Source organism: Pelodiscus sinensis, chromosome 29 (assembly GCF_049634645.1).
Source record: "Pelodiscus sinensis isolate JC-2024 chromosome 29, ASM4963464v1, whole genome shotgun sequence".
Lineage (NCBI taxonomy): Eukaryota > Metazoa > Chordata > Testudines > Trionychidae > Pelodiscus > Pelodiscus sinensis.
Window position 1 is genome coordinate 10,988,376 of NC_134739.1, and position 136,287 is coordinate 11,124,662.

General features: G+C 62.9%; 3 protein-coding genes and 1 non-coding gene across 9 annotated transcripts; 3 read left to right on the top strand and 1 right to left on the bottom strand.

The window, feature by feature from the left end:
• The first annotated feature begins 4,955 nt into the window (after positions 1–4,955).
• Positions 4,956–16,976, top strand: NR1D1 (nuclear receptor subfamily 1 group D member 1). Its single transcript, XM_075911469.1, has 8 exons — positions 4,956–5,294; positions 11,352–11,678; positions 11,971–12,059; positions 13,269–13,413; positions 13,872–14,455; positions 14,815–15,000; positions 15,349–15,559; positions 16,376–16,976. Exons 1-8 carry the CDS (start codon positions 5,264–5,266, stop codon positions 16,573–16,575), a joined length of 1,773 nt encoding a protein of 590 aa, XP_075767584.1. The 5' UTR covers positions 4,956–5,263; the 3' UTR covers positions 16,576–16,976.
• An 887-nt stretch (positions 16,977–17,863) lies between these two features.
• THRA (thyroid hormone receptor alpha) lies at positions 17,864–69,181 on the bottom strand. 3 transcript variants are annotated; one of them, XM_075911471.1, is made up of 10 exons: positions 68,980–69,181; positions 49,564–49,641; positions 40,592–40,881; positions 34,115–34,227; positions 32,784–32,884; positions 32,108–32,255; positions 31,320–31,525; positions 30,055–30,201; positions 29,013–29,271; positions 17,864–25,250 (listed from the first exon to the last, which is right to left on the bottom strand). In XM_075911471.1, exons 3-10 carry the CDS (start codon positions 40,642–40,644, stop codon positions 25,000–25,002), a joined length of 1,278 nt encoding a protein of 425 aa, XP_075767586.1. In that variant the 5' UTR covers positions 40,645–40,881; positions 49,564–49,641; positions 68,980–69,181; the 3' UTR covers positions 17,864–24,999. The 3 variants fall into 3 exon arrangements, with proteins under 3 accessions (XP_075767586.1, XP_075767587.1, XP_075767585.1); XM_075911472.1 differs by having other exon boundaries at positions 34,166–34,227; positions 68,980–69,178; XM_075911470.1 differs by lacking the exons at positions 40,592–40,881; positions 49,564–49,641; positions 68,980–69,181 and having other exon boundaries at positions 34,166–34,492.
• Positions 69,182–89,259: 20,078 nt separating this feature from the next.
• Positions 89,260–128,127, top strand: MED24 (mediator complex subunit 24). 4 transcript variants are annotated; one of them, XM_075911727.1, is made up of 26 exons: positions 89,260–89,410; positions 91,597–91,735; positions 94,952–95,034; positions 96,195–96,233; positions 98,717–98,790; positions 102,124–102,347; positions 102,970–103,081; positions 103,796–103,946; positions 105,123–105,236; positions 106,523–106,570; positions 108,242–108,324; positions 109,348–109,434; positions 109,984–110,095; positions 110,858–111,000; positions 111,678–111,715; positions 112,389–112,471; positions 115,361–115,539; positions 115,822–115,921; positions 116,798–116,973; positions 118,513–118,777; positions 119,101–119,282; positions 119,701–119,794; positions 120,280–120,379; positions 123,804–123,884; positions 124,414–124,562; positions 126,636–128,127. In XM_075911727.1, exons 2-26 carry the CDS (start codon positions 91,606–91,608, stop codon positions 126,750–126,752), a joined length of 2,964 nt encoding a protein of 987 aa, XP_075767842.1. In that variant the 5' UTR covers positions 89,260–89,410; positions 91,597–91,605; the 3' UTR covers positions 126,753–128,127. The 4 variants fall into 4 exon arrangements, with proteins under 4 accessions (XP_075767842.1, XP_075767843.1, XP_075767844.1 ...); XM_075911728.1 differs by having other exon boundaries at positions 123,807–123,884; XM_075911729.1 differs by lacking the exons at positions 89,260–89,410; positions 94,952–95,034; positions 96,195–96,233 and having other exon boundaries at positions 91,601–91,735.
• On the top strand, positions 112,006–112,113 carry LOC112544847 (small nucleolar RNA SNORD124). The gene has a single exon (XR_003088171.1). It is a non-coding gene; the product is annotated as a small nucleolar RNA SNORD124 (small nucleolar RNA).
• Positions 128,128–136,287: the final 8,160 nt, after the last annotated feature.

Sequence of the window (136,287 nt, forward strand, 5' to 3'; positions counted from 1 at the left end):
GAGCAGAGAGAAGGCTGGTTTAGAAGCTGGAGGTGGAGCGAGAACCCAGCGCGTCAGGCGCTGCACAAACACAAAGCCCGGCCCTGCCCGGAAGAGCCAACTTGCCACCGCCAGGTGCCTGCTGAGCCGCGGGTGAAAGGCGCCGGCGGGACGCAGCCCCTCATTGCTCCGTGACACCGTGCACAGGAGCAGAATGCGTTTGCGCCGTCTCAGGGTTCGGGGGGGTGGGAAGCACCCATCCACTGCTGGAGTCCGGTTTAAAGGGCCAAGTCTGCTAAGCAGATCTCTTTGCCTCTAAGAAGCGTGTTGCTCAACCCCCACCTGGGAGCAACCTTCTAGTCACCCCGACATTTCCTGCAGAGCCGGCGGGCGGCGCACGAGAGCACAGCTCTGGTTTTGTGGCAGTCCTGCATGCACTCGCCTGGAGAGCGGGGAGGATGAACAGGCTCAGCATAAAACCAAGGAGTGGTCCTGTGGCACGTCAGGGCATGTCTACGCGAGGGTGTTATTTCGAAATAACAAGCGGCGCGTCCACACGACTAAGCCTCTTATTTCGAAATAACAACTCCTGCTTTCCTGGGGGAATACGCTTATTTCAGAATAGTTATTTCGGGAGTTATTATTTCAAAAGAACTTATTTCGAAATCATTTCCCAGTGTCGACGTAGCTTCAGAGACTAACCAAACCAGATAGGATCATGCACTTCTGTGGCCAAAACCCACTTCATCAGGTGAATTGGAGTGGAAGCAACAGAAACCAAGAGAGCTATATAACAGCAGCAGAAGTGCCTGTCAATTGTAGGACCTGTGTGAATGAGGCTAATTAAGTGGGCTGGATGTGTCTCATAGCTTTGGAGGTGGAAATGCAGATGTTAATGGCAGGCAGGAAAAGCCAATAACGCCTCCCATGCCCATCAGCTTCCGAATCCTGCAGCCAGTTCCTGGCCGTGTGCTCTCCACCAATTGTCAGCTGAAGACCCAGAACGCAGGGGCTGCCAGACTAGATCGGACCCCAGTGCCCGGGACAGCGGCCTGTCTCCAGCAGGGGCCAGCCACGGCTGTTTCACGGGAAGCCGTGAGAACCCCAGGGTGGGCAGCTGAAATCAAAGATTCTGGCTGTTCCCAGCAAGGCTACTTGGGGCCAGATCCATCCCTGGGAAGGGAAGGAAGGTGGCCCCTTAACAAGCCGACTTGCCTCAAGCGAGGCAGAGCTCAGGGGTTGAGCACGCGCACCGCTCAGCTGCGCCGCGTCCCTGGAGGTGAAGCAACCGGGTTTGCAGTTTTTGTTAAGCCCCTGGGGTGCAGACGCTCCCCAGACCCGCCCGTGGGGCCAAGGGGCAAGTTGGAGGCGCGAGGGCTGCAGGGTTGGTCCCCGGCTCCGGAATTCTGCTGCCAAGTGAGAGGGGCGGACGGGTTTTGTGTGCGGAAAGTGACGAGCTCAGGACTGGAACGGGGGTGTTGAGGGGAAGGGAGCTCCCCGGCAGGCAGGGAATCCCATGCGCCCGCATCCCGGGACTGGGAGCAGGAAGTGCAGCTGGGCCATGCGAGCTCTGGCCAGACCATCCCGCGGGGCCAGTCTGGCCAGGTTGGGGGGGTTGCACCCAGCAGGGCCGATGCACCTTGTCACTTCTCAGCCCCCCTTGCTGGAGGCAGACAGGAGCCGAGGGTCGCCCCAGTAAGCCCAGTCTGAAGGAGGAAGCCGGGGGGGGGAGTATTAGAGGCAGGGGAAAGTTCCCAAACTGCCCGCCCGGCCCCACCCACACTCCACCCCCAGCCTCTGCCCCCCTTCGGCACCGCTCTCCCGTCTCACAGGGCTGTCTGGGCTTTGCCACCAGTCCTCCTGGGACTGGGCAGGCTGAGGCCCGGGGGACAGCCCTCCTCATGCTCTGGGGACGGCGTAGGCCGTGCACCAGCCATCCTACCCCCTGTTTTCCCCCGGGGCTGCATGCTGCCTGCTCCCCCCTCAAGGAAAGCTGGAGCTCTACACCACCCACCCGCTTTCTCCGCTGTGCTCCTGCCAGGGTGCACCACCTGCTCATCTCCACCCCCCACCAATCCTGGGCTAGGGCGGGAAGGCTGGCCTGCTGGTGGAGGGGTAGCTGCCCTACAGTGTGTGTGTGTATGTGCATGCATGGGGGTGCGTGGCTCCCACAGGACCCTGGGAGGCAGGGGCGGGGCCTCAGGCATCAGGGGCGGGGCCTTGGGTGGCAGAGGCGGGGCCTCACGCTTGCCTCCCCCAGGCTTAGATTCACCCACCGCCCACGGGAAGGATTAGATCCTGGCCTAGATGAGCCCACGACCTTTTCACCCCTTTGCCTGCACCTGTCAGGGCCAGCTCCTGCTCCCCTCCCGCCCCCCGGAGCTGATGGCAATCAGGCAGGCAGGCAGGGCTGTTTTCCTGCCCGCGCAGAGCCCCGCTGGGTAAGGAAAGCAGGCAGTGGGCGAGCGGGGAGAGACACACGGCCTCAGAAATTTCATAGCCCTTCCTCCCAGCCGCCTCACATTGCTCGAGCTGCAGTGTGGCCATGTGTCTGTGAGTCATAATGAAATAAGCAATAACACGGGAAGTGGGTCAGGGTTTAGGATTTCCATCTGCGATGGGGAGGAACCTGCTGCGTTGGTGCCAGACACAGGCAAGCCCAGGACAGGGACTGGAGGAGAAATGCTGGGCTAGCCCTGCGAGCTATTCTCAACGGCCGAGTGAAGGTGGGGTTGCAGACCAGGGCAAGCTGCCAGGGCCCTCGGCTGTCCTCTCTTGGGGGGTTCTGGGATGCTGCTTTCGGGGTTCCATAGACCCCAGCCCGCCCTCAAACCATCTCAGCGTAAGACAGAGCAGGGGATGGAACTGACAGGGGACCTAGCAATATTTTACAAACTGGTTACAACCATTCAAAATGTTTCCTGCCAAACCCAGGCATTAAAAAAATACATTTTTTTTTGGCCTTGGAAGTTTTGTTCCTTTCAAAAATGTCCAGGTTTTCCTTAAAAAGGCAGGCCCCCACCCCCAGACAATCGCCAAAAAATCGGCGTCAAATCTACCTTTTCTTTTAAATGTCTTAATGGAAAATAGCAGCATTTGCGGATCAGTGTTACTGGCATGGGGTTGCTTTGGGATCTCGGACTTAGAGGGGCAGGGGTGGGTTTCAGAACAAGAGCTAAGTGTTTGCATGGGGGGGGCTGCCTGCCCCTAAGGATGCCAGAGTAGGGCGCCTTTAGCTTTCAGCCCATACATTGCTCCAAGTCTAAGTGCTTCCTCAGGGTGACGCAACCTACAGCTTGAAGGGAGAGCAGACACAGCTAACTCCTGGAGGGAGTCCCAAGGTTGGCACGACAGGCTGGCCATGCCCAAGAGACACATTCATTCACTGGCCTGGGAAATGTGTCTCCTGTCCACGCCCTTGGCCACGTCCCAGGGCGAGCACAGGTGACACTGAGTTTAGGAAGAGTTCCTTGAAGTCCCCGCCCTTCCAGTAATGAGCAGTTTGAAGGAAGGATCTTTGCTGGTGGAGTCACTTTTCACGGGGTAATTTGTCTCCATGTTGGCTGGTGACACATGTTGCCGGCTGCACATGATGCGGTGGGCTGGAAGTCCATGCGAAAGATCCCACTCTCGCTTGGCAGATTTGGAACTGCTCCGCAAGACGTGATGAATGCTGCATCGTGACCTAGTTATTGGGGGGGTTACTGTGTCTGCTCTGGAGTGTCGCAACAGGCTACCTGGGGAAACAGGCAGGCAGGAGAAAGAATGGGACAAGAGAAACCACCTGGCGGCAGGTTCGGGAGATGGTTAAGGGACGATGCTGGAGGGAGGAGCAGGACTGGTTTGGGCCCCAAGGATCACAGCCCAAGAACAGAAGGCTAAAAGATCCATCTCTCGAAAGGTGGGGGGGGGGGGGTTGTTTAATGGACCACGGCTGGGACAGGCAGTCACTGGGCACAGATTCCCAAAGAGAACCGTGACCCACCTGGGTGGCTTGCGAGGGCCCTCTCGCCTGGTCCAAGAGTGGGAGAGCTGTGGCTGGGGAAAGGCCTGAGGGCGGGTGTGGGTGGTGAGGCAATAACACTCAGAGAGACCAGCGCCCGGTGACTCAGGACTCCACAGAAGGAGCAAATCAGAGCATGGCTGGTTCCTGACCCTGTAAGGACCGTCTCAGTGGTTATTAGCCAAGCAGGCCCCTTTCATCAGCTAGACAATGAGCAACTTGTTCTTCAGGTGCTGGCTCTTATTTCCCAAGGACAGTCCTGTCGAAATGTGCCACAGAACCCAAGGAATCTCTGTTCACGCTACCTGACCTACATATGCACTGCCGCAGCGCTAGCCTGGCGTTGGTACAGGGCACGGCACACCTAACGCAGCGGGCAGTAGCAGACAGCCGTGGGGGAGAATGCAACGCTGGGGGAGGGGGGAGCCCTTTGTTGTCATGGGGAATCTGTCTCCTTTTCTTTTGCATTTCACCGGGCGGGGAGGGTCTATTTCAAGTTGAGGCTAGATCTGCTTTTGCTTTTAATTGTACATTTAGTACAGCAGCAGTGTGAGAGTGGGGGGGGGGTGCCCCCCAATTTCCCTGAGTCGTTTTCCTTGCCAGGGAGCTCTGTGCACAGGTGGGCTGGGCAGGAGGCGATGCAAACGCTTTCCTGGGAAACCTCCCCACTGCAAAGGCACTAGCTGATTTTGCTTTCTCACCCTCCCCCCCCTTTGCCAGCGCAGTTTTGCAGCCCGCCGGCGTTTTGCAAGCGCAGGTCTGCGCATCACGTTCAGCCCTCACGTTTTCCCAGGGTCTGGGAGCCGGAGCCGCTTTTAATCTCTCCCGGGCAGAGTCACGGCCCAGGAATTCACATGCTGCAGCCACACAGACGGGGGAATTGAGGGCAGAGCCCAGGGAACTACAAGTCCCGCCAGCCACCGGGCTGGGCATGCGCCCTGGCAGCTGGCTTCACGCGCCTGCCGCTCGCCGAAAGTGTGTCACTGGGGCACGAGGCTCTCCCAGGGAATCACATGGTGGAGGCTCCGGAGCCGCGTGCGGGCGACTGCGCAGCCGCGGCGGGTCCCAGGCAAAGAGGCAGGAGCAGGAGAGCCCTGGCAGAGTAAAACATTGCAGAGCAGGGAGAGGCAGCTGCGCGCAGGGCTCCGGTCTTGTCTGTGTCCCCGGCCCCCCCTTGCAAGCAGCGGCCCCCCAGCAAAGCCCAGCTCCGGGGAAGGAGTTTGCGAGCCAGAGGGAGCAGCCGGCTCGAGCCAGGCTCGGATGCCCGCGCCCCGCTGAAGGATGGCAGCTCTGGACTCCAACAATAACACAGGTACTTTGCCTTCCAGCCGGGTTCCTTCCCCGCCCCAGCCTGACCCCTCTGGGGGGATCCCCCCCTGCAGCGCGTGAGCACCCCCACCCCGGCTCCTGCTGCCTGCACAGCTCCTGGGAACCCCGCTTCTCTGCGCCCTGCTTGGCTGCTGATCTGAGCCCCTCGCCCGTGCGCTGCGTTGGGGGGGGGGGTCCGCTCCCCTTCCCTCTCCGAAGGGGTCGAGGGTCCCCCGGAAGCGGGGGAGTTGGGTGCGCCGGGAGCCCTCCCCTGCACCCAGCTGTGGGGGTCCCACGCTGCTCTTGGGAAGGGCTCGGTCTGACGTCTCCGGCGGATTGGAGGGGCGGGGGCGGCCCCAGCTGGGTGAGGGGCGGTGTAGGGTCCGGGGGCCCAAGCTACTGACGCTGTTTAATTGGATGTGGACGTGGGGGAAGGGCGTGTCGGGAGCGGGGTGGGGGGTTCGCTCCCCAGGGTGATGTGGGACCCCGGGCGTGGATAGCACAGCAGCGACCCCCCTTCTGGGCCAAGAGTTACCCCGAGCAGGGAGCAGCTCCAGCTTCCTACTCTGGTGTTAGGGGAGACACCCCCTCCCAGTGCCCGGGGGGGCACTAGCTGGATTGAAGGCAGGTGGTCACTGCTGGCTTCAGCCTCAGCTTCCTCCCTAGTTCCTTGACCCCAGTGGGGGGTGTGTGCAAATTGCTTCCCCCTTCTCCCTGGGATGTCATCTCGGCCCCTCTTTGGCCTCCCCCCGGGCTGCAGCCCCCCCCCGACCCCGGCTTGTCACCCCCCCCTCCCAGGGCTGCAGCCCCCCCCCGACCCCGGCTTGTCACCCCCCCCTCCCAGGGCTGCAGCCCCCCCCCGACCCCGGCTTGTCACCCCCCCCTCCCAGGGCTGCAGCCCCCCCCCGACCCCGGCTTGTCACCCCCCCCTCCCAGGGCTGCAGCCCCCCGACCCCGGCTTGTCACCCCCCCCCCCCCCAGGGCTGCAGCCCCCTCCGCCGTTTGTCACCCCTGCTGCCCCCGGCCCCTCCCCCCGGAGCTCCCCCAACTCACGTGTCCCCCGCCCTGGAGCTGCCACGTGCGGACTTTGTTTTCCTCTCTTCCCCGCCCCGCCCTGCCCCCTCCCATTGGTCGCCTCCCCCGCAAACCCCGCCCCGTGAGTGCCCGTGACGTCACACCCGGAAGCCTGGCGCCGCGTCCCCCTTCCCCCAGTTCTGTTAAAAGTAAAAAGCAGCCGCGCGGGGCGGGGACGCCATCGCCGAGGCAACGAGCGGCGGCCAATGGCGCGGCGGGGGCGGGGCAAAGCGTGATGGGCAGGGCCCGGGGGCGGAGTAGCCACGTGCGGCCGGGACACGTGGAGCAGGGACGTGAGGCCGCTAGAGTCTGGGAGAGTCGGAGTCCGGGCCCGGGATCGGGACCCCGAGGGGGGGGGCTGAGCTGAGCCCCCCCCCCCAGCGGGGCCGCATCCATTCCCTGTCCCCCTAGGCCGAGCCCCCCACCTAACCTCTGCCCCCCAGCAAGATCCCCCAGCCCCTGCCCCAGGCTGAGCCCCCCCCACCTAACCCTGTCCCCCAGCCTCTGCCCCCCAGCAAGATCCCCCTGGCCCAGCCCCTGCCCCAGGCTGAGTCCCCCCCACTTAACCCTGCCCCCCAGCAAGATCCCCCTGGCCCAGGTTGAGTCCCCCCCACCTAACCCTGCCCCCCAGCAAGATCCCCCTGGCCCTGCCCCAGGCTGAGCTCCCCCCACCTAACCCTGTCCCCCAGCCTCTGCCCCCCAGCAAGATCCCCCTGGCCCAGCCCCTGCCCCAGGCTGAGTGCCCCCCCGGCAGGACCCCAGCCTAGCCCCTGCTGTCTCAGGATCAGCCCACCCCTCCCCCGGGGGGCCCCCCAGCCAGTCCTGGGGATTTGGTGAAGGCCAAAAGTACAACAGGGCTGAGAAAAGAGCTAGAGAAGTTCTGGGTGCCCAGGCCCGTCCATGGCGATTAGCCGGGCTGGTCAGGGACACAACCCCACGCTCCGGGGGTCCCAAGCCGCGGGACTGGACGATGGGGATGGATCCCTTGCTGGCTGCCTGTGTTGTTCGTTCACTCTGGAGCTCCTGGCATTGGCTGCTGCCAGAGGAAGGGGCACTGGCTAGATGGCCCTTTGGTCTGACCCAGCCAATCCCCAGGACAAGGTCAGCCCCCCATTCTATCCCACCCCCAGGCCATGATCTGCTGCACCTGTCCCATCTCATGGGTGCTGGTGCCCCATGGGGTCTGTGGCTCGTCTGTCCCCCACATCCCTCTAGCTATCAGTGACGGTTCTGTGTCCCCCATCACTGCAGCCTCTGGTTGCCTCATGCTCTTGGATGTATTTGTGGGGGTGGGGGGCAGGTCAGGGCTAGTTTCTCCAGCATGGGGATTGGTACAGCACAGAGCAGGTAAAGGACCTGCCCAAGGTCACGCATGAGTCTAGGACAATGGATGCATGGGTCTTCAGAGCCCTAGTTTATCCTCCTGAGCCCCACACCTTCCTTACTCTCTGCCCTATGGCCGGGCTCCCCGTGCTGCCCCCAGACTGGTCCTGGGAGCGAGTTTCACCCCACAGAACAGGGATGACTAATAGCTGCAGTACAAAGCGGCTGCACCATAAGCGTGGGAATAGGGGGCTCTCCGAGCCCAACGTCACCCAGCTGGCAGGCTAAGTCCTGCTGCAGGTGTGTGCGCCAGAGGCGCCCTGCGGGGGGAGGGACACATGGCCCTGGCGGAGCCCGTGTGGGGATAGCGCTGGCCACGTGTCGAGGTGCTCCTGACTCATCCCCTCCGCAGTCCTGCGGCCAGGGCGGGCTGGGAGATTTCTGTGCTCCCCATTCACCCCCCCCAACCCCGTGTGCCTCCCACATGCCCCCTTGGACTGCACCAGTGTGGTCCCCAGTGCCTGTCCGGAGGTTGGAGCAGCCTGGGGAGAGAGCAGGCTTTGGGGTGGGGTGAGGGAAGCAGTTTGGGTTTTGTGACCTACTTCCAGAGCCCTGTTTCCCAATCAGGGCTATTTAAAGATAAGGAAACAAATGCAGCAAAGCTGACGCTGCAGCTTGAGAGTGACTGGAGCTAGGGGCGGGATTGGCGGCTGGCGGGAGCAGGCATCGCTCCTCCCTGGTACACACGGCCCCCTCCCGCTCTGCTGGGATTCCCCTCCCTGTCCTGCTCCCTTACTGCGTTCAAAGCCTTCCCAGCTACTCCTCATTTAAAAATAGCCAAGTGATTTGTAACTTCCCTCCTTTTAGCACCAGCCCATGCTGGGGAAGCTCAGTGCATGGAGGGGAAGCTGCACTGATTTTCCTCCCCTGTTCTCTATGGATCGCTCTGTTCTCCTTGGAGCAATCCTGGCTACAGACTTGGCCTCCTCCTTGATCCCATTTTTCCTTCTCACACACTGAGGTGGGGCTCAGAGCCGTGCCTCTAACCGGGAGAAGCAGCAAGGGGCAGAGCAGTGTTCCCTGTAAGCTGAGCGTCAGGTGCCCTCCAGCTGATTAGCGGGGTAGCAGCATTGGGGGTGCACATCTGCAAATGCCTAAGTGCCCATAACAAAATTTATTCCCCGCATGGATGGAAAAATTAGGGGGAACCTTAGTGCAGAGTGTGTGTCTGGGTGCTGCAGGGAACAGGGTTCGGCTGAGGGCACAGTTTCGTCCCCGCTTTGGTTGTAGCAAGTGGGGCTGGCTGCATTATCTTCCCAGGGCTTGGCAGGAGTTTGCTTTTCTCCCTTGTGCTGGGCTGGATCGTGGGCTGGAACTGATTGGTGGAACTTGGCTTTCTGACCTACTGCTGCCCGCAGGGGGGCAGATCCGGCCCGGACTCATGTCCAGCAGCTCCGTAATCGTTTCCCTAGTGAGTGTGTAGTGACTTAACCCCTGGCGGTAGCGTCTCTCCTGCAGGCCGCGTGCGTGGGTGGCTCAGGCGCCTTCCCCGGGCGGAGGAGAGAAGAGTTCGCTGGTCCAGTCTCGTGCTCTGGCCGCGTTCCTGGGTCGGGAGTGGCCGTTGTTGGGCGGGGGGGAGGGGCATCAGGCCGGCTGGGGGACAAGTGCCTCCCAGGGACAAGGCCTGGCGCAGAATCTGCACACGACCTTCCCCGTTTGTTTGTCCTTCGTCTTGCAACCACGGGAGACGTGGTTTTGCAGGAGGCTTCCGGGTCTCCACGGTATTTACGGCTTGGCAGGCGCAGGGCACCGAGTCCTGGCTGCTTATTGCTCTTGTTTCCCTCTTGAATGGCTTCGGTTTTCTCCGGTTCCCCCAGTAGCCTTCCCTTCCCCCCGCTCTCCCCCCAATCCTGCTGGCTGGCTGTAGTCAGCCGCAGCTGGAGCATTTCAGCCTTCGTACATGCAAAGCTGGAAGGGGAGAGAAAGGGGGGGAGGAGGGAAGGCGAGTAGCAAGCCAGGAGCGAGGTGTGTAATTGCACATCAGCCGCTGTGCTTGCAGACACGACGGGGACACGTGTGGGGGGCATGGACAGATGGACACAGACGCTGCGTGTGTGCACGCCCCACGTACCCCCTCCTGTGCACAGACCCTGGCTCGCCCGCCCGGCCCGTACCTGGAGAGCTGTTTTTCTCGCACGTTACAGACAGACTTAGGGAGCGCGTCGCCCCACACGCTTCTGCCCGCGGCCTGGGGAGGGGGGAGTGTACTTCCACTCTCCCGTCTGCTCCCCCCACCCGCGCTGCTGCCCTGCTTGTCCTTCCCGTGCCTGCAGTGCTGCTTTTCCCCACCTGTGCCGGCTCAGCAGTAGCTGCAGCCTCTGCAGTGCAGAGAGGGGAGCGTGTGTGTGGGGGGGAAATGCAGCGAACGGACCTGGCAGGCTGAGCCTTGGGGGGGTGGGGTGGGGGGGGATGCGGCAGCACAGGGACGGCGAGGTTGAGACGTCTCCCCGGGGAGGGATCCAGGGTGTATCACTGGGGTGGGAGGGTTAACAGAGTCTCTGCCAGGGAGAGCCCTGCAGGGAGTGAGTGCCCCCAGCAGCCCTGCCACTTGGTCTGCCGTGGGGCTAAGGGATGCCAGACCCCCCCACACCCTCCTGGGAGGCAGAACTGGCCCTGAACTTCCTGGGGCTGGCGCAGGAGGGTGAGGCCAATGGGCCTTTGTCGGCTCTCTCTGCCATCCCCTTGGCCCCTCCATGTCTGATTTTCAACCTGTGGGGGCAGGCCCATACGTGGGGGGTGGTGCGAAGGGTGCAACCCCCCCATAGTCCCGCAAGGGGAAGGCAGGAGTGGGGTACTGCCCAAACCCCCCTTCCCCCAGCTCCTGCCAGCCGGGGTAGGGGGGAAGGCTAGGGGTGATTTCCCCTCCCCTCCCCTCCCCCAGGATCAAGGCTGGGGGGGGACTGGGCCTTGCCCCTGGGGGAGGGAGGGGAAAATCAGTCCCGGCCTTCCCCTGGCTGGTGGGAGCAGGGGGGAGGCTCGGGCAGAGCGCCTCTCCTGTCTTGCCAGCTGGAGCACAGTTCCTTGGGGGAACACGGGGGGGGGGTGTCCCGCATTTACGAAAAAAGCACCCCCCAGACATTCCTGCATATGGGGCTCCCCTCCTGCCTGCAGAGTGCTGGGAGTTTGGAAGGGCGCAGGGCAGGAGGGGTGTCACCCCTTGGTCCTAGCCCGGCAGGGCAGAGAAACCCTGGGCGCGCACGGCCTGTTCAATCCCAGGACGTCAAAGGGACCCATGGGGGGGGGGAAGGTTCGGGGGGGCTGTGCTGTGTTCCCCTGTCCCAGAGACCTGTCCCACTCGTTTCGCACACGGGCCACTGAACAGCGGTGTGGGGGGGGGGGGGGGGGGGAGCAGCGCTGGCTCACAGCTGGCGCCCTCTAGAGGGGAAAGGCCCCATGTGCCCTCACCTGCCCCCCCCCTCGAGCCAGCCAGTCCCTGGCCTGGGGTCGGGTGGGAGCCGATGCCCCCTAGAGGGAACAGGCCCCATGCGCCATTCCTCCCCCTCCCCCGCCCCGAGCCGTCTCGTCTGGGGTTCCGTAGCCCCCCCAGCACTCGCCTCGAGGGGCGGCGTTGCCTGGGTCTCAGCCCCCCCCCCTCTCTCCCCAGGTGGCGTGATCAGCTACGTGGGCTCCAGTGGCTCCTCTCCCAGCCGCACGAGCCCCGTCTCCTTGTGCAGCGACAGCTCCAACGGCAGCTTCCAGTCCGGCCCCCCTGCCTTCGCCTGCTACCTCCCGCCCTCGCCCACCGGCTCCCTGACCCAGGACTCGCGGCCCTACGGCACCGGCCTGCAGGGCCCGCGGGAGGATGGCTCCCCTTCCTCCTCCTCCTCCTCCTCCTCGTACAGCTGCTCCGGGACCTCCCCCGGGGGCCTGCAGGTCGCCATGGATGATGGGCGGCGAGTCTCTCCCAGCAAGACCACCAGCAATATCACCAGTGAGTACTGGAGCCGGGGGTGGGGCACTGGGGTAGCGGCGATGCCTTCTCTCCGGGGCTGGCATCCACGGCGGGTTAGCCGCCTGCCCTTGCCCTGAGCGACCGGTGCTCGCTTGGCCCCCCGTCCTCCCCAGCATGGCTGGCCACGTGCCTGCTGGGGATGCCACGCCTACCAGAGGGCCCTGTCTGAGCATCGGCGGGCAGAGCTGCCCGCCCGGCAGGAAGGAGCCGTGCTGGCTGGCCAGGCCTGGGTGCTGCAGCCTCTCACCTGCCTGTCTCTTTCCCCTCCCAGAGCTGAACGGGATGGTTCTGCTTTGCAAAGTGTGTGGAGATGTCGCCTCGGGCTTCCACTATGGGGTCCATGCCTGCGAGGGCTGCAAGGTAAGGGGGTGGGGCAGGGCAGGGGGGCTGTGGCAACAGGGGGCTCCTGCAGAGCCAGGAGCTGCGGGGGGGCCCTGCTGGGACAGCCCGAGCAGTGTGATGTGGGGAGGCAGGGGGGGCCGGTGTCCTGGCACGGCATTAATCTATTACCCCCTGTCTGCCCCTCCAGCCAGCCATGGGACTCAGGCCTGGGGGGCACCGTCGTGCCTCCCCACACAAGGCCTAAGTGTTCTCAAGTGGCTCATGATGGGGGGCCTGGAATTTCCTCATTAGCATGGCTGGCTGTTGGGTGTACCGGGACAGCGCCGGGCCCACCGCACACGGAACAAAACCAGTCCCTGGCCCAACAGAGCTTGCGGGGCGCTGAGCGCCTGCCTTCCGACCATCGGGCCTCCCCGCCGGGCTCCCAGAGTCGCTAGCCACTTGTGAAAATGTCCAGCCACGGACCGTTCACCTCGATCGCTGGCGACTCCGGTTCTTTCTGTCCTCGAACCTCTGTCGCCTCCCTTCAGACTTGGCTTCTGCTTCTTCCCTGTCTCTCCCCATATGGCAGAGCCCAGAAAACCAGCCCTGTTGGATGCTTTCTCCCCGAACCGTGGGGGCTTATTGCCCTCTTCTTGATCTTGTTGGTGTCTGTGTAACTCACCGACAGCAGCGACTGACCCGAAACGGTCTCTGCTCAGCCCCGAATGCCCGTTTCAGGGGGTGGCGGGTGGAATTCGATGACTTATTGATGCCCTTGTGACAGGGTACCATGTGGTTTAGTTATACTAAGCCTCGTGTTGAAGGTGGCATCCGTCGAAGGAAACAATTGTCTGAATTATCTTTGCTTGCGCTTTGTCATTTCTGCTGGGCAGTTTCTCAAATACAAACCCGGGCGGTGAACAATATTCCGCTACATTTTTCTGCCTGTGCGTGGAATAAATTTTACATGCTCAGAGGCATGTGCAGATGTGCACCACCCATAGAAACACAAGCAGCCGGCTGTGGGGGCTCTGCTAATCAGCTGGACGGTGTTTGACTTCCTCCTGCCCAAGCGCTCTGCATACAGAGAACGCTGGGTAGAGGCATGTGGCCAACCTATGGGGCTGCGTGCGAAGTGGGGCAGGACAGATTCCTCGCAGGTTCGCGGTTTTGCATCCCACAGCATTTTCTATCTCCCGCTGTTTTGCGCTCGCCCGCCTCACCCCGTCTCTCCTCCTCTCTCAGGGTTTCTTCCGGCGCAGCATCCAGCAAAACATCCAGTACAAAAAGTGCCTGAAAAATGAGAACTGCTCCGTCATTCGGATCAACCGGAACCGGTGCCAGCAGTGCCGCTTCAAGAAATGTCTCTCGGTCGGCATGTCCCGAGACGGTGAGTCCCCTCCCCCTCCCAGAATAGCCTGCAGAGCCGTGTCTGGCTTCCGTGCGCTGTGCAAATAACACGCCCTCCGCACCCCTTTCTCCGCGGGGGTCGGGGCCCCGCTGTGCCCTGCGCTGCACCTCTGTGAAACCCCCATGCAGAGGGCCCCCGTGCTCAGCCTGCAGGTCGTTGTGATTCCCCAGCTTTGCCCCACGGACACCATGTGGGTTGGGAGCTCCTGGGTCCATGACCTGAGATGCTGCCGCGAGGCTGGGGGTGTCTGAGCGCGGGGAGATCAGCCTGCCCTGCCCCCCGCCTGCTGCCATGGGACGCATTTGGAGGCCCAAGGGTTGCTCAGCATAGCTGTGGGGGGCTCTTGCCCGGGTGGGAGGGGTCTGGGCTCTTGGTCTGACTCTGCTTTGCCCCCCCTTCCCCCCCGGAGGCTAATTTCCACCCCCCTGTCTTTGCAGCCGTGCGCTTCGGGCGCATCCCCAAGCGGGAGAAGCAGCGAATGCTGGCGGAGATGCAGAGCGCCATGAACATGGCCAACAACCAGCTGAGCGGGCAGTGCCCGCCGGAGGGCGCCCCGCTGGGGCACCCCCAGCCTGCCAACCCGCTGCCGTGTCATCAGCCCCAGCTGCCCGCCTCCCCGCCGCCGCCACCCCCCTGCTTCTCCCAGTTCCCCCAGCAGCTCACGCCCCCCCGCTCGCCCAGCCCCACGGAGGCCATGGAGGACGTCATCTCGCAGGTGACCCGGGCGCACAAGGAGATCTTCGTCTACGCCCACGACAAGCTGGGCACGGGGCCGCCGCCGCCCTGCGACAACTGGGAGAGTCGCCGCCACGCCAACAGCTACCACAGCAACAGCCTCTGCCGCCACGACAACAACAACCTGCCCCACCTCGACGCGTCCCGCTTCCCCGCCTGGCCCCCCAGCGCCTGCCACCAGAACAACCTGAACAGCCACCGGCTCTGCCCCACTGGCTACCAGGAGGCCGAGAGCCCGGCTGGCCACGGCTGCCCATGGCAAAGGGGCACTAAGGACATTCTGTTGGTGAGTGTCAGAACCCCGCCTGGGGCTTTCCAGCCGGACGTGTCCCCCCTGCGGCCCCTTGGGGTATTTTTAGCCTCTGGTCGCCAGTAATCGTCTTGTCCTGGAGGCCGGCGATCGGAGCCAGGCCTGTCGCCGAGCCCGGGGTGCGGGGGAGGCTGGCGTCGAGGCCCCCAAGTCATGGCTCTTTCTCTCTGTGTGGAAGAGGGACAGGCGCTTAGCAGGGCTCTTGCTGGGTCCCCAGGCGCTGGGGCCTGGTGCAGACCGGGGGCGCTGGGGTCTTGGGGGCAGTGGCCCCGGGCCGGGGAAGGGGGCTGGGGGCCCAGCCCTCCCGCTCTGTGTCTGACGTGCTTCTCCCGCAGGCGTGCCCCATGAACGCGCACCCGCACGGCAGGAGCGGCCGCACCGGGCAGGAGATCTGGGAGGACTTCTCGCTGAGCTTCACGCCCGCCGTCCGGGAGGTGGTGGAGTTCGCCAAACACATCCCCGGCTTCAAGGACCTGTCGCAGCACGACCAAGTGGCCCTGCTCAAAGCCGGCACCTTCGAGGTAGGACTGGGGCCTTGGGCGTGTCCTGCTGGCGAGAGGGGCCCCCCGGAGCTGCCAGCCCCCCACCCCCACGGGCTGGGCTGCAGGGGTCACTGGGGGAGCCTCTTTCAAACAAATCCATGAGGCCCCCCCCCCCACAGCGTTTTAATTACTGGCCGAGAGCTGCGCCTCGTCTCCCCCCCCCCCCCCCCCCCAATCTCCTATTAAGGGGCGGGGGGGCGTTGGTTCCTGTGTCCATGGCAACCCCTCGGGCCCAGCAGCAGAGCCAGGGACTGGTGTGTGCCAGGCCCCCCGGGAGGCTGGCTGGGCAGGGGCCAGGCCGTCACCGCCCTGCTCTCCCCACGCCAGGTGCTGATGGTGCGGTTCGCCTCCCTGTTCAACGTGAAGGAGCAGACGGTGATGTTCATGAGCCGCACGACCTACAGCCTGGAGGAGCTGTGGGGGATGGGCATGGGCGACCTGCTCAGCTCCATGTTCGAGTTCAGCGAGAAGCTCAGCTCCCTGGAGCTCACGGAGGAGGAGCTGGGGCTCTTCACCGCTGTCGTGCTGGTCTCGGCAGGTGGGTCGCCGGCCCCCGCTCGCCCAAGGGCCAGCCGCCTGCTGCGGGGGGGGGCAGATGGAAGCCGAGAGTCGCATAGAGCCAGGAGGCTGCAGTCCTAGGCTAGAACTAGAGCTGCAGGGGAGGCTGGGATCCGGTGCAGGGATCTGGTGCGGCCGGGGAGGCTGGGATCCAGTGCGGGGATCTGGTGCGGCAGGGATGGTTGGGATCCAGTGCGGGGATCTGGTGCGGCAGGGGAGGCTGGGATCCGGTGCGGGGATCCGGTGCGGTAGGGGAGGTTGGGATCCGGTGCGGTAGGGGAGGTTGGGATCCGGCGCAGGGATCTGGTGCGGCAGGGGAGGCTGGGATCTGGTGCGGCAGGGGAGGTTGGGATCCGGCGCAGGGATCTGGTGCGGCAGAGGAGGCTGGGATCCGGTGCGGGGATCCGGTGCGGTAGGGGAGGTTGGGATCCGGCACAGGGATCTGGTGCGGCAGGGGAGGCTGGGATCCGGTGCGGGGATCCGGTGCGGTAGGGGAGGTTGGGATCCGGTGCGGTAGGGGAGGTTGGGATCCGGCGCAGGGATCTGGTGCGGCAGGGGAGGCTGGAATCCGGCGCAGGGATCTGGTGCGGCAGGGGAGGCTGGGATCCGGTGCGGGGATCCGGTGCGGTAGGGGAGGTTGGGATCCGGTGCGGTAGGGGAGGTTGGGATCCGGCGCAGGGATCTGGTGCGGCAGGGGAGGCTGGAATCCGGCGCAGGGATCTGGTGCGGCAGGGGAGGCTGGGCTGCAGGCCACTGTTCTTCCCCCGCCTCATGGTGTGTTTCCCTCCCTGGACAGACCGCTCCGGCATGGAGAACACGGCTTCGGTGGAGCAGCTGCAGGAGACTCTGATCCGTGCCCTGCGCGCGCTGATCCTCAAGAACCACCCCACGGAAACCTCGCGCTTCACCAAGCTGCTGCTCAAACTGCCCGACCTGCGCACCCTGAACAACATGCATTCCGAGAAACTGCTGTCCTTCCGCATCGACGCCCAGTAGGGCCCCCCGCCCCGGCCGTGCTGCCCCGGGGCCCAGCCCCGCACCAGACTCTCTTGCTGCTGGCCATTCAGCCGGGACAGAGCTCCCCCGGGGCCCCCCACCCCGGCCGTCCTGCCCCGGGGCCCAGCCCCGCACCAGACTCTCTTGCTGCTGGCCATTCAGCCGGGACAGAGCTCCCCCGGGGCCCCCCCGCCCCGGCCGTGCTGCCCCGGGGCCCAGCCCCGCACCAGACTCTCTTGCTGCTGGCCATTCAGCCGGGACAGAGCTCCCCCGGGGCGGCCGGCCTCTGTAAATAGTAATCTGTGTATATTGGAGTCGTGTTCTTTCTCGCTGCTGCCCCCCGTGGAGGGCTGGAGCCCAGCTCTGTCTGAGCCACACGGGAAATAATATATTGAAACCAACCCTTGGCCTGGTCCGTCCCTTCCTGGGCCAGCCGGCCCCTGCTCTCCGCTTGGGCGGGGAGGGTCCCCGGAGCGGGCGGGGCAGCGGGTGACTTGGTTCTGCTCGATGGGGAGAGGGCAGCTCGTGTGGGGGAGGCTCCAGGGCCAGGAGTCCCCAAACTCGCGGTGCGCTGTGGGGATGCGGCGCGTGCGGGGTCTGGGCCCGGGAGCCCTTGTTCCTGCCAGCAAGTAGGGAGGGACTCCAGCCTCATCACTGGCCTCTTCCCTGCCGGGCACTTCCATGCCTTGAACCCCAGCCTGGGGCACGTGGCTGGCAGCTGCGGGACGCCTGAACCCCCATCCCCCTCTCCTCGAGCATGGGGCAAACTGAATGGCAGCGAGGGGCTGGGGGGAGATTATCCTACCTATTTCCCTCCCTCCCCCCCCCCCCCCCGCTGGTAGCCCAGGACCCAGCTCATGCTATGTGTGGGGAAGGCTCTGGGTTCAGCTGCAAGTGGCTGATCTCTGGGGGTGGGGGGAGGAGGCGGAGGAGGGGGGTGGACACACGGAGGGAGGGGTCAGGCCAGGCCCTCAGGCGTCTGTGTGTCAATCCCGCTTCCTGCAGAGCTGCCATGGCTGGGGGGAGTGTTGATTAAAGGTGTAGATGCCCCCACCTGCCCCCCACCCTAGCTGCACAAGCCACTTCTTCTGTGTCACTTCTGCCCCCTAGGGCAAGCTGGAGGGAGGGTGGTGCTACTGCTGCCTCCTTAGCACCAGGCCATGCCCCACTGTGGCTCAGGTACCCCCTCTGGGAGGGGGGCAACACCCCTCCAGCTCTCCCCTCCAGTTTTGCAGTCCCCTGAAGCGTTTCCCCCCCTTTGAAATCAGAGGCCAGATGCCAGTGGGGCTGTGGGGTGGGGTTGGTTGTTTTTCATCATATATTTATTACATAAATATATAGTAAAATAGACCAGCGACAATTACCATAAAAATATCTTTCTTTAAAATCCTGACCAAAAACACAAAGGGTTTAAAATCGCACGTCACAGACACTGTGATTGTCATGTACATCAGCAGCTCTCTGCCACCCAACCCCCTCCCTGGTTTGGCATGGAGGGGGGCACGTGGGAGGGGGAAGCGGGGGTGGTCTCACCATCCTGTGCCCCCCCCAAACCTCCGTCCCCCCTCAATGCACAGAGACCCAAACACCGACATACATTCAACAACTCCTCCTGCAGCCTCCTGAGCCGCAGGGCAGGAGCTGCAATGCATAGTACAGAGGGTGGGGGGGAAGAGCCCCCGATGACTGGACACCCCCCACAAAAAAAACCCAGCCAATGAGCTCACGGTCTCTAGAGATGGGTCGAGTTTGAAGCTACCCACCCCGCAGCAGTGCTACCCTGGGGGGGACCAGTTCCAGGAACTAGGAGAGAGGTGGTTGGTGCTCAAATACTGAGAAGGGGGATGTGGGAACAGGGGGGGGGGGAACGGATTGTTTCTGGCAGACACAGGGCACCCTGTGGGGTTCACCTCCCCCACGCAGGGAGCTGGGGGGGCAGGGGTGTCATGCCACAACCTGCCCAATGTGTGAGCTGGGCTGGGGCGGGGCCCCCTGGGAAACAGAGGTGGGGGGGGAGATAGCGACACTGGATGTGCAACTGTGACGGAGACCAACAGCTATAACACGGAGCCGCCCCGCGGGGAGCAGCCGGACCAGGCCCAGCCAGCAGGGGGCAGCATGGCCCCCCCACCTAGCTGGGGTGTAATGGGAGGCTGAGGCCCCATTGGGGGGGGTGCGCGCAGACAGCTGCCATTCACTCTGCCCCCCCCTTGGAGTGAAGTGGCAGCACTCAACGGATGGGGAGGGGCCTTACATAAACTGAGACCCCTCCCCCAGCTCCATCGCCACCTGGCCCCCTCCCACGGCCCATTTGCACACTGAGCGCCACCAGCCCCCTCCCCAGGAATTGGGGGGGGGTCACACCATGTCCAGGGGCTTGGCCTGCGGAAAGGATTTGTATGAAGCCTCCTGCACTCTCCCTGGCCCTGTGTAAGGGCGGGCAGAGGGGTGGGACTGGGGGGTGGTTGCTGGCGTTCCCCCCCCCCCCACGCAAACCCTCTCCCTGGCCATTGGGAGCCATAGGCTGGCTGGTGCACAGATCCCGGGGGGGCTGTGCATGGGGACAGGGCACTGCCTACATAACTGGGGGAGCCTTGGAGCAGGCTTCCCCCCCCTGACGGCCCTGGGAGATGGTCACTGAGCTTCCTCTGGAGCCCCGGGGAGCCTCCCTTGCCCCCGCTGTCAGTGGGGGGCCATCAGCTCCCCCCCACTGCTGGTGCTAAGAAGCCCCCCTTCCTCTAGGGCAGGAGATGCCTGTCCCCCCATAACACGGGGGGGCTGCAAAGCCACTGATGTGTCCTGCAAAGGGCCTGCCCGTGCCCCAGCGGGAGCAGACATGCTGGTGTAACACGCTCACACACGACAGCTCGCACGGGGGGGGCGTGGCTGCACACCTGGCACACCCACAGCCCTCGCCCACCCGCTCTGGGAGGACTGGTTCCTGTGCGCCGTGCTAGGCCTGGCAGCCGGCACCGCCTCGGCTGGCTCTGATGCTCGGACACCCCACAGCCATGGGGCAGGCCCTGTAGGGCAGGAGGTCAGAGGGTTCCACCGCTGCCTAGCTTAAGCTAGCCCAGCCGCGCCCCCTCTGGCTGGCCCCGGCACAGCAGGCACGGCCGGCGGGGGGCTGGCAGAGGGGTAGAAGGGGCCCTCGGGAACGCTGGGGGGAGAGGAGAGGAAACGGAGCTGGGCTGGGAGCATGTCAGGTGATCAGTCTCATAGACTCATAGACTTTAAGGTCAGAAGGGACCATTATGATCATCTAGTCTGACCCCCTGCTCAGTGCAGGCCACAAAATCTCACCCACCCCTCCTAGAATAATCCGTGCACTCAGACACACGGATCCTGACCCTGGCAGCCTCGTGCACGCACACACGCAGACTCACCGACACGTGCGCACAAAGCAAGGAGCAAACGTGCAAACACATGTGCACACGCACCGGGGGGGGAGCTGCAGCAGGGCCCAGGCCAGCTCTTCCATCATCTTAAGCAGCACCCTGTTGGAGCCCTGTCTGCTGCCCCCCCCCCACCCTCAGTGGCCGGTTTCCTGAGCCAGGGGGGTGACATCTCCTCCCATCCCCCGCCACCAAGGCCTCCGGCACCACCTCCACCAAGGTCAGGCTGCAGAACTGGGCCAGAACCATGCAGCCTGCTTTGCTCAGGGGGGCCGGGAGCCCCAGTCCTGTGCAAGGCTAGAGGGGGCACACGGGGCTGGCTGCCGGGGTCTCACCCCAGGGAAAGGCCAAATGTAGAGCCTTCCTCCACAGCCATCCCTGGGCAGCCGGGCCCCCAGCTCCGTGCATTAGGGCTTGGGCTCTGAATGCCACAGGCATGCTGCCCGGATGGCCATGCCCCCAGCCAGCTGGGCACAGCCACACACTCCCAGCTCCCCTCCCTGCCTGGGACCAAAACTACCAAGGATGGGGGGGAGGAAGGATACAGGGGAGGCTGAAGAGTCTTGACCCGCCCCCCATTCCAATTTCCTAGCCAGGTTGCAGAGCAGAGCAGAGGCCAGCAGGGCAGTAGGGTTTCTGAACGCAGCGACTTCACAGTTATTCCTTAGGAGCTTAAGACATTTTGCACCAATAGTGCAAGGAGATAAAGACCCTGCCCCCCCCCCAAAGCACCAGCCCTGTTGTCACTGCGAGCGGCTGCAGAGCACAGCAGGGGAAGGGGCCTGGGGCCGCAGCCGGCTAGTGTGTGTGTGATGGGGGGGGGCACGTGCAAGGTGACAGTGGGGTGCGGGAACAGAGTCTATCTGAGCTGCCCGGCTGCACCCGCTCAGACGCCCTAACCCAGCCCCCCCTCGCGTTCTGCAGCCAGGGCAGGGACCGAGCCGGGCTCGCTGCCTGCAGCTGTCAGGGGGCATGGAGGGAAGCCTGGGAGGGGCAGGACAGTTTGCAGGAGGCTCAGCTTCTCCTCCTTTTACGGGAGGTGCCAGAACCAACCCCCCCCCCCCCCCCCCCGGTCCCTGGGTTCTGGATCAGAAGCAGCCTTTTGCAAAAATCAAGATCAGCCCCAATTTGACCCGTTTCGCTCCCTTCCTCCAGACCAGCTGGCCCCCAGCATGGCTCCCGCCGCTCGGTGCAGGGCCGGAGCGCAGCCGGGCATGGAAGAGACTTGCAGGCTCAGAGACAAGTGCCAGCCCCAAGCATTTCCCACAGGAGCTGGTGTATTAGCTGATCCAATGTGGGGCCCTTCCCCTTGTCCTCCAACCTGCCCTTGCTTCCTGGTTCCTAGCGTTTCTCCACAACCACCCACAGAAAAAGCTGCTTTTTTTAAAAAAATGAAAGCCGAAACTTCCCCTGGACTCGGGTAGCTGGGGCTTTGCAAAAAGCGGGAGGGCCGCGGCGGCTGAGGAACGGGCCAAGAGTCTGTCGCTCAAGCCAGGGAGGGCGGGATCAATTATAAAAAGCCAGAGTATCTGATGGGGAGACCTACTCCTATGCTGTACGGCAGGGGCCACGTTGCCGAACGGGACCCACATCTGGGCCCAGCTTTTCCATAGAGCCCGTGACACTGGGTGCGTGTTGGGTGCTGAAATGGACTGAAAACCCAGGGTCCTTCGCAGGTGCCGGGCCCTTGAGTCTCCATCTCTCCCAAGCGCTCTGGGAATACTGCAAGAGGGGCGGCTAATGCCGAAGGGGACCCCAAAACCCTCTCTTCCCCCCCTCCCACAGAACCAACTCCTTCCATGGCTGCCACTAGCCCCGGCACCCTTGTCACAATGCTAGTGGGACCTCTCCTTGGCCCACGCGGAGCTCCCCACGCGACTCCCACCCAAGTCCGGCTCGGCTTCTGTTCAGCACATGAAGGGTTAAATCGGCCACGTGCCACCCTCCCCAACCAACCGACCAACCAGCAAAGGTTTGTGTGTGTGTTTTTTTTAAAATAACCCGTAAAAAGATTTTTTTTTAATTAAAAAAATTTATATATATAATTATATATATATATATATATATATATATTAGCTTAAATCGGAGCGACGTTTAACCCTGCGCTGGCTCTCCTTGCCTGGACCTGAACCTTAAACGGTACATTCAGAATAAGCCCATCCCCCACGCCATGAGGCAGCCCCCACGCCCTCCCCCGCCCCCCCCTTCTCGACTGAGGTAAGAAAAAGAAAATTCACGCCCTAAACTGGGTAAGAAAAAGCTTAAACACTAACTCCCTCCGCTGGCTACTGACATGGGTGGATAGCTATAAATACAAGGCGCGAATCATGGGCCGGGGGGGAGGGGGTGCGCGCAGACGGACACACGGCTGGGAAACGAGGGGGGGTGCCAAAGCATTGCTGATGACCAGTAAGTGCCCCCACAGGCAGGGGTGAGTGAGTGCAGCTTCACTGCACAAGGAGTGACACGCAGAAGTCCAGAAAGGCCCCTGCCTGCCAGGCCTCTGATCTGCCCCCGGCGGTTTGAATCCCTCCACGCGTATCTCCCCCACTCGCCTTTGCAGCCGGGGAAGCTCAGTAAGTGCTGCTTCTCCTGCTCGCTTTGAGGCTCAGTTCGGCTTTCAGGGTGGGTCGTGCGGGCGCCCCCACATGGCTGCTGTGGTGCTGCGGGGGGCAGGCGATGGGTTATTCTGTCGCCTGGGGGCTAGTCCCTGCATGGCGATGCCGGGAACTCGCCCGCGCTGGAGGAGCCGCAGTGGCCAAGGTGGGGTTAAACATGGGCGCCCGGCCACCGCCGTGATGCGGGTGGCCTCCAGGGCAGACCTGGGTCCAGATGCGCCCGCCGCACGGGGTGAGAGATCTCCCCTATGACGGGGGGGGACACCCCGGGCACAGCAGTCCCACGGGGGAGGGAGCAGGAAGCGTGCGCAGCCCAGCCCGGTGACCATGGGGCTGCTGGAGGAACCGGGGGGAGAGGGCGCGCGAGGCCAAGTGGGAAGGGAGAGATTCAAAACGGAGCCACCCCGGCTTGGCCTGTCCCTGTCTCCCTGGAAAGGGCAAGCGCTTCTGCTCAGACTCTTGTACCCGGTAAGTGCCATTTTCCAGGGCTCCCCCCGCCCTCCCCCTCGCCCCCTTGCCTATGGAGAATCAAGGCTTTGAGGGGGCCAGGAGAACGAGGCCGCGGGACAGCAGAGCTGCAGGACAGCGTAGCGCGTGCTAGCCAGCGGCAGTGCAGCGAGCGGGGACTGGCCATTCCAAGCATGGCCCCCATGGGGAGCAGCGCACAGTCCTCCCCGGCCGGGCAAGGGTTCTCCGGGGGCACGTTACAAGATGCAGGTGTCCCTTGCCCTGGGGCGGGCCACTGAAGGGGCAGGGATCTGGGCAAGGGGCAGAGGCGCCCCCCCAGAGCCGCTCAGAAAACGGGGCATCCCCACAAAAGCAGCTTTTTGGCAAAATATCGACAACGGAAAGATTTCCGTTGGGAACAGCACTGTGCTGCCCGAGGGGAGCTGTCGCTTGGATGCCGCCCCATCCCCCCCTAGGGGCTGGTTTCGCCCTCCCCCACGAAGCCCCAGTGACTTCTCTTGGGGCATTTGCCCCTTCTCTGCGTGTGTGGTGGGGGGAGCAGCGTGGGAGACTCTGGCCATAGTGCATCATGGGAGACAGAGTCCGACCAGAGTCCAGCCCCTAGAGATGAATGGCAACTCGAGCTCCCCAAACCACAGCTCCCAGGTGGGCACGGCGGCTCCATCTTTGAAGCCAGCTCTCTGGGTCGAGGGGCGTTCGTTCTGTCAACAAGGCATCGCCATTTGCCACAGGGAGCAGATGCTGCGCCAGAAGTGGCGCCTGGAAAACCGAATTGTCCCACGAGACGGTTTAGAGCAAATGTTTTCGGCCAATTCTTACTGCCCCCCCCAATCCGAGCACAGCCCCCAACCGCCGTGGGGTGGAGCCTCCCCCCCCACGGCTGCCTCTGCGTCAGGACAGTGTCTTGCGCTTGCACTGAGGGAGAGGCGGGTGCGCTGGGGGTGGGGATGCGGGGGGAGTTCGGGTGTCAGGATGGACCTGACCTAAGAGGTAGATGGGCCACAGTGGCAGGTTCTTGCGGGGGGAGAGGCGGGGCAGGGGCAAGGGACCTGACAGTCCAGCCTCAGAGCCCTGATTCTCCAGCACAGCAGGGAGCGGATATTCTCCGACAGTCCGACCGGCACGGGGGGGAGGGGGGGGGTTCAGCTGGCACCCTGGCTTTGCGCCCTGACATTTGATGGGCAATCGAGGCAACCCAGGAATCTAACCAGCGCCTTCCCACTGGAGTTCCCTCTTTTCCTAAAAAAGTGCATTTTTCGTTCACACTTGGCTCTGTGGCCCCCCCCTTCTCCCTGCGCCCGGGTTGTCCCCGCTAATAATTTAATAGCTTTTCTCTTCTCAAAGTGCAGTTAGTTCATATTTTAGCCTCTCAGGGAGGGAATAAATGCTTAAAAAAAACCCCAAACCCCAAACTAAATCATCTAAGAAAATAATAAAAGAAACAAACGCTCTGACGTCTGGGACTGACCTGTGCAAACAAACAAAATTCATAAAAGTCCGTGGAACGAGAGAGGTTTATTTGGGGGGCGCCGCATGGTGCCAGCTGAGCCCAGTGCCAGGGAGGTGACGGGACGGAGAATTCTACGTGTGTGGGATTTTTCCTGCCGTCGGGTGGAAATCAGGCCTACGTCTCCAACCCCCAAGGAGATCCAGGTCCTGCCCTGCTGCTCCAGATCCAACTCCCCCCCCACCCCAGCTCATGTTGTGTGTGGTTTTTTTGAAAAGTTTCGCCGGTCCCCACCCCACCTCAACAGCAGCCCTGCCCCCATGGCCCTGCCCCTCTGTGGGGGGTGGGCGCTGCCGGGTGACACCCACGCGCGATATTTAGAAAAACAAACCAAAACAAAAAAGAACCAAGTAAAATGTGTCCGGGAGGGGCTGGAGGGCGGGGCTCTTGCCCAAGTCCTGGCTCCGCCCCCTTGCCCCTCTCCTCCTCCCCTGCCCTAGACTTCCTGATCCTCAAAGACCTCGAGGAAGAGGGGTGGGAACAACTCGGTGGGGCATTCCACCTTCATGTGCAGGAAGCGGCTGGCGTGGCAGGCGCCGATCATGCGCAGGTCGGTCACCTTCATCAGCAGCTTGGGCCAGAAGTGGGGAATGTTGTGTTTGCGGTAGTTGATGTAGTGTTCGAACGCGAGCAGGTAGGTTTCCTGGCACTTTTCAATCTTCTCCACGCGCAGCAGTCCGGTGCGGTCTGCGGGCGGGACGGGCGGGCGTCGGGCGGGGCCGCGGGCTACGCAGCTGCCGCCCCTCTGTCCAGCCCCACGGCTGCCCTCCATGCCCATGGCTAGCTCCCCGCCCCCTCTCCAGCAACCCACCTGCCCCATTGCACCCCCTACCCACCCCTCCGTGCCCATGGCTAGCTCCCCGCCCCCTCTCCAGCAACCCACCTGCCCCATTGCACCCCCTCAACCCACCCCTCCGTGCCCATCCCTAGCTCCCCGCCCCCTCTCCAGCAACCCACCTGCCTCATTGCACCCCCTACCCACCCTTCCGTGCCCATCGCTAGCTCCCCGCCCCCTCTCCAGCAACCCACCTGCCTCATTGCACCCCCTACCCACCCCTCCGTGCCCATGGCTAGCTCCCCGCCCCCTCTCCAGCAACCCACCTGCCTCATTGCACCCCCTACCCACCCCTCCGTGCCCATCCCTAGCTCCCCGCTCCCTCTCCAGCAACCCACCTGCCTCATTGCACCCCCTACCCACCCCTCCGTGCCCATGGCTAGCTCCCCGCCCCCTCTCCAGCAACCCACCTGCCCCATTGCACCCCCTCTACCCACCCCTCCATGCCCATGGCTAGCTCCCCGCCCCTCTCCAGCAACCCACCTGCCCCATTGCACCCCCTACCCACCCCTCCGTGCCCATGGCTAGCTCCCCGCCCCCTCTCCAGCAACCCACCTGCCCCATTGCACCCCCTACCCACCCCTCCGTGCCCATCCCTAGCTCCCCACCCCCTCTCCAGCAACCCACCTGCCCCATTGCACCCCCTCTACCCACCCCTCCGTGCCCATGGCTAGCTCCCCGCCCCCTCTCCAGCAACCCACCTGCCCCATTGCACCCCCTACCCACCCCTCCGTGCCCATGGCTAGCTCCCCGCTCCCTCTCCAGCAACCCACCTGCCTCATTGCACCCCCTACCCACCCCTCCGTGCCCATGGCTAGCTCCCCGCCCCCTCTCCAGCAACCCACCTGCCCCATTGCACCCCCTCTACCCACCCCTCCATGCCCATGGCTAGCTCCCCGCCCCTCTCCAGCAACCCACCTGCCCCATTGCACCCCCTACCCACCCCTCCGTGCCCATGGCTAGCTCCCCGCTCCCTCTCCAGCAACCCACCTGCCCCATTGCACCCCCTCTACCCACCCCTCCATGCCCATGGCTAGCTCCCCGCCCCCTCTCCAGCAACCCACCTGGCCCATTGCACCCCCTACCCACCCCTCCGTGCCCATGGCTAGCTCCCCGCTCCCTCTCCAGGACCCACCTGCCTCATTGCACCCCCTACCCACCCCTCCGTGCCCATGGCTAGCTCCCCGCTCCCTCTCCAGGACCCACCTGCCTCATTGCACCCCCTACCCACCCCTCCGTGCCCATGGCTAGCTCCCCGCCCCCTCTCCAGCAACCCACCTGCCTCATTGCACCCCCTACCCAGCCCTCCATGCCCATTGCTAGTTCCCCACCCCCTCTCCAGCAACCCACCTGCCCCATTGCACCCCCTACCCACCCCTCCGTGCCCATCCCTAGCTCCCCGCCCCCTCTCCAGCAACCCACCTGCCCCATTGCACCCCCTACCCACCCCTCCGTGCCCATCCCTAGCTCCCCACCCCCTCTCCAGCAACCCACCTGCCCCATTACACCCCCTCTACCCACCCCTCCATGCCCATGGCTAGCTCCCCGCCCCTCTCCAGCAACCCACCTGCCTCATTGCACCCCCTCTACCCACCCCTCCGTGCCCATGGCTAGCTCCCCGCCCCCTCTCCAGCAACCCACCTGCCCCATTGCACCCCCTACCCACCCCTCCGTGCCCATCCCTAGCTCCCCGCCCCCTCTCCAGCAACCCACCTGCCCCATTGCACCCCCTCTACCCACCCCTCCGTGCCCATCCCTAGCTCCCCACCCCCTCTCCAGCAACCCACCTGCCCCATTGCACCCCCTCTACCCACCCCTCCGTGCCCATCCCTAGCTCCCCACCCCCTCTCCAGCAACCCACCTGCCCCATTACACCCCCTCTACCCACCCCTCCATGCCCATGGCTAGCTCCCCGCCCCTCTCCAGCAACCCACCTGCCTCATTGCACCCCCTACCCACCCCTCCGTGCCCATCCCTAGCTCCCCACCCCCTCTCCAGCAACCCACCTGCCCCATTGCACCCCCTACCCACCCCTCCGTGCCCATCCCTAGCTCCCCACCCCCTCTCCAGCAACCCACCTGCCCCATTGCACCCCCTACCCACCCCTTCGTGCCCATCCCTAGCTCCCCGCCCCCTCTTCAGCAACCCACCTGCCCCATTGCACCCCCTCTACCCACCCCTCCGTGCCCATGGCTAGCTCCCCGCCCCTTTCCAGCAACCCACCTGCCTCATTGCACCCCCTCTACCCACCCCTCCGTGCCCATCCCTAGCTCCCCGCCCCCTCTCCAGCAACCCACCTGCCCCATTGCACCCCCTCTACCCACCCCTCTGTGCCCATCCCTAGCTCCCCGCCCCCTCTCCAGCAACCCACCTGCCCCATTGCACCCCCTACCCACCCCTCCGTGCCCATCCCTAGCTCCCCACCCCTCTCCAGCCAACCCACCTGCCCCATTGCACCCCCTACCCACCCCTCCGTGCCCATCCCTAGCTCCCCGCCTCCTCTCCAGCAACCCACCTGCCCCATTGCACCCCCTACCCACCCCTCCGTGCCCATCCCTAGCTCCCCACCCCTCTCCAGCCAACCCACCTGCCCCATTGCACCCCCTACCCACCCCTCCGTGCCCATCCCTAGCTCCCCGCCTCCTCTCCAGCAACCCACCTGCCCCATTGCACCCCCTACCCACCCCTCCGTGCCCATTCCTAGCTCCCCGCCCCCTCTCCAGCAACCCACCTGCCCCATTGCACCCCCTACCCAGCCCTCCGTGCCCATCCCTAGCTCCCCACCCCCTCTCCAGCAACCCACCTGCCCCATTGCACCCCCTACCCACCCCTCCGTGCCCATCGCTAGCTCCCTGCCCTCCATTCAACCACTGGCCACATTGGACCCCCTCTACCCACCCCTCTGTGCCCATCGCTAGAGCCCTGTGCAAATACAAAATTTGTATCTGCATCTGCCAAAATGAGCTGGGGATCTCCACATCCACATGGGCAGATATGACGTGGGTATCTGTGGATTTGCACCGTTCCCCTCTGTACTCCTCCTACCCCCACAAAACCCCTCTCCCGGCCTGCCCATCCATCCACACCCGTCGCGTCCCCTTTCTGGCTGTTCATTCCCATTGTTACCCCCCTACCGCTCCTTCCCCAGAAATACTCCGTCATCCATTCACCTGCACTACTACCAGCTATCTGCTCTCCCGCCCCACTTCTAGCCACACACCTGGCCCCACCCAAACCCCTCCATCTCCAGCTATCTCTGAGCCCAGAGCAACGGCTCCGGCTCCGGCTCCGGGCTCCATGCCGGCACAAGCATAGCTGTGGCTGTCGGCTAAGCCCCACACATGCTCCACAGGGAGCTTTGTCTCCTGCATCCCAGGCCTGCCCTCTGGCACTCTTAGCTGGCCCTGCAGATCTGGGCTGGTGCATCCAAGAGCAGCTGATTGTGAGGGGCAGGCTGTGGAGCTCTCAGCTGAATCCACAGGGGGTAGAAGGAACTGCCCTCCCTGCCCCTATGGGCAGCAGCAGCCATGTGGCCCAGTGCATGATGGGAATATCCCTTCCCAGCAGCAGGGCCCAGTGGGAGTGAGGGGCAGCCGCCCCCCGCAGGCCCGTACCTGAGGACATGAGCAGCACGGCCTGCAGCAGCGCCACCTCCGTGTCGTCCAGGTTGAAGGCGGAGAGCGACTTGCCCAGGTCGAAGATGGCGTCGGACACCACGCCCAGCCCCCCGTTCTTCAGCTGCTCCCGCTTGACGGCCATCTCCCCGCTCAGCGTCAGCGTCTCGCTCTCGGGGTCGTAGCGCACGGCCGCCCGCAGCGACATGATCTCCATGCAGCAGCCCTTCAGCAGGATGATCTGGTCCTCGCAAGGCAGCTGCGGGGCGGGGGCGGGGTCAGACACGCAGGGAGGAGCCTCTGCTGCTCTGTGCTCCGCCTACTTCCCCGGGGGCCCCTCCCCCGATCCCGCCCCTTTCCCTCTGATCCCTCCCCTTTCCCTCCGATCCCGCCCCTTTCCCTCAGCTCCCGCTTGGACCCCTCCCCCGATCCCACCCATTTCCCTCAGCTCCCTCTTGGACCCCTCCCCCGATCCCGCCCCTTTCCCTCTAATCCCACCCCTTTCCCTCCGATCCCTCCCCTTTCCCTCAGCTCCCGCTTGGGCCCCTCCCCCAATCCCACCCCTTTCCCTCAGCTCCCTCTTGGACCCCTCCCCCGATCCCGCCCCTTTCCCTCAGCTCCCGCTTGGACCCCTCCCCCGATCCCACCCCTTTCCCTCAGCTCCCGCTTGGACCCCTCCCCCGATCCCGCCCCTTTCCCTCAGCTCCCGCTTGGACCCCTCCCCCGATCCCACCCCTTTCCCTCAGCTCCCGCTTGGACCCCTCCCCCGATCCCACCCCTTTCCCTCAGCTCCCTCTTGGACCCCTCCCCCGATTCCGCCCCTTTCCCTCAGCTCCCGCTTGGACCCCTCCCCCGATCCCGCCCCTTTCCCTCAGCTCCCGCTTGGACCCCTCCCCCGATTCCGCCCCTTTCCCTCAGCTCCCGCTTGGACCCCTCCCCCGATTCCGCCCCTTTCCCTCAGCTTCTGCTTTTAACCCCCCCGCCCTTGACAAGCCTGGACCCCCCCAACCCAACCCACTTCCTCTCCCCCGCCCCTGCCTACCTCTGAAAACATGGGCAGTTTTTTGGCAAAGTCCACCACGCGGGTGATGGCCGGGGTGATGATTTTTGTAAACTCGCTGAACGCCTCCAGGTCGACTTTGTCCCCGTCGGGCATGGAGGCCATGGGCGACTGGCCGATATCCTCGGGCTGTGGGCAAGGCCGGGACAGCCCGTCAGGGAGCCTCTCCCCCCCCGCGGGCACGGCCCCGCAGAGCCGTCTCCGGGGGTCGGGGATGGGGTGAGAGGGAGCCGTGTGCCTGGTCACAGAGCCGCCGGGAAGGGCTCCCTGCCTGCCCCACCATGCCGTGGCTCTCCCAGGGCACCCAGGGGCTCCCCCGCTCAGAGCTGTGCCCTCCTCTCGCCCCAGGGTGGGATTATCCCCATGGCCGCTGCAGGGGCCAGTGGGAGAGGCAAGACCAGGGCATGGACGAAGCCTTTGCTGGGTTTTCTCCTGCTTGCTCCTGGGGGGGGGGGGGGGGACACCCATCATTCTCCAAAACTGCAGGCTCTGGGCTTGGCCTCTGCCCACCCACACTGAGATCCTTGGGCACTGCCCTGCAGCCAGCACCAGAGAACCCAGGCGTCCTGCCTCCGAGCGGTATACTTCCCTCACCAGCCAGCACCAGACCCCGCCTCGGCCAGCCGAGTCGGGAGGGGGCCCCCATCTGACCCACCCATGAACCGAGTTGGCGGGTCTCAGCCCAGGTCCCCACAGCTGCATCCTGAGACCGTTCCCCTCCCAACCGGCCCCAATGGGCTCTCTCAGAGCCGGAGAGTCGCCCTGCCCCCGTGATGGTAGATGGCGGGGGGCGGGCGCCTTGCAGAGCCGGGGGAGCAGACGGGCTCAAGTTAGTGCCCGTCACCCATTTGGAGAGGACAACGTTCTGCCACCAGATTTCTACTGGGCCCGTCACTGTGGTCTCTGGGCTCTGAGCCCTATGGGAGAGGGACGGGTCTCACACGGGCTGCACAGACACCGGGCACAGTGCACGGGGGTGGGCTAGAAGTGCCGTCTCCTTGCAGAGCACTGGCTCTGGGTTCTGAGGAGGGCTGTGCGCGTGAGCGGGCATTGCACGGTGGGCCAGGGCACGTGAGCACATGAAGGTGCGTGTGCACGTGCTTGCACGCCTGCGAGGGAGCATACAGGTGCGAATGCGTGCACGGTGACCGCAGCTTGCACTCAGGGTGGGCGTGGCGTGTGCGGTGCAGGAGGGACACGAGTGGGGGGGGTGCCCCACGCGGATGGCGGGAGGTCAGGGCGCTCACCAGGAATTTCCGCTTCTGTTTCCAATGGCTGCCCTGGGCGTTGGTGCTGCGATGCGCCTCCGTCACCACGTGGATCAGCTCCCACTCCTCGGCGCTGGGCTCCGGGCGGTGCTGCAGGGTCTTGATCATCTCCTCCTTGCGCCGCCGCTCCCGGTTCTCCTCGATCAGCTTCCGCTTGGCTACCCGCTTGGAGTCGTCCAGCACCACTGGGGGCAGCACGCAGAGGGGGGCGGGGCGTGAGCGCAGGGGGCGGGCTCTGACACGGCCAATCCCAGCTCAGCTCCACACAGCGGCCCTGGTGATTGGCCGGGGAGCCCCTTATTGGCCAGAAGGTGTGGCCCGCGGAAGACCAGAGCGCCAAGCCAGCTACCCTGGGGCGGGGAACGCCGGTGCCGCATTCTGAGTGACGGGTGCAAGATCTGGGGCCTGGCGCCACCCACAGGGGCAGCACCCCTCTCTCTCTGCCCCACCTGCCTTCATCGGCTTTGAGGGTGATCACCGCCCTCCCCCCTTGCACCCCACCTCGGGGAGGATACATGTCTTTGCCTCACGCTGGGCTGCCCTTGCAGCTGCCTCCAGCCGAGGTGCTTGCTACAGCCCCCCGGCTTGCGGCTGGAAGAGGGGGCTGAGCGGTGGAGGCAGGTTGGGGTCCCCCTCCCCGGCAGGCACCCGAATTTGGGAAATGGCCCCCAGACAGGCCTGTAGCAGGGACCGAGCGTGTGACCCTGGCCATGTGCTACCCCAGCCCAGTCCAGGGCCGCCCCCCCCGGCTACCTCTCCCCCCTTACAGTCCATGGCCATGCCCACGGCGATGCACTTCTTGAAGCGGCACAGCTGGCACTGGTTGCGGGTGATCTTGTCGATGACACAGCTGCCATCGTACTTGCAGGAGTAGGACGGGTGCAGGTTCTTCTGGATGGTCCGTCGGAAAAAGCCCTGCAGGGTATGGGACAGATGCTGGTGAGACCCCCCCCGGGTCAGCCCAGCCCTGAACCCACCCACCCATCTACCCACCCACCAGGAAAGGCCCCCAGAGAACAAGCCCCCAGGCAGCCCCACAGGACGGGTATCGTGGGAGTGGCTCTCCCGGCACCAGGGTGCAGCCACCTCTGGGGTGCAGCGCAGCAGCCGCGTTAGTGCCGCTCAGCAATGGGGATGGGTCAGGTTGGGACAGGAAGTGACGGAGGATCCTGTGTCCATCTCCTGCCATGTCGCCAGGGCTCCCCTCCCCCGCAGTGAGCCTCCTAGCGCCCCCTGGTGCCAGCCTGGGAAACTGAGGTTAAGGACAGAGAGGGACCTTCCCGGGTCCCACCCCGGCAGCCTCCCCTCCCCGTGCACAGCAGGCCTACAGCTGCTGACCTTGAGTTCCGGTGGCCCACCAGTGCCCTCCCATGCCCCTCGCGGGAGCCCACCACCCACAGGTGTGGGGCTGGCCAGGCCGGCGACGGCCCTCCAGTGTCTCACCTTGCAGCCCTCGCAGGTGATGCAGCGGTAGTGGTAGCCGGTCGCCTTGTCACCGCACACGACACATTGTTCATCTTTGTCCAGGTAACTAGGGATGTACCCTGGGGGGGGGGAGGAACCCAAAGGTTACAGCCCTGTGGAGCTGGCGCCCGGGGGAGAGAGGGGCTCCTGCGGGATGGTGAGCGTGTGCTCGCACGGACACTCGTGTGTGCACGCGCACACATGCTTATCCCGCACAGTCATGCTCACACACGTACAGGCTGCATACTTGTTCTTCCGGGGGCCCTTTCACAGTGGAGGAGTAGGTGGGGGGGGGGTACATGGAGAAATTACCCCCCCTTTAGCCCACTCAGAGCAGGCCCCAGCGTCCCTCAGTCTGGGGGACTGCAGGATGTGGGTGACATGGTAGAGGAAGCCTCTAGCCTGGAGCTGCCCCAGGCGTCTGGATCCGGGACCCAGACGCGGCGCCAGCAGGCAGGTGGCCCCGGGGAGTGGCCCGTTCCCTCCGCCAGACGCCAGGGGAGGGCGCGGAGCTAGGGGCCGGGCAGCAGCCCAGCGGGGCAGGATCCCAGCGAAGCGGGGCCCAGGGAAGGTGCTGAGCCGAGGACGAGCGAGCCACGGTGAAGGGCGAAGGCAGCGCAGCCGCGCCGTGGAGGAGCCGGCCAGCCAAAGCACGTCACGGGGGCTGCCCAGGGACACAAGGGCTGGAGGAGCAGAGAGAGATGCCCCCCGGGGTCAAGGGCACCTTGCTCCAGCAGGCAGGGACGTGCGTGGGGGAGGGGGCACCTCAGGTAGCTCTGGGCACGGCGGGGTGGCAGTGCCAGGGCCTTGCACGGAACGTGCCAGAGGCTTAACCCAGGAAATGACAGATGCAAATGGGCACAGAGCCACTCTGAGCTCTCCCCCCCCCACACACACCAGGGCCTCTCACGCTCCCCCCCATGCCCTGGGCTCCCTCCCCCCCACGCCCCTAAACGTGCCCACCCTGCTCCTGTCACAGCCCGGGAGCTCTGCCCGTGTTATCCCTGGAACAGTCCCCCCCCCCCAGCGACCGTGGTGTTTGCTTGGCCGTGGGTTTATCTCCCACCCGCAGGGCCCCGCGGTCCGGCCTGCTGGAGCCGATACCCTGAGCTGCCCCGGGCTCGGGGCTGGGCCGGCCCCCCCGCCGGGTCCTAGCCTGACCCCAACACCCTCCCTAGGGCACGGCAGGGCCGGATTTTGGGGGGGCAGTGACTCGGGCCGGACCCCAGCCTGGGGCAGGGCCCAGCAACGATGCCAAGGAGAAAACAGCCACGGCAGGGACACGGTGCCCTGGGGTGCCCACAGCTCACCCTGGGGCAGAGGGGCAGGCCAGGCGTCTGGACGCGGGTGCAGGGCGGTACCTGACATGCTGCTCTTCACCGAACATTGGCTGCTCTTTCTTTTGCGTTTCCCATCCAGCCACCTGCAGCAGAGCGAGCACAAGCCCCGGTTACTGGCCGCAGCGACACCCCCGGCGCCTCCCCCCCACTGGAGCCCCCCCGGCAGGCGGGTCACGTCCCACGTCCCCATTGCGCGGTCAGGCAAACCGAGGCCAAGGCAGCAACTCACAGGACAGCCCCAGCTCAGGCCACGGGTGCGGCGAAAGCCCGTTATCTGGGTGAGCAGAGGAGATAAGGGGCCTTGAGAGGGCTGGGGACAGGCGCTGAACACACATCCCCCCCCCATGCCGCGCCTTGGCCTCCCCCGCCCACTGACCAACCTCCACTGGCCCTCCAGCCCTATAAACCTGACGCCACCCCTGAAACGTCCTCTAACCCCGACCCTATCTCCCCACCCCCACAGCCCTCTAACCCTGTAACTGCACCCCTCCCTCCCTCCGACCCTGTGCCCCCCAGGCCTCTCTCCTTCCCATCCCCCCTTCCCATCCTAGCCAACCCTGTAACCCCACCCCCTAGCTCTGTAACTCCACCCATCTCCCCACCCCCACAGCCCTCTAACCGCACCCCTCCCTCCCTCCGACCCCACCCCCATCCCCCCTTCCAGTCCTGGCTAACCCTGTAACCCCACCCTCTAGGTCTGTAACTCCACCCCGTCTCCCCTCTTCCCCCCCGCCCCCCCAGTGCAATCTCCCCGCCTTGGGAGTCTGGCTCAATAAGCAGGAGTCCAAGGGTCGGATTCAGACGCCCTGTGATCTGGGGGGCAGGGGTGGCCCCCAGCAGCAACACCTGAACCTACCCCCAGCTCGGAACAGGGGCTGCTGATCCTCCCGCAGGGAGTGGGGGGGAGGGGAAGGGACAGGCTGGCTATAGTGGGGCCTTGCGTACCCCCCCGGCCCCGGACCGCCGAGCCGTCTGCTGCAGCAATGCCGGGGGACCCATGTTCCCTCCAATCTTCTCCATCCACGTGCGGAATACATTTTTGTTTGTGCACCGCGGCGCATGCCGATGGGCACCCCCCAGCAGAAACACAAACCTAGCGGTGGGCGCTGTGCTCAGCAGCCGGGCAGCTTCTGAATCTCCCCTGAGCGGCCGCACAAGCGCCCGGCTGACAGGGAGCCCTGCTGGGGACCCCCCCCCCCCAGGGACCTCGGGGAACAGGCTGAGCAAACCATAAAGTAGTGAGGTGATGGGCCACACGCAACACAGCCCCCGGCTGGATCCAGAGCCTGGGGGGAGGGGACGGGTGGATTTACCACAGCCCAGCTGCAGCCCTCTCGGGCTTTCCCACTGGGGCTCTTACAGCTCCCTGGCTCCAAGGGGGGCCTGGAGCAGCACAGGAGGCAAACGCCCCCTGCTTCAGGTCTGGTCTGGGGAGCACAGGGCAGGCAGGGAGACAGGGTGCAAGGGGTACTGGGCAAGCAGAGGCTTGGCAGGGGGGCACGGGGCAGGCAGGGGGACCGAGCAGGTGAGAGAGACAGGATGGAGGGGGCACGGGGCAGGCACAAAGCAGGCCGGGGGGCACAGGATGTGGGGGGCACGGGGCAGCTGGGGGGCAGGGCGTGGAGGGCACAGGGCAGGTGGGGGCAGGGCATAGGGGGCACACAGCAGGTGGGGGGCAGGGCGTGGGGGGCATGGGGTAGGTGGGGGGCAGGGCGTGGAGGGCAGGTGGGGGCAGGGCACAGGGGGCACACGGCAGGTGGGGGCAGGGCGTGGGGGGCACGGGGCAGGTGGGGACAGGGCACAGGGGGCACACGGCAGGTGGGGGGCAGGGCGTGGGGGGCACGGGGCAGGGCACAGGGGGCACACGGCAAGTGGGGGGCAGGGCGTGGAGGGCACATGGCAGGTGGGGGGCACGGGGCATGAGTGTGTGGGGGGGTCGGTGCCCCCCAGGACCCATGGCTGTTTTTTCACGCTCAGGTACATTCCAAGACAAAATGTCCTTTTGGCCCAAGCTGGCAAATGACATCAGAGAAGGCTTGTCCAATCAGTGGCCAGAGGCCTGCAAGTCATTTGCATGCAGGGAATCCATTGGTGCACATGGCTGGAAAAGTTCCGCCTGCACAGCAGTACCCCTGGGGGGCAGCGGGGGGGGGGCACAGCCGGGGCTGCAGGTGGGAACTGAGGGGCCCAGCCCTGCCCGTCGGGACTGGGGGGCACTCGCAGACCGTGGGGGAGGGGAGATAGGGACAACTGGGGGGGCTGGGCTGGAACCCTCACGCTAAGCGGAAGGTCCAAGAAGCGGCTTCTCCTCTGATCGGGGAGCCCCACGCTGACCCTGGCCCGGCCCCAGCGTGCAATGCCAGCCTGCCAGCCGTGTGGGGAGCAGCCCTGAGCTCGGCCGTGCTGCGCCGTCCTGCCAGGGCTCTCCCAGCCCAGCCGGCTCCGGGCAGAGTGTCCTGACACCGGTCGGGAAGAGGGGCTCAGCTCCACGCCCAGCCCTGCACCCTACACGGCCGTGGGCTGGTGGCGCCCTGCAGCAGCATGGCCAGGGGTCCCTGCAAAGTAAGCAGGGGCCTGGCTCCCAGTCCAGAGCCCGCTCCCCTGGGGGCAGTGCGCCTGGTGGGGGGTCAGCGCCAGATGTTGCTAGCCATTGGCCCACGGGGATAAGAACCAATGCTGCAAATACGCTGGTTCTCCCCACTTTCCTGCAGACCCTACAATAACAACCCAGTGCGTCCCAGGCCGTCCCTTCCAGCTACCCTGCAATAAAGAATGAGGGGCGGGGAGAAGGGCGAGGTGCAATCCTGCCCACAGACCCTGCTGCGACAAACTGGGAGGGGGGAGAGACCAGCCCTTCCTGCAGACCCTATAAAAAACAACCATTGCCAGGGCCTGGGCGTTCGCGCTCCCAGCTCACCCAAGTGCCTGGAAGCTGAGGGCGGGAGATCAGGGAGTCTCCGCCCCGTGACACGTGCGGTGCTGAGAGCAAGGCCGAGGACGGGGGGTGGGCATGAGGCTTCCACACTGCCGGGCTGCCTGCCAGGGGCCGGATGCCGAATCCCGGCTACGGAGCAAGCTGTGCCCGGGCAGCGGCGCACAGCCCCCCAGCTGAGCCCTCCCCAGGGCACGGGGCAGGGCAGTACAGAGCCCCCCACGCACCCCCAGCCTGGGGCCTGATTCCGCAGGGCTGCATCCCGAAAGGGGATTCCCCTGCTCCGAGGCCCAAGCCGCCCTGGGGCAGGGTGTGTCTGAGATCCAAGGGTGACCCTGCCTTGGCCCAGCTCCCGGGTGGGGGGAGGCCACGTGCTCCCCTGGGGAATCTGTCCCGGACATGGCCTGTGCTCGTAGCTTGTTTACCAGCTGGGCGCCGCCAGGGTGTGGGGCCCTCCCGGGGTGGCTGGGTCATCGGGGGACAGGGGCCTTCAAGGTAACGGGCTTCCTCCCACCCAGCCTGACACGGAGACTGCTCCCAGGGCACACGGGGGCACGCTGCTCCACCAGCAAGCTAGGGCTAGAGCCAAGAACAGAACCCAGGAGTCCGGGCTGCCACTCCCGGCTCTATCCACTAGACCCCACTCCCCTCCCAGATGGAGGGCAGAACCCAAGAGTCCGGGCTGCCAGAACCCTCCACGCTCTAGCCACTAGACCCCACTCTCCTCCCAGAACCATGGATAGAACCCAGGAGTCCTGGCTCCCAGGCACCCTGCTCTATCCACTAGACCCCACTCCCCTCCCGGAGCTTGGGACCAGAAGCCAGGAGAGCTGTGGGGAGCCAGCACTATTAGTCCGTGCTGCCCCCCGTACCCCTGTTCCCTGCCTTCCTTGGCCGGGTCCCTTTATCCCTCGTGACAGAAGCAGTAAATCACAAGCAACCTGATCCAGCAGCTCAGCCTTGCCCCTCCAGAAGAGGCGAGGTGGAAAGTCCGGCCCCAGCCCCCCGGCCCTCACAGGCATCAGGTTCAGCAGGGCTGGGCAGCGCGAGCGAGCACCTGTCAGACTGGTGTCACTCACCCAGCACTCCCCCCCCGAGACACCCCCTGCACGAGCCTGGGCGTGCAAGGGAACGTGGGATCAAAGGACGAGGGCACGGGCCTTGGTGAGGGCCAGCACGAGGGAGAGTCCTGGGGGGCGAAGGTAGCCAGGGCGTGCCAGGGCAAAAGGGAGCGTGCAAGTGTGAGCTGCTGAGTGTGCCAAAGAGTGAACGAGTGTGACGGGGCAGGAGTGTGCGAAGGGGCCGACCTCCAGCTTCAGCCCCCGGCCCCATTTTGGGCTGGCAACGTCAGTCACAACAAAACAAGCCATAAAGATGCTGCACCCTCCCCTTGCGATGTGGGGCCCAGAGAGTCAGGGGGCGAAGGGGCTGCGCTCACAGGCCCATGGAGGGGTGTTCGGGGCACGTGGCCACGGCCACCCGTGGCGCACGACTGAGCGTGCAAACACACTGGGGAGCGGGGGCGCTGGGGATTTCCCTGCTGCCTCGGGTGAGGGAGCTCCGAGCAGGGCCAGGGGGCTGGAATGGTGCGGGAGGTGGGGGTGTTGGAGAAGCGCTCGGCGCCCGGGATGGCCGGGAGCAGAGACCCGACAAGCTCGTCGCAGCCCAGGCTGACTGGCTGGTCGTGCCCTGATGCACTCTGAGAGCTGCCCACTGCCCTCACCCCACCCAGCCCCTTTTGAGTCCCCCAGCACCATCCCCCCATCAGCAGGGTGCAGCCCCAGCAGGAGACGGGCCTCGGGCCCCCACACGCTGGGCGCTCCAGGCCCCCATGGAACAGAGGTGTGGATGGCCGGAAGGCCCTGGCTTGAAAGCCCCACTCGCAGAGCGGCTGGCACTAACCCCGTGCTCCGCCCCAGAGCCAGCTCTCAGGCAGGGTGATGCCCAGGGGCTGGGTTTCTGCAGCATGACACTGCCACCTGGTGGCCAGGTGCACCAATCGCAGGTGGGTATCTCTGGCCCCCACCCGTTGGCTCGGCTCTTGGCCAAAGGTGGGGACCTGCGGGGACACCTTGGCTACGTTGCTGCCCTCCTCTGTGCCTCGGTTTCCCCCTCTGTAGGAGGGCACCTGCTTTTGGGGGTTGCTGGACAGCTCTGCACCTGCTCCCCCACCGCAGGGACCTGGGGTTAAAGCTGGGATCGGAGGGATGCTGAGGTGTAGGAGAGTGTGTGCGCTCAGCGGCTGGTGCACACGGCTGTGCGCACACCTCCAGCTGTTTGCACACACACATGCCCGCGGGTGCGCGTGTGAGGATGCCACAAGCCTCGGCACCTGCCACACGGGGAGGGGGGGCAGGGAGCTGATCAGCAAACACACTGGTGGGTTCACACCCCTGGAGAGGCACATGCTGAGGGGGTTCCCTGCCCCCCGCCCCGGCACAGCCCCGAAGACAGAGGAATCCGGGCCCCTGCAGGGAGCGTGTTCCTAAGCCACCCCCCTGCCCCCACCCGCCTCAGGTAGCAAGGCACCCGCTCCCACTTAACCCCCAGCCCTGGGGGAGATTCACCTTCAGGCCGGTGGGTTTCCAACCGGTTTGCACCACAGCCATGTTTACAACTAGGGCTCCCTCCCTGCCAAACAGCAGCCAGCTCTAGGGTGGAGCGCAGCAAGGAGCACCCAGCCACGCTGCGCGGCCAGTCAGGACCGGGAGTGACAGCGGAGATGGGGGGCATTTAAGGAGGCAGACGGGAACTGGCCATTTGATTCAGCCCTGGGCACGGCCAACCACATCCTGGGCCACGGAGGACAGGCAGCCCAGCGGTGCCAGGAATAGGAGGCTGTGCAAATGCCAGGCAGCGGCGCAGGCGGCCAGGGTCTGTCTACTGGCCAGGTGACACCTGCCGCTTCCCGGACCCAGCTGGGCCTGGCTGGTGCCAGTGATGGAAAGAGAACCCATTCCCTCGACCCCACTCCCCCGCCCAGCCCTGACCCCACTCCCCCACCCGGCCCCGGCCTCACCTCCGTGGGAAGTGCAAGAGCCAGAGCCAGCTGGCACTGGCTCTTTGCAGCACGAGGGCACGCCCATCTTCACTAGTGTACGTGCTTGTGCACCCTACTCCACTACTGCACTGGCCCTGCTAGGGAGCACCCCCCACCCTGAACCCGGAGCTGCCCCACCAAGGGACTGGCCACAGCCAGCCTGGCCGGGACAGCCCCTCCCGACAGCTCGACTCCTCTACAGGGATGAAAGTCAGGGGTGGAAACAGGCTGAGCCCGGCTCAGCCACCCCGCCCAGCTCATGGGGGTCTTTGAACCCGGGACCCTCACACTGGCAGCACAGAGCCCCCGCCGCTCAAGCGGACGGGAGAACTCCATCGGCTAGCCACACAAGTAGGCTGTTATCCCCTGAGAAGCTGGAGGCTGCGCCTGGCAGGGCAGTTCACAGCAGCAGACAGAGAAGGGAACGGCAGGGGATGTGGGGCGACTCGGGGGGGGGGGCTTGCCAAGCTCTTACCGGGTTTCCTCTGGCTCCGACAGGCAGTCCAGGGTGGTGGGCTTCTGTGCCATTCACCGCAATTCCATCCAGGCGCGCTCAGGAGAGACCGAGGTGGGCTCCGCCCCCAGATGCGCTGCGCCACGGCCGCCACGGCAGACGCGGGGCGGGGAGAGGGGGGGGTCTATGACGCGCTCCCCATGGCGCCCGGCTCAGCGCCCGGCGGCGGAGAACATCCCCGGGCGGGGCGGGGGAGGCAGCCGAAGGGGGAGGGGCGCCGAGCCCACCACGCCCGGCCCACGGGAGAGACCCTACAAAAAACACACAGGGCCTTGAAACGGCAGCTCCGGGCCCCAGGGGATCCCCGCGAAGGGAGAGGGGCGAAGTCCCCACCCGGACATGGCGGGAGAACCCCTGCTCATAAGCTGGGCTAGGGCTCTTCCCCACCCCCCTCTGCCGGAGAGACCCCCCCCGTGGGGGGCACAGGCTCCATGCCCCCCTGCCCGAGGCCAGTAGGAGCGGGGTGTGCTTGTGCCCCATGGAGGAGACGGGAAGGGGCCAGGGGAAGGCTGGGAGTCATGGTGGGGAGACTGGGCCCCCACCACAAATCCCTCCCCCCTCCAGCCCCCCCATCACTCTGCTCTGGCGGCAGATAAGGGGGGGCAGGTGACACCCCAGAGGCAGGGAAGGGAGCTGCTCCCAGAGCCAGCCTGGGCTCCCCCTGTCTCAGAGCCGCTCAAATTCCCCCCCCTTCCTCCTCCGCGGGCTGACAGCAGCCGAGGTCACCCAGAGGTGAAGCAGCAGCTGGATGCGTGCCCTCCCGCAGCCGGGCACAGGGCACGGCCCCCTCCCGGGCAGCCCCCCAGCCCCTCGCCCAGCCCCCCCGCCAAACGTGAGGGTTTCTGCAAACGGCCTGGCACGGGGCCAAGCTAAGCAGGCACATCAAAGGGCAGCGGAGAAGCGGGTCTCCCCCCGGCCCCCCCCAGGCAGGAAGTGTCGGGGGGAGGGGGAGGTGAGCTGCGTCCTTGGCTGACCCCTGCCGGGGTCTCCGCCCGGGGTGACGGCTGGGCACAGCGCACACGTGTGGGAACAATTGCCGCCCGAGGTCAGCTGAGGACAAAAGACGGGTTCCTGGCTTCCCAGCCGACCCAGCGGAAACGCTGCGGCTGGATGGGGGCCTGGGCGGAGGGGACGGGAGATGGGGGGTGGTGGGGCCTGCCAGGCACGGGGGCTGGAGAAGAGGCACGCCGAGTGCACTAGCCTGCAGCTTTGGCTTGGCACATCCAGGGAGCGCAGGCGTTTGCACAGGGGGAGGGGAGTGCGTGCAAGAGTTTGCACTAGCACACGTGGAGCACGCCATCTGGAACGCCTGGGCGCGGAGGCGTGTGCAAGGGGGCAGCCCCGTGCGAGAATGGGCGCACGCATGTCCCGAGAGCCGGGGGTGCACGTCTTGAGAAGGTGCACGTGTGCAGAGAGCCAAGGGGGTGCACACATGTCCAGGCAGGCCACACACGTGTCCCAAGAATTGGGTGTGAGTGCATGAATCATAAGCGCCCCTCTGAGCCATGTGACATAGTCCTGATCTGCCCCCATCCCCAAAGGCAGCAGGCACTGCAGGGCCCCCAGAACTCTTCCAGCTGCCCCCCAGAACATCTCCATCTACCCCCTCAGAACGCCTCCAGCTGGCCTCCCAGAACGCCTCCATCTGCCCCCCAGAACATCTCCATCTACCCCCCCAGAACGCCTCCAGCTGGCCCCCCAGAACATCTCCATCTGCCCCCCAGAACATCTCCATCTACCCCCTCAGAACGCCTCCAGCTGGCCCCCCAGAACATCTCCATCTGCCCCCCAGAACATCTCCATCTACCCCCTCAGAACGCCTCCAGCTGGCCCCCCAGAACGCCTCCAGCTGGCCCCCCAGAACATCTCCATCTGCCCCCCAGAACATCTCCATCTACCCCCCCAGAACGCCTCCAGCTGGCCCCCCAGAACATCTCCATCTGCCCCCCAGAACATCTCCATCTACCCCCCCAGAACGCCTCCAGCTGGCCCCCCAGAACATCTCCATCTGCCCCCCAGAACATCTCCATCTACCCCCCCAGAACGCCTCCAGCTGGCCCCCCAGAACATCTCCATCTGCCCCCCAGAACATCTCCATCTACCCCCCCAGAACTCTTCCAGCTGCCCCCCAGAACATCTCCATCTACCCCCTCAGAACGCCTCCAGCTGGCCCCCCAGAACATCTCCATCTACCCCCTCAGAACGCCTCCATCTGCCCCCCAGAACATCTCCATCTACCCCCTCAGAACGCCTCCAGCTGGCCCCCCAGAACGCCTCCAGCTGGCCCCCCAGAACATCTCCATCTGCCCCCCAGAACATCTCCATCTACCCCCCCAGAACGCCTCCAGCTGGCCCCCCAGAACATCTCCATCTGCCCCCCAGAACATCTCCATCTACCCCCTCAGAACGCCTCCAGCTGGCCCCCCAGAACGCCTCCTGCTGGCCCCCCAGAACATCTCCATCTGCCCCCCAGAACATCTCCATCTACCCCCTCAGAACGCCTCCAGCTGGCCCCCCAGAACGCCTCCAGCTGGCCCCCCAGAACATCTCCGTCTGCCCCCCCAGAACCCCTCCGTCTGCCCCCCCCCAGAACCCCTCCAGCTGGCATCCTGCTCCATGGGGTGTCCCTCCCCTTGGAGCTGTGTCTGCAGGAGCCTTTGGGAAGGGAGGGAGGGGGACCTGGGTGTGAGCAAGCTGGAGAACTGGGGGCACCATGCAGCCCTTGAGCACCGCTGACCATTCCTGGGCTCCCCCACCAGGCAGCCACGGGGCCGGGGGGGCACTGCACAGCTCAGGTCTGGGATGCACAGACTCCAGGCTGCAGGCTCGGGTCTGGCTCAGCTCCCCAGTCATGCAGCTGGCCCCACCCTCCCTGTCCGGCTCCCCCTCTGCGCTGGCATCCCCAGCCTAGAGGCGGGAGCTGTGCTCCATCTAGAGAGGAGCCTGTGAGCAAAGAGCAGGAGAGTTTGGGGGGGGGGGGCTGCCCTGGGCTCCCGGGATGCAGCCAAGCAGGACTGGCAGGAAGCAGGGTGGGAGCAGTTCTGCCCACACCATCCAGAGCCCGAAACAACAGGGGGTAAACTGAGGCACGGAGGGGCAGGGACTGGTAGAGTCAGTATAGAACCCAGGCACCTAGCCTTCCCCTCCCCCACTTTCTAAGCTCCAAGCCCCCAGTTGCCTCCCAGAACCAGGAGTCCTGATAGGCTCCTGCTCTAGCCACTAGCCCATGCTGCCTCTCAGGGCATTTGCAGGTGCCACTGAGAGGGGAAGGGAAAGCCCCATGCCCCCCGCCTTGTCCCATGTCTCCCCCCAGCCCTGCAACACAGCCCCCCCTTGCCTTACCGTGCTGCAAGGGCTTATGGGTGAGTTGCAAATGCATCTCCCCTCCCAGAGACGAGGGGGCTGTCCCTGGACAAGTCCAGACGGGGGGAGGGGGCGCTGGCCCTGGGCAGTGCCAGGCCCACCTGCTGCCCAGCACCTCCCCACCAGGCAGAATGGATCCCTAGGGTGTGCCCCAGAGCCCCAGCGGGTGGGAGGAGCAGGGACAGGGGATTTCCGGGGTGTCAGCCACAGCCCGTCACGCTCTCAGCCCCAGCTCGGAGCATCTCTGGGCCAAGCACTGCCGGAAGGGGGGGCTTTACCAGCCAGAGAGACGCAAGGGGGGGCTGGGGACAGGGACCTACTGGGACCCAGAGATAGAAACTTCCTGCTCTCAACCCCCTGGCAAGTGCGCGGAGAGAGCATGTTCAAGCCCAGGCCTGGGAGCCTGGGGGGAGAGCGCCGTTTAGTGGTTAGAGCCAGAGTGCTGGGGGCCAGGACACCTGGGTTCTCTTCCCAGCATGGGCAGAGGAGTTAGGTCTGGTGGTTAGCGCTGTGGGGAGAAGGGCGCCAGGACTCCTGGGTTCTAGCTGCAGGTCGGTCACCAGCTGGTGGCATGACCTCACGCCCGCCCCCGCGCTGGTGCCTCAGTTTCCCCACGGCCACCCTTGATTTACAGGGCCTCAAGGGCGTCAATGTGCTGGGGAAGGAGGTGGAGTGCACCAACAAGCGTGTGTGTGTTCACGTCTGTGCACACGAGCGTGCAAGCAGGTGTGAGCACGGGAAGCCCAGCCTGCTGCCTGCCCCACTTCTGTCCGGTTGCTGTGGGGCCCCAGCTCTGCTCTGCAGCTGAGAGACCTGCATCTGGGCGGTGCAAGCAGGCAGCTGCCAGCCCACGCCCCCCAGGTGACTGTCCCCACCCACGTGGGTGTGCGAGCTCAGGGGATCCCTGCAGTGGGGGCCAGCACAGTGAGCCCCTCAGGCCAGGAGAGGATCAATGGGGGGGGAGAGATCAGCTCCACAGCCCCCCGACCCTGGCTGCCCAGAGGGCAGAGCACAGGCAGCATGACCCAGTGGCCAGAGGAGGGAGAGGCTGGGGGGAGGGGTCTAAGACCACTCCTTGCTTCTACCCTGAAATCAGCCTGTGGCTGCCTACACCCCATGTGGGACCCGGCTGGGCACTGCCAAGGGACGAACTAACCAGGCTTTCTCTGGCATCCTTGCACCCCCAGACCCCAGCCCTCCTGATCTGCCTCCCCTGCCTACTGCGCAAATGGGGAAACTGAGGCAGCACGCAGCCGTGACGTGCCCCAGCTCACCCGGGGCGTCGGTGCAATGGGAGAGCCAGACACAGAACCCCAGGAGCCCTGGTCTGTGTTAACGCACCAGGCCTCTCCCAGGGCTGGGCTGGGTCTCTGGAATCCCGACCGCAAGCTCGAACCCAGGGGACCTCCCTCCTCTACTCCACCTGTGCCGTGCCCAGGCACGCGGGGCCCCTGGAGGGCGCGAGGCGGGAGCAGATGCTCCCCAGCGGCCTGTGGCACCAAGCCCTGGGCAGAGCTGCCTGGCCCTCCGTGTGCCCAGGCCCTGCGGGCACACAGGCGTTGGGGCGCTGCCGGAGACCCCCGGGGCTAGCCCAGGCCAGAACCAGCCGCTGGGCCTAGCTCAGCTCCCGGGGGGAGGCAGGGCTGGTGCGGCCGGGGCCCACAGGACCCAGCAGTGCGGGTCAGACTCCTCCCCGCACTGACACAGCAGGGTTGGAATGGGGTGAGAGGTGCTTGCTGCAACTTCTCCTTTTTCCCGTCCCTCCTTTCCTTGCAGGGGGAGCCGCTGCGGCGCGGGAGGGGAGGGGGGCTGCGCCCCTATGGCCCTAGGGGGCTGCAGGGCCCCGGCCAAGCGCTACCCCTGCCCCCACCCCATGACTGACCTGCACAGGCCTGCGAGCCCCCAGGCGTCATGAGATGACTCGGCAGAAAGGAACCGTGGCCCCCAGACCACGTATGCCGAGCCCCCACCCAGTGGCCCTCCCGGCCCAGGCTGAGAGTGGGCGGACCACAGGGCAGAGCCCCTCCCTCCAGCACTCTATCTTTGCCTGCTGGAGAGCCCCGTGAACTAGGCACCCCCCCCCCGTCACCACTCAAATGCAGCCACCTCTGGGGTGGAGCACAGCCACCATGCTGCCCAGCGACTGTGCACCCAGGGCTGAAAGGCAGCCACCTCTGGGGTGGCGCACAGCTGAGGGGTAACTGCTGCACTGCACTGCACTGCCAGCTTGCTATAGGGCCATGCGGGGAGGGGCAGATCCTCACACCGGGCCCCCAAGGGGCTGGGCACATGTTGAGCACTCAAAGCCCTGGCTGCCCTGGGCACTGGGAGGCTTCAAGGCCTTTGCTAAGGCCGGGAGGGGCGGGGGGGGGGCACCTGCAGGAGACCCTGGCGCCCTGATCTACCCCCCAGGCGCGGCGGCTGGCGGAGCAGCTGACACGGAGCCCAGTTTTGTTGCTGCATCTCCCGGGTGACTAATCCCCACACCTGTGGCCGGGCCCAGACCCCTGGCCACAGGACGGGTTTCCAGCCCAACGCCTCGGCCCCCCCACTCCCCAGGCACGTGCCCTGCCGAACCCGCAGAGCTGGAAGGAGCCGGGGCAGAGCCAGAGCGCTGGCTCTGAGAGCCGGGAAATGAACGGGACAGCCCGGCCCCTCCGAGGAGACACGAGAGAGGAAAAGCCCAAGGAGCGAAGGGAATCGGAGGGGCAGAGACCCGGAGCCCCTCCATAGCTGGCCCACGGCCCCTCCCAGCCTGCTAGTGTCCTCCAGACACACCACCTCACCCCCGCCCATCCAGCCTGGTACCCCCCCCCGACACCTCACCCCCCCGCCCATCCAGCCTGGTACCCCCCCCCGACACCTCACCCCCGCCCATCCAGCCTGGTAACCCCCCCCGACACCTCGCCCCCCCGCCCATCCAGCCTGGTAACGCCCCCCCCGACACCTCACCCCCCCGCCCATCCAGCCTGGTAACCCCCCCCGACACCTCGCCCCCCCTGCCCATCCAGCCTGGTAACCCCCCCCGACACCTCACCCCCCCGCCCATCCAGCCTGGTAACCCCCCCCGACACCTCGCCCCCCCGCCCATCCAGCCTGGTAACGCCCCCCCCGACACCTCACCCCCGCCCATCCAGCCTGGTAACCCCCCCCGACACCTCGCCCCCCCCGCCCATCCAGCCTGGTAACGCCCCCCCCGACACCTCACCCCCCCGCCCATCCAGCCTGGTAACCCCCCCCGACACCTCACCCCCCCGCCCATCCAGCCTGGTAACCCCCCCCCGACACCTCACCCCCCCGCCCATCCAGCCTGGTAACCCCCCCCCGACACCTCACCCCCCCGCCCATCCAGCCTGGTAACCCCCTCGACACCTCACCCCCCCGCCCATCCAGCCTGGTAACCCCCCCCCGACACCTCGCCCCCCCGCCCATCCAGCCTGGTAACCCCCTCGACACCTCACCCCCTAGTCATCCAGCCTGGTGTCTGCCCCCCCTCCTCACCTCTCTCTCTCTCTCTCAGGGTATGTCTACACTACCCCGCTAGTTCGAACTAGCGGGGTAATGTATGCATACCGCACTTGCTAATGAAGCCCGGGATTTGAATTTCCCGGGCTTCATTAGCATAAGCGGGGAGCCGCCATTTTTAAATCCCTGCTGCTTCGAACCCCGTGCAGCGCGGCTACACGGGGCTCGAACTAGGTAGTTCGGACTAGATTCCTATTCCGAACTACCATTACTCCTCGTGAAACGAGGTGTACCAGTAGTTCGGAATAGGCACCCTAGTCCGAACTACCTAGTTCGAGCCCCGTGTAGCCGCGCTGCACGGGGTTCGAAGCAGCAGGGATTTAAAAATGGCGGCTCCCCGCTTATGCTAATGAAGCCCGGGAAATTCAAATCCCAGGCTTCATTAGCAAGTGCGGTATGCATACATTACCCTCCTAGTTCGAACTAGCGGGGTAGTGTAGACATACCCTCCCACACACACACACACCCCACGTCAGTTCAACCCCCCCCCCCACACCTCACACCACACCCCCGCCCCACTCCCTGTGTTGACTCAGTCCATGGCTCATCTCCCTGTCCCGGGTCATTCACGCCTGCTCCCCCGCCCCAACCTCCTGCCTCTGCGGGGGCCCTCCCTGGGGCAAGGGGCCCCGATCCCACAGCCACTGAGGGCGCAGCCTAGGGCCCAGGGAAGGGCCCCCCCACACAGCCAGTGGAAACCAAGCAGGGGAGCCAGTCTCCTCGCACACAAAACATCCCCGCCCTCGGGGCCAGACCCCTGCAGAGCAAGGGGGGCAGGTCCCATCTGGGTTGGGAGGGGCGAGCTCTGCTCTGGTCCCCCCTCAACCCCACGTCTGGGCCATGGCCCCGTCCCGAAGGTGGCGCGAGGTCCCAGCAGCGGGGGCGGCTGTCCACAGGCCCTGGCCCACAGGCACCCCAGTCCCAGCAAACAAACCCAGCCTGGCGCCGGAGGGGGGCCAGTTTGCTGTTGCGGGGGAGATGACGCAACCCCGCCCGCGGTTGTGAAAGGCCAGGTCCTAACCTGGGTGCGGGGGAGCAGGGGCCTCTGCCGGGTGGAGGGGGGGGGCAGGCCCAGGCTCTCTGTGTGCCTGACATGGGGGGCTGGGGCCAGTTTGTGGGGCGAGGCGGAGTCCCCGACAGCCTGGCCTGACAGACCAGCAGGCACCCGCTGCTGGAGACAGGCCCGGGCTCAGCCAGAGGCACCGCCCGGCCCTGCAGCCCCCTAAGGCCTGCTGGGGAGCCAAGACAGTGATGTGGGAGGGGGGCTGGCGACAGGGGCTGTGGCTCGGCACCCCACAGCCACCCAGCGCCGCCTGCTCAAGAGGGACCCCCACCCCACAGCCCAGCTTCTTCCAAGAGGAACTCAGCCACCCCCAAGCGTATCCTCCCCCACCCCGCTCCGTTGCCCCACGGGCTCAGACGGGGAGGGGCATGGGGCTGAGGTGAGGCCGGGCCGGGGGGGGCCCCACGCCCAGCAGGACACGCCGGGGAACATTCCGCTCCCTGGGGAGAGCCGGGCCCGCCGCGTTCCCATAGCACCCTCCACAACAGCGCCCGCGGCGGGGTGTCGGCCCTCCAGCCGTCTGGCTCCTGCAGGCGCGCCGGCATCCTGCCCTGAGGGGTGCGTGTCCCAGAGCAGGGCCGGGGCACATCCCGCCCCACAAAAGGGGTGTGTCCGTGTGTGTGTCACAATCCGCAGCCTCTTCAGCCCCAAACGCCAGCACGGGCCAGGCAGAGAGGGGGTGTCCCTGCGGGACCCCACCGAACACATCCCACACGGGGGCCCTGCGCCCGGCCCTGTCGGCAGAAGGTCCCAGACCCCGTCGCCGTGAGCCACCCTGCTGCCTTTTCAGGGCATGGCTGGAACAAAAGCCCTGTCCCCAAAGGGCTCGGGTGGAAGGAGCGACTCCCCGGGCAGCAGTAGCAGGTTTTTATCCTAGACGCAGACCAGCCACTAGAGGGAGACCTGACACCGGCCCGCCAGCCCCAGGCCCCTTGGCTCCCTGCTCTGGGGCAGATGCCAGAAGCACACGGCAGTGACTCACTGTTGTAGGTGACTCCGGGGCAGGGGGGCAGAGCGAGGTTGCTTCACGGCCCTCTTCTTCCTCCGCACAGCGATCCCCCTGCAACACGGAGGCGACAGCAAGGTCAGGCGAAAGAGACATCAGCAAGGGGAGCCGTTCCCATGAGCCGGGGGCCGTGGTGCGGTCCGGGGGTCAGTCTGGTGCCTGAATGCCCCCTTCCTTCCCCCCCGCCCGAGAGAACAGGGCCAACTCCCATCCAGCTACGGCCCAGCCGGGCCCAGTTAACCAAGCCCATCCCCGAGCATGCTGGATATCCCGATGGTACAGAGGGGAAACTGAGGCACAGGAGACCAGCTCACAGCCAGTACGGTGGCAGGGCTGGGACTAGAACCCCGGTGTCCCAGGGCCAGTGTTGGGGTGAGGCGCTGCAGGTGGGACAGGGATGCAGGGACCTAGAGCAGGTATGCCCAGCTCCATGCTCACCCCGCCGCTGGGCACAGCACCCCTGGGTTGTCCCCCCCAACCCTGGGGCCCCGGCTCTGCAGGCTCCTGCTCAAAACCAGCCCCTTAACCCGCCGCCTACTGCCCCCGCGCAGGCCTCTCCTCTGCTGCGGGGCTATGGCCCCCCTCGATCCTCCGCAGAGCCCTGCTGGAGTCCGGGGCATGGCTGGGGGCGGGGGTAACGGGGAGTAGGGGGCAGCCAGGCGGCACTGGCAGCGGGGGCCCGTGGGACCCGGCCTTGCACTGGCTCCACCCGCTGTCGAGGCGGCTTAGGGCTACGTGCCCAGCATGCACCGGGAGTCCCCGACGGGCACCTGCCCACCCTCATACGTGCACCTGGCACCGCACCTGGGCTGAGGGGGCTCCAACTGAGCCCCCTGCCAACAAACCCACTGGGGGACGGCCCAGCCAGCCGTGGGGCCCGGCTCCCAGCCGTGGGGCCCGGCTCCCAGCCGTGGGGCCCAGCCAGCCATGGGGCCCGGCTCCCAGCCGTGGGGCCCGGCTCCCAGCCGTGGGGCCCGGCTCCCAGCCGTGGGGCCCAGCCAGCCATGGGGCCCAGCCAGCCATGGGGCCCGGCTCCCAGCCGTGGGGCCCGGCTCCCAGCCGTGGGGCCCGGCTCCCGGCAGCCGCTGCCGAAAGCGGCTCCCGGGCGGAAGGACAGCCCGAAAGTAGGTCAAGTTTGTCTTGGCCAAGGGAGAGTCCGTGTGCGGATTTATAACATCGCAACCGCCCCCCGGCCGGCCCCAGGGACAGCCAGCCTGGGGAGCAGAGGGGTGGGCCCCATTTCGGAGCGTGAGCATCCCCGCCGCCCCTTGCTCAGAAAGCCGCAGCCCAAGGCAGAGCGTCAGCAGGGATGGAGCTGGAGAAACAAAGGCAGAGAGCCCCCCAGAGGCAAAGCCAGCCCTAGCGTGGCAACTGCACTAGGGGGCACTGTCCCGCAGGGAGCGGGGTAGCGGGGGGACACTGGGCTGCAGGGAGCGGGGCGGGGGGGGCGCCGGGCCGCAGGGAGCAGGGCGGGGGGGCGCCGGGCCACAGGGAGCGGGGTAGCGGGGGGACACTGGGCTGCAGGGAGCGGGGCGGGGGGGCGCCGGGCCACAGGGAGTGGGGTAGCGGGGGGACACTGGGCTGCAGGGAGCGGGGCGGGGGGGCGCCGGGCCGCAGGGAGCAGGGTAGCGGGGGGACACTGGGCTGCAGGGAGCGGGGCGGGGGGGCGCCGGGCCGCAGGGAGCAGGGTAGCGGGGGGACACTGGGCTGCAGGGAGCGGGGCGGGGGGGCGCCGGGCCGCAGGGAGCGGGGCGGGGGGGCGCCGGGCCACAGGGAGCGGGGTAGCGGGGGGACACTGGGCTGCAGGGAGCGGGGTAGCCGGGGGACACTGGGCAGCGAGCGGGGCAGGAGGGTGCAGAGAGCGGGGCAGGGGCTCAGCCCGGGGAGGAGCAGGGCAAGTCTCCATTTTGGGCCAGCTCTCAGCCTGCCGCACGAGACGGTCTCTGGGCCGGGATCCCCGTGGAAGTCCCGGCTGACAGATCACGCCGGCCCTTCTCCGAGAGGCAGGGTGCGAACCCTGGTGTCTGGGCCAAATTCCAGCTGGGGAGATTCCCAGCTGCCTCCCTCTACCCCGCCCCGCCGGCCCGGCTCCCGGGCTACCCCCCTGGCGCTGGCGTGGCTGCCGGCGCCCCGCCCCAGAGCCGACTGCACGGTGGGGGGGACGCTGAGCGCTCTGAAGTGGCTGCAGCTGGCTGGCACGGAGCCCGGGGGAGGAGGGGTCGCTGGGCACCCCCGGGGCAGGGCAGGGCCATGGGTGGGCGATTGAGCAGTCGCAGGCTCCAGAGAGATCCCGGGACAGAGGGGATTCTACCCCCCTCGGGCGTCTCGGGCCCCACCCAGCCGGGCTGCAGCCAGGAAAGGGAGGCAGACGTGGGGGGGGCCCAGCGGGGGGCCAAGGGAACCCTGCTGGAACCCTAGTTCTCACGGCGCTCGGGCTCAGATCCCGCCAGGGGACCAGCAGCAAAGTCTGGTGCACAAACCCCACCCGCAGCTCTGGGGCAGGGAGCCCCGCCCCGCGTCTCCAGCACGCAGGCCCCAAAGAGCAGGAGATGCCGCTGGGGGCAGCTCCCAGCCGGGCAGGTGGGGGCCGCAGGGGGCGGGAGCCGGGTCTCCTGGGCTCTAGGAAAACAAGAACTGGCCCTGCAGGAGCCTCCGTGGTTCCCTTTGCCTGCCTTGCTACCCCCTAGTGGTCCCGATCCCGGGGCACCCCCCACGACCTCCCGGCAGGCTCCCCACTCGCACGGCCCTCGACGCAACCCCTCGGACTGGGGGTTCTTTGGGGGTTTGCAGGCCCTGCACCCCACACAGGGAGCCCCCCGGGACCCTCCAGCCCTGCCCCGCAGCAGCCCACAGCTCCTGGCCTTGCTCAATCCGGCTGAGTCAGTCGCTGGCCCGGCCCAGCCCAGGCAGACACTGTGCAGACGCCCGTGTGTCACGGGGAGGGGGGTTCCTCTTAACCCTTCCCCGGCCGTGCCCAAACCGATCCCCCACCGCACACAGCCTGCACAGCCGCCCCCCCCCCCCCCGGCCTGCCCTGGGCTCCCCCTGCCGGGATCCGCGGGTCTGTGCTCCCCCCTGCTGGACTCCCCTCCCCCATTGCCCCTGCCATCTCAGCTCTCCTGCTGTCGGGGGGCTCCCCGGGGCACCGCTGACCCCGGGGCACCGCTGTACCCGCACCTCGCGCCTCTCCACCAGCACGCACTCGCCCTGAGGGGCACTGCCCTTCCAGCGCCAGGCTCTTGGCAAAGCCGGGGGGGGGGTCTCGGCACCCCAGTGCAGCAGGGTCCGCGTGGGAGAGGCTCCGGCGGGCAAGGCAGAGAGCAGAGGAAGCCGGGACAAGCACGTGCCACGAAGCCGGCGCCCCTGCGCTCTCCAGAGCCAGCCCCATGGCAGCGTGCCCCCGCCCTGCTCACACACACGGCGCCACGGCAGCTGGGGGGCGCCGGGGGGCGGGTCAGGACTCCTGGGATCCAGCCCTGCCCTGCTCCCCGCCCACCCACAAAACCTTGCGCTGCCCCCGGCTGGAGGGCCGGGGCCAGACGTGCTCTGAGATTGGGGGTGCCCTCCCCCACCCCGTGAGGCCTGGACAGCGTCCCCCGGCAGGAGCCAGCCCCTCAGAGCCACCAGGCAGGGCTGCTCCTTGCTCCAGGCCGGCTCTGGGCTGCGCCCCGCCCCAGGCAGCACCCACTGGCTGCCGTGTAACTACGGCCGGGAGAGGGGCTGCGGCGGGTTTGTTCCATAGGGGATCGGCCGCACTAACACTTCCAAGTATAGGCACTGGCAGGGAGCCAAGGACACAGGATCCGCGGCCTTCACGGGCCGGCTCCAGGCCCCCACCCCTCCGCCCGCCGGCTGAGACCCCCCCCAGCCGCACCAGGCCCCTCAGGCTGGCAGGCGGGGCTCAGAGGCGCCTGCACCCAGCGCTGTCTCATGGGATGGGACAGGGCAGGGCCGGCAGCCCACTGCTCCACTTCACCCTGAACTGCAACCCCCCAGCTAGCTCCCACCCGCCCCCGGACAGCCGCAGCGCTGCCAAAGGAACCCAGGAGGCCTGGCTCCCAGGCTGGTGCTCAGATCCCTAGCCCCAGCCCCACCCGCTCCAGGGCAGGGGTCATACCTGGGAGTACTCCCTGAGCCTCACTGTGCAGGCTGCTGCTGCTCCCCAGAGGTAGCTGCATTTTGGCAGCGCTGCAACTGCACAGGCTGGGCCAGGTAGGAACAACACAAGGGGTATGCAGAGAAACCCCCACAGCCAAACCCGTCTGGGGCCAGCCCCGGGGACCAGGGGCTGTAACTCTGCCCTCGCTCCCAACCTGCAGACAGGGAAACCGAGGCACACAGCGGGATGGTTCCACCAGCATGGAAGAGCTTCATGTGTGCTCACATGCTGCCTCCAGCACGGGCGGGCCCCGCCTGTCTCAGACGTGTTCTAGCCATGTCCCAGACATGCTGCCACGGGAGGCCGCCTGGCCTCGCTGCACAGGGCCCGAGTCAGGCCTGGGAACAGCCTGAGATTTACAGCACCAGCCATGGACTTTACAGCCCCCCCAGCCCCCACTGAGAGCCCACAGCCAGGGGCCACGTCGGACGGCTTAAGGTGGGGCCAAGGCCCGGAGACAGGAGCCCCCAGTTCCGGCAGGGTCAGTGGGCAACCCCAACACGAGGAGAGAAGGAATGGGGGTGGGGGAGAAAGCTCAGCAGCATTTCCCAGTGTTGCCTCCCCACACTGGCCTGCCCCCCAGCTCTCCCCAGCCAGACGCCCAGTTCCCCCCTACCCTGATACCCCCCAGCCAGACACCCAGCTCCCCCACCCTGCCCCCACCCCTCCAGCCAGACGCCCAGTTCCCCCCCACCCTGATACCCCCCAGCCAGATATCCAGCTCCCCCACCCTGCCCCCACCCCTCCAGCCAGACACCCAGCTCCCCCCCACCCCTCCAGGCCAGATATACAGCTGCCGCCCCAGTCCCCACACAACCAGCTCCCGCCACCCAGCTCCCCCGTTGCCCCTGCACCCCTGTCCAGTCCCCTGCTGCACCCCTCCTCCCCTCACCCGTCCCCCCACCCCAAGCCGCTGGAGGAGGGGTGCACCTGGTGGATCCGGTGGGATCCAGCAATGATAACAGGGGGCATGGAAAGTCCAGCCCAAAGAACAGCCACCACGGCCACATAACCAGCTCTCAGCTCCAGCCGACGTTCCGTGCAACCCTCGCTCACCTGCCTCGGTTTCCCCACCCGAGAGCGCCACAGGCAAAAGGCCACAGGACCTGTGCCCACAGAGCCAGGCGAGCGATACCGCCAGCCGGGCCCCGCCCCACGGGCAAGGCAGGGACTTGGGTGCGAAAGGCTCTGCCCCCCTCCCGGTGCTACCCTGCCGGTGCCCGAGAGCCCAGGAGGCGGCTTAGGGGGAAAGCCGGCGCTGAGCCTGGCTAAGCCGGCGCTAACGAGGGCAGCTAATTAACAGCCTAGTAAGATCCTGTTGCCAGGGGCCGAGCAGCCTATGCCCCCCCCTGCACACATCCAAGAGGCTTCTGCTCCAGAGGGAAACTCCTCTGCCCATACAGCACCCTGCCTGCCAGGGCCCATCCGCCACGACTGGCACCCGGCCCAGGTGCTGCGCGGCTCCACCCCGCCAGCCCCCTCCCCCGGCCGCAGAGAAGCTGCCGTAGCTGGAAAAACCAGCTGGGATCTGGCTCGGGGCCCAGTGACTCCCACAGCCCACCCGGCGGCGAGCCGGCCTCCGTGCCCACCACGGGGCAGGAAAGGGGCGGCGCGAGGGGCAAGGGGGCTTCTCCAACCCCCTGGGACCCATCCACCCCCCCCCACGGCCACTGACCCCTCTCACGCCACTGGGCCGTGGCCCAACCACGCTGGCTGGGAGCCCCCCCTTTTCCCCCAAAGCCCAGCTTGGCTCAGGCCCCCTGCCTCGGTCAGCTGCGCCTTCGTGGCTCCCGTGCCCCCAAGACGGGCAACTAGCCCCAGCACCCAGGCACCCCACCCTTCCACATGCCCAGACCCCATCCCTCCAGCAGGTGGGCCCCTGCCCCCCAGCCTGCTGGGCACCCCGCCCCTCAGCGGGACAGGCGCGCCCCGCCCCATGCACACGGACCCTGCCGTGCCCACTGCCTGGCACAGGTCCCCGATGCACCTCCCCAGCCAACGACCCTGATGCGGCCCCGACACTCCCTCCCTGGCACCCGGACTCGGGGGACCCGCCAGGCCACTCGCCCATGGGGGGAGGGAACCGGCTCCCCTTAGACCGTAGGGGGCTGGTCCAAGGCCGGCTCCGGCGGAAGGGGCGAGGGCACCATGCCTGCCGTGGCCAGCCCAGGGGACAACGGGCCACGGACACTGGGCTCTTCCACGGGCAACGGCACCATGGCCCACGGCAGAGACTCAGCCGGCCAGGCCTGGAGGACCCCGCCAGCCCCAAGCCAGGTCCCGCTCACCCGGGGGGAGGAGCCCCCAGCTGGTCACCTGCGCAGAGCCAGACGCCCACCTCGGCCTAGGGCACCAGTGAACTGAACCGGCCGGGTCCCAGCCACCTGCCCGCCTGCCAACCCCAGGCAAGGCAGGCGGGGGCTGCGGGATGGCATCAGGGCTGGGCAGCAGGGGCTGCAGGCCGGGACTGAGGGGGGCTGGTACAATGGGGGGGGGAGCCCAGGGCTGGGCAGCAGGGGCTGCAGGCCGGGACTGAGGGGGGCTGGTACAATGGGGGGGGGGAGCCCAGGGCTGGGCTAGCAGGGGCTGCAGGCCGGGACTGAGGGGGGCTGGTACAATGGGGGGGGGAGCCCAGGGCTGGGCTAGCAGGGGCTGCAGGCCGGGACTGAGGGGGGCTGGTACAACGCGGGGGGAGAGCCCAGGGCTGGGCAGCAGGGGCTGCAGGCCGGGACTGAGGGGGGCTGGTACAATGGGGGGGGAGCCCAGGGCTGGGCAGCAGGGGCTGCAGGCCGGGACTGAGGGGGGCTGGTACAACTGGGGGGGGAGCCCAGGGCTGGGCAGCAGGGGCTGCAGGCAGGGACTGAGGGGGGCTGGTACAATGGGGGGGGGAGCCCAGGGCTGGGCAGCAGGGGCTGCAGGCCGGGACTGAGGGGGGCTGGTACAACTGGGGGGGGAGCCCAGGGCTGGGCTAGCAGGGGCTGCAGGCCGGGACTGAGGGGGGCTGGTACAACGCGGGGGGGGAGCCCAGGGCTGGGCAGCAGGGGCTGCAGGCCGGGACTGAGGGGGGCTGGTACAATGGGAGGGGGGGAGCCCAGGGCTGGGCAGCAGGGGCTGCAGGCCGGGACTGAGGGGGGCTGGTACAATGGGGGGGGGAGCCCAGGGCTGGGCAGCAGGGGCTGCAGACCGGGACTGAGGGGGGCTGGTACAACTGGGGGGGGAGCCCAGGGCTGGGCTAGCAGGGGCTGCAGGCCGGGACTGAGGGGGGCTGGTACAATGGGGGGGGGAGCCCAGGGCTGGGCTAGCAGGGGCTGCAGGCCGGGACTGAGGGGGGCTGGTACAACGCGGGGGGGAGCCCAGGGCTGGGCAGCAGGGGCTGCAGGCCGGGACTGAGGGGGGCTGGTACAACTGGGGGGGGAGCCCAGGGCTGGGCTAGCAGGGGCTGCAGGCCGGGACTGAGGGGAACCAGCAGAGCTGAGGGAAGGGGACAATCACACACCCAAAGCAGCAGCGTATCTCTTGCCCCCAGAGCTATTGGGTGAGGGGGGGACCCTGTTCATGGGGGGCAGGTTTCTATTAGGATCTTATCCCCCGGAGGACCCCAGTGGGAGCCCCCCCCAGGCGAGGGACCAGGCCCCAGAGGCGCCCGTCCCGTTTGTGCTTCCCAGACACTGATCAGAAACACTGAATTAGACCAAGTGTCCTCCCAGCCGGCGGCGCCAGGACCACGCTGCCACGGCCCCTGCCCCTCAGCTCTCCTGGGCCCTTCTGTGGCACCTTCGCACCCGCCGGCCAGCTTGGCCCAGGCAGAGTCCTGCCACTGACGGCAATGGCCCCCCAACACGCTGCCCCCCAACGGGAGCGGCTCTGCCAGCCAGTGCCACGGGGGCGGGGGCTCCTGTGCCCACGAGGAAAGGGCCGAAACCCGACACACTCATTTCCCGCCCAGTGCGGCGCCGTTCGCCCACCCGGAGCCTCCTCCCGACTCCCGGCCCGGCCCAGCAGGGGTTTTACTGCTGAGCTGGGCAAAACGAGGCGAGTTTTATGGGGCTGAAAAACAACTGGTGGGCAAAGTCCAGGGCCAGGCGGGGACCCCGGCGAGCCTGCGGCTGCAGGGGGAAGGCGGGGACGAGGCTGTCGCAGGGCGCCTGGCCCAAAGATGGGAGCCAGGGAGGGGGCGCCCGGGCCGGGGGTGGCAGATGGGACCAGGGCGATATCGGCCTGGACACCAAGCGGGTGGGATGTTTCCACCACAATCAGTTCTGCAGATGCTAGCGGCTCGGGGGCGGGGGCAGGCTGTGGGCCAGGACCGAGGGGGGCCTGGGGTAGGGGACAGGCTTGGCCCCAAGGAGCGGTCCGGCTGCAGAAGTGGTGAGGTGCCAGGCGCACAGACACAGTGGGCAGGCGGGACGCCGCGCCTGGAGCAGCTGGGGCAAACGGAGCTTGGGGGGTAGGGCTGGGCAGAGACTGTGGGGGGGAAGGGGCTGGGTCAAGGGGGTGGATTTGGGCTAGGGGCCCGACGCCCACCCCCCCAGGCTGCCCATGGGCAAGGAGGGTGCCAGCCATCACGCCAGGGATCTGCCAAGCCCAGGTGCCAGGCTAAGACGCGCGGAGCCTGTTACGCCCTGGAGGAAATGCTGGGGCTGGGTCGAGAAGGCGGCAGCCCGGCCCTGGTCCCCAAAACGGCCCCCCCGGCCTTTGCACAGCAGAGAGGAGACCCAGCCAAATGGGCCCTCCCAGGCCTGGGGATCGAGGGGGTGACTGTAATGGCCCCCCTGGGGGGGACTCGCCTCGGGGGGGGGTCTCCATGGGCTGACATCGCCGAGTGTGCAGGCTGCAATGAGGTAGAAGGGGGTGGCACGGATTGGGTAAGGCCTGGCACGGAGCCCTGCGAGTGGGCCAGGCCCCCAAAGGGGCACAGGGCGGTGCCGGGGCTGCCTGAAAGTCCCCCCCCAGGCTAGAGCTGGTTGAATTGGGGGTGCCTGGGCCAAGGCCTGGCGAGAGCTCGCAGCTGGCAGGACCTTTGGAAGTGGATTAACCAGCCTCACCAACAGTTGGCGGGGTGGGGCAGGCGGGGCAGGCGGGGCGGCGGAGTCAGGGAGTGTGGGCATGGGCGTGTCACTGAGAGCACGGAAACACGTGTGTGTGCACGAGCGTGTGCGGGGGTGCAGCTGCATCATGTCCACGTGAGAGTGGATTAAAAGGCACCGACAGACCAGTACACACACACGGCAGCCGACGTGCGTGCCTGAGAACGCACACGTTTGTACACAGGGGAGAGTACACGTGTGGGAACGTCAGCCAGCAGGTCTGTGACCCAGTGTCATCTACCCTCCCCGAATTTAACTGTGCACACCACCGGCGTGTGCACGCACCACCTCTGGCTGGGCGGTGCACCAGGATGTCCGTGTGCACGCGCTACCTCTGGCTGGGCAAGCACACCAGGGTGTGCATGTGCACGTGCTACCTCTGGCTCGGTGGGTGCACAAGGGCATGCGTGTGCACGTGCTACCTCTGGCTGGGTGGGTGCACAAGGGCATGCGTGTGCACGTGCTACCTCTGGCTGGGTGGGTGCACAAGGGCATGCGTGTGCACGTGCTACCTCTGGCTAGGTGGGTGCACAAGGGCATGCGTGTGCACGTGCCACCATGGGCTGGGGCAGGTGCACCAGGGCTTGTGTGCGCACGTGCCACCTCTGGCTGGGTAGGCGCACCAGGGAGTCCATGTACCCATGACACCTCTGGCTGGGCGGGCGCACCAGGGTGTGCATGTGCACGTGCCACCTCTGGCTGGGTAGGCGCACCAGGGAGTCCATGTACCCATGACACCTCTGGCTGGGCGGGCGCACCAGGGTGTGCATGTGCACGTGCCACCTCTGGCTGAGTGGGTACACCAGGGCATGCACGTGCACACGCCATCTCTAACAGGGTGGGCCACCTCGGGCTGGGCGGGCGCACCGGGGCACGCGCGTGCACGCGCCTTCTCTGGCTGGGCGTGCATGTCCGTGCACACACCAATGGGTGGCTGGGACGGGCAGCATGACTAAATACAGCTGGAATCCCAAGCATTTGGTGGCAGCAGCTGGCCTGCTTGGAGCAGCCCGGGTTTGGAAGGAGGATGCCATGCGGATGACATAAGAGAGACATGGACCCTGCCTACCCCCATGGCAGGGAGAAGACGCCCGCAGCCACCCCCCCGCCAGGCCAGGGTGACAAGGGCTCTGACCGCGAGGAGTTTAAGCCAGAGCACGGGGCCTCCGGTTCTGCTCCACGGGAGGGGACACCCCCTCCCCGCACAACCGGCCGGGATCTACCTGGCAACCGAACAAGCGATTGTGAAATCCCACCCGTTGCCAACGCGCCCCAGTGAAAAGCACCAATGGACCCGCCCCGCCGGCTCGCCCTGGCTTGGCAAGAATATCCCGGGCTGCGGAACGCCGGCCAACACTGGGAGGTCGGGGCGGTTCCGGAGGGGGGATGTCTTCGTTTGGGGGTATTTACTGCCGAGAAAAAAACGAACAACTGAGGACCCTGAAAACCTGCCAGCAGGGTCCAGCGGCAACTTGGGAAGTCAAGATTTGAGCCTGGATGAAAATCACGCACACGCCGGCACCCAGCTCGTCTCCTTTCTTCCAGCTTGCGAGATTCTGCCTGACCAGCCAGTCTCCCACACCCAGAAAAACAGGAAAATTAACTTTTTGAGAAAACTCTTCCCGCTGTCCTGGGACTTTGATTTCAAGACAGTTATAAACAGCTCATTGTTGGGCGTGTGGAGTCAGAGGGAGCTGGGCGGATCGACTTGACTGAGAATCAAGTGTTGGGGGCGGGGCGGGGTTACAACCAATCCCGACCATTAGAAGATTTAATATTTTATGCTTTGTAAGTTGCCTTTCGGTTTCCCCAGCAGCCCCACGCTGAACATGGGCAACCTCCCACCAACATTCCCGCTAATCCTTGCCAGCCACCCGTGGCTCTTCTCCACCCCTGTGTGGAATAAATTTTGATGTGTGCACCCAGGCATGTTTGAATGTGCACCACAAGGAAAAAACACAGCCCGAGCTGTGGGGGCTCTGCTAATCAGCTGGGCGAAATTAGAACCTCTCTTGAGCGGCCACCCATGCGCCCGGCTTACGGAACGCTGCCTGCCGCCAAGATGCGGCCACCTCTGGGAGAAGCGGCAGCACACGGTACGCAGTATGCACTCAGGCTCACAGTGCAGGACTCCTGAGTTCTATCCTCAGCCTCGAGCGGGGAGTGAGGTCTAGTGGGTAGAGGAAGGAACCTGGGAGCCGGGTCTCCTATGTGCTAGGCCTCGCTCAGCCCATTACTTGCTGTGTCATCGGCCTCCCACGGCTGCCTCAGTTTCCCCACCTCCCACGGTTGTTGCAAAGTTTTGCTGAGCTCAGGGAGGAAATGCCAGGGGCTGTTACTGGCAGGAGGGGAAGCTCGTCCCAAGGGGGCTGGGGCAAACGCCGGCTTTACGAGAAACACCAGAGGACGCCGGATGCCCGCATGGGTGGCCACAGGCCGGCGGCTTTCGTGGTCTGACCCACGGGCGGGGGGGAGGTGCAAAAAACCCTCCTGTTTCACAACTCCAGCCAGAGAGCGCTGCGGAGCCCAGTCTTGAGCCAGCCGGATGGCCAGCCCTTCTCCCACAAGGGAGGGCCGGCGGGGCAGGGCGCGGGGCTCAACCCCCCAGGCTGTTCCCAAGAGACAGACGCTCACACCCTGGGCTTGCGAGGGCTGGGGCCGAGAACCTACGTCAGCACCCAGGGAACAAGCCCAGCGAGAGCCCTGAGCGACACGCCCGCCCTGCGGCCCCACACACAGGGGGCGGGGGTGGGGATTATGGCGGAGAAGGAGGGGCCGGTGGCCCCCAGGGAACACAGCTCCTACAGCTGGCTCCAGAGCTGGGATGTTAAATATCACTTGATCGAACAGTTGAGTAACCGCAGGAATTCTTTCATCCACGGTGATATTGGGGCTGAGACTCACAGTGCCCAGCCAAGATCTCCCTGGGTTCCGAGACACGACCTCCACTGATTGGCTAGGGACACGAGTCTGAACCCTGGGGGAACCAATCAGCCCCAGGGATCAATGTTCCCCCCCAGGAATGTGTGGGATAAATTTTGTTCGGTGCACCAAGGCACATGTAGCTGTGCACCACAGAGAGACACACCTGCTGCCAGCTGGGGGCACTCAGCTAATCAGTAGGATAGCCCCTGACTCCCGCCCAAGCGCTCAGCGTACAGGGAACACTGCCTGGGATTCCCTAGGGGATCCTCCCCTCAGGTCTCCCTGCCCCACATGACTGAGCCGCTGGGGCTCAGCAGCCAGCGTTGCTCCCAGCCGCCCGCCCAACCCACCTGCCCTCCTTGCTCAGGCCTTGCCGCTGCAGCGGAGGAGGAGGAGACTGGCACAGGAAGGGTTAAACCACCGTGCCAAGCACCGGCCCTGCGTAAGGGGAGGCCCAGAACAGGGACGGCAGGTGGGTACGGTGCCCGGGGGAGCGGGCAGTTCTGGGCAGCAGGAAGGCAACTTTGCGGCCCCAGACTGGGAGTTCCTGCCACCTGCTTCCGATTGCGGTTCGCCCGGGGAATCCCCGGCTCCCACTGGCCCCCTGCCATCTCCGCCCAGCAGTCACCCGCCCCTTGGGGGGGGGAGGCTCCTGGCACACGGGGGCCACCGCCTGCTTGGCCCCGGGACCCTGCTCGGCTCCCCGCTGGACCCGCAGCCCCGCAAAGCTGATCGGGGCCTTGCAGCGGGGTCTGCTCACGCCTGCCACGCGAGCGATCAGCCCCTCCAGCTCACGTGTAACGAGCACCCCAGGGCTCAGCTCTCCCGGCCCCCGTCACAGCCAGCGCCTTGCACTGAGGGCATGGGACCCTTTAGCAGAGCAGGTGGACTGGGTGGGGGGCATTCAGAACTCCTGAGTCCATCCCCAGCTCTCCCACCCCCCTGCTGAGGGACCCTGGGCAAGTCACACAAACTGCTACCTTGTATCTTCAAATAGCGTCTGACCTCGGCGTGCCTCAGTTTCCCTCACCATGGCGTGCCTCAGTTTCCCCATCTGTAAAACACGGCCAGCGACTGGCCCTGCACCCCAGAGCGCACAGCGGTGCCCGGAGGACGGCTGGTGTCAAGGGCAGGTGCCCAACAGCCCTCTCGCTGAGCCCACCCGCGTGGCACCTGGGCGGCCCCACCCCCAGCAGGACGGCCCTCAGGGTGTGTCTGTGGCTCAGGTGGGCTGGGAGCTGCGGTTTCCAGCCGGCTCCCTGCAGCAGTGAGGCTCAGGGGCAGCCAGGTCAGGTTCCAGGGCTGAAAAGAGCCGCATGGGCGTTCGGGCGGGTCCGCCCTGCAGCCCGAGGAGCCGTGAGCCAGAGCCAGTGGCTCCGGCTGTAGGGTCCGATCCCCCCGCTGTGCCGAGCCAGGAGCCTTATTGGAGCCTGCGTTCCCATCACGGTTTGCTGTAGCGCTCGCACGCTCCCCTGCCCCATCGCACGCTCCGGCCCGCCGGCCTGCCCTCCGACTCCCTTCGGGGAGGGCCCCCGTGGGGCCGGGCTGGCGACCTCGCACACTCGGCTGGAAGCGGCAGAGCACGGGTGGAGCCAGGCAGCACGGGGTGTCTGCCGACGTGCCAGCCGCACGCTGCTCCGTGCCCGGGGGGAGGGCGGCCGATTCAACAGCTTCTCAGCCCTGCTCCTTCCCGGAGCACGGAAAGTCTCCGCGGAGGCTGCGCAGCGACGGGGCCTTCGCGGGGCCCCAGCCTGGCTGGTCCTGCCCCAGCTGGGCTCATAAACACTCCCCGCAGCAGGGACCAGCCCCCATCCCCAGCGCTTGGGAACCCAGGGCTCCAGACGATGCTCTGCGGCTCCGGCCCCTAGGCAGGGCTCCCTCTCCTCCCGCCCTGCTCGGCCAGAGCGAAGCTCCTCGCCCCGCTGGCCCGGCTCCCGCAGAGCCCAGCCCTGGGCTGGCTCCACTTTCCCTCCGGGGCCCCAGTCCTGAGTTCCCGTCCCCCTTGCAGCCAGGAGCCAGCTGGGCCAGGGAAATGCCCCGGAAAATTCCCCGTGGCGGGGCCAAGGGCCTGTCCCACTCCAGCTCCCGGCTGCTCGGGGCTGCAGGCGATTAGGGTGATCAGGGGTCTGGGTTTCAGCCGGGTGCTGGGCTCCTGGCAGCGCCGAGGAAAACCACTGGCGGAGCCAGGCCCCCCCCCGTCTCTTATGCATGGGGCAGCCCCCACGCTGCCCCCCACCCCTCCTAGTGGCCAGGAGCCACGTCTGCCACCTGCGAGCGGGCGGGGCAGCATGAAGAGCCTCCTGGCAGTGCAAGAGCCGGAGGGGGGATGTGCAGCTGCTTCCTGGGAGGTAAGCGCCCCCCCCCCCCCCCCCCCCCCCCAGAGCCTGCACCTGAGCCCCTCTCAGCCTCCTGCAAATCCCTCGCTGCCAGCCTGGAGCTGCCCCCTATAATCCAAACCCCTCATCCCCGGCTCCGCCTCCAGCCTGCAGCCCCCGCCGCACGCTGAACCCGCCCACAACCAGTGCAGGGGAAACGCGCACGCAAAGGGGGGGGGCCGCGGAGTGAGTGGGGGCGGAGCCACAGTGGGTGGAGGCGGGGCACGGGTGTTCAGTTTTGCGCGGGTAGAGAGCTGGCAACCCCAGTGGAGACCCACACTCCAAGGGCTCCTCCCAGCTGCTGGGTCTAGCGCCGACGCGGGGGGGTGGCAGGGCCCTTCCTCCGCTTGCATGCGAGCACGTAGGAGTCCCCTGGCTCAGCGATGACACCCCCAGCTCTCCCCACCAAAGCACGATCCCTAAGCTCAGGCTGCCCCGGCTCCCCACGGCGCCAGAGGCGGGGATGTGAAATGTCGGGTTACTGAACAGTCGAGTCACCTCATGAATTCTTATCGGTTACTCCATGAGTCGACAGTCCCTGGGGGCGGGGCTGGCAGCCAGTGCGCCCCACTCCCTGCTGCTGCCGCTGTGTCAGAGGCAGCAGCGCGGGGGGCCAGGTGGGAGCTGGAACTGAGCCCGGCTGCCTGGCTCCTAATACACTTCAAATGCAGAGCCGCAGCGGGGGCAGGTGCTGGACCTGGCGTGAGCCAGGATGGAGCCAGGCTTCTGGCCAGCCTGCTAAAAAAGGTACTGTACTGGCAACGGGGGTAGACGTCTCCAGCATTAATCGATAAGCGTTTGCTTATCGGTTAATTGGTTAATCGACTGTACGGCACAGGGGACTCAAACCCCGCCCTGCCCGTCTCAGCCGTCCCTTGCCTGCTTCCCTGCAGCTTGCGTGTGAACGCACATGCCTACTCAGCCAGGCACGTGTGCACGATGGAACACGCATGCACCCGTGCACTCCTTCCACCCAGGCCGGGTCAGCCTATGCATGCCTGGGTGCAGGCCTGGATGCGCCTGCGCACACGGGGGGCAGCCCAGCTCTCCTGGGGTGCTGTGCCCCTGCCCAGGTGGGGCTGGATTTGTTGTGATTTACTCCTGCACACGCGGGACGGTACGCGCCGGCTGGCGCCCTTCCAGAAGCTGCATGACGGTGCACGGATCCACACGCGCGTGCACATGTGCGAGTCCACGTGGGATACGCGCCTGTGGACGGATCCGTGTGCGCACAAATCCGTGTGCAGTCCACGCCTCCGTTTGCCCGGCGTTTGTCTACTCACAGGGAGGTCTGCCAAGGGGAGGATGGATACTTGAAAGAAACCGCCTGTGCTGGGCGCGTTCCCCACCCTGAGAAACACCCTGGGGCCCACCAGAAAACCTGAAACAACTCAAGGAGCTGGGGGGGGGGGGTCCTGCAAACCGGTTCCACCAGGTGCTGGTGCGGGCGTGTGCCTGCCCTCTACTGCACAGCGGGGAGGAAATGAAATTCTTGCAGCCCCCTCCCCCGCAGCTCGCCCCATCCTGGGACAGGCTGGGGGGCCCTGAGACACACAACCCCCCCACGCCCATGCCCCACTCCCAGCCCGGGACCCACCCCCAGCCCAGGTGCCATCTCCTCCGCGTGCCCGGAAACGGTTTTCGGGAGCTCGGCTCTCCCGATTCACAGCCAGCTCCTGCCATCGGCCTCGCCCCGCGCAGGCAAGCCAAGGCCACGGGGCGGGAGGGGGGAGGAAGCGCGCGCAGGCCACGCAGAGGGCAGCCCCGAGGGCTGGGCAGCCAAAGGTCACGCTGGGCGAGCCGGAAAAGCTGGCACAGGGTTTGCCCCAAAGCCGCTGTTGTGGCGAGGTGCCGGATCGCCAGCCACGCAGGCTGCGGACTCCCTGGGCGGCCCAAGGAGCAGACGGGGGCGGGCACGTTTGGTGCTGGGTGGCCACGAGCCAGGCGGAGCCAGTGCCCGGCAGGCAGAGCGCTCAGCGGCATGCCCTGGTGCAAGCACACACCCCCTCGTGCCACCCACGTGCTCACGCAAACCCAGGGAGCACACGCACGGGGGCACCTCCCCCGCGGCACAGGGCCTCTTGGATCCAGGTGCCCACCTGTCAAACGGAGAGAGCCCCTGTTTTCGGCAGGGCAACGCCTGTCAGCCAGTGTCCACGCAGGACTCGGCTCGACGGGGCCCCGATCTCAGTCCCGGCATCCGTACAGCCCCTGGCATGACGGGACCCCAATCTCAGCCCGTGTCAGTGTGGCCCCTGGCTCAATGGGGCCCTGATCTAGTCCCTGCGTCCCCGCAGCCCCTGGCTCCAATCGCGGCCCCTGCGTCCACACAGCACCCAAAACGACGGGGTCCCAATTTCAGCCCCTGTGTCTGCATGGTCCCCAAAACAACGGGGCCCCCATCTCGGCCCTTCTGTCCGCGCGGCCCCCAAAAAGACAGGGCCCCAATCTCGGCCCCTGCATCTGCAGAGCCCCCAGGACAACGGGGCCCCAAACTTAGCCCCTGCATCCACATGGCCCCTGGCGTGACAGGGCCCCAATCTCGGCTTCTGACTCCGCGGAGCCCCCAGCACGACAGGGCCCCCATCTTGGCCCTTGTGTCCTCGCAGCCCCTGGCTTTATGGGGCCCCTTATATTGCCCCTGCCTCCGTGTGGCCCCTGGCTTGACGAGGCCCCAATTTCACTCCCTGTGTCTGTGTGTCCCTTGGCTCAACGGAGGCCTGATCTTGGTCCCTGCGTCCACGCGGCCCCCAGCACAACGAGGCCACAATCTCGGACCCTGCATTCGTGCGGCCCCTGGCTCAACAGGCCCCCCATTTCACCCCCGTGTCCACGCGGCCCCCCGCACGACAGACCCGTGCTCACCGCTGGGGCCTTTCGCTCACTACCACGTTCTAAACAACGCCGCCGACTTTTCCAGCAGCAGGCACCCTGCGTCTTCTACCAATAACCATGGAACACGCCAGACCTCCCCCCTCTTCGGAGCCCCCTCCCCCCATCGCCAGAGGTGGCCTCCAGCTGACAGGACAGTCCGCTCGGTTTCCTGAGAGATCCAGCCTAGCCATTAATTGTGTATGTGGCAACGGGACACAATGACAAGGGGAAGGCGAGGAAAGCTGGGGAGGGACCAAGGCGGGTGGGGGAGGCCCCGGCAGGGTGGGGACAGCTGCACAGGGGGTGCTCTGCTGGCTCCAGAGGCCAGACCCTGCCCCGGCCACGATCACGCCTTGCAGCCCCCCCAGTCCCATGACTCCCTCGCTGCCCCTGCTAGCCCCTCTGGGCTACCTGGCGCGTTCCGCGGGCTAGCACCGGCCAGTCCTCCTGGACATGGGACGGGGGAAGCAGGGCCAGGCCCAGCTTAGCCCTCTTACCCTGGGCTGACCCACCCGGATGCAGGGCGGACCGCCTGGGGTCCCCCCCCAGCAGCCCTCTTCCCGCCACAGCCCCATCCCTGCCAGTAATGAAACGTGGCCTGCCACGGACGGAGAGGTGCCGGGGACGAGTCCCCCAGAGCGCACTAGCCAGCGCTGTCACCCTGCTTTGCGCAGCCTTGGCGGCCGACAGCAGGGCTGTCGCTGCTGCGCCCGCGCCGCCGGTCTAGAGCCTCCCTCGGCCGGGGAGGGGAACCCCGCTGCACGGTCCTGGCAGCCCAAGTGGTACGCCCCGCTCCCCCTGCTGATCCACAGCCACAAGTGGGGGGCAGCGGCGGCGGGGGGGGGGGGAGCACGGCTGGCTGCTCCTCCCTGCCACCAAGGAGGAACGTTGAAAGTTCAAACCGTCTGGCTGCGCCGGAAAAGGGCCGTGCCAGCGTAACGGAAACCCACGCAGCCCCCCTAGAGCCCCCCCGACTTGTGATCAGCCAGCCACATGCCAAATGGCCCTGGTTTTTAAGAAAATATTTACCCATATTTCTCCTCCCCGCTCTGCTCCCCCTCCCCAAAACACCCCCCCCTTGCTCCAGCAGCCCCCCAACCCCCCCCCCCCAAATCCACAGATTGCAGGCAGGTCCTGGCCCTCCTGCACCCCCACCCCCTGTAAAAGCAAAAATACCAACTGCCGGGAGGTATGAAGCTGGGGGGATTGCAAGGCAGAAACGCAGGAAGAGAGGGGGGTGCCCCCCCTACCGGATGAGCCCCCCCCATAGCCCCTGGGCTGCACAGAGCCCCCTCCCGGGAGCATCGCCACAGCTGCAGGCGAGACCCGCGGCGCTTGGCGGGCTGGTGTCGGTGCAGCCGGGGGACCCAGCGCCCGGGTCCCGCGTGCCAAAGGCCGGGCTGGCACGGAGCTGGGCGCGCTCTGCGCGCAGTAAACAAACGCGGGTTTTAAAGGGCTGGCGCTGTCGGGCAGTGCGGGAGCCGGTCGGTCGGTCTGCGCCCCTCCCGCTAGGCCGGAGCGCTCTCCATTTGCTGGAGAGGGAAATATAGGTTAATGCCAGCACTGGGGGGGGGGGATTAGCTGGGTGTCAGGAAGGAGCTGGAGCGATCGAGGGATCCCGGCTCGGAGGGGGGGGGGGCTAGTACGAAGCACAACACGGTGCAAAATATAAACCCCAAGTGGGTGCATGGGGGGGAGGGAATCACCCCCCCCCCCCCGCCCGGCTATGACACTGACAGGCCCCGGGGCAGCAGGGGGAGGGGGCAAAGGAGCACCCAGGAAACCGGACAGCGCACGGGGGCAGGCTGGCTTGGGCGGGGGCGCCCCCTTCCCCCCCGAGCAGGGCAGAGGAACCCAGCTGGGAAAGGCGGGGGGGGGGGGGGTCCGCTTGTGACTCTGCAGTTTAATGCCTCCCCCAGCACCGACCAATGCACGGGTCCCTCCAGGCGCGCCCCCCCCCCCAGTCCCCTACCTCGGCGGGGCTGCTCCTCGCCTGCCCCCCGGCGCTGTGCCCCGCGCTCCCGGCAGGACTCGGCTGCAGGGCCCGGGCCGCTGGCTGCGCGCGGGGCCGGCTCTGTAAATCCGGGGCTGGGAGCTCGGCTCTGGCTGCGTGTCCCCGGGAGCTGGCTGCGGAGCGCGGCGCGGCCAGGCTCCGCCCCGCCCCGCCGGCTCCAGTCCTGCCGCGGCCCCAGCCCCCTTCGCCGGCGAGAGACCGCTCCCTGCCGGCAGCCCGGCTCGCTGCGCCCGCCCCGCCCGTTCCCCGCGCCGCCCCTGCGCCCTGCACCTCTCTGGCTCTGCGCCGCCCCTGCGCCCCGCACCCCTGCACCCCGCTCCCCCTGCACCCATGCAACTCTCTGGCTCTGCACCGCCCTTGCACCCCGTACCCCTGCACCTCTCTGGCTCTGCTCCGCCCTTGCACCCCGCACCCCTGCACCCCACACCCCTGCAACTCTCTGGCTCTGCGCCGCCCCTGCGCCCTGCACCCCTGCACCCCTGCACCCCGGTCCCCCTGCGACTCTCTGGCTCTGCTCCGCCCTTGCACCCCGTACCCCTGCACCCCACACCCCTGCACCTCTCTGGCTCTGCTCCGCCCTTGCACCCCGCACCCTGCGCCCCTGCACCCCGGTCCCCCTGCGACTCTCTGGCTCTGCTCCGCCCTTGCACCCCGCACCCTGCGCCCCTGCATCCCGCTCCCATGCAACTCTCTGGCTCTGCGCCGCCCCTGCGCCCCGCACCCCTGCACCCCGCTCCCCCTGCACCGTGCTCCAATGCAACTCTCTGGCTCTGCTCCGCCCTTGCACCCCGCACCCCTGCACCCCGCTCCCCCTGCACCCATGCAACTCTCTGGCTCTGCTCCGCCCTTGCACCCCGCACCCTGTGTCCCTGCACCCGGTCCCCCTGCGACTCTCTGGCTCTGTGCCGCCCCTGCATCCCGGTCCCCCTCCACCCTGCTCCCCACGACTCTCTGGCTCTGCGCCACCCTGCACCCCGCACCCCCCGATACCTGTGCCGCTCTGGCTCTGAGCCCCCTCTGCAGACCCTTTTCCCTGCACCCCTCTGGGTCTGTGCCCCCCATTCCGCGCACAGCCCCTGGACCCCGATCCCACTGCGCCTCCCGTTCCCCACGTCCCATTCTCCATGCCTTCCCAGCACCCCGCTCCTCCCAATCCCTGCGCCTCCAGTTCCCCACGCCACCTCTGTACCCCCCCCCCACTGTTCTCCGCACCCCTCTGGCTCTGTGCACCCCTGCACCCCAGTCCCCCTGCTTCCTCCGGTCCCCATTCCTTGCGGCCGCCCAGTGCACCCCTCTGATTCTGCACAGCCCCTGTGCCCCTCCTTTTCCATGCCACCTGGCCCCTGTGCCTTCCATCCCATTCCTCTAGGCAGCCCCCATTCCCTGCTCCCCAGGCCTGGCCCCTGCTCCCCCATTTCCCAAAACCCCCGTTCCTTGCTCCCCCACCCAATTTCCCTGGCACTCCCCATTCCCAACATCCCCTGTTCCATGCTCCCCAGGCCTAGCCCCTGTGCCCAGCCCCATCCCCCTGCTGTGCCCCCCCCCGTTCTCTGCTCCCCAGGCCTGGTCCCTGTGTCCCCCCATTACCTGCTTCCTGGTCCCTCACCCCAACCTCATTCCCTTGCTGTGCCCCCAACCCTCTCCCCTTCTGTACCCCCATTCCTTTGCACCCTTCCCCCCCCCGCGCCCACCATTTCCAGCACCGCCCACTCTGACCTTCCTCCAACCACCCTGCCCCTTCCCCATCCTCCCATCTTCCAGAGCACAAACAACCCCACGAGTTTCCCACTTTAACCCCTGTGGCCCAGCAACGTAGCCTAAATATAGGACTGGGAAACAAGACACCTTGGCTATGTCTACACTGGCGCGATCTTGCGCCAGAGCTATACAAATGAGGCTAAGCGTGGAATATTGGCGCGCCTCATTTGCATATCTAATGAGCCGCCATTTTTGCGGAAGAGGCTCTTGCGCAAGCTGTCTACACGGCCCCTTCTTGCGCAAGAAAAACCCTCTTGCGCAATGCCGCTACGCTGATTATTTTCAGGCCTAACGGCGTTGCGCAAGAGGGTTTTTCTTGCGCAAGAAAGGGCAGTGTAGACAGCTCCTGGCGCAAGAGCCTCTTCTGCAAAAATGGCGGCTCATTAGATATGCAAATGAGGCGCGGCGATATTCCACGCTTAGCCTCATTTGCATAGCTCTGGCGCAAGATCGCGCCAGTGTAGACATAGCCCTTGAGTTCTAGTCCCAGCACTTTCTGCATGCCTCAGTTTCCCCACGTATCTGCTCTGAATGTGTGTGGTGCATAGCCCCTTTACTGTGTGCTTCCATGTGTCTGCTGTCTGGCATTGTGAGCTCCTTGGAGGGGGGCCCATTCCTCCGTCTGTGTACAGCACCTAGGACCACGGGGCCTAGTGCACCATAGGCGCTCTCAGCTGTTGCTGCAAGTCAGATAATAACCATAAAAGTCCCCATCCGGCTTCGGGCTGAATGGAGGTTTTTCAGGGCTCCGAGTGCAGTGCCTGGGAGATTTATCCCCCGCCGCGTTTAGACACTGGCTGGGCCTAGATTTTCTGCAACTCCCAGGGCGTAGTCAGGCGCAGCCAATATTTATGAATGCCTTTGAAGACAGGAAGCAGGCAGGTTAATTTCATTAGTGGCCATAAACGCCACTATGTAAAGCAGAAACTTCTTCATAACGGGGAGGCCCAGGAGAGAAGGAGCCAAGCCCCTGGGCGGGTCACCGCCGGGGTGCGTGCCACTGAGCACGGGCGTCTTCTCTCCTCTCTAGTCGGCAGCTTTGTCGGCATGGCCCCGCCGAACGCAGCCATCGCGGTTCCCCGGGCTTCCAGGACGTCCTGCGTCCCCGCCCTGCTGGGGAGATCTGCAGGATGGCTTAGAAAAGAGCCGCTCTCCTGTAGAAAGGGTTCCATTCCATGGGTCGCTGTGGGACCCCAGGAAACACTCATGGAGCCCTAATGCCCCCCCTCCGTCCCAGGCCGGGGAAATCCCAGCAGAATGGGGGATGGTCCTTGTGCTGCCTACGGGGGGAGGGGCCTTTTTCGCACACCAGAGCCTGGGGGGTAGACTTTGTGGATCCCTCTAGGCTCTGGGGTGGGACCAAAAATGAGGGGTTCAGTGTGTGTGGGGGGGGACTGCTGGGAAGCAGGCTCGGGGTGTGGGGCCTGGGAAGGTGGGAGGGTGTAGGTGCGGGCTAAGGGTGCAGGGTCTGGGTGGGATGGGGCCGCAGGGCTGGAGCACCGGCTCCCCAATGCTGGGGGGGCCCGAGCCTCAGGGGCCAAATGCAGGTAAACTGGGGGGCCAGGTCCAGCCCCTGGGCTGTAGGTCCCCCATCCCTGGCTACAGGTTAGTTTTCCACCGGTCCAGTGTCTGCCCTGGTGACTGCAGGGCTGGAACGGTGTGAGGTGGAAATGCTGGGGGAGGTTGATCCGGAGAGCAGCCGCAGGCAGACTAGGAGGTAGCTGGGGCTAGTGGGCAGAGGGAGAGAAGGCCAGATGCTCACCTCTGTTACACCAGAGAAAAGCCGGAGCCTTTCTCTGGGCTCCCGCCGGCCCCCAAAATAACAGAGAGCAGCCCTGCCCCGCAGTCTGGGAGAAAGGCTGGAGACAGCCCCCGAACAGCTGAGCAGTGTGGGGCAGGCTGGAACCAGACCAGAGCGGTTCCACGCATGCACACGCCGTGTGCACACACGCCGCTGCAGAGAGGCCGAGGCTGGCGCAGGCAAAATGCATGCAAGCTCCCACCTGGGGAGGCTGGCCGGCCCTGGGGCTGTAGCGCTGCTGGCGGCGTGCACACGCCCCGGTTCACGCGTGCCGAGAGAGGCACACACCCGTGCACACACGGGCCCTTGCAGGCACAGCCGCAGACAGACACACACGCATGCACGGCGGTGCAGCCACGTTCACACGCACAGAGAGGCACTCGCAGGCAGACAGGCCCATAAATCAGCCGGGGATCGGCGTGCGCCAGGAGAGGCCGGGAGCAGAGCCCAGTGCGCTGAGGTTGCTCGGCAGAGAGCCAGGCTCTCGGATGGGAGCAATCCCCGCGTGGTGAAGATGGTGTCTCCCCTGCCTCCCCAGAGGGTACCCGTGGCCGGGCAGGGGGGGACTGCATGGGTCCAGAGAGATCAGCCTGCATCCTGCCTGTCGGTCCCAGGGACTTGCTGAGCTGGGGCCACGCTGCTACACCCCAACTGACTAGCTAGAGACTACCACCGGCCACAGGGATGGCACCGAGCCACTGTGAGGCCACAGCTCTCGTGAGCCGTAACGCCGGGGCCCCTGGCCCACCAGCATCAGCGCTGCTTTGTGCTGCCATCGTAGGAGAAGGCCCAGCCACGGACCAACTTGACTCAATTCACTCTGCTTCCCCACAGCCCCTGCTGCGGGATCAGCCCAGCGCAGCCCCTCCCTTCCCCGGACAGAACGGAAACCCAGCATTGCGGCCCCCGGTTCCACAGCTGCCGCGCCCCACCCCAGAGGCGGTTGCATTGTGGAGCTGGCGGCAGCAATTCCGTGGCCAGGCTGCCGAGAGGTTTCCCGGCCAGCGGGGTGGACGAGAAAGGCGGGAAAAGGGGACGTCCTGAGACCCACACAGCATGGTCCCCATCCCCTGCACTGCACCCCAAACTGTTCTCAGCCCTGGCTCCCGCCCCTTCCCGGCAGCTGCCGCCTCCAAAGCTGCACAGGTCTGGTGTGCGGCACGGGGCGAGGGCATCCAGGGCAAGGGGAGGGGTCACCGAGCAGGGGCAGCAAACTCACAGAGCTGGGGCACGTCACAGCCAAGGAGTTTGCTGGGGCTCTCGGAACTTTTTGCCTCCAGTAAAGATTTGGCCCAGGGCAAAGATTATAATTCGTGCTGCTGGGGGGGGGGGGGGGAGGATTGAGGGGCTCAGGGGCATGGGAGAGGGAGCCCAGGCCACATTGGTGTGAGCTGGGGGACCCAGGGAGCGGGAGCAAGGGTTGGGCCTCCCCACAGCAATGGGAGCTGCTTGGCTTGCCCTGAGCGACGCAGGCTGCTGGGCCGCTCCACTCCCTGTGGCTCCCACCCCACGCCAGGCCCCCTGGTAGCCCCCCAGGCCGAGCAGGGGCAGGAAGAGGTGGGGCGGGGTCTGGGGGTGCCCCTAGCCAAGGCTGAAATAACCAGGGAGGGGGCTGCCCTGTCGTCTGTTCTGCAGCCCCGCATCCGCTCCCCGGGTGCCGGGCCTGGCTGAGCGGCGGGGGACCCGCCCAGCGGGAGAGAGGACAACGGATCTGCAGGGGTGTCTCGGGGAGACCAGAGCCCTGTGTTTTCGGGGCTGCGGAGCCAGGTCTTCTGCCGGGACAGACGGGGGTGGGGGGACAGTGAGGGGTTGTGGGGCTCTGCTCCCTCCATGCTGAGCAGGTTGGAGGCCAATTGCAAGCTGGGCTGCCGCCCTGGCCCTCTGGGCAGCTTCCCCCCATCCCAGCCAGCCAACCGAGGCAGGCCCAGGAGCCAGCATCCCTCTGCAGCCAGGGGGGAGGGTGTCCCCAAAATTCCATTCTCCCCATTGTGGGGTAGGGGCTCCTTTTCCCCTCAGCACCAGCCCTCCCCTCCCCTCCTAGCGGCAGGTTAATTAACACACAACACAGGGCTGCCTGCTTAGATACCCCCCCACCTCTAGGAGTGGCAGGGAGTAGCATCAGCCAAGGTACTCCCAGCACCCCCGATGCCCAGGAGTGGTACAGGAGCTGGGCTTGGCTTTTATACCTTGTCTCCTCTCCCAGCAGGCATTGCTTCAGCTCCTCCCACCCCGTCAGGGCCCTGGGCACTACAAGTCCCAGAATGCCTGTCCTTAAAGGGCCAGTGCCACCTTGTCACCTGGCAGATTGATGTATGCTCCGGGGACCCCTTTATGTAAGGGGGAGCCCGGGGAATCAGGCCCTCTCAGATCAAAGGGCATCTTGCCACCTTTCATAGGCTGACGCGCCACAGAGGGGCACGGGCTGGGCGCAGAGCCTCTGTCAGAGCCGGGGGAAGCCAGGCACCGTGTCACCCACAGGTCGGCCCCCTCACCCATCCCCGTCTGCCATACCGCGGGCACTGCCCCTGGCCAGCCCAAAGAGTCGGGGTCAGGGTGCCCTGGGCTAGCTGGGGGGGAAGTCGGGGGCGAGGGGGCTGTTAACGGTTCCCCCACCAGGCTGGGAGCTGGAGCCTGGTGCCCTCCAGGAGGGACAGGGGCCATGCAGCCCTCCGGCCCCCGCCCCGCACTGGAGGCAGCGAGCCAGGATGGGGGTGGGGAGGAGACCGTGCAGCTCCCCCCTCCAGCCCTCGCTGTACCGTACACTTTATCCTCTGCAAATAAGCAGCGTCTGCGGTGGCGTCTGGCTGCGATAAGAGCCCAGCCAGGGCTGAGCTCATCCTCTGGGGAGGGGCGTGTTCAGCATGGCAGGGGGGAGCCCCGTGTCCTCAGGGCTCCCCTAGCATGTACTGCCCTGCCCCCCAGGAACCAGGGGCCTTCCAGCCCCCTTTGCATCGCCACGGGCTTCGGCTGTGCAGGTGAGCTGAGCCCCTGGGGAGGGGCATGTTAGAGCAGGGGAAACTGAGGCATGTGGTGGGGAAGGGCTTTGCCCACATTCACATGGGGACAGAGCTGGGAATAGCACCTAGGAGTCCCAGTTCCCAGACTCCTCTGCTTGATGCAGGGGTGAGAGGAAGATAATTCCTTCCTGACCGCAGCCCTAGCTCTCCACGCTGGCCCTGAAGCCTGCGGGCTGGCATACGGTGTACTGGCAAATTTGCTCCTGACGCTGCTGCCAATGGGCTCCTGGCCCAGAAATCCTGCCCAGTCAGCCGCACCTGGCCCCAGTAGATGACAGACAGCTGTCCGTCAAAGGGCCCTGTTGTTGCCAGAGACCAGCCAGGCCTCCGGGCAGCAGCCCCTGGAGGAGGGGGGGTAGGCGGGGAGGGGGCTGGAAGCTGGAGGTGATGGGTTTTGAGACTGGAAGCCGATGGCTTTCCAAAGGGCTTGGGACGCATCCGCAGGCTGGCACCAGCCACTGGGAGAGCAGGGCAGTGGGGTTCGGATTGAGGGGCACCGGGAGAGCTGGAGGGGTGGGGAGGGCTGGCCTAGCAGGGGCTGTGGGTCAGGTGAGGGGTGGGGCCAACGCTGCCGTTTCTGTCACCCCTGGCAGGCTCAGATCTCAGCCCTTAAAACCGAGCCTCTCCCACCCGGCTTCCCGCGGAACCAGCAGCCCCGTTTGCGCCGGCCGCTCCGCCGGGGCCAGGCTATATATAGACAGCCCCGCGGATGCCGAGCAGCCGGCTGAATTTTAATGAGCTTGTTCCAGGCGAGTGCGTCTTGCAGAGAGACGCGTCCCGACCGGGTCCCTCCGGCATTCTCTGCCGCGAGGACCCACCTCGCAGGGCAAGCCAGAAAGCGGAGCGGTGGCTGTGTCCCCTGGCAGCCCTCCCGCCAGCCGGCAGGGCTCCAGCACGGCCCATGCCAAGCACAGAGGGCGCCCACGCCCCCGCCCAGAATGCGCCCACCTCTGGGGTGCAGCCCGGCTGCTGCTCAGCGGCACCGTTCGAGGGGCTCTCTCCCGGCCAGCTGGGCTGCAGCGCCTCAGTTTCTTGGCTCACGCTGGTGATGTGGGACGAGTCTGGGTGGCCCTGCAGGGGACAGTGGCTCTTCCCTTCCCCACCGGGTCTGGGGTGCTCTGGGGTGATGCTAAGGCACCACCTACACTGCGGCTCCAGGCAGCCAGGCTGCATTTGTGCTCAGCAACGCCCAGGCTCCGGGCACCCTGAAGGGACGGGCAGTCCCCGCAGTGCTGCTGTCCGCATGGAGCCAGTCCAGTTGTTGCACAATGCCAGGGGGTCAGCTGCTGGGAGCGGTTGCTGCTGGGACACAGCTGGGGGAGATGCACCAGGAACCAGACAGCAGCTTGTGCACGGGGCAAAGGCAGGGAGGGGGCTAGAATGGGGGTGGGGGAGTGGAGAGGGGAGCTGGGAGCCAGGACTCCTGAGTCCTTTCCCCAGCTCTGCCTGATTCACGGCTCTACCTTGCCCCGTGCCTCAGTTTCCCCCGTTTGCAAAACTGGGTGTGAACGATTGGCTTTGGGGCAGCTAATGCACAGGGCTGGGCAGGCTGCGCCTGGGAGCCCCAGTCACAAGGGGGCAGGACCTGGGGGGCAGGGAGGGGCTGAGAGAGCGAGTGATAGCCCAGGATCCCCGGCTTCCTGCCGGGAACATCCTGGGAAGGAAACGGGTCACACCCAATAAACTCCAGCCCGGGGGAGTTGCACTGGTGGGAACCGCAGCCGGCCCCATGCGCCCCCTGCCCCCAGCCAGCCGTCTGGAGCCTGCACCCCGCCACGGCGCCCTGGCCAGGGAAACAATATGGGCCGTTGAGTGGGGGGTCTCTGGACGACAGCCCTGGGAGCGGGGGCGTGGCTGGGAGCCAGGACTCCTGGGTCCCTCCTGGGCGCTGGGGTCTGTGCTGTTCGTGTGCGGCCGCTTCTTTCTGGCTGCCCCACAGGCCTGGGGGGGCTCTGTCTCTTTCAGCCACGTGGGGCAGCTCTGCCAGGCCTGGCCCCACGTCTGGGGGAACAGCCCATCCCAGGGTGGATTCAAACCAGCCTCCTGGGAGGGGGGCAGCTCGCCCACCCCTCAACTCCAGCACGGGGGGCACTTGACCCCAGAGCCCCTGGTCTGCACCCTCCCGCCCCAGGCATCTGCCTCCGCTCAGCACCAGGTGGGGAGATCTGGGGGATCCCGCTGGCTCCGGCTCCCGACGGTCCAGGATTCCCCGTCTGCAGAAGGATGGGAATGGCTGTCCCCTTCCTCCCCCCCCCCCCCCGAGCCCTGTCCTGCCTGGGCCGTGGGAGCCCGGCACCGGCTGCCAGGGGGGCTGGATGCAGCTGGGCCAGGGCTCCCTGCCAAGGCTGGTCCCAGGAGTGGGACGTTGGCTGAGAGTCCGACGGGCTCCCCGGAGCACGTCCGTCCCCCCCTCCCCCGCGCCATTCCCAGCTGTGGGGGGAGGGGCTCCCTCTTAAAAAGGGAACTGGCAGCTAAGCCCCCCCCCCAGCCCGACAGCCAGTGGGAACTGTGCCTGCCCCCTTTGCCCGTGCCCCTCGATCCTAAACCACAGCCCCTCCCAGCGAGACCGCCCCCCCTCGTCGCCCAGGGGGTGCAGGGGCAGGCAGGCCCCCGACTGGGCAGGGATCGGTTTGCCTGGGCACCGTGGGCACAGAGGCGCCTGCCCTGCCTGTGGAATGGCCCCGCTGTGCCCAGGTGCCTTTTTCCCAGTTGTGTCACCGGCCTCCTGCACCCCGGGGGGCCAGCCAGGCTGGGGGAGGGCAGCTTCCCTCTGCAGCTCCCTGCACCCACAATCCCAGCGTTCTGCAGCTCTGTTCACCCCCAGGCCCTCCACCTCGCCGCGGACAGACCCACCCCGGCGTCCCATCCCAGCTGTCCCTGTCTTCGGCTCCCCACCAGCCCAGGCTAGATTCGAACCAGCGACCCACCCGCAGGGAAGAACAAGTGTCCCATTACAGCCCCCCCCCAAAGCTTGCAGCTGCCAGACGTGCCGAGGGCCCCGTGCAGCGCCCCGGTCACAGGAAATCTGTCCTTATTAATACCCACCAGCCCCACCCGGGCTCCTCCAGCACCGGCCGCCCTCTCCCGGAGTCACTTCCACACGCCGGCAAGGCAGGGCCCAAATCCCTTTAATCCCAGCTCCCTCGCAGGGGGATTTGTGGCTCCCTGCTCGGCGGGGCCCAGATGAATAATTAATGCTGGGAATTAAGTGGCCTTTGTTATTTCCCATTAGCGGGATGGCTGGAGCGGATGCCCCTGCCGCTGGCACGGTGCCCAGCGTCTGCCCTGCCCCTCTACCTGGGCTGGGATTTGGGTCCTGGAGGGCGGGGGCGCTGGAGGGGCCTGGCGGGCGGGGGCTCCGGGCACAGCTCCGGAGGGGCCTGGCAGGCTGCCCTCTGGTCCCACTCACCACTTGTTCCTGACCAGTCTAGGGCAGGGCGGAGCCCAGATTTTATCCCAGAACCTCAGGCAGGATTTCTGTTCCCCATGGATGTGGGTTGAGGCAGCAGAGGGGACAAAGGCTCCATGGGGGGCAAGTGCCCGGGTGGCCAGGCCGGGGGGAAGGGAACTGGAGCCAAAGGCTGTGTCTACATTGGCAAGATTTTGCGCCAAAACATGCTGCCTGTCTACACTGGCCGCGAGTTCTCGCGCAAGATCTCTGCCGCCCCCGCTCAGGAATAAGCCTCTTGCACAGTGTTCTTGCTCAAGAGCCCAGTGTAGACAGGCAACATGAATGTCTTGCGCAAGAGAGCGTCCACACTGGCACGGATGCCCTTGCGCGAAAGCACATGCCCGTGTCGACGCTCTCATGCGCAAATACGTTAACGCAAAAACTCTTGTGGTAAAAGTATTTGCGCAAAGTCATGCCAGTGTAGACATAGCCAAAGAGTCTGGCCCCATGACCTGTGCACGGTCCCATCCTCTCTAGGCCAGGAGCAAAGCAGCCCTGGAACCGGCCACAGACCCGAGCGAGAGCCCTGTCTCTGACATCTGGGCTGGGGGCAGGTCGGGGCTGCGCTGCCTTGCCCCCCGCCAGGGGATCCTCCCCTGCTGCCGCTTCCCAGCCAGTGCGGGCCCCAGGCAGGATGGGGCAGGCGGGAGGCAGAGGGTGAGCTCTGGGCCATGCGTGTGGGTCTGGCAGCCCGCTCAGCTCTGGAGTCCCTGGGACAGAGTCTCCACTCAGCCCCTTGCCCCCAGAAACCCCCCCCCCAAAGAGCAACCTGCCCCCTCCGCTGCCAAGCCCCAAGCGCCTCCATGCCCAGGGAGGGAAGGGTTCTGCCCCCTGCTCCAGAACCACCTGCCCTCTGCTCTAGAATGCCCTGCTCTGAAACACTGGTACTCTTAATCAGCTAGTCCAGACCGTCTCTTTTCCAGAGCGTACCCCTCTGGCTGTGTCTTGCTCTAGAATAGCCGTGTACCCCCCTGCACTAGAATAACCGTTCACCCTCACTCTAGAATAAACATGCATTTCCCCCACTCTAGAACAACCCCCGCTCTAGAATAACCGTTCACCCTCGCTCTAGAATAAACATGCATTTCCCCCACTCTAGAACAACCCCCGCTCTAGAATAACCTTTCACCCTTGCTCTAGAATAAACATGCATTCCCCCACTCTAGAACAACCCCCGCTCTAGAATAACCTTTCACCCTCGCTCTAGAATAAACATGCATTTCTCCCACTCTAGAAAACCCCCCCGCTCTAGAATAACCTTTCACCCTCACTCTAGAATAAACATGCATTCCCCCACTCTAGAACAACCCCCGCTCTAGAATAACCTTTCACCCTCGCTCTAGAATAAACATGCTTCAACCCCTGCTCTAGAACAACCATTCACCTCCCCTGCTCTAGAACAACCATGCACCACCCCTGCTCTAGAACATGGACTGCACCACAGAGAGGCAGCAGGAGATGGGGTGCAGGTACCCAGAGTCCAGGAGGGCCCATCCAGGGCCCCGGAAGGGCAAGGAGTCAGCTGGGATCTGCGGCACAAGAGATGGGCCCCACTGCAGTTGCTCAGCTCCCTGGCTGAGGGGCAGGATGGACCCGGGCTCCCTGCCTCAGTGTATCCCCCCCCCCCCAGCTATGGGTGGGTCTCTCTGTGCCCTGGGAGTCCCAGCAGAGCCTCTTACACCCCCTGCCTCCTCGCCAGCTCCGGGCTCTCCCAGTTCAGGGCAGTTATTCCCCACCCCCAGCTGGGCATCCAGACCCCAGATTGGGAGCCTCAGGGGCCACACACGAGAGGTGCCGCATCCCCCCCCCCCGTACACCGTGGCTTCAGGGGGGCTGGGACAGTTTGTACCGTGTGGGGGGGGGGAGGGAAGAGAGCCAGCGAACTGCAAGTCCTGCTGGAACCCTCTTCAAGTCGGGGGCGGGGCGCAGCAGCCCCCAGCCAGCCCCTCTGTGCTCCCTCCCGGGGTGAGCCTGCCCTGGGTCCCACGCCCGGTGCTGGGAGTCGCCTCCGCTCTCACGAGCCCCTTTCCCCCACGACTGGGGCGAGCCGGGGGCTGTGAGCCGGCAGGGCCGTGGCCCAGTCACTGGGGGGGTGAGGGGCTGCCTATCGGCACCCCAGCCTGTGGGGGGGGGGGACATAGGCAAGATGGGACTTTTAGGGGGCCGGGGGCACCAGTAGGCCTGTCCCCCCCCTGCAGACCCCCCACTGCAATAGGAAGCAGCTGCCCAGCCCTGCCTGTGACGGGTCCCGTGAGCGCGGCCCCGGCCCCGGGAAGTGGAGCGTGGCGCGGAGCTGGGTCTCGCCGGGGTCAGCGCCTCGCCGGCAGACAGGTTCATTAGGAGGCTGCTAAACGAGCTCTTTTCTCAGGGCGGGATCGCTTGCTCCCTGCAATTAAGCCGGAGATGGGCTGGGATACAAGGGCCCCCCCGCACGCTGACCTCCCCCCTCCCGCCAGCGGGGCCAGGAACACCGCTGGGGATGGGACCAGGCTCTGTCATCCGGGGTGGGGGGGCGCTGCGGCCTGCTCTGGGGGGGGCCTGGCAGCCACATCTCCAACCAACGGGGAGTTCAAGGAGGCCAGGTGCAGGATCTGCTGGGGTCTGGCCAGGAAACTGAGGCAAATCCCCCCCCCCACTTCTGCCCCCACTGCCAGACCGACTCTAACCCCTTCGGCTCCTACCCGTGGGGGGCTGGAGTGCGGGCGCTGGGGACGGTTCCCAGGGAAATTCCCTCCCAGCCCCCCATGCTGACCTGGAGCGGAGCCCCCCGGGAATGGGCACTGCCCCAAGCACCCCCAGTTCTCCAGCAGGGCTGGGGGATCCCAAGATGCCCTCGGGGCCGCTCATCCTCCTACAGCCCCAGCTGGCCAAGGCAGCTCCGGCCCGGGGCCTGCTCCCAGGGGGCCAGTGCTGGGACGGGAGAGCAGCCAGGGAGACCCCAGGCCCGAACTAGAGACCCCTGTGCCATGGGGTCTCTCCCCCAGCCCCAGCGGGCGAAGGCTGCCAGACCCGTTGGGGGCTGGGGGGGTTTGTCCTTCCTGCACGAGGAGCAAACGGTTCAGGGCCTTTCCTGGGCTGCACCGAGGGGCCCTTCGACTTCCGGCGCCTCTGCCTCTGACTCCAACATCGATGTTGTAACGATCCAAATATTTTACCCCCGGTCTCCACGTCTGGCCCCCCCAGCTGCTCGCCTGCTGACTCTGCAGAACATGCTTGACGCTGGCCAGCTGCTCCCGCGTGCTTCAGAGCCGGGATCTTTCGCAGGCGGCCAGGGCTCCGGGGTGGCTTCCCCCCGAAGGGCCAGCAGGTTGGCCTGGGACGGGAACTCCAAGACAGGCTGTCCTTGGGGGAGACCAGAGCCGGCCCACGGGGCCGCACCTCTCCCGTCTCTGAAGGCAACCCCGTCCCAACCCTGAAGTGATCAGTGCTGAGCGGGGGGCTGGGACGAAGGCATTTAGGACTCCTCCCCGGGCCCTGATGTGGTGCTAGTGGGTGCCCACCTCTGTCACCGTGAGTCCCCCTGCCTCAGTTTCCCTGCCTGGAGCACCATGGCGCAGCAGCAGCCCTGCAAAGGAATCCTCTGAGATCCCCAGCTGGTTCCATCAGTGTAGGACCCGGAGGAGTAAGCCTCTCTCCTCCCTCTCTCCAGCCGCCCCCCCGCGCTACGAGGGGCCAGGACGGAGGGGAAGGTCTCCTATTGCCCCTTTTATGCTGAAATTCTTGCCTCGTTGCTTCAGCTCCTCCCGCCCTTGCCGTGGTCTCTCCCTCCCCCATCGCACTGGGTCCTGCTGCTGCCACGCTGGCTGGGTGGAACGAAGGGTGGAAAAGCCAGCGTCGGGGGGTAAACGCCTGCCCCTGTCCCGGCCTGGCCAAGAACACGCAAGAGAACCCGGGGCACCTGGGACTGCTGCGTTTAGGCCCCGGTTGCCCAGGCGTGGGACTACACCTGCCGCCGACGGGGCACAGCCGGGTGGTTGGTCACTTTCGGTCAAGGATTGAGACAGAGACCCAGTTTGTGCAGATCCGTGTAACACGGGGCTGGGCCGGCAGGGGCTGTGGGTCTGGAGTGAGGGGCAGGGCTGGGTAGGGACTGGGTGGCAGGGCTGGGCCAGCAGGGCCGGGCGCGAGGGGCACGGGCAGGGCCGGGTGGGGGGGGGCAGGGCCGGGCGCGAGGGGCACGGGCAGGGCCGGGTGGGGGGGGGCAGGGCCGGGCGCGAGGGGCACGGGCAGGGCCGGGTGAGGGGGGGGCAGGGCCGGGCGCGAGGGGCACGGGCAGGGCCGGGTGGGGGGGGGCAGGGCCGGGCGCGAGGGGCACGGGCAGGGCCGGGTGGGGGGGGCAGGGCCGGGCGCGAGGGGCACGGGCAGGGCCGGGTGAGGGGGGGGCAGGGCCGGGCGGGGGGGCACGGGGACGGTGGAGATTTGGGGGGCAGGGCCGGGCGCGAGGGGCACGGGCAGGGCCAGGTGGGGAGGGGGGGCAGGGCCGGGGGGGGGCAGGGCCGGGCGCGAGGGGCATGGGCAGGGCCGGGTGGGGGGGGCAGGGCCGGGCGCGAGGGGCACGGGCAGGGCCAGGTGGGGAGGGGGGGCAGGGCCGGGGGGGGGCAGGGCCGGGCGCGAGGGGCACGGGGGCGGTGGAGCCGGCGCAGGGCAAGCAGGCGGCGGTGCCGGGAGCCGGGGCGAGCGGGGCTGCGGATTCTGGCCTTGCCGGGGCGAGCGGCTCCTTCCGGCCCAGGCAGGGCTGTCGGTGCCGTGGCACGAGCGCGGGACGCCAAGGCTGTTTCCCGGCCTGTTGAATGGCCCCCACAGAGCCCGGCTGGACTAACGCCAGCTCAGCTGACAGCTGCTGCCTCTCCGCAGAGCCCTCCGCCCCCGCCCGGCTTCCCCTGCCTCCTCGGGCGGGAGCCGGGCTGAACAATAAACAAGGGCCCTGTGTGGGTGGGGGGTGTATATGGGAATGGCGGGGGGCCAGGGCTGGGCAGGGGGAGCCCAGCTGCGCAGCCCCCTCTGCTGGCCAAAGGGCAGCCACCCGCGGCTGGGGCCAGGCCGGTGCGGGGGGAGACACTCCGGATTACACACACACGTGCACACACGCGCACACACACGTGCACACACGCGCACACACACGTGCACACACAAACACACACGTGCATGCGCACACACACACACAGCTCCCGGAATGTGTGTGGCAGCACCCACACGGTGTCAGCATGGGGCAGGCACGGGCTCCCGCAAGTGGAGGCCGGAGCGGAGCATTTCAGCGCCTGCGGCCGCTTGGACCCTGCTGGCTCTGCCCACTGGCCGGGGGCGGTCCAGGCTCGGGCCCAGCCCCTAGCACCCCGGGACCTGCCACCCTCCCCGCGGCTCGGCAGCAGCCGCTTTTCTGAGGCTGCCCGGCCGTGGATGGGGGATGAGTCCTGTATTCACACCCTCCCTGCAGAAGGGCACGTCCTGAGCTGGGTTATTATGGGACGGGGGAGGGGAACAGGCTGGGCAGGACTCCTGGGTTCTCTGACTCAGCGTGCGATCTCCGTGGAGTCCTTGTGCCTCGGTTTCCCTGTGGGACATGGAGCCAAGAACGCTCACCTGCTTAGCCTGTGACCATGTGGGCCGGGGCAGCTGTGGGCTGGCCCTGAGCGGGTCTCGGGGTTGTCTTGTTGAACAAGCAGTGAGGGGAAAAGTCCCTTTCTGGGCTAGGGCTGGTGGGATGGGGGAAGGTCCCAAGGCAGCAGATGAAGACCCGGGGTGGGGTGGGTGGGGGGGAGAATTTTGTAAGACTCGTGTGGCTGATCCTTACTCTGAGCCTCTGTCCTCTGCTCCCTGCTGCGGGGGAAAGGCAAAGAGCACCATCCTGCCCAGCCACAAGAGAGGCGAAGAGGTGGGTTGCCGCTTGCATGGAAGCAAGGGACTTCGACCTAGACGGCTCTGTGCTGCCCCAGCACAGAGACACAGAACTGCCTAGTGCTAGATCTCAGGGCTTCCCGTGCTGACAGGCCAGACCCCTGGCATGACAGCGCAAGGGGAATCTCCGTTAGCAGTAAGGGGCCTATGACACGCGGCCCCGAGAAGTTGGTGATTCCACCCTGCAGGGGGCAGTGATGAGTAGCTGGTTGTGCTGCCGTGGTGCCATTCACCCCAGACAGGGCCAGCGAGCGCTCGGTCTGCGGCATCCTCGGTACTTTGCCGGTGGGGAACCTGCAGGTGTCCGGCCCTGCTGAAAACCAGGCTGCGCCCTCACGCCCAGGGGCCGTTTCATGCTAGCCCACCCAGGCTGGGCCTGGTCTGCCTCTTGGCTGCGCCTCGGCGCCCGCTAGAATTCGTTCAGCCCACGCTGTAAACGTGGCCTGGTCTGCACCTTGAGATGCACGATCCTCGAGGACGACCATGGAGCAAGGGGCCAACCCCCCCATTGGCATGTCCGTGGCACCAGGGCCTGGCCTGGCCCAGCCCCGTGGCCGTCTGCAGCAGAGCCCACGCCCGGAGCTGCCAGCTCTCTGGGTTAACGCTGCCAGGGACCCGGCTCCTCCTCCAGGTTCCCTTCCAAGCCGCTGCCCAATTTCTCTGGCAGATGGCGAACGACACAGGTCTCTGGTGTGAGCGCAGGGCATGTGACGGGGAGACGCTGGCTTTCGGGGAGGGGGAGCCGGTGATGTGGGCGCACCAGCCAGCCAGCCCGGGAGGGTGGGTGGCATGTTGCGGGGGGAAACAGATGCCAGGAAAGAGAGAGAGAAGAGAGGCCCCAGCCCAGCTGCTATGCTGGGGGGAACGTTCCCTGCGGTTTCGGCTACTGCCAGTCCAGAGCATCCTCCCACGCAGCTCCCACTGCAGTGCTGAGTAGAGTGCGTGGGCACGGGCAGTGCAGCTGTGTCTGCTAGGGCCCACGAGAACAGTGCTGGTAGAATGCAGCTGTGGGTCTCGGGGGGACTCTGGAGGGAGCTGCACGAGAGAGAGAGAGCATGTGCATGCATGCGCTGCCCCCTGCTGGACTGAATCCGAATGACCCAAATGTGTGTCATAGGCCCCTATATCATTAATAACCAATGGGGAGACTCCTCTAGCTTAAGCCCTGAGCTCTGCCGTGGAATTCCCAGGGCGCCCACCGTGGGGGTGTCGATACTATTTGGCCTCCCACTCGCATCATGGTGTCCAGCCAGTTCAACCGGCCAAACAGCCGCCCGTGGCTAGCCGCTAGCGCATGGGTCACCACGGCTGTAGCCTCTCCCCAAGAGGCTGGTGGGTTGCGTGTCTGAGACAAGCCTGGTGAACCCCTTTCCCAAGAGCAGGAATCCAAGACAATGCCGCCAAATCAAGGGACCCAGGAGACCTGGCCCCTGTTATTAGCTGTCCCGTGAAATCTGCAGTGGGACCTAGGCCCCTGCGAGTGTAGTCAGCTAGACCAGGCGTGGGGGGGCTGGGCACAGCTGCAGGGCAGAGGAACAGACCTGGCCAGCTCTTCGGAGCCCCAATTCACTAGTCCCTGGCTCCTGGGCAGGAGTCGGTGGCCCCTCCCCAAATCACTCCGCCCACTAGGCGCTACACAGCAAAGGGGGCGGGGGCGTCAGCTCCTCAGCCGGCCTGTGCCAGGTTCCACCTGGGAGTGGATAGGCAGGACGCTGATTGTGCGCTTGGCCGTGGCAGGGCAATTCCACCCTGGCGTTGCCACCTCCCCTCGAGACGGGGACGCGAACAAACGCCCGCCAGGCTGTGTCCCTTCAGAGGCGCGGGCAGAGCTGTGAGCAATACCGGTAGGAAAAAACCAACGTGGGCGAAAACCAGCACAATCTTGCCACCTACACATAGACCTCCAAAGGGCCGTACGTGGGCTGCAGGTTGCCCACCATTGAGTTGCACCCTTCCCTACGGCGTAGAGAGGTGCAAAGAACTGGTACAAATACCAGCGTATTCCAGAAGGCTCTCCAATGTCCCTCCTTGCGGATAACCCCCGATCTTCTTCTTTCTCTGCATTGCTGTAGTGACACCCCACCGTGGCGCTGGGCTCTGTACAGACACCGAAAACGGAGCTAATCCCTCCCCCAAAGAGCTTACAATCTAATACAGGAGACAACAGATGGGGAGAGATGAGAGTACAAGAAAATCTCCCCTCCCGTCCCCCTGGCCTGGCTCTCACCCCCTTTCCAAGTCCCTATCACATCCACAGGGGTTTCTCCGTCCCGGGTCATTTTCAAATTACGATTGGATTTTTTTTCCCTACAAGAGCCCCCTCTAGGAATGATCTAGGCAAGATCCTGTGGCCTGGCCAGTCAGACTAGGTGACCGCAAGGGTCCCCTGTGGTCCTGGAGCTGACGGCCCTGATCTTTGTGGTTGCTGGAGCGATGCTTTCTTGGGGAAAAGAGGACGGAGTGAATTATTAAACACGTCTAGCCTCGTTAAACGTGCTGGAGCAGTTGGAAAGGACGAGAGAAAAGCCGAGCCCGGTGCCCCGGGCCCTGTCCGAACTCTGTGCAAACCAAGGCAAGTCCATCATAGAACCATAGAACCATAGAGCTGGAGGAGACCTCAGAAGGTCATCAAGTCCAGCCCCCTGCTCTAGGCAAGACCAATCCCAACTAAAATGGAGGAGAGACTGGTGAGGTTTTTAATGCCTCGGATTGTGAGCAGGTGCCGGCCTTCCTGCGTGCTTGGGAAGTGCCTGCCTGGCTCTTGGCACACACAGCCGTACAGAGCCAACTAGGCACTGTCAGACTGCGTCTCAACAGAGACAGCACGTGGCTAGCTCACTGCAAAAAGCCAGTTTCCCTCTTTGGGGGTTGGATGCACTCGGTTCGATTTTGGATGTTGCATGTCATTTCTACTGTCCTATACTGCTCTGTGTGGGCGTGCCTCAGTTTCCCTAGGCGCCGCACTGGTGCCCACACGGGAATGGGAGTTTTGGATGTGACTCTCCGGGAGGGGAGGCTGCCCCAGCCCCTCATGTACACAATGGCCCAGACTCACTGTAACATGAGCCTGGGAGGGGGTGTGTGTACAAACAGGTGACACCTTTTGCAGGGGAAGCTGGACAAAGGAGGTGGGGCTGCCTGCAGGGTGTGAGTTGGTCTGGCTTAGGATCCAGGGAGGGGGCCCAGGGCTCTGGGCTCCCCTCTCCCCAAGACGGATGGTGCCGGCCGCTTCTGGTCCTGTGCTGACACATCTGTGCTACGCTGTGTCCCTGTGAACCAATAACCCTTCTGACCGACCTGCCGGCGAAGAGTTATGTCTGGCTGTGGAGCGGGGTGCAGGGCCAGTGACCCCCACCCTTTTGGTGACACCCTCTTTTGCTATTCTCCCCTTCTCATCAACTGCTGGGCAGGGTTGTCCTTAACATGCAGGGACCCTCTGGTACGGTTGCCAGATGGTTTCAACAAAAATACCGAACACACTTGACATTCCATCACAATCTGCATTCCATCTTATTTAGAAAACGCCGGACATTTCTATTTTCTCATTTCTATTTTCTCAATTTGTTTCCCGAACAGAAAGCTCCAATACTAGACTGTCCGGTTCAAAACCGGACCCCTGGCAACTCTACGCTCTGCCCCTCTCCCCCCACCCCGCATCCCACCCCTTGCAGCCAGGCTGGGTGAGTTTCTTAGAGCTGTGATTTGATCATCTTCAGCAATGCGGTAATGAAAAATTTAAAACCAGAAAAAAAAAAAAATCCTGAAATTCCTGATAACAATGTTTCCCAAATGGGGTTCTGCGGAACCCCGGGGTTCCACAAAGTGAAAATAAGGGTTCCGCAAGAAAATTCCATTACAACCACATTTTATGATTTAAAGAAAAAAATAATATTTAAGCATTTATGAATTGGATTGAAAACAATTTTCATGTGTGTTGATCGCATGACCTTGTTTAGCATTTGTTTATGACGATCCTTACTTATTTGTGGGCTACTTTTTCAGCTCCATATATTAGACTGTTATTCGGGGTGCTGCAAAATTCTGCCCAATAACATGGGTAAAACCAAAAAAGCAGTCAGGTAGCACTATAAAGACTAACAAGACTATCTCATTATTCACAGAGCTACGTGGCTGCTTTTTTTGTGTGTTACCAAGATCAGACGCACACCGCTACCTCTCTGCAAATAAAATTGGGACCCTCTGCCCTATAGCTTGGAAAATGCCACTGCCCCTTCCACCCCCAGTCAGAGGGGCGGCCCGATGTCTGTGGATGGGACCGCCTCCCCCGCCGCCGCCGGCAGCCAGAGAGAGCCCCGCTCCTGGGCCGCCAGCCTCAGAAAACTACCGCTCCCAGCAGCCTCCGCGGCGCGCGGCGCGCGTCCAGCCAATCAGTGGAGGGCGTGTTGGTGGGTGCCAAGATGGCGGAGCCCAGGGCGCGAAGGAGGCGCTGTTTGTGAGGCCTGAAAGGTGAGGGGGCGGCCCCTGTCTGTATGTGGGGAGGGGGGGAGCGCCCCCCTCGGGGTGTGTGTATGTGGGGGGGTGCTCCTGGGTGTATATGGGGGGGCTGTGGGGAGCACCCCCGGGGTGTATGTATGTGGGGGGAGTGCTCCTGGGTGTATATGTGGGGGGGGCTGTGGGAAGCACCCCTGGGGTGTATGTATGTGGGGGGGAGTGCTCCTGGGGGCATATGTGGGGGGGGCTGTGGGGAGCACCCCTGGGGTGTATGTATGTGGGGGGGAGTGCTCCTGGGGGTATATGTGGGGGGGCTGTGGGAAGCACCCCCAGAATGTAGGTATGTGGGGGGGAGTGCTCCTGGGTGTATATGTGGGGGGGGCTGTGGGGAGCACCCCTGGGGTGTATGTATGTGGGGGGGAGTGCTCCTGGGGGTATATGTGGGGGGGGCTGTGGGGAGCACCCCTGGGGTGTATGTATGTGGGGGGGAGTGCTCCTGGGTGTATATGTGGGGGGGGCTGTGGGAAGCACCCCTGGGGTGTATGTATGTGGGGGGGAGTGCTCCTGGGTGTATATGTGGGGGGGGGCTGTGGGGAGCACCCCTGGGGTGTATGTATGTGGGGGGGAGTGCTCCTGGGGGTATATGTGGGGGGGTTGTGGGGAGCACCCCTGGGGTGTATGTATGTGGGGGGGAGTGCTCCTGGGTGTATATGGGGGGGGCTGTGGGAAGCACCCCCAGAATGTATGTATGTGGGGGGGAGTGCTCCTGGGTGTATATGTGGGGGGGGCTGTTGGGAGCACCCCTGGGGTGTATGTATGTGGGGGGAGTGCTCCTGGGTGTATATGTGGGGGGGGGTTGTGGGGAGCACCCCCAGGGTGTATGTATGTGGGGGGCATGGGGAAGTGCCCCGGGTGCATGCGTGTGGGGGCAGGGGCAGCACCCGGGTGTATGTGTTGGGGGGCGGGAGCAACGCCCCCACATGTAGATGTGCCCCTCCCTCCCTCAAGCAAGTTAAAGGGGTGCTGGTAGGTGATAGGGCTCACACATGCACATCTCTGTGCCCCCTGGGACTGCCCCACTGGGGCAGATGGGGAAGCAGGGTGATGGGGTTTCACACCTTCTCCTCTAGCCACAGGAGCCTGCCCCTTCCCACGGCTGGGAAGTCCAAGAGCCCTGGCTCCCTACCCTTCTGCTCTAAATGTTAGACCTCACTTGTTTCCCAGATCTGGGAGCAGGAAGGGAACCCAGGATTCTCCCCCCCCCCCCACTCCACCCACACCCTATGCTCTATTCATCCTGATGTGATTAGAACTTATGACCCCCTGCGCCCAATACTCCCATGAGCTGATCAGTGGGCTACTGTCTCTTCCTTATAATTAGGCCCCTACCAAATTCATGGCCATGGAAAATGTGTCTCTGACCATGAAATCTGGTATTTTGTGTGCGTTTATCCTCTACTGTACAGATTTCACAAAGGAGATCAGTATTTCTCAAACTGAAGGTCCTGACCCAAAAAGAAGTTGCAAGGGGGGGGGGTCATAAGGTTATTTTAGGGGTGTCATGGCATTGCCACCCTTACTTCTGCACTGCCTTCAGAGGAGCTGGGTAGCTGGAGAGTGGCGGCTGTTGTCCAGATGACCAGTTTTGATGGCAGCACCCTGGTAGCAGCCAGAAGAAATGGTAGCAATACGGTACCATGCTGCCCTTACTTCTGTGCTGCTGCTTTTGGCAGCTTTCATCCAACTCCCCAGCTGCCCACCTCGAAGGCAGCATCACTGCCAGCAGCAGTCCAGAACAAGGTAGCAGTACCACAACTCCCCCAATAATTTGGTGTCCTCTCACCCCCAAAACTCCTTTTCACATCAGGGGACCCCTGCAATCGCAACACTGACATTTCAGATTCAAATAGCTGAAATAATGAAATCTGCTATTTAAAAAATCCTGTGACCCTGAAATTGACCAAAATGGACCGTGGATTTGGTAGGGCCCTACTTATAATGGTCTCCGAGCTGCCGAGTCCTGGCTCCCAGCCTCTTGCATAAACCAGGTTGCACTGCCTTCTGCTAAGAGTGAATCCTTTGTTATAGAAATAAAAGGTGTGCTTGATTGACAGTGCCCCAGGAGAAGTGTTTGGGTGAGAGGGGAGTGGGTGAGAAATGCTGTTATGAACAAGCTGCTGTATCTTCTCTCTGCCTTTCAGAACAGAAAGATGAAGGTTGTCAATCTAAAACAGGCCATTCTCCAGGCCTGGAGAGAACGGTGGAGTGATTACCAGTGGGCCATAAACATGAAGAAATTCTTCCCTAAAGGAGCCACGTGGGACATACTTAATTTGGCAGGTCAGGATTTGGTTTTGTTTGACTGTTTGCGTGCACGTGTCTGTGTTATGTGCGTGGTACAAAGCGAGACACACATATCACCCAGATAAGCAAACTGCAGCAGTTGTATTATGTTTACCTGCATTTCTATGTCTGGGCTGAAAAACTCCCAAATAGAAATGGAAGGTCCAAAGACTTGTGTACATGTGGAGCCCTTCACAGGGACGACTCGTGCTTAAAGCCAAGCGTGTAAATCTTGGGAAGAGTGGAGTATATAGCATGATTGTTGGCTGCAACAACTTGCTCGGCTATTACTGACACCGAGAGATGCAGAATACTTTGGCGGCTAGAGCTATAAATTGGGACTAAAGAGACCTGGATTCTCTTCCAAGCTGGGCTGCTGGTTTGCTTGGAGACCGTGAGCATCTTTTTGTGCCTCAGTTTCTCTATCTGTACAATGGGGGAAATGATCCTGCGCTTCCCTTTAAAGAACTTAACGATCTGTGGCTAAAAAGTGCTGTGTAAGAACTAAGTATTTCTGTTGTTGTACATGTTAGGGTAATATTATTTCTTAATAAACTGAAAGCATCCTCCAACCCACATGTCATTAGAATTCATTTTTCTCACCCCAGTTCTAGAAGGGAAATTGACACAAATCCTGCTAAAAGTTGTTACCTGCTTGAGTATATGTAGGTAGAAGAAATTGCCAGGCTTTTCTGCCAATTATGGTAAGGTGTTGCTGGTTTTTCCTGAGTGGCAAGTGTGTGTTCGAAAGCCCTGTGTAAGCCAATGCAAATCACTTGTTGTAGAGTTGATGTAAAGGAGAGATTTTCAAGGGAAATAGCCCCCATTCAAACCAACATGAAGAACTGGACTGGATGTCCTAATTATTCTAGATTATGCCGTAACCTAAACTCCTATCTTTTCTGCATGCAGTTCTATTCATCTGGGTCTGTTTTCTGTTCGGTGAGGAATGAAAAATTCTCTGTTTTGCTTGCGAGATCCCATTTCTGTTCTTTTCCAAAGTTCTTAATTAGTGCATTAGTATAGGGTTTACAGAATTTACCAGACACTTATTTTGGATTTTACATCCCTAATTCCTATGCCCAGATTTAGGCACCTAAAATCCAAATGGCCTGGTCTGCCCTTCCACTTCCCCTTCCTCTAATCTCAGCTCCATTGCAGCAACAGAACTTGCAGATGTTCAGAATATTGAAATTCAGGGCACTTCCATTTAATTGCCTATCTCTGCATGTGGGAGCTTAACTTTAGGCACCTGGGTTTGAAACTTTTAGCTCAGATCCATCCTAACAGAGTCTCTCAGGTTCTCTGCAGACACGGTGCACAGGTGACTCAGTGATCTGCCATTGTGAAAGAGGCAGATCTGAAGGCAGCGGACGGCAGGGGGACGGGATTCCAAAGCTGCAGGATAAGAGGCAGTGGAAAGGCACTAGGCTGACTCTGGAGACTGGTTCCAGCCCCAGTTCTGTCACTGCTGTGCAGCCTTTGACAAGTGTGTTCCCCTCCCTCTGGGTCTGTTTTTCCCTTCACCCATTACCTCTCTTGTCTATGCAGGGTAAAGACTGTCTCTTACAATGTGTCTGTAGAATGAGCCTTTGGTCTCAATTGCTACTGTAATATAAATAATGGCCAGGTTTTGGAGTCCAGGGAGGGCTGGTTTGTCATTTGGAATAGCTCTGATCATCCTTGTTTTTCTGGCTGAGGTGATTTCCTTCAACCCTGCCTTGCAGTAGTTCTAGAATGGTCCTTTTTAATGTTCAGATGCTTTTAAATCCAAAGACCCGAAGGAAAAAATCTGGCAGCAGGTTGCCAGAACAACCCCAGTCCTGGCAGAGCCATAATCTACTACAGCGGGTTTCAAACTTTTTTCTCATGACCCAGTTGACTCAACAGAATTTGACTGGAGTGTGGGCTCCAGGGCTGGGCTGAGGACGAGAGCTTTGGGGTGTAGGGCGGGGCTTCGGCTTTGGGGGGAGGGGGCCGAGCAGGAGAGGCTTACCTCTGTCAGAGAGAGGCAGCAGTGGGGGCAGGAGGGGAGCTGGTGTTGGGGGAGCTGGCTTAAAAGCCAGTTCCCCCCAGCACTTCACCATGGGGGGTAGGGGAGGCAGAGGGCATAGCAGGGGGACCGGGCGTGAGCCGGGAATGAACCATCCTGGAGGCTCTTAATACATTTAAAAGGCAGAGCTGCATTGGGGTTAGCTCCCAGGGCCGAGAACCAACCCCGCTGAGTCTCTGCACTTTCCCCCCTTATCGACTAATTGAGTAGTTGATGGAAAATTCCCTCGATTAGTTAAACGCAATTCAGCATCCCTATGAAGCGATGCCGGGTGACTCGTGCAGTGATACATACACGCTGGATCGTCGTGTCCCGTTGGGGCTGTCCTGCTCCCTCGTTACAGGATGAGCAGAAGGGGAACAGTTGCCGTAGTTCTCTCTGGTGAACAGAAAGCTGCATTCTGCTTCCTGCTGTCTGTAATTGCTGAGCACGTTCTAGGATGCATCTTGCACCAAATCCGAATTTTTGGCTGCTTGTGAACGACCGTTGTCTCGGGATTCAGACTGGTGCTTATGTTTGAACGGCTGCCCTCCAAGAAAGAGAGGGTTGCATTTATGTAGATTCCCAAATGGCACCTTCTACCTCCAGCATCCGGGTGCCTCAACTCATTAAAAGAGAGGCTGCAAAATGTGGGTCTGTCTTTGTGAGACAGGCTCCGTGCGCTGCTGCAGCAGTTCAAATGGTCAATTAAAAGCTTGACTGAACAGATAGGACGCGCTCTGCACCCGTGAGCTGCCAAACCCAGGTGCTGGCAGATTACCAGGAGAAGCAGCAGCAGCCGCCAAAAGTGCAGGGGCGTTCTCAGCAGAGGGGCGGTTGGCCGGGCCGGGAGAACTCAGGAACCAATGGCAAAAGCCACCCCGCTGCGGCAGCATCCCAGGGGTGCGTGGGAGGGGAGGGTCTCCCCCAGATCGCAGGGCCCCAGGACGTTGGAGGGCATTAAGAACAGCAGCTCTCAGGCAGTGGGGCTGAGTTAACGGCGGGATACTTTCCGCTTCCTACATTGTATATTGCCCTCTGCTCCTGGGCATGGGGAGTGTAGGGTGTGTCTAGTTTGAAAGACTTTCTGCTCAATCTTTGCAGTCCGCTGTATTGTCTTTGCCCCCTTCCCGCTTGGGCGTGTGTTAGCTGACCCCAAACCTTTCTTGTTGGGATTGCAGAAGCTCTTCTGGACCAGGCCATGATTGGCCCATCACCCAACCCACTGATCTTGTCCTACCTGAAATACGCCATCAGTTCCCAGGTAACCAGCCTCTGTAGCACTTCTCTTGCGCGACAGACGCGGATGCAGTAAGCTTCCCAGCCCCGAGTTAGAGGACTTGCTATTCCCGGAAAGCCAAGGCTCAGAGGTTAAGTGGCCCGTGTAGAGCCACAGAGGGCGTCCACGTGAGAGCCAGAGGTAGAATTCAGGGTTTGCTGTCTCCCAATCCATACTCTGTAGGGGTGTAAGAGACTAGTCGACAATCTGATAAGCAGAAGCTTATTGGACAGTCGACTAATTCATCTGACAAAGCAGGTCTTTGCCCACGAAAGCTTATGCTCCAATACATCTGCTAGCCTATAAGGTGCCACAGGACTCCTTGTCGCTTCGAGTAATGATGCAACAAGTCGCTTCCCACCCCCCTCCCACCTTGCTGCCTCTATCAGAGAGAGGCAGCAATGGAGGGAGGCGGAGCCAGCTTAAAAGCTGGTTCCCCCCCATCACCGTCTCCATGGGGTCAGGGGAGGTAGAGACAGGGCAGGAAACAATGCGAGCTAGGACTGAAGCAGTCTCCACTTGCGCTGCTGCTTCTGCCATTCTGCTTTTGAAATGTACACGAGCCCCAGTGGAATTCTTGTACATTTCAAAAGCAGAAGCCGGCAGGGAGGGCTGGGCCAGTGGGGGACTCCACTGGGACGCTTGTACATTTCAAATGTGCAGGCGCCGGCAGGGCTCTTGCCGCAGTTCAAAGGCAGAGGCGCCCTAATCCCATCGACTATTCGATTAGTGAATCTACATTTAACATCCCTTGTACTCTGACCACTCGATCGCGCTTTTCCCCTCCGCCAGGCAGAATATCCCTTGGATCAGTACGTGCCGAAGCGATCTGCTGGTGACCTGCGCCTACCGGGGGCCGTAGGGATCCCTTGTCCGTTAGACAAGTCCTCAGCTGCTAGACGCTCCTGCTTTCCTTGGCTTGTTGTTTAAAATTGTTGTTTCATGTGAACTTTGTGTGAAGCAAATCAGCGCTCGCCCGAAAACGTCTGTTTACATTTGTGCTGGGTCAGTGCCTGAGCCCCTTTTTAAGAGACAAGTAGCACAGCCGTAAAATGACCTCATTGTTCCTTGGCAACCCAAATTGCATTTTCAAATGTTACCTAGTAACTTTCTTGCTCTGTTTCTTTTTTCTCCTTTGTTCCTAGATGGTGTCTTACTCCACGGTCCTGACGGCCATCAGTAAGGTAGACCCTGCTGGACGCTGTCTTTCATTTTTACCGGCAATCGGTGTATCTATTTCGGTCCCACTCACTCCTGCCAGATATAGGTCAAGCGGAAAAATGACATCCTTTGCTGAGTCAGCAGCGATGAGGTGGCACAAACCAGAGAGATGACGCTTCCGTGTCCCTGCTCGGTGGAACAGAGTGTTCCCCATCAATGGAAAGCGATCCCTCTGCTTTTCCTTTGGGAAACTGTGCGCCGTTCCTCGCTAGGCATCTAGTTAACAGGCCCCCGGCTGACACATCCATTTCACCGCAGCCAACAATCCCAGCCATGATGGGGAAATCCGGGGGCTCATACTTAATGCCAACAACGCAGGCAATGAATGCAGAGTCGTAGCTGGGAACGGAGGCCTTTTTCTCTTTGGCTGAAGCAGCGTGAACATCTTAGCCTGTGTAACAGGCATTAAATGTCCCAAGAGATGAGTTTAGGGAGTGCTCAGAACCCAACAATTCTTAGCGGAGGGGAGGTCCATCGATAGCTACTAGCTAGGGTGGCCAGGGATGCAACCTCTGACTTCTGGAAGGTGGGAGCGGATTAAAAGGGGTAGATTACTCAATAGTTCCCTGTTCTTTGTGTTCCCTCTAAAGCCCCTGGCATTGGCCACTGTCGGAAGACAGGGTTGTGGGCTGGATGGACCCCTGGTCTGATCCCTCATGGCCGTTCTTTCTGGGCAATGAATGATGCAGAAAATCTGCCAAAGGAGACGTTGTCGTTTAGCGTCGGGGAAATGCGCCCCCAGACAAGTGTGCTGTGGGTACAGAGTGGTTCATATGAATGATTGCTAGTGACTGCCAGCATGAGTGAGTTCCTCGGCCTTTGAAGTGGGGAGCTCTCGTTCTCAGCCCGATATTTTTCACACTTCCTTACGTTTATGATAGAAATAAAGGAGGAAAAGGTCTGTGGTGATCGTGTGAACCCAGATCGCTTGAGAAGTAAGAGCGTGGGGGCAGTAGGAGAGCGAGATTTTCTTTGCTTTAGGATGTAATCCAACTTCCGACCCCTGAGAGCCTTTCATGAGCCTTTCCCAGCAGGTCATGACCACTAGCTGAGATGCATTGACCTAGAATCACAGAAATATGGGACTAAAGATCTCAGTGACTCATCTAGCCCCGGCCCCTCTGCTGAGGCAGGACGAAGTATTATCTCGTCCATCCTTGATGCGTGTTTGTGTAACGGAAAAATCTCCACGGACAACTATCCCACAGTCTCCCGAGGCAATTTATTCCTGTGCTTAGCACCCTGACAGGAAGTTTTTCCTAATGTCCAACCTAAACCTCCCTGGCTGTAATTTAAGCCTGGTACGTCTTGTCCTGTCCTCAATGGATAAGAAGAACAATTTATCACCCGCCTCTTTATAGCAGCCTTTTATGTACTTGAAAACTATTACCATTTCCACCCCCATCAGTCATTGCTTCTCCAGACTAAACAAACCCGTTTTTTTCAATATTTCGTCATAGGTCATGTTTTCTAGACCTTTCATCATTTTTGGTCGCTCTCCTCTGGACCGCCTCCAATTTGTCCACATCTTTCTTGAAGTGTGGTGCCCAGAACGGTCTCCCTAGTTGCTGAGCCAAATGGCAAGATTACTTCTTGTGTCTTGCCTACAACGTTCCTGCCAATGCAGCCTTCGTTTCTGCAGAGCTGTTGACCTAGCTGCCTATAACCGTGCTTGGCTGGGGAGCCGTGTCCTATCTGAATATGAGTCAGCGGTGTGATGCTGTTGCACAAAAGCAAACATGATTCTGGGATGCATTAACAGGTGTGTTGTGAGCAAAACACGAGAAGTCATTCTTCTGCTCTATGCGGCACTAGTTAGGCCTCAGTTGGAGTATTGTGTCCAGTTCTGGGCATCGCATTTCAAGAAGGATGTGGAGAAATTGGAGAGGGTCCAGAGAAGAGCAACAAGAATGATGAAAGGTCTAGAGAACATGACCTATGAAGGAAGGCTGAAAGAACTGGGTTTGTTTAGTTTAGAAAAGAGAAGACTGAGGTGGGATATAGCAGCAGTTTTCAGGTATCTAAAAGGGTGTCATAAGGAGGAGGGAGAAAACTTGTTCATCTTGGCCTCTGAGGATAGAACAAGAAGCAAGGGGCTTAAACTGCAGCAAGGGAGGTTTAGGTTGGACATTAGGAAAAAATTCCTAACTGTCAGGATGGTCAAACACTGGAATAAATTGCCTAGGGGGGGTTGTGGAATCCCCCTCTCTGGAGATATTTAAGAGTAGGTTAGATAAATGTCTATCAGGGATGGTCTAGACAGTATTTGGTCCTGCCATGAGGGCAGGGGGCTGGACTCGACCTCTCAAGGTCCCTTCTAGTCCTAGTATTCTATGATTCTATCCTAGAGAGGGACGCATCCTGTCATGTAAGGTTTTGTTTTAATACCTGAAGTCTGTATTTATTGTGTCCGTTTGTAACAACCCCTTGTGTTCCTGTGTTGTAGTTCGATGACTTCTCCCGAGATCTCTGTGTCCAGTCCCTGCTGGAGATCATGGATATGTTTTGTGATCGGCTCAGGTACGGCGCTGCTGTTCTGTGGCAATGTGCCCACTTCGGAAGGGTTGGGTGACGATGCTGTTGGTGGAGTTGCCCTAATGCCCTTGAGAGGCAAAAGTCGATAATACTGACGAGCCAGGCACAGTGGGTATGCAGTAGGTTCCCCAACTCTGGGTCGCCCCCCCAGAAGGAGCGATGCCATCAGCTGGTGGGGTGGCAGTGATCCCTAGTGCCGTGTTACTCCTCACAGTTCGACCTCGCGTGGCCAAAGTGGCTGAGGTCATGCTGCGTGGCGGATGCCATTTTGCTCTTGAAAATGGCATCGTCCTGCTGTCTGGTCATGCCGAGCGAACGTTTGGGAACCGCTGATGTAGGGGCTAGGCCGGTCCCTCCTTCTCTGGGCACCCTGAGCCGTTGCCCTCCTGGACACCCGCCCAGCTGCATTGCACACCCAGAGCCTAGGAACTGCCAGAATGGCTCGAACCAGTAGCCCACCTGGGCCACTATCCTGTTGCTGACCGTGGCCAGTGCCCGCTTTCTAGGCAGGTGCAAACTCCTGTGTGTGGCAGAGACAGGGTTACCTGCCCCAGGAACAGATTTCTTCCTGACCCCCAGTGGCCAAAGGTAGGCGTAAGCTGTGAAACCTGAGGGATAAGATCCCTGCGTGTGCCTTTCAGTCCTCAGCTGCAGCACCTTCTGCTCCAGCCCCGGGCTGTGTGCACCCAATGCCGCCAGCGCACCGCACCGCACCCCTTCTGGTTCTGAGCAGAGCCGGCTGGGCATGCGACCCGGAACGTATGCCTTGGTACGAGGCGCTTGCTGAGGTGCGTCCCAAGAGCGCATGAGGTGCTGATGGTCTGTCAACGGTTGGGGGCTTTAAACTGTTTTTCAAAAACCCAGAAAGCTCGTCGTTTACCCTAAAGCAGGGGTTCCCAAACTTTTTGACACGGGGACCAGTAAATCCATTCACGTACTTTTGGAGGACCGGTAATGTTCATTTGCATATTCATTAATCAAATGATGAATATTCAAATACGTTGTTTCTGGTCCTCCCCAAACTCCCAGTGCCAACTTTAGCAAAGCTTTTGACTTGGTCACGGACAATATTCTTGCCAGCGAGTTAAGGAATCTGGATTGGATAAATGGGCTGTAAGACAGACAAAGCTGGTTAGACCAGGGTTTCCCAAACTTTTCACTTTAGTTGGAACCTTTTTTTTCCAATACTGCTTTTTGCAGCCCAAAACTAAACACGTAAAAAACAAACTGAGAAAATACCATAGAACACGTCTGGTATTTTCTCATTAGGTGAGTTGTATTATTATTAGTTGTATCAGTTTGTAGTTTCGAACTGCCTGGCTGGTAAATGTGCTCAGGCTGCATGAGTGTGTCTGTCAGCCAGACCGTTCGCTACTACTCGAGGGGTGTGTGGGGGGGGACAATAGAGTCCCCGGGCCGGACTAACTCCTGCTTTGCGGGGGGGGAGGTGGGAACAGGGGGAACAGCGTCCTAAGATCTACATATGGCCGGGTCAGTCCCACTCCCCGCAGGCCGATTCATTCCTCCCCCCTGCTTCCCCCCGCTGTGCCTCTGGCCAACCCCACTTCCCCCAACCCCCTCCCGGGCAGCCAGGTCCCTCCCGCTTCTCCCAATCTCCCTTGGCCAGCCCCGCTGCCCACATCCAGCCCTCCTTCCAGCGGCCGCTTCTTCTCCTTCTCCCACCCCCCCATCTTCCCCGGCCAGCTCCCTGCTCCCAACCTCGCACCCCCCAGCAGCCCTGCTTCCACTGGCCCCCCAATCTCCCCAGCTTGCCCCGATTCCCCCGTCCAGTGCTGCTTCCGGTGGCCAGCTCTCCCCTCCTCCTCACCCCGGAATCCCCTGGCACCTGCACCTTCCCTTAGCCCTGCACCTTCCTGGTGCTTCCCCCTTCCCTTACTGCCCCGCCCCCTTTGCCCTCTCTTTCCCTGATACCCGCCCCTCAGCACTCTGCCCCATCCCCTCCTGCCCCTCTGTGCCCTCACACATGACCTGCTCCATCCCCACCTCTCTCATGCCCACCCCTTCTGTCAAGCCTTCTCCCAGCACCTCCTCCTCCAGCCCCCAATGCCCTTCCCCTCTCCTCTCCTCTCCCAGCATCACCCTGTCCCCCCTCCCACTGACACCGCCCCTCCTGCCTTTTCCCTCATTGTCTGCACTTGGCCCCCTGGCATTTGTCTCTCTCTCCTGCACCCAGTCCCTTGGTGCCTTCCCCTCCCAAGCCCCTTCTCCTTCCACTCCTCCCCCTCCGCGCAAGCCCGCCGCTGCCGCCTCCGCCCATGCCTGTTCCCTACCTTCTGCCTTCCACATTGCGGGGCCGGAGGCCGCCGGAGCCAGCATGGCCCCGCCACGTGCCTCCGAAGACTTTTAAAATCCCGGGCCGTGACGTCACGTCACGCCCAGGCGTCCTCCCCACCCACGTGCAATGCCGCACATGGGCAGCAGCAGGCGGTGAGGAGGAGCTGGGGAGGGGAGGGAATGGACGGGATAGGAAGGAGGAAATAGCGGCTCTTACGTTTCATGAAGCTGAATTGCAACAATTAATATTCATTTGTCACCAACTGTTGACAAGAAACTTCCACTGGCCAAATACGAAGCTGTCCGCTTCGTCCAATCCCTCTTAATTTGATCCTCCATTTAATTAGCGCCAAACCTCTGGCACCAAGTGATGCAAGAACGTCTACCCGTAGCGCATCGATCAGTGCTGATTACTGTGGGCCAGACAATTCAATTGGGGCTTAGGAAAGTATCCCTTTAATGAGAAGACTCGCGAGGCCAGGAAGAAACTGTGCTGGTGGGGGATTTCAGCCGCCCTGGCGGTTGTAAGCAGGGCAAAGCGCTTTGTGCGAGTTGAGGGTGGGGGGAACAGTCGCTGGGTGGGTGAAATTCAGCCACCGTGCTAAAAGTGTGGGGCTGAGACTTGAGACGCTTGCGTTCAGTCCCCCCTGTTCCCGGGTGTGACCGTGTGCATCTCCCTCGGGGCGTGTACACTGGAGACGCAGCAGCAGCACGGCTGTGCAGACACTTCCGAGGGTATGGGGGGGGCCTTCCTCCCTCACTGTAATAAATTCACCTCTCTGAGAGGCGGTAGCTAGGCTGATGGATGAATTTGTCCATTGGCCTACCGGGGTCTACCCGGGGGCGGGTACATCTGCGTAAATATGTTGCCCAGGTTGGGTTTTTTCCCACAGCTCTGTAGTTAATTGGACCTAACTGGGTTGCTAGGTGTTTGGGTGCTGCCGGGGTGGGGGAGCCTGGAACAAGGGGGAAGGTCCCCCAAGGAGACAGTCAACCCTCCGATTTTCTTCTGCCCTCGCGCAGCTGCCATGGCAAAGCGGAGGAGTGCATTGGCCTGTGCCGGGCCCTGATGAGCGCCCTCAACTGGATGCTGCGCTGTGCGGCCTTCTACGTGGAGAAGGTCAAAGAGCTGCTGGACCAGGCGGTGGCGGAGAGCCAGCTGAAGATGTGCCTGGAGCGGCTGGAGAAGGTGGTGGGCAGCACGAAAAACCGGGCCCTGATTCACATCGGCAAGCTGGAGGAGACGTGTACGTCGCTGGGCCCCTCGCCGGGGGGGCTGCGTCCCTCCCACCCCATCCCCTCGGCTTGTCTGGCTGGCGGCTCTGCCCTGGCCAAGCCTGAGCTCCCGAATTTCCTCCCTGTTTGCTGTCACCACCATCCTTTCTGTCATCGGGGCAGGGGGGCACGTCTTTGCCTCCTCCTCTCCTTATCCCGCTTGGCCGCACCCTGCCATCCCCCGCCAGGGCTTTCTCTGTCCCTGCAGTTCAAACAGCCGGGCACCCGCTGCGGCCTCTGGCGTGGGACCCATGCAGCCTGCCCCGTGGCCCCCGGAGGCGGAGTGGCCGTGGTGCGAAGACTGCTGCAGACGCGCTCTGTTGCCCTGCCTGGGGAGGGTGCTGTGCAAAGCCAAGCTGCAGCTGGGGGCAGGGCAGATCTCTGCTGGGATTTCCACGGGCACCTGTGGGCGTCTGGCACCTGATTCCCATTGCGGCTGGACAGCATTTGGCTGCCTACTCCCCGGCGCTCCTAGGCAAATCCCAGCCCCGTCTGGCCCTCTCAGCAGTGCCGACCTGCCTGGAGTCTCATGGGCTCCCTGGGGTGCCTGCATTGAAAATAATCCGCCCCTCCCCCCGCCTCCTTTCCTTCCAGCTTCGTGGAGCGCCGTGGAGCAGTCGCTGCTCAAGCTGGGGGAGAACCTCGGCAACCTCAGCAACCCCCAGCTCCGGAGCCAGGCGGACGAGTGCATCTCCCTGATCAAGAGGTAGATCGTGGGCTTGGGGCTAGGAGCTGGGCCAGCGAGGGTGGCCCCGGGGCTCCCATTGGCACATCCCAGGGACTCACTGTGGATGCCAGTTGGCTCCACTCCTGTCTGTGGTTGCGTCCCTGCTCCTCTGCTGAAGGCCACAAGAAACCCAAGAGGTGGGTGAGCCTGGTGCTCCCTCCAGCCATCTCCTGTGCCCGTTGGCCTCAGTGTGCAGCCTGCCCTGCCCCTCTCCCGGCCTCGGACCCGATGGGGCGGGTGGGAGCTGGCAGGGCGGAGGGTAGATGGGACTCAATCGCCCCAGGCAGCCACCACCCCTCCCAAGGGCTGGAAGGCCCCCCCTTCTCCAGCAGCCCTTCCCTCTTTAGCTTTCCGGCCTTGTCTGCTTGGGGATAACACCCACACAGGCCCTGCTCTGAGTGGCCATGCAGGGAGCTGTCCTGGGACAGCCAGAGTCCTTTAACCTCCTTATTCCGGACTGACTGCCCCATGTGGACCAGCCCTAGGAGTGGCCAGAGCCAGGTGTTAATCGCCAGAGACCCGGCCAGTGCCCAAGGGTTCATCTTGCTAACCAGAGGACTGGCTCAGCTGACCCAGACGTGGCAGCAGTGTAGGGCAGGTTCAAACCAGTTACCTTCGGCTCTGGCTGGGTGTCGGGCCTCCCCCACCATCACCCGAGCCCCCTGCCCGGTTGCCACTGTCCTCCTCTTGCAGCATTCCCACCATGCTCTCAGCCCACTCCGAGCAGCTGAACAAAACTGGCTTCCCCACCGTGCACGCCGTGGTGCTGCTGGAGGGAACCATGAACCTCACGGGGGAGACCCACCCTCTTGTGGAGCAGCTGATGATGGTGAAGCGGATGCAGGTACAGCAGCTTGTCTGCTCCCTGTCCTGGGCGAGTCCTGAGGCAGTGTGGCCTAGCAGGGGCCGGGAGCCAGCCTCGCGGAGCTCCCGTCCCAGCTGTGGTGCTGTCTGTCTGTGGCCTTGTCAGGTCCCTTCCCGACGTGACGTCTGGCTTGCACAAGGCCGGCCTCCGATCTCGCCCCAAAGTGCAGGGACGTGCGACTCCCTCCCGCTCCAGTTTAGGGTTCACTGGCCTTCAGCATCACGCCCCGGGCGGGGGGGCTGCTGGAGCAGCCTTGCACCACAGTGGGAACTGGGTTAAGAACGTAAGAACGGCCACGCTGGGTCAGACCAAAGGTCCATTTAGCCCAGTATCCCGTCTGCCGACAGTGGCCAAGGCCAGATGCCCCAGAGGGAGGGATGACAACAGGGAATCCTCACGTGATCCCTCTCCTGTCACCCACTTCCAGAGAAAGAGGCCTGGGACACCGTTCCTACCATCCTGGCTAATGGCCATTGATGGACCTAACCTCCATGAATTTCTCTAGCTCTTTTTTGAACCCTGTCAAAATCCTAGCCTTTACCGCATCCTCTGGCGAGGAGTTCCCCAGGTTGACTGTGCGCTGAGTGAAGAAAAACTTCCTTTGGTTTGTTTTAAACCTGTTGCTTATTCATTTCATTCGGTGACCCCTAGTTCTTATACTGTGGGAATACGTAAATAACTTTTCCTTATTCACTTTCTCCACACCAGTCGTGATTTTATAGACCTCTATCCTATCCCCCCTTAGTCTCCTCTTTTCTAAGCTCAGAAGTCCAAGTCTTTTTAATCTCTCTTCATATGGGCACCGTTCCAAACCCCGAATCATTTTTGTTGGGCACCAGTTAACTGGTTCCCCAGATAAGCATGCTGGTAAGGCGAGGCTTCCCGGGTCATCGGTTACCCCTTTACGTCCCTAGTCCAGTTGCGTGTGGCCTGCATTAGTGCCGGGTGGAGCTCTTCCCTGCTCTGGTGGCTGGTCCGGGTCGGAGTCTGCTTTCACCTCTGGGGGACGGGGTTGGTCCTCCGGCTCACGTGGCAGAGGCACCTGCCTTTAGATCAAGAGGCTCCAGGTTCGATCCCCGCTGACAGCCCGTGGGGATGGGGGAGTGGCACATGCTGGACTTTCCGAGCCTGAGAGCTGTTCCGTTGCATTGGCAGCGCATTCCCTCGCCGCTCTTTGTGCTGGAGATCTGGAAAGCCTGCTTTGTGGGCCTGATCGAGTCCCCCGAGGGCACGGAGGAGCTGAAGTGGACGGCTTTCACCTTCCTTAAGGTAACGCCCATCCTGCGCCCCGTCCCTGCCACGAGCCTGAGGTCTCGCCGCCCTGCCGGCCCGAGGTAGAGCAATTCCCCCTCTTGCAGTGGAATCGCAGGCTGAGCCCGCAGGCAGCATCCCGTGACCCCAAGCAACCAAGCGTTTGTCCAGGGCTTGTTCACACCGCTGGTCTTGGCTTGATGGAGAGCCTGCGCCCTTCCAGGACGGGGCATTGGCCTGGCCGTATCCAGCTGAGGGCGAGCGCCCCAATCTTATGGGTCAGATCTCCACGGCTTCCCCCTGGGCCTCACGCCTTCCCCCTCTGAGACGGTGGCTCCTGCGTGCCCAGCAGCTCCTCCCGGGCCTCTCTCTTCCCCGCCTCTCCCCTCATCTTCCCCCACCCCCAAACCGGCTGGTCAGGTCACGGGCTCCTCTCTCCGCAGCCCGTCGCTATCCCACCGGCCACAGCTGGCTGGGCCTCCCGGTCACCAGGAGTCACTGGGGTCACCATTCCCCAGGTCACTGGCCGGGGTCCCCAGTTCCGTGCTGGCCCCTGTAACAGCAAACTCCCTCTCTGCTCAGCTTGGGAAACCAGGGACAGAGTGCCCCTCACCCGCATGCAGTCCCCCAAATCCCTCACTTCGTCACACCGTGCCCGTCTGGGTGCCCCCAGCTGCGGAGGGTGGGGGGGTCGCTGCCCCCTGCAGGAAGAAGGCTGTGCTTGAAGAGGGCTTTATGGGTGCTAAGGGGTTGTCTGGTTTAGATCAGCCGGGGTGGGGGGGAAGGGAGTGTTGTGCTAAGCACCCGTCCCTGTTGCTTTTTACATTCCTCTCTTGTCCTTGGCAGGCTGCAGGGTTATGTGTTCAGCTTCCTTCTTTCCCCCCTCCCGAGTGTAAACAGCAGCAGATGGGCCTGGATTCCCCCTCCCAGCCCTGGTCCGCGATCTTCTCTTTTCTCTAAAGAGCAGACAGTAACTGATCCCCAGAACTAGCTCAGCATGTGACAGCTTTGTTTTGCTCCGTCGCCTCCCGCTGGGACTGGCTGGCCGGAAGGGAATCCGGGATCCAGTGGGAAGGAGCAGACGCTCCTGCCCTCAGATTAGGAAGTGGGTTAGGAAGAAACTGGGACGGTTCTTTATGTGCGGGCGATTCCGCCAGTGTCCACTGGGGGGCATCCTCCCCCCTTCCTTGGGAACAGCTGGCCCTCGATGTTGACTGGCTGGATCGCTGGGGCTGCACGAACTCAGGTCTGCACCGTGGCTCGCTCTGGCTGGAGCCAAATGTCTCAAAAGCTGTTTCTTGCAGATCCCGCAGGTTCTGGTTAAGCTCAAGAAATACCCCCAGGGGGAGAAGGTGAGTTGCTGTGGCTGTCGGTGTTCAGTGTGATTCTCTCTCTCTCTCTCTCACTCACACACACCCCCGGATCCATGTTTGTCAGGGAGGTGCCTAGGGACCAGACAGATTGGGCACCCTCATGTGCCGGGCACTGTGCACTCAGAGCAGCCAACAGTCCCGTCCCCAAGCAGTGGATGGTCGGATAGCCGGGCAGGCCGCAGGCTTTGTAACTCATTGCATGGACAAGGGACTCCTTGCATCCCCCTTCCCCCGCCTCCGTTAGGGTTGCCAACTCTGAAGCTATTCGCGTTGATTTTTCCCCAATGTCACTTTCTTAAAATGCCCAGTGAAAAGCTCCAGGTTGGCTTCCCGTGGTCGCCGGGAGATTGCTGCCGATTCGCTGAGCGCCCCAGGCCAATCCTGGAGGGGTGGCAACTCTACCCCCACTCCCTGGGTGCCACCCTTCTACCGCCCTCTATTTTAGGCCCTTTCTGAAACTCTGCCCCTCTGCCTGGAGTTGGGTTGCGCCTCCCCTAGCAGGGCCCTCCTTCCCCCCAGCCAGTCTGGGACCGTGTTGTGTCACACACTGTGCAGATATACGCCTTGCGCCCTCAGAGGCGTGGGCCCCTGGAATGGTCTGGTCAGTGGGGCTGCTCCCGTCGGTAACTGTTAAGCACACGTGTGAGTCTCAGCCAGATGGGGGCCGCCTGCCCCGAGGGGCTCACAGGGGAGGAGACCAACTCCTGGCCTCGGGGGTGCGAGGGGAGGAGGGGTATCGGCGTAAGAGCTGGTCTAGGTCGCAATGCAGGGGAGGTTTTATAGCCCGTGGTCAGAGTTCGTCTCTGCCTGGCTGCTCTGATCTGTTCTTGCCCCAGCGCTCTTACTCTTACTGTGCGGGGTTTTGTTTCCTGGGGTGAGACCTCCACAAGAAAACACCAGCCCCGCCCGCTTCTCAGCCTCTCACCCTTGTCATGCCACCTTGCAACACGGGGGTGGGGGATCTTTTTTGGGTGGGGGGGCCGCTGACCCCAGAAAAATCAGTCGGGGGCTGCACAGAAGTGAGAAGCGAACAAACAAAAGACCCTTCCCACAGCCCCTCACACATCAGAGCTCAGGGGGGCCCAGGCTGAAAGATTCTGTGGGTCTCTCTGCGCTCTGGGGTGGGGCCAAAAATGAGTTCAGTGTGTGGGAGAGGGCGGCTGGGAAGCAGGCTTGGGATGTGGGTGGAAGGGAGGGTGCAGGAGCGGAGGGGGGTGAGGGGACTGCAAGGCTGGAGTGCCAATGCCGGCTTCCCAATGTGGAGGGGGGAGTCCCAAGACTCGGGGGGCAGATCCGGCCCCCGGGCCGTAGGTTCCCCACCCCTGCTGTAATGCATGAATGGAGGTCCGGGCCTGCCGCTCCCATTGGTGCTGAGGGTCCTGTTCCCACGGTGTTGTGACTTCAGTGAGAGCTGGTGTGTGCGAGTATCAGGCTCTGGCTGCCCGATAGGATAGTCCGTCCCTTTGCTACCATCCTGCGGACCAGCCAGCCTGCCGCTGGCCCGCCCGTGTGAAGCTGCACCAGGTGAGGCAGCTGATGGGGAAGACGCAAGCCCGGGTTTCGAGGCGGCTTTGGTGCCTCAGCTGAAAGCGCCGCTTGGGCCTCGCGAAGCGAGCGCTGAGCGAACACTCGCCTCTTGTGTTGCTGCAGGATTTCACCGAGGACGTGAATTGTGCCTTTGAGTTCCTGCTGAAACTCACCCCGCTGCTGGACAAAGCTGATCAGCGGTGCAAGTGAGTCCCCCCTCCCCTGTCTGCGCCCGACCCCGCAGCACCCAGGGACAGGGCCTGGGCATGCGGACAGGCCTGGCTGCTGTATGCCACAGGCCTCCCCTGCGGCGGGAATGATGGGGTACCCCCGAGCTGCCATCCGGCCGGCCTGTCCCTCCTGCTGGATGTGCCTCGCGGCCTCGAGCGTGCAGACTGGCCCGGGTCCCAGGTTTCAGACCTGTTAGAAAACTTGGATCCAGTTTTCCTTCTCATCCCCGTGGCAGAGCACCCAGCGCCTGGCTACCACGGCCCGGCTCTGCGATTAGCCATCCAGGCGTGGTTGGGCAGCCGTGCCCTGCTGCCTGCTCGCGAGGCTGACGTACGGGTTGGAGCAGGGGTGTAAAAGCCCCGCTTTTAATGGGTTCCAGTTAACCGATAGGAGCTGCCTACCCCAGTCGGGGGCTGCTCCAGCCCCACAGGCCCGCCACCTGTGTAGTCCCTCCACCCCCCTCCACGGCAGGTTACATGCTGGCTCCCCTCTCCGGGGAGGTGGCTTCGCTGCAGCCTGCAGTGCGTGTAACTGCTAGGATTGTTACCGCTTACACGGTTACTTTTCTGCAGCCCTGGTCTGGAGAGGACAGCTGTGCTCTCCCCGCCTGTCTCGTTTCCTTCCCAGCCGCAAGGGTCTGACGGCTGAGCGCCGGGCTACTCACGCTCCCTGCCCACAGACAAGCTGCCCTGCCCCCCGGGGATGAGGGTCGATGTTGGCAGCCCCGTTTAATAGACCTGGCGACATGCCAGGGTGGTACCGTGGCCAGGGAGAAAACCCCGGAGTTCTGGGTTTGCCTGCTGAGCCAGTTAACTCCCCGCCTGCCTGTACATGGGGCCAAAACCCTGCATCTGGAGCCCCCAGTACACGGGGCTGTCGCCTTTCTTTGGTCGGAAGCACAAAGGCCGTGCCCTGTCCGCCGCAGGCTGCTTCCTCCATCTCACAGCGAGCGTGTGCAGGACACCGCGTGCTCTGAGCGCCTTCTCCCTCCATTCCAGCTGTGACTGCACCAGCCTGCTCCTGCAGGAGTGTAGCAAACAGGGGCTGCTCTCGGAGGCCAACATGACCAACCTGGTGGCCAAGCGGTAGGTCCCCAGCTCTGCTGCTTTGGCAGCCGGCGCATCCCTTTCCCCCGGGGAGTCGCTGGGTTCGGGGCGCCCGGAGGGTCTGTCCATTGGGAGTCCCCGGGGCAGTGTGGGTCTGACCCGCCGGCCAAACCCCAAAGGAAGAGCTGGAGCGGGGAGGGGGCCTAAAGGATCCCAGGTGTCCCAGCTTGGATAGAATCCTAGAGCTGGAAGAGACCTCAGGAGTCATCACGTCCAGCCCCTGCCCAAGGCAGGACCAGACCTGGCCTTGGCTGGTCTCTGGAGCAGGCTGTGGGACCGGGAGGGTAGGGGAGGGGTTGGTCAGCACAGGGAGCTGTATCCTTGGCTCAGCTCTTCTGGGACGTGGCTGGCCGCAGGCTGCCTGTGTGGGGTGGGGTGGATTCCCGGGGGCTGTGAACCCGCCCCTCTGGGCGGGGATGGGGTGCTTGCAGAAGGCAGCAGGGGTGGTATTGCTTGGAAAGCAGCGGAAGAGCGAGAGGAGGCTCCTCTCTGATTCCCTCATCTCCATGGGGTCCCCCCTCCCCCCAGGACGGCCGACAGGGAGCACGCGCCGCGCCTGAAGTCGGCAGAGAATGCCAACATCCAGCCCAACCCGGGGCTCATCCTCAGGGCGGAGCCCACTGTCACCAACATCCTCAAGGTAGGCTCCCCCGGGCTTACTGCGGGCTCCCGGGATCCCATAGTTGCCGGTTCTCTCCCCGGCCTGGGGGAACGGCGGTGCTGGCAGCAGGAGGCTGGCGGCTGGCAGCCCTGTGCCGCGCCACGGGCATCGGCTGCTCTCCTATCCTGCCCTGGTGGCTGAGAGTCCCAGGGGCTGTTCCCGTGCCGAGTCATCCCTTGAACGGCCTCGGGAAGCCCTGATGCTGAATCACTGTGGCCGTAACAGCATTGGCAGCATGGCTCAGGACTTGCAGGTAGAGCCTCGGTTGGTCCCGCGCCCAGCCGCTCCCTGGCTCGCCCCCACAGCGCTCACGCAGACTTTCCCTGCATTGGTGCGGCCCAGGAGCGAGCAGGATCCCAGCTTCCGACTCAGCTGCTCCGCTTTGTTCCGTAGGTTCCTGCTGAGCCGCAGCAGGGGCTGGGTCGTGGGTAATTGCAGCTCTTCTCGGGTGGGAGCTGAGCAAGTCTGGCCACTCCAGGAGAGCAGCCCCCGCCAGACGCTGCCTGGAAGGGCTTATTCCTCCGGGGGGGCTGGGAGTCTCGTTTTCTCCTGCGGATTGGAACCACGTGGCTTTTGATGGTGGCTGACTTGCCTGTGGCATCGAGAGCCAATCAGAGACTCCGGTCCTGCCCTGAGATCTAAAGCCACCTCATAAAACCATTAGCGGCGAGGAGTCCTAGGGCACCTTCTAGACTAACCCCCCCTCTGATACTTCATAAAACCGTGGGGCTTTTTCACCAGACCATGGATGCGGATCACTCCAAATCCCCCGAGGGGCTGCTGGGTGTCTTGGGCCACATGCTGTCAGGGAAGAGCCTGGATCTGCTGCTGGCAGCTGCGGCTGCGACGGGGAAGCTGAAATCGTTTGCTCGGAAGTTCATCAAGTGAGTGGCTGCAGAGAGACTGGGCAGGGTGATCGCGGGGATGGGAGCAGCTGGGCAGCATGGCTGTGCCTCCGACCTGCCTTGGAGCGAAAGGAGGGAAGCAGGTGGCTGCAAACACCCAGGAGATAGTCTGAGGAGGGATCAAGCTCTGTCTTTTGTGCACTGTCACGCTCTGGGTGCAGCGATGCAGCCGGGTTTGGCCGCACATCTGTCTGGCCCGGCAGCGGGAGTTGTACAGCGACGTCCCCGGCCGTGTCTTCAGTCCGTGCTTTTCAGCAGCCTCTGGGCAGGCCTGCAGGTGCACCGAGCTCGGATTGGGGTGCAGGGGTTTGTTCGCCTTCTGTGCTGGAAACATGCCACCCAGGCCCCCAAGCCTCCTGCCCCTGCCAGGAGACTGAAACCCAACAGCCCCGCAGCATTGCTCGCCCACTGAAATCCCTCACGGGCCCCAGGGGGACTGAAAACCATGAGATCGAATTGGGAGGTTGCGCTCACGCAGCGAGCCAGCTGAGGTGGGAGTGCGTGTGCTAAGCAATTCGAGGCAGCCGGGCCTACGCTTGGAGCTGGCTGGGGGGGCGCCCGCCTTGCTCTGCGGGTGCTGGGGTTTCAGTTTCACCGGCCACAGACCGAACCCGCTGGCCCGATGCTTCATCGCTTCTTTCTCTGCCTCTCTGCAGGCTGAATGAATTTACCAAGCACATCAGCGGCGAAGGCTGTAAGTGTGAGAGAGACGCGGCAGCTTGAAGGGCGGATCCCCTTGCTCCTGGGTGCCCGGGCCCTTTCCTAGACCGTGCCTGGCCGGAAAGGGTTAAGGCCGTAGGGTAACAGCAGGGAGCACTGTCCCTTGGCTGCACAAGGGGGCGTTGATTTGCTCCGGCAGGATCACACGTTACCCTGTAGCGCATCCCAGCTCAGTCACCGTTCAGGGGACTCCGGGCCGGAGGCGAGACCGAGAGCCCCCTTCCTTCCTCGGGCAGCCTGGCCTGCTGCCCGTGCCAGGGCCTCTCCCTCTTTGGAAGGGATGATGTCTGAGCACAGGACCCAAGATAAGGATTCTGAATAAATTTGCATGTGATTAAAGACGTGAGGTGCTCTGACCTTCCATTGGCCGGAGGGAAGGTTTAGTTCCCAGGCTCCATGGCCACGTAGTGGTGATGCAGGTTCTTGGGCGTGTTCGTCTCCCTGCTGGTGGGAGCTCTGGGTGCCCGGGGAGGCAGCCTGCGACGGGGGTCCCTCCGCAGCATCCCACTGGGGCCTGGATTGGACACGAGCTGGGGATGGGAATCTCCTCGGGGGATAAAAAGAGAGGGAGGGAGAGACTGGTCCCAGCTGCCCCCCTGGCAGCGCAGTCTCAGCGGGAGGGTAACAGCTTGGTTTCTCCCCCACAGCCAAAGCGGCCTCCGTCAGGGCCCTGCTGTTTGACATCTCCTTCCTCATGCTGTGCCACGTCGCCCAGACCTACGGCTCTGAGGTAGGCTGCCCCTGTCCGCCGGGCTCCATCTAGCTAGGAGATCCCGAGTGAAGAGACGGGAGGAGCGGGTTGGCAGCCAAGCTAGCGTGGCTCTCGGCTTCCCGTGCGTGGCTGGCTCGCGCAGGGACTGCGGCGACCGGAGACGGGCCTTTTCGTCTGGCCAGCGGAAGCTCCGGTTTCTGGGCCCAGAGGTGGCGGGTTCGAGCGCTGCAGACGTGACCCGGCAGAGGCCTCTGAGTGCAGGGAACCTCTGAGCGTTCAGTTCCACCGGGTTCCTTTCGGCTGGGAAGACGGGGCTGGGTTTGGAAAGAGCAAGAGTCCCGGGAGCTGTGGGAACTCCGCTCTGCTCTCGTCTCAGCGGCTACATGGAATTCACTTCCAGCCTGTCTGGGGGTGCTGATCCCAGCTGCTAGCCGAGGGCCTGACTAGGGCAGCCCAGGCCCCAGCTGAAGTGAAAGGCAGGTGCTCTGCGCTGTGAAAATCCAGGCACGGTGCTGCCAGCTGGACACCCCCAAGGGGAGGCTGTTGGGCCTGGCGGAATGGTTCATCTGCAGGCTGAGCTCTGGGGGGCTGTGTCCTGCAGGGGGATGCTCCCAACTTGGGCTCAACCCACCCGGTTCCTCGGCAGCTGTCGCGTTCCCTCTCCCCTGCCACACGCGTCAGACCCACAAAGTGCGGGCAGGTGGCGTAGCGCTGGAACATCACAGGAGTGGGAGAGGGATACCCCCCCCCCCCCCCCCCCGCTCCTGCTTTGTTTGCTAGAGTCAGGTCGGGCTCAGGTCTGGCGAAACAAGCTCAGCGTCTCTTCCCATCCCTGAATCCTGGCACCCGGCTCCGGTTTTATACTCGGGCAGAGATCTGGATATGAAGATGCCCACCGGGGGGCGCTGTGCAACCACAGATAATGTGTCCAGGCTCATGAAAAGAAGGCGCTAACGCTGGCTAAGAAACATCAGCTCTTTCACTTGTCTGTGCCAGGCTCCTGTGTGATTCGGGGCGGGGTGTGGGGCGGTCTGTGTCTCACCCATTTGGCCCAGAGGGCCTGCTGGGTAAGCGTTGTCCTAGGCTATCCTAAGCAGGCAGGTCTAACAGTGGGCAGCTGCAGGAACGGTTACAGGAAACTCTCTGCTATGAAGCACGTTTGTGTTTGGGGAGTTAACCCTTCTATCCTGGGCAGATGCCCATTCTGCCTCCCTGTTTCTACCTTCTGGGGCATGACCGTGTGGTTAAAGCCTAGGCCGGGGTAGTCAGGACTCCAGGGTTCTGTTCCTAGCTTTGCTACAAGCCACTTCCTGCCTCTCTGCCTCAGTTTCCCAGTCTCTACTGCCTGCCTCCTAGGATTGTGGTGGGCAGTGTTCCCTGTAATCTGGGCGCTTGCGTGGCCGCTCAGGAGAAATTCCAGTGCCGCCCAGCTGATTAGCCGAGCGCCCACAGCTAGCTTTTGTGTTTCTCTTGGCGGTGCACATTCCCATGGGCCGCAGTGCACGTACAAAAATTTATTCTGCACGTGGGTGGAAAAGATGAGAGGAAGCATTGCCCCAGGGAGGATTAATTCACTAGTGTGTGCAAGGCATTGTGAGATCCAGGGATGGAAAGGGATAGAAAAGAGCAAAAGGCTGCTGTTAAACTCCCCCCATGACATCAACTGGCTGCTTTAATTATTTCCCGTCCGGAACACTTGTGCAGCATTGCTGGGTTCCGCTGCCCAGCTGCCGTGTGTCACCCCAGAGACGGCTGCATTTTGGTGTGGCTTAACGCAAATCTAAAATGTCTCTCCCGGGGGCTTGGGGCTGGCTTACTCTCTGTGATGTCTCAGGGGGCCCAGGTGGGAGGTGCCCGGAACGTGCCCAGTAATATCCCTGTATGCACTTTGGGGCACATCCAGGAATTCTTGGAACCAGCCATGTGGCACAATCCAGTGCTGCTTCAGCCTCCTGTGTTCTGAATGGGAAAACCCCTTCTGGAATTAGAGCTGTCTCCCCCTTTGGAGAGCCTAAAGCCACACAGCTCTATGGGGGCGGACTTCTGCCCGCGACCCGGGGGGCTGCCATAGGCCCAGCCTGCGCCCGAACTGTTCCCAGCCCTTTGGCAGACGGCTCGCCCTGCCGCGCACACCCAGACCTGCCTGCCGGGAGTGTTAAAGGGAGCTGATACCTGGGCAAGGCGAGGGGGGGGCTAGTGAAACAGGACTCGGGTGGGGCATGGCTCCTCCCTCCACAGGTTTCTTTTGGTTTAATCCTGAGTTGCGAGTTGGTTTGGCTGAGTCCCTGGCATGATCTCAGGGCTCCCTTGCAGCTACTGGTCTGGTACTTCCCTCCTATCCTGAACCTGCTGGGCAGAGAGCCTGGCTCCTCTCCCGGCCCCGCTTCCTAACGCCCCCATGCTGTGTGCTGGTGTCTGTAGAGAGGCTTAGATTTGCTGTGCGCTGGACCGGGGGACCTTGCGGAAATTCCACATGCCAGCAAACCTGCCCAGGACAGTCCTTGGCTGCCGGGATTTCCTGGGCACAGGTGCATTGTCCGAAACGTCGCCAGGGTCCTGGAGTAATTAGTATGTAGGGAAGTGAGGGATGCTCCTTAGACCGATCCGGGGGCTCTGTGCACTCAAGAATCTCTAGGGGCTGGTGGATCTGCTTCCACTCCGAATGCAGCCACCTCTGGGGCGGAGCTGTGCAGCGGGAAGGGAAGGAGAATCCCAGGGGAGATTGGCAGGTGGAGGGCAGAGCATAACTCTCCGCATTGAAACTGGCCGGAACCACGGGGCTTTGCCTTTCCACCGAGCACCAGCCCCATCGGCCCTTCGGTGCTGCCGTGGCCTCGGCTGCAAGCGGCGTGTGGGCTGGGCTGCTCTGCTTTCCGGCCCCGGTTTTCTAAGGGGGTCTCTTTCCAGGTGATCCTCTCGGAGTCCAGCCCCACTGGCGAGGTGCCGTTCTTTGAGACCTGGATGCAGACCTGCATGCCGGAGGAGGGCAAGATCCTCAACCCGGACCACCCCTGCTTCCGGCCCGACTCGACCAAGGTGGAGTCGCTGGTGGCGCTGCTGAACAGCTCCTCGGAAATGAAGCTGGTGTACGTCGCGCCGGGTGGGCGGGGACCCATGGACCCTGAAACCCAGCCGGGGCTGAGCTAGGGTCCCAAAGGGGGGAGGCTTTGCCCCTCCCGAACAGCTCGCAGAACCCTGCCGGGGCGGAGGGCCAGCTGCGGTGCTCTCCCGCAAGCCCCCGGGCTGCCGCCGGTACTTGACTAGCCTCTCGGGGCAGGGAGGGGCGCGAGTGAACGTTGACGTGGCTCCGGGGCCCTTCACCAGGTTTCCCTTGTTCCCCCCCCCCCCCCCCCCCCCCCTCCCGGCAGGCAGATGAAGTGGCACGAGGCGTGTCTGAGCATCTCGGCAGCCATCCTGGAGATCCTCAATGCTTGGGAGAACGGCGTGCTGACCTTCGAGTCCATTCAGGTACCGCCGCGCTGGCGCCTCCCCGTATCCCTCGATCCACCCTCCCCGGCCGGGGTAGAGCCGAGGCCCAAACAGCCCTGGGCCGGGTGTCTCCGGAGGGCAGGTTGGCAAATGTCCACAGCAGAGTCGCCCCTCGGGCAGGTACCAGCGTCCCCCTCCTTGGTCCCAGGGGCGGAACGCGGTTCCTGCTCTGGATACTGCTCCTCCGCAGGGGTTCGGCGGGGGGACGGGGGGACGTGTGGGAGTCAGAGAACCCCGGGTTACCAGGCCTGTAAAAGTCTGTCTAGAACGGCTGTCCAGCACCCTTCGGCAGCGTTTCACTGAGACACAGGAATCCCGCTTGGGACCTCCTAAGTGGGATCCGCGTGCTCAGCCTTCACAAGTGTCTCCTGCCAGGAACGTCGGGTGCGGGTGTAAACTCTCGGTTAGGACAGAGTTCAGCTCTCCCTCGCCCTGCGATGCTGGGTCCAGATTTTGCAGGGAGCTCTTCCCCCCCCCCATCCCATGACACTTGACTGCGAAGGGGGGCTCCTGCCCGTCAGCACTTAGCTCCAGAGGTGACACTTCCAGAAACCTGCCTTGCTCCCTGCCCTCTGACCTGCTGCTGGCCCTGTGACCTTGGGCAAGGAGCTGCACCTCTCTGTGCCTCAGTTTCTCCAGCTGGATGACCCCACCCCACTCTGCAGTGCTTTGCCTGGCATTGGACAAGCCCGGGAGTTGGACTCATCCCCCCTGAAATGGATGAAGCTGCACCAGGGGGTGGGTTTGGCTCTGTCCCTTCAGCCCCAGTGATGTGGAAGGGAGCAGTGTCTTTAGCCGGGGGGGCAGGTGCGTCTCGTGCAGCATCTCAGCCGCCTCCCCCTGTCTCGCCCGCAGAAGATCACGGATAACATCAAAGGGAAGGTGTGCAGCATGGCCGTGTGCGCCATGGCCTGGCTGGTGGCCCATGTCCGCATGCTGGGCTTGGACGAGCGAGACAAGTCGCTGCAGATGATCCGGCAGCTGGCCACGTCCCTGCAGAGCGAGAACACGCTGCAGTTCTACAATGAGCGGTGAGCCGGGGGGGCGGGAGCCATGGGGCTGGGGCCTGGTCTCCCAAGGGGAGGAGAGGGCTCTCTGGCACTAGAGGCATAAGAACATAAGAACGGCCAGACTGGGTCAGACCAAAGGTCCATCCAGCCCAGTCTCCTGTCTGCCCACAGTGGCCAGCACCAGGTGCCCCAGAGGGAGTGAACCGAACAGGTAATGATCACGCAATCTCTCTCCTGCCAACCATCTCCACCCTCGGACAAACAGAGGCTGGAGATGCCATTCCAGCCTGGCTAATAGCCATTTATGGACTTAACCTCCATGAATTTATCTAGTTCTCTTTTAAACCCTGTTATAGTTCCAGCCTTCACAGCCTCCTCAGGCAAGGAGTTCCACAGGTTGACTGCGCTGTGTGAAGAAGAACATCCTTTGATTTGTTTTAAACCTGCTGCCTAGTCATTTCATTTGGTGGCCCCTAGTTCTTATGTGATGGGAACAAGTAAATAACTTTTCCTTATTCACTTTCTCCACACCACTCCTCTATCCTATCCCCCTTAGTCTCCTCTTTTCCAAGCTGAAAAGTCCCAGTCTCTTTAATCTCTCTTCATACGGACCCGTTCCAACCCCCTCATCATTTTAGTTGCCCTTCTCTGAACCTTTTCTAATGCCAGTATATCTGTTTTGAGATGAGGAGACCACATCTGTACGCAGTATTCCAGATGTGGGTGTACCATGGATTTATATAAGGGCAATAAGATATTCTCCGTCTTATTTTCTGTCCCTTTTTTAACGATTCCTAACATCCTGTTTGCTTTTTTGACGGCCGCTGCACACTGCATGGACGTCTTCAGAGAACTATCCACGATGACTCCAAGATCTCTTTCCTGACTAGTTGTAGCTAAATTAGCCCCCATCGTATTATATGTATCGTTGGGGTTATTTTTCCCAATGTGCATTACTTTACATTTATCCACATTAAATTTCATTTCCATTTTGTTGCCCAGTCACTCAGTTTGGTGAGATCTTTTTCAAGTGCTTCACAGTTTGCTTTGGTCTTAACTACCTTGAGCAGTTTAGTATCGTCTACAAACTTTGCCACCTCCTTGTTTACCCCTTTCTCCAGATCATTTATGAATATGTAGAATAGGATGGGTCCTAGTACTGACCCTTGGGGAACACCACTAGTTACCCCTCTCCATTCTGAAAATTTACCAGTTATTCCTACCCTTTGTTTCCTGACTTTTAACCAGTTCTCAGTCCATGAAAGGACCTTCCCTCTTATCCCATGACAACTTAATTTACGTTGTCAGCCAGGACTAGCTAGAGCAGAGCCAGTTGGTGCCAGCGGTTCCCTAGCTGGGCCCTGGAGAGCTGGCCGGCCGCACAGGGCTGGCTTCTCCTCCTCCTCTCGAGCTGCTGCAATCAAAGAAGCGCCAGTGTTTTCCCAAGAGTAGCTGCCCCAGGGATGTTCCGGGGGAGGCGCCTGAGTGGGAGGGGAGGAGTCGGGCTGTGGGCGCGAGCGCTCTCTCATTCTGCCCCCTCCGCGTGTCTCCACTTCCCAGCGTGGTGATTATGAGCTCCATCCTGGAGCACATGTGCGCTGACGTCCTGCAGCAGACAGCCACGCAGATCCGCTTCCCCTCCACGGGGACGGACCCCATCCCCTACTGGAACCTGCTGCCCCCAAAGAAGCCCATCAAAGAGGTGCTGACGGGTGTGTTCACCAAGGTGCTGGAGAAGGGCTGGGTGGACAGTCGCTCCATCCACATCTTCGACACGCTGCTGCACATGGGGGGCGTCTACTGGTTCTGCAACAACCTAGTCAAGGTACGTATGCATTGCAGGTGGGGAAACTGAGGCACGGGTGTGTAGAGGGGGGCAGGAATGGCAAATTGATGGCTGAGCTGGGAGGGGAATCCAGGAGGCGTGACTCCCAGAGCTCCGCTCTAACCATTATGTTACACTGCCTCCCCGTGGCCGCCCTTTCCGGAGGTGCACACGTAATGTGTGTGGGTTGCGTCTGAGGCGGGCACCCTGGCTGGCGTAAGGTGTGGGAGTGACCACTGTGGCCACCGGTATCCGTGGCAGGAGCTCTGGGGCTGCTAGCCCCGTCCCCGCTCCATGGTTTGTCCCACCCCGTCTCCTTGCAGGAGCTGCTGAAGGAAACCCGCAAGGAGCACACGCTGCGGGCGGTGGAGCTGCTCTACTCCATCTTCTGCCTGGACATGCAGCAGCTGACGTTATCCCTGCTGGGCCACATCCTGCCCAGCCTGCTCACGGATTCCTCCAAGTGGCACACCCTGATGGACCCGCCTGGCAAGGCCCTTGCCAAGTAAGGGAACGCCTGGGGCCCTTTGGCACAGTTAGGGACGGGGGTTCCCTGCTGGAGGTGACCCCGCTTTCCTGGCAAGTTGGTGGCATGGCTGGGACTAGAACCAGGCGTCCTGCTGTCCAGTCGTCTGCTCTGCGCACTGCCCCTTCCCTCAAAGCTATGACTAGGCCAATCAGACTGGGCTAGCAGCTAGCAGGAGGCATGAAATATCCTGGACTCTGTGAGTGGGGTAGAGCTGGGGAGCGGGGGATTAGCTGCTGGGTCCTTTTGGGGGCACTTGCTAACGATGACTCTGCCCCCCTCTTGCTCACTGTCGGCTGTGATGTTGAGGTGCAAATCGGGCAGGGAAGGATACTGAATCCAGGGAACCTGCCCCTGCAGTTCACGTGGCTTTCCTTTTCCCCGGTTCTCCCACTAGGCTGTCTGTCTGGTGTGCCCTGAGCTCCTACTCCTCCCACAACAAGGGCCAGGCGTCGGCCAGGCAGAAGAAGAGGCACCGAGAGGACATTGAGGTACGGGGGAGGAGGGGAGGAGGGGGCAGGGGCTGTAAAGTGAGCGGGATGCCTTGGGAGGAGGGTGCATGGATCTATGTCGTATGGACAGTGTCTGTCTGGGCACACCCTTGTAACAGCCACTCGGGGTGGGCAGGAAGCCGGGTTGTTTTCGAGAGAGCTGGGTTTCTAATAAAGGGGGGGGTCTGCCCTCTTGGGGACACTTTGGAGTTGGCTGGTGAAGTTTAGTCTCTTCCTTTTTTGCACGTGTGTGTTGGGTGTTTGCTCCACACGGGGCTGGACCACACTTCTGGTTGCTGCCATGCAAGCTCCCCTCAACCTGGCCACATGCCTGCGCCCACCCCCCAGAAGGGATGCCGCGGTGAGGCCGGCGTGGCTTGCAGCCAAGCCAGGAGACCTTCCTGGTGCTGGGGGTGGCACAGAGAGCACCAGCCCTGCCTTGCAACGGAGTGGATATGTCGGATCTTCTGTTTTTCCCTCCCCAGGATTACATCAGCCTGTTCCCGCTGGACGACACCCAGCCCTCCAAGCTCATGCGCCTGCTGAGCTCCAACGAGGAGGAAGCCAATGTTCTGTCCAGCCCTAGTAAGTGACATTGTGGCTGCACTTCCCAGAGGCACATGGCCTGGGGGCTGGCTTGGGGGTGGCACCCCAGTTCGGTTCCTGACTCGGGCACGGATGATACCTGGCCTCCGCCCATCACTTCATTGCCTCGGTTTGGTCGGGGGGCGGGGGGGGGGGGGGGCTTTGAAACTGACCTGCCTGCCTCACGGGTTCATCTGGAATACATTCGAGAGAGTCTTGTCTGTCTGTCCAAGAACTCCTAACCGGTAAGAGCTAGGACCACCAGCTTGGTAGGCAGCTTCCTCTGACCCGAACTTAACGCAGAGTCAGGGCTTGGCTGTGCCAGGGCACTGGGACGGGCCTGGAATGAGATTGGTTCTCATAAAACCATAGAGAAAAGAGACTGAATCACCAGGCAGGTGAAAGAGGCTGGCTCCTCCCCTCAGGCAGGTGAAAGAGACTGGCTCCTCCCCCCACCCCAGACTGCTTTGTGTTCGGACCCACTCCCCCCCTCCCCCCGGCGCCTTTTAGGAAGGGGGGGGTAAGGCTCCCTCCTTTGATTAGAACAGGAACGTTGCCGGCTGTTCCCCTTCATGCGGGAGCGAGGGGGAAGTGCCCAGTTTGCTGCATTCCTCACTCTGGCTGGAGAGGGCAGGAGGCAGGTGAGCCTGGACCTGCCCTGGCCAGGAGACATGCCCCCCTCCCCGGCTGTGCCCACAGGAGCTGCAGCAGCCATGGAGAGGTGCCTCTCTCCCTGGGGCAGTCTGCAAACTGACCCCCTCCTCTCCAGCCCCACCCCAGAGCGACGACTCAAATGCAGCCTGGACATTGTCATTTTATTTTCCAAAACACACACCGTACCTGAGTGAGGACCCGAGCAAAGCCGGGCAAATCTTCTGGTTGCGTAACATTTGAATGTGCCAACTGCTGTATAAGCTCAAAGTGTCTCTCACTCCTGACTCCGGGCAGCTGACATGCCTGGCAGTGGGTGTGCTCAGCACTTTATGGATTCCAGCTCTCTCCGCAGTTTGACTCCCCTGCCTTCCCACGCAATGCAGCCACCTCTGGTTAGTAGCACAGCAGTTCCATAGCAGTGATCAGCAGATAGCGCCCAGCATCTTTGGAGGAGAATTTCCGAAAGCCACAGCCCCTGGCTCACGGAGGTGCTGTCACCCCAGTTGGGGAATTAGATGGAGAGGGAGTCAAGGAAGGTTTAGAGACTTCACTAAACAGGTCGCATAGGTGAGCAGCAGTGTAAACTGGGCAGTTTTCTGCCTTATAATGCATGACTGGAATAAGGAAGGGTTTGGTCAAATCTTCATCACTTCCGCCCTTTGCACAAGGGGCTGAAGATCTCTGTCAGCATCAGAGACCCCTGGTCCCCCCCCCCCCCCACACACCTCTGTTCCACCTGAGCTCCTGCCGGTAAATATGGAAGCATGTGAAGTGGCTTTTACTAAAGGAAGCGAAATGCAAGAACCCCTTGTAAGTCTCCTTTAACATAACGGTTTATGGTTGGTGTGTGGATGAATAATGGTTGCAACAGAGCCAACAGGAAATGCATCCTGGGCTCTTGACTTATCCAGAGGGAGTGTAATAGATTGCAGGATGTTACAGGTCAGAAATATGCTTGTGCAGATTCATCTGAGGTGAATCAGAGATGCTCTTGCAACTCTTCAGCCCCATCGGTCTGTTGATTAGTTTGCTTTCTGCACGTGTTCTTTAAACCTCTAGTTTCTGATGGTTTTGTTGCTGTTCAGACACACGTGGCCGCCTGTATGGTTTTCCCCTTATTTCACTGTCTTTCCTGTACTTCCTTTCAGTGTGTCTCTTCAGCAACATTTAGGAATTTTTCTATTCGCTATGACAGAGCAGTGATTTGTAAATCCTGTTTCCTGACGTTACCCGAAACTCTCGAGCTGTTTGCGTGGGAAGATGCTTTTTATGATCATCCTTAGCCAGCTGTCCGAGCCTGCGTGATCTCCGAAGCCAGGCAGTTAGGCCCAATCGATAGTTGGATGCGAGACCTCCAGGGAAAATTGAAGCTGGTGTAGGAAGTGAGGTTGACGAGCCAACATGTGACATGCTGTTATCCAGCACTGAACAAGGGGGGTGGGTTGTGCTGTGTTGTCCAATGGGCCGTCTTTTGGCTGAGTTGTAACCCTGAGGTTCAGACGGCCTTGGCTATTCTAGATCCCATGGTCCTTTGCCCAAGAGTTTCAGGGGTCACTCTAGTGTCTCGGTCAAACTTTGTGTCTGATACAGAATTCTGCCTCCTTACAAGCAGGGCGCGTAGGCTCTGGAACAGGCAACCTCCTGGGCATGAGTTGAATTTTGTCAAGTACTTTGGCATGAAAGGCCCTGTAGAAATCGTCTGCTGCTTTGTGTTAATCGTGATTTGACTGCGGGTTGGTGCAGAGCCACCACTCAAACCAAATCTGGCACGGATTGCTGGGGAAATAATGACAGGTGCATCTAATAAACTTTGTTAAACTTTGCCAGTCCTGCTGGTTTCAGAAAGTCCCATGAGCACCTGAAGGGCGGGAGAGGGGGGAGGCTTGGCAGGTGGTAGGAGGTGCAGGAGTCCGGGCAGGAGGTGGGAAGTGTGCTTGTGAGGGGACTCATGGCAGAGGGTGGGGGAAGCCAGCAGCTGCCCCCAGAGCCAGCCTGGTGGCAGGGGCCACACAACCTGGCTGGCAGCGTTGCTCGTTGGAGCTGGCCCAGCATCATGGGGGCTGCGCTGGCCAGCCAACGGCTGCTCCAGGGCTGTTGAAGGCACGAGTGTTTGCTGCCCCCTTGTGGTCATATGTGAGTATAACTGTCCCTTCTATCACAGCCCTCCCTTTCCGTTTGATGAAAACCAGTCCCATTCTAGGCACATCCCATTGTCCTGGCACAACCAAACCCTGACCTGGCTTTAAGTTAGGAGCAGAGGAAGCTGCCTACCAGATTTGGGATTCCTGGCTCTTAGCCGTTTAGCAGGGGTTCTTGAACAAACGGATGGACAGACGGACACACCAACAGACACCAACTCTCTCAAACAGACGGTAGATTGTAGGAAATGAAAGTGAATTCACGCCGTCGTGGCGCTTTGGGGTAACGCTGATCGCTAGTCTGGCTCCTGCTCCACAGCGTCCGAGTACCCCTCTGTTGGAGCAATAAACGAGGGGCTGGGGGAAGGCATCTTATTTGCCCCCCGTTGTGGGTGGAGGGGGACCCCTCAAAGGGCAGGGCACAGCACACCCACAGGAGGGTCCATGTCTGGCTGGCTTTTTCCCTGGTCCCTGCTGGATTCAGGTTAGGAAGGGGCAGCAATCCCAGACCTCGCCTGGGGCGAAAGTGACGCTCCCTCTGCGGAGCCGGGAGCTGCGGCTGAGCACAGCCACTTGGGGGGGGGAGGGGAGGTTACTCAGCTGCCATCCTGACCGTGGTGTGTTTTCCGCAGCAGATCGGTCCATGAGCAGCTCGCTGTCGGCCTCCCAGCTCCACACCGTCAGCATGAGGGACCCTCTCAACAGAGTCCTTGGTGAGTCCCAGGGTGGGTAAGGAGGCTCTCCAGCAGCAGAGGCCTGGAACCGGCGTGGCTTGGGGTCTGCCTGCAGCGCCGGATGCATCAGAGGCAGAGTTGCCCCCGGACGCGCTGTGATGCCCCTGGTGGGGCAGTGTACGGGCTTGCCAGGGAGATTCCGTTCTGAGCTGGCCTTGCCTTCCCAGTCGCTGCTCCTTCCGATTCCTCTGGGCGGGTGTCCCTCCCGCCGGGGAGGCCGGCTCACAGCATGGATCCTTCCCAGCGGCGGTGGCAGCAAGTGCTGGCTGGGCTTGGTATAATTTCTGCTGCAAAGCTCTTCCGGTGGTGAATGATCCACCATTGCTTGCGCTGCCTGACTCCCCCGGGCAGACTGAGGTGCCCATGAGCGGGCGAGCATGGGGCAGCCCTGCCACCCCCAGCCCTTTGGAAGGAGACCCCAGTGCCCAGCTGCTGTTGGCCCCACCCAGCCCGTTGAGGGTCCCGATCTGATACGCCCCTGAAGCTGCCCGTCTCCCCTCCTTCGCAGCCAACCTCTTCCTGCTGATCTCGTCCATCCTGGGAGCCAAGACGGCCGGCACGCACACCCAGTTCGTGCAGTGGTTCATGGAGGAGTGTGTGGACTGCCTGGAGCAGGGCAGCCGGGGGAGCATCCTGCAGTTCATGCCCTTCACCATGGTGAGTCCTGCCCCTGCAGCGTTAGCTTGTGGCCAACGCAGGGAAGCTGGCTATAAGAGGCAGGGTAAGGTCTCCGACCAGTATCCCAGGCCCCAGCTGAACAGAGAAGGCTAAGTCGCTAGAGCAGCTCAGTCCCATTGCCTGGGGCACAGTTGGTTAAAACGTGGGACTCAAGAGATTTGGGTTCTGTTCTCCGCCTTACCATTAGGTGACCTCCCGTGCCTCAGTTTCCCCTTCTGAACAATGGGGCTAATTCCTGCCTTGGAGAGGGCTGTGTGGTGCCGAGGGCTTAGAGATCCTTTGAGGGGAGTCTAGAGATGGGCAGAGCACTGCTGTGATTCTGAGCACCTGATGTGCTGGCTAAGGATGACAAAAACTAGTCGATTAGTCGACTATCTGTTAAGCATTTGCTTATCCTATAGTATTTTGACTAGTCGACTAGTCGATATTCCCCTCCCCCCACCCCTTTGTTGCCTCTATGAGAGAGAGGCAGCAAAGGGGAGGAAGGGGGTATTTCCGCGAATCAGCTGTGCGGCAGCTGCCCCTTTAAAATGTCACCTGTGAGCCTTTCAAAGGGGCAGCTGTGGAACCCTGGGGTCAGCTGGGGAGTCCCTGGGCTCCGCGGCTGCCTCTTTGAAAGGCGCAGAGACAGCAGTTTCAATGGGGAAGCCACTACACAGCTGATCAGCTATGCGGTGGCTTCCCTTTTGAAACTGCCGCCTCTGCTACTCCACCCAGCACTTCCTGGGAACCTGGGGTCAGCTGGGGACTCCCCAGCCGATCCCGGGCTCCATGGCTGCCTCTGCGCATTTCAAAGGGGCAGCTGCTGTGGAGCTTACCCCAGGCTGCTAGCGGCATGCAGTGTAGCATGGAGCCCGAGGTCAGCTGGGGACTCTTGTGCATTTCAAAGCAGGCACGCTCCATGCAGCCTGGAGTCGGGGAGGACTTCCCCCTGGCCCTGGGCTGCGGAGTTCCGCATTCCTTCTTTTGAAATGTACAAGAGCCCCAGCAGGTACCAGTACCCTTAGTGATAGGAATGTAGCCGTGTTAGTCTGGGGTGGCTGAAACAAAATACAGGACTATGTAGCACTTTAAAGACTAACAAGATGGTTTATTAGGTGATGAGCTTTCATGGGCCAGACCCACTTCCTCAGATCAAATAGTGGAAGAAAATAGTCACAACCATATATACCAAAGGATACAGTTAAACAAATTAACGCATATGAAAAGGACAAATCAAATTTCAGAACAGAAGGAGGATGCGGGGGGGGAGGGGGAGATAAATGTCTGTGACCTAATGGTATTAGAGGTGATAATTGGGGAGGTTCACAGACATTTACCTCCCCCCCCCCCTTCTGTTCTGAAATTTGATTTGTCCTTTTCATGTGTGTTCATTTTTTTGATTGTATCCTTTGGTATATATGGTTGTGACTATTTACTTCCTCTATTTGATCTGAGGAAGTGGGTCTGGCCCACGAAAGCTCATCATCTAATAAACCCTCTTGTTAGTCTTTAAAGTGCTACATCGTCCTGTATTTTGTTTCAGTCCCCTTAGGGGCACTCCAGAGAAGTCTGGGGGATACATCAACACAACTGAAATTTGGAGAAAACTGAATTTTTGTTGTAAGTTTCACAGCGCTTCCTTATTTTTGTACTTTTTACACCCAAAAATGTCATCGCCCACCCGGCTACAATTAAGTTGTTTAAACAAATGTGTTGCAATGACAGAAAAAACCGTGTGTCTGAAAACCATAGGTTTTACTTACCAAGGGGTACTTTATAAGAAAAGGTTGAGAAACACTAGACTAGTCGACTAATCAATTCGTCACGTTTTAACATCCTTAGTGCTGGTACCGAGGAGCAGCCCCATATGTTGCAGCGAGGTTATGGTTGGGTGCAGAGTCCTGTATGTAACCCTCTGCCAGCAGGGTCCCCTCCCTTTCCTGGTCTGGCTCGTGTCCCACCGCGTGCGGTAACTTTCGGCCGTGTGCCATTCTGAGCCCTCTCTCCGCCACGGGCAACGCCAGCGCCGCCATCGGTCACTCGTTTTTCTCCTCCCCTCTCTCCGGACAGGTGTCAGAGCTGGTGAAAGTGTCCACCATGTCCAGTCCCAAAATTGTCCTGGCCATCACGGATCTCAGCCTGCCCCTGGGTCGCCGGGTGGCTGCCAAAGCCATTGCCGCTTTGTGAATGTGAGGCTGGGTGAGGGGAAGCCCAGGGGAGCTCGCCAGTGCTCGCCGTGGACCGTCTCTGGACGCAGGGATCCTGCCTGTTCTCCAGGCCAGGGCAATGCGATTGCAAAGGAGCAGCCTTGGAGCGGCCCAGGAGTCTAGCAGTGTCTCCTTCCCAAGAGCAGCCTGAGCGCCAGCTTCCCCCAGCACCGGGTGCGTTTGGGGTGCTGCTGTCTCCGGCTCCCGCAGGATTGTGGGTCCCCGATGCCTGCTAATGCCCAGCGCTGGCCGGCTGATGCTCGGATCTTTTCTACTGTTCCAGGACATAGTTTTTTATTCTCATAAAGCCCAGCTGAGAGGTTGATGGTTTTCTTGGGGCCCAGTAGCGGGTCCATTTCTCCACTTGCTCTTGGGGCTGGGAGCGAGTCCTGGACTCCAGGCAAACGAAACGTCCCGCGTACTGGAACTGGAGCAGAGCCCCACAGCCGCTCGATGCGCCTGCCTCCGGTGTGGGCAGCGGCTTCCATGTCGTGGGCCTTCACCTCCTAACCCCACCTGAGAAGCTGCCCTGCATCACCGTGTGTGCCGCAGAGGTGCTGCCTGCCGCGAGTTACAAACCCCAGGGGGTTCGGAAGCCATGTTCCTAACTCTAGAGGGGAGGCGTAACTATTTTTGCTAGATAAAAGGGGGAAGGAGGGTCCTTATGTAGCCTTATCTGGCAGGATCATCTGCAGCATGGGGAGACGTCGAAGCCAACCGGTTCAGCTGCCTTCGCTCTGCAGACAAAACGTTGCAGCAGCCGATTCCTGCCTCCGTCCTGTTGGGATCGGTCCTTTCGTCTGAGGCCGCGTGCAGCTGGGAGGGGCTGTCGGCGGGGAGTGCACGGATCCCAGTGGGAACGCAGCCCTGAACTGGGGCGTCTTCCTAGATTTACCCCCTCTCCTCATGGCTGCGAAGGGAAGTGGCTGGAGCAGTGCTGGAGACAAGGTGCTTCTGCTGCCGGGGGAAGAGGTGGCGTTTAGTGCTTGGGGAAAACCGCAAATAGTGTGGCGTGGAGCCTTCCCCACAGTGCCCCATAGCCAGCGCCCCTCAACCCAGCCTGCCCTGAGCAGGTATCACAGCGGCGTTCTGCTGTCCACGCCCTCCTGGAGGCCTGGGCAGGCGTGCTGCCGCCGTGGGACGCAAGCTGAGTTCACAGCCTCAGGCGAGGTGTCCCCGGAGGGGTGTTCCAGCGTGGAATTGGCCATTGGAGGCCAAAATGCTCGTTCCCTTCCGCTCGCCCTCCTGCCTGCCAGCCGGCGTATTTCTAACGCCCTGTAGGGTGCCTGGTGTGTGCTGCTGTTCAAGGATCCTTCTGCGTTTGGGAATAAACCTACAATAAACCCCCATGAGCAGGTTGCTTTCTGGGCCATTTCTCTCCTCTCGCCACGCAGCTCAAGGCTCCGAGAATCAGTGAACCAAAGAGCGAGCGAGCGCCCCCTCCCCCTTCCAGCTGCTGCGCCTCTCTCAGTTCAGCCGGCTGCTTTTCTGTTGCTGCTTAGAACACGGCCCCCTTGTGCTGTGGGGCGGCGCTTGCCTGCTCTTCCCTGCCTAAAACCTGCCTGATTTAGTGAGAGCGCTTGGAGCCTGCCCTCTCCAGCCACAGGAAAACCACCATTGCCAGTGAGCAGAAAGGTTCTTCCCTTGGCTGAAGTCTTGTCCTGCATTCCACCCCCCAGCCAGCAGCCTGATCTGTCGGCATGGCCTGCAGTCCCCTTTGGACTCTGCTCTGCGCTCCATGCAGCCCTATTGCTTTGAGATCGGTGGGCCGGGGCTCTTCTGTACACAATCCATTTTAAAAATAAAAATACCTATGCAGGGGGAGCCCAGCATCCAGGCCTGGGGTGAGGGACAGAGCCCCCAAACCCGCCAGCAGCTTCCAGGGACATCCACATACTCCCCCTCCCTCTGAGAAGCGTTGGGAGCGGGGCCTGGATAGGGAAAGTGCTTCTGATAACCGATGCATGGCCGGTGTTTAGGGGACGGGGCTAGGGTCCCAGTGACCGGGGGGGAGGGGGGGGGACAGCCAGGCAGCGACACTGGACTGAGTCAGGAGATGCCCTTTTCGTGCGTGTGAGAAATAGCACGTTCCCTTGGCCCTGGCGCTCGCTCAGCATTGCCGCTGGGAGGACAGAACTCGATAACCCGGGGCTCGCTTTAAATGCCCAGCCCTGGGTTTCATCAGGGACTGGGGGGCGGGGGGCTGGAGCAGCTCCCGCCTGCCATGCTCCAGTCCCTGTCCGTGATGGGCTCAGGGAAGGCCGCTCTAGCCCAGCTGCGGTGAAGGGGAGCCTCTGGGCTTAGAGCAACCCCCCCTTAAATGTAAACTCCCCCAATTACAAGGGATTTTACATCCCTGGCGCTGAGTTGCCTGGCATATAATCTTGTCGCCAGTTGGCTTTGCTGGGTTTTCGCTGCTTGATCTTTTCTTCACTCATCGCGTTTTGCTGGAGGCGGGGAAAATGCCAAGACCGGTCAGTGAAGGGCTTGTTAATATTAATGTTCGTTAGCATCTCTGTAGCTGGCCCCTTCCTCTGCAGTTCCCTGTATCCCCGGCCCTTGGGTGCTCAGCCCGACGGACATGCTTAGCTGCGAGTGGCACACAGCCCTAGCACAGCAGAAGCCACCGTTTATCCCTGCTTGAAATTGGATTTCTGCCAGCCCTTGTCTACACCTGGGCTATGTCTAGACTAAATCCTTTTTTCGGAAAAGGGATGTAAATTAGACGTATCGCAATTGCTAATGAAGTGGGGCTTTAAATCTCCCGCGCTTCATTAGCATAAACATGGCTGCCGCTTTTTTTCGGCACGGAGCTTTGTCGCAGAAAAGCACCAGTCTAGACGCTGATCTTTCGAAAAAGAAAGCCTTTTCCGAAAGATCCCAGCGCCCCCCAAGTTTTGCTGCTAATTTTGTTTTTGTGGCCCCGGTCAGTTCCTTTTTTTTCCCCCCCCCTCAAGTTTTGCTGCTGTTTTGGGGTGTGTGTGAGGGTTTCTTAACAATCAAAAAGGGGGCGTGATGCCGAAAAGTTTGGGAGCCACTGGGCTAGATGGTGCTTGGTCCTGCCATGAGGGCAGGGGACTGGACTTGAAGGCCTCTTGAGGTCCCTTCCAGGTGTAGGTTTCTGGGATTCGGGGGCCCCTTCCCTGCAAAGCGGTCTCCATTGCTTTGGCTGTCCATGCGACATGCCTAGAAAGCGAGTTCATCGCTCAGCAGTTCCGTTCAAGGAACACACAGAAATTCCTGCCGGGAACTGTTGATCGGGATTCCTTGTGGAACACCCCCCGTGAGTCCTGCACGAGTCTGATTCAGGCAGTGAGCCGCTGCTGAGACAGCATAGCCTGGGACAGAACATACTGCTGACACAGCCCTGCCGGGGAAAGTCAGTTCCCATCTTGGATTCAGCTTCCCGCTGGCACCGTTTGCTTTGGACTGTGCTCCGCACCTGCGAGGGCCAGCCACAAGCAGGCAGCAGGCCCCAAGGATTACCAGGGGAAGCTGGCCAGGCGTGGTCGTTTCTGCCTGGGGTAACAGCACCATCCTGCTGCCTCGACCCCAGCGGGCGTCTTGCCATGGCCTGCGATTCAGCGTGGCTGGCTGCAGACGCTCCTGTGGGGATTGGGGAAGGGAGCAGTGTGTCCTGCGAGCGAGATTAGCATTTCCTTCCTGTTGGGCTGCCTCCCTCCCGCCAGCAGGCGTTGGGGGACACAGGTGGGAGAGTCCCTGGCTGACTCAACCAAATAACGGGGCATTTGGGACACAGGCTTCCCAGCCGAGCCAGCTCCGCTGGGTGTAGCCCCGAGGCTGGGCTGTAGTCTGGTGTCTTCGCCAAGCGGATACGAAGAGCAACAATAATGAACCCGACGCTGATGTAAGCTTGTTATGTAACTTGGAGCGATTCACCCCCACCCTTGTTTTGCAGAGGGGAGGGGCAGCAATAAAGGAGGGGGTGGGCGTAGATCACCCCAGGCTACTTTCAAGGGGTTGGGGCGCTTGGCCCGGTTGAGGGGGGAAGGTGGGCGAAAGGGCTGTGAACCAGGTGGAGGGGTTTATTGGCTGTAATGATGGCATATCCATTCCTGGAGCCCGTGGTGGGAGGAGGGGAGCAATTCCCCCTGCAGCTACTCCTTGTTCTTCCTGTGGCTGCAAGAGTAAAAGGTACTGCTGCTCTTAGTGCATAATTAACTTGTGCAACTCCCTGCTGCAGGAAATCACTCTCAGCAGCTTTTAAATTAGTCCAGAATGGCTCAGGTAGCATCTGGGGAGGTTGGAGCCAGCAGAGGAATGAGAAGTGTCGCTCCTCTTTTAGGACTGGGCAGGAGCAAATCGGTCAGAGTTGCTCAGGATGGGGGTGGATGGTTCCTCCGAAGCATTCACCCTTGGCTGTTGGCAGAGGCCCCTCCCACCCAAGATGGCAGCCGTTGATGGCCCCCTCTGCCTCGCATCCTTTTTTATGACTCAAGACCCTTGCGGCAAAGCAGATCGGAAGCAGCCGTTCACACTGCCCCTCCGGACTCTCCCGCCCAACCTTCCCCGCTTGGGTAAATATTTGCCCAGCTTTGGGAGGGCTTCCAGGGCAGCTGCACGAGCCGCCCAAGCCGGGGCAGCCCCGTGCCACGTTTTCCTCCAGCAGCCAGCGTTGCCTTACGGGAAGGGAGCCGGTTTTGGAGAGCCGCTTTCCTGTAAGTGCTGATAAGCAGGGAGGATGCAGGTGGGGGTAGGGAGGAGGAATGAACGACCTCGTTCTCCCTCCATGACTCCTACCACCGGTGCGTGTGGGATGGAGCCTGGGGCCAAAGGGACAGGGCAGTACGGCCCAGGCCACGGCAGGATCGTCTCCCCCAGCAAGCCAGCGCGTGGGATGTTAACACATGACATTGGACCACGTCGTGGCGCACGCGCGCGGGTGATGTCCATCTGGCCACAGCAATCAGGGTGGGTTAGAGGGCTACAAAGGGGCGTCCCTTTCTCTCAGCTGATTCCCCCCCACACACACACACACACAGACACCCTAGGGTTGACTGGATTTGGAAAATGAGAAAGGGGGACATTTAAAAATAGAAAAGGGGAACCCTTTGCTCATGGGGCAGTGACTGGTGGAGGCAGTTGCCTCACTCGCTTGACGTCAATGCTCCCCACCTGACCCCTCCCGCAGTGTCATAGGGGAAGGGGAAGCACTTCAGCTTGCGGGGGAAGTGGCTGCTGTTGTAATCGAGGGAATTGGGGGAGAAAACCAGCACTTCAGAATCCCCCTTCCGCAGGAATGAGGAAGGGCTGTCAGCCCGGATTCCATGCTGTCATAAAATGATGCAACTCCATGGGAATGGAGGGCCGTTGGTGTGTCTTCGGGGGAAGCTCGCTCCCTCCCTCCCCCGGCCCTGCCACCCCCGCCAGTTGCCAGCCAGGCTGGGGAGTGGATTTAGCAGCCCAGTCGATTGTCCCGGGAATGATTTTTTTATAGCCAAAACTACCGCCTCCGTGGGGAGGGGATTTCTCACCAGAGCAAACCTGCCGAGTGGCGGTGAATTGGGATTTGGGTCACCTGAGAGGAGGGAAACTATGGCATGGATCTGGGGGGCTGGAGGCCACCCTGGGTGTTGCAAGGTGACAAGTCGGGCCCTGGTGAAGTGATGGATAATGGGTTTTGTTACTTTGGGACTGACCCCTTAGCCCTCACGGGAAGGGTGTTGGTTGTTAGGAGTGACTCAGCTTATGGGTGCATGTTAACAGGAGAAAGCGAGCAGAAGTGACTTAACCCAAGCACTGCAGTGAGTCAGTGCTGGACCTGGCATCCCAGGCCTCAGTTTCCCCACCTGTACAATGGGCCCTGCCCTTTGTTGCAGGGTGTGAATATCCACTGAGCGTCTGTTAACCCCACCCTAGTCTGGCCCACTCCTGAAATAAGTCCCTCTCCCAGCCGTAGTGAAAGAGGAATCTGTGGGGCTGGAATCACCCACGTATCATGCCAACCTTGTGATGAGCCCAAAACCAAAAGTGACAGCTGAAGAAGGGAGCCAGGGATGCGACATGCTGGAAATTTATTTGCAACCAACCCAACCCCCTTGCCTTTTGGGGGTTAAGGACAGCCCTGTAGGAGCTGTGGCCTGTGAGTAGTTGTGAGGTCACCTGCGTGATGTTCCCCCCATGACTGGTTTGCAGACGATGGCAGTCTACTACTGCTGCCTGCCGAGGGAGTTTCCCCTTTAGCCCAGGCGGTAGAAGCCAGTGGCGAGGTGATGGCTACCCATCCCCATGTCATTGTGGCTGACTGGTGCTACCGGGCCCCTGGGCGGCCTACAGAGAGATGTAGCAATCAGTGGAAAAGCTGTTGTGGTGCAGGAAACTGACAGGGCTGAAGGCTGGATTTCTTCTGCAGAAACGTTTCCTGCCCCCTGCTTGAATCAGGATTCCTCAGAAGTTTCAATCGCCCCGTGGAAATGGGCTGCCGGCGGCCTCCGGAGGTCATCCAGTCCAGCCCCTGTGCGGAGACGGGCCCGAGTGAACCTAGACCACCCCCCACAGGTGTTTCTCCGGCCTGTCCGTAAAAACCCCCAGTGGGGGGGATTGTCTTGGCTTCCCTTGGAAGCGATGGCAGAGCTTAGCCCCCCCTGTGCTGCCGTGATATCGAAACTAACTCGCCCGTGGCTTCGTGTCCGTCCTTCAGTGCACGTGGGTGTCCATCTTCGCTCTGAGCGCACCTGCGGACTGGCCTCAGCCCTCTCCCCCGCCCCACGGTCTTTTCTCAGCTGTCTTGCCCTCCTCTGGACTCTCCTTTTTCCTGTGAAAGGTGGCGCCCCACACCAGGGGCGGCAGGGAGAGCCAGGGGGAGCGTTTCTGGTAGCCGGGGGAGCGGCTGCTGCTGTCATCTAGCGAGTGTGGGGGGGAGAACGAACTACCACATACCCCGGCTGCAGAATGGCCGCTAAGGCCGCCTCAGAGCCAGGCAGAGCTGGACTGTCGCCTCGCGGGCCTTACGTCTGACACCTCGGACTGATGCGCCGCCCTGCGAGCCCCGGTTCCTGTTCAGCAGGACGGCAGCCCGGCCGGTCGGTGCCCGCGTGGTCGTTGTGCTCACTTGCTAGTGCAGGGTGGGGGACTCCCCCAGGAATACCTGGAAAAGCACCAGCTCGCAGGGCAGCTGGAGGCAACGTCCCGTCCTCCGTCCTGGGGAAGCTGTTCCGCGTGGGGGTACGGGAGATGGACGCGCTGGCCCAGGGAGGGTGGCTGCAGACAGGCGCTCGGAGCACTCCCTTGGGCGATGGGGGAGCCAGCATCCAACCCTGCTGCTCCACCAGGAGAGGTGGCAGAGCCCTGTTCAAATTGCTCCCCCTCTCCAGAGCAGGGGGGCCTGATCCCGGCTCTTCTCCATCCCTGCCGAGTCCCCAGCTGCTGCCTGGCTGCTCCTGCTGCCCACCCCGGGTTTTGAGGCCTCAGCCGGGTGGTGAGTTCCGAGCGTGCTTACGGGGCCAGGCCAGAGGGATCCCAGGGAACGCCCAGGCGCCCGGTCTGAGCGTCGCTCTGGGGCTTATCCCGTGGCCTGGCCCGGGGCTGCACGCGCCTGGCCCGAGGCAGGAACAGAGCTGCCTTGGACCCGTCGTTGCCACGGGTAACAGCTCAGTCGCTGGCGGGGTCTGTGAACCCCGCAGGCATCTGTCAGGGGTTTAGGTGCCGCGGGGAAGAGAGGCTACATGGCGGGGCTGGGGGCAGGGTAACAAAGCAGGTCCTGCCAGTGACTTACTGGCTCCTTCGGGCCTGTACCTCTGTTAGCATTAGGGCTGGGGGTGCATCTCCAGCTGCCTGCTTCTGAAATGTAAATGCGACCTCCGGCTTCGGAGCCATCCCCTGAGCTGAGGACGGGGCGGTCCAGCCAGTGCCGGGGAGGGTGTGTGTCTACTGGGGGGGCATTAGAAATCAGCCCTGAGCACTCTGTCTGAACAGCTGGGAGTCGGTGAATGATGATGGGGGGGGCCCTCTCTTCCCTTTCTCCTCAGCCACCCGCCTGGAAATGTCAGGTGGGAGTGTGGCAATCTTGGAAAGCTCCCCAGCTTCCCAGGGAAAACCCTTGGGCCTCTGGTAGTCGTACGTCAGGGCTCCATCCCCGAAGTGCTGCAGAGCGGGCCTGGGATGGACATGCCCGGGCAGCTGCCTGTCTCCATATCCGCCTCTGGCCCTGCCGTGGGTCTTCCCCCCTTCCTGGCATGTCGGGCCTTTGAAACGGTGTCATTCCCTGCCATGGCAGCCCTGCAAGCATGGGTGGCCACCCAGGAGCATTCAGGGTCCCGCCCAGCTGGTTAGCAGAGTGCCCACAGCTCGGTTTGTGTTTTGTATTGGTGGTGCACATCGGTGCATGCAACAAACTTTATTCCCCCCGGGGGGGAACCAACCTTGAGGGCACACTGATGGCAGCCCCGTTCTGTGCTGAGGCCAGAAGCAGCCGCAGCAGAGTTACTGCCGTGCAACCCGCTCCTGCCGATGTCCAAGAGGGAGCAGAAGTGGTCGGGGGGAGGCTGTTTTCATGAGCTGCCCAGCAGAATCCACAGAGCCCAAGAATCCTCTTCATTGCGGGGCTGTAGATGGTACGTCTCAGGGGGGGGCTTCCAATCGACAGGCTGCGCCCCAGAACGGGGGGTGGGGTGGGATGTCGGGCTCGGGGTCTCGGTGCTGCAGGGGGGTCAGGTGAGCAGTGGGGGGCGCTAAGGCAGCTCCCTGCCTGTCCTGGCCCCGCAGATTGCACTGTGCCCCAGAAGCGGCCGGCAGCAGGCCCGGCTTGTAGGTGTGGGGAGAGGGAAGCGTACAGGGTTCCATATACTGCCCCTCCCCCCAGCACTAGCTCCGCATTCCCATTGGCTGGGAACCTGCTGCGGCTGCTTCTGGGGCGCAGCATGGTCTGTGGTGCCAGGAGAGGCAGGAAGCTGCCTTAGCCCCCCCGCTGCACCACTGCCCGGGAGCCGCTCGAGGTCGGCCCCTGCTGCCCCAGCCCTGACCCCCCCAAATCCAGAGCCAAAGCTCTCAGCCTCACCCTGGAGCCCACACCCCAGCCACATTATGCTGGGTCACGGCATCAACAATTTTCTTCAACTGGGTCATAAGAAAAAAAAAGGTTTGAAACCCCTGGCTAGTGTGTGCAGCAGCATTCCCACTGTGGGTGGGAGGCGCACTTCTTGCTTTGAGGAGTTTACCCTCTGAACAACCAGTGTTCCCTGTATTTTTTTCCCATCCATGTGCGGAATAAATTGTATGTGCACTGAGGCATGTGCAGATGTGCACCACTAGTTGAAATACATGCTGCCGGCTGTGGGCGTGCTGCTAATCAGCTGAGTGTCTTTTGAATTTCTCCTACATGGCTGCCCAAGCGCTCCACTTACGGGGGGGTACTGTGCCTAATTTGAATGCCCCCCCTTGTGCCTCTGTTTCCCCAGCTATAAAAGCATGTTGTGGATGGGGGTGGGGTGCACACTGGGTGTTTTTGCCAAGGTTAATGGTCCTGACTCTGCTTTTGTAAAGTACTTTGGGCTCAC

Excerpts from the sequence above, each read along its gene's own strand:
- THRA (XM_075911470.1), bottom strand. The coding sequence starts at position 34,490 with ATGGGGGGGGGATGTGTGTTCAGCGCCTGTCCCCAGCCCTCTCAAGGC. Across the intron at positions 32,885-34,165 it reads GGTGAAGAGCAGCATGTCAG|GGTACATCCCTAGTTACCTG; the intron begins GTACCGCCCTGC and ends CCCCCCCCCCAG. Across the intron at positions 29,272-30,054 it reads AACTGCCCATGTTTTCAGAG|CTGCCTTGCGAGGACCAGAT; the intron begins GTAGGCAGGGGC and ends CCCGCCCCGCAG.
- MED24 (XM_075911727.1), top strand. The coding sequence starts at position 91,606 with ATGAAGGTTGTCAATCTAAAACAGGCCATTCTCCAGGCCTGGAGAGAA. Across the intron at positions 103,947-105,122 it reads TGATGGTGAAGCGGATGCAG|CGCATTCCCTCGCCGCTCTT; the intron begins GTACAGCAGCTT and ends TTGCATTGGCAG. Across the intron at positions 123,885-124,413 it reads CCCTCTCAACAGAGTCCTTG|CCAACCTCTTCCTGCTGATC; the intron begins GTGAGTCCCAGG and ends CCTCCTTCGCAG.
- NR1D1 (XM_075911469.1), top strand. The coding sequence starts at position 5,264 with ATGGCAGCTCTGGACTCCAACAATAACACAG. Across the intron at positions 5,295-11,351 it reads GGACTCCAACAATAACACAG|GTGGCGTGATCAGCTACGTG; the intron begins GTACTTTGCCTT and ends CTCTCTCCCCAG. Across the intron at positions 15,560-16,375 it reads TGTCGTGCTGGTCTCGGCAG|ACCGCTCCGGCATGGAGAAC; the intron begins GTGGGTCGCCGG and ends CTCCCTGGACAG.